Source organism: Megascapheus bottae, chromosome 28 (genome assembly GCF_031878675.1).
Source record: "Megascapheus bottae isolate mThoBot1 chromosome 28, mThoBot2.hap1, whole genome shotgun sequence".
Lineage (NCBI taxonomy): Eukaryota > Metazoa > Chordata > Mammalia > Rodentia > Geomyidae > Megascapheus > Megascapheus bottae.
This window is the reverse complement of record NC_143536.1, coordinates 7,683,814-7,792,650: the sequence shown is the minus strand read 5'-3', so window position 1 is coordinate 7,792,650 and position 108,837 is coordinate 7,683,814. Positions and strand designations below refer to the sequence as shown.

General features: G+C 47.6%; 1 protein-coding gene across 4 annotated transcripts; it reads right to left on the bottom strand.

Annotated features, from left to right (window-relative positions):
* Positions 1-7,418: 7,418 nt before the first annotated feature.
* Ccdc60 (coiled-coil domain containing 60) lies at positions 7,419-103,824 on the bottom strand. 4 transcript variants are annotated; one of them, XM_090320222.1, is made up of 14 exons: positions 103,384-103,824; positions 64,709-64,788; positions 42,809-42,979; positions 38,761-38,871; positions 35,307-35,414; positions 27,226-27,316; positions 22,806-23,040; positions 19,001-19,085; positions 15,567-15,638; positions 13,484-13,546; positions 12,889-13,011; positions 10,464-10,595; positions 8,723-8,912; positions 7,419-7,819 (listed from the first exon to the last, which is right to left on the bottom strand). In XM_090320222.1, exons 1-14 carry the CDS (start codon positions 103,468-103,470, stop codon positions 7,724-7,726), a joined length of 1,644 nt encoding a protein of 547 aa, XP_090176348.1. In that variant the 5' UTR covers positions 103,471-103,824; the 3' UTR covers positions 7,419-7,723. The 4 variants fall into 4 exon arrangements, with proteins under 4 accessions (XP_090176348.1, XP_090176349.1, XP_090176350.1 ...); XM_090320223.1 differs by having other exon boundaries at positions 38,761-38,868; XM_090320224.1 differs by lacking the exon at positions 38,761-38,871.
* Between the last annotated feature and the right edge of the window lie 5,013 nt (positions 103,825-108,837).

Below are 108,837 nucleotides of genomic sequence, written 5' to 3'. Positions count from 1 at the left end.
AATACAAAGTTTTTAAAGTGGTGTCTGCCCAGTAAATGTGAATAACAGGCACTCTTAAAAAATATATATATATATATATATATATATATATATATATATATATATACCGTTGCCAGGCACCGGTAGCTCATACCTGTAGTCCTAAGTGCTCAGGAGGCTAAAATCTAAAGAATATGGTTTAAAGCCAGCCCAGGCAGAAAAGTCTGTGAGCTTCTTGTCTCCAATTAACCACCAAAAGGCTAAAATGTAGACGTGGCTTAAGTAGAGCACTAGCCTTGAACATAAATGTTCAGAGACATCCCTGAATTCAAGCCCCAGTGCTGTGCCACGAAAATGTGTGTGTGTGAGTGTTTCTAAAGTTTTGTTTTTAATTGACACCTAATATGCATGTATGGATTACAGTGTGAGGTTTAGTACATGTGTACATTGAAGAATAGAGCATACTGTATACTTGTCAAATCATTATGCTTAGCATGTCTGTCACCTCACACATCGATCTCTTCTCGACATTCTCTCTTCTAGTTGTTTGGAACTATGACAATGTCATATGGCTCACGATGGCTACCCTGCTGTCAGGGGAGTACCAGGACTAACCCCTCCTGAGTAACCGAAGCTCCTGTGGCCTTCCTCACTCAATGCCATTATGTCATTACTTGGCTTTGGTGTAAATGTTAGCTTGGGCCCTTCATCATCTCGACCTCTCGATTTTACAGGCAAGGAGACTGGCACTCCAGCAAGAGGAGGTCTTCAGTCGTTAGCCAGAGGCCCTGCCTGGCTGGGCTCGCTGGGCCCTCCTGATCCTCTTCATTGGTGAGCTCTCTGCAACCAGCAGCACAAGGCCAATTTGTAGGCGAGGTGAGGGAAGGGGTCCGTTCTCTGCAAGTGGTGGTTTGCATTCCAGATGACCTCCATGTCGTGAATCCTTTAACAAGTTTTTATGCAAAGAGAAAAGTGTCAAATATATCACTTATTGTAAGTTTGCTCCCTCTCTCCTCAGCCAGGGCTGCCTACAAGGGAAGCCGACTGTTGGGGAAGAGCTGGGTGGCGGTGTCTGTGTGTCACCTGAGGAGCAGTGGGTTGAGGGGTGCTCAGTGATCTGCTTCTTTTATACCCACACACTCCGGCCTTTGCTATCTCCGCTGGGAGACACATAGGCAGAACGTGGTTAGAACAGGCTGGGGAACCAAAGGGCATTTCAGAGCCTTGCTTCTTGCTCTTCACTATCCTTGGTCATTAGTCTCCCTAGTGGTCTCAGCCATTGGCAATGTGGCCATGAAGCTGGGAGTTGTGTGGTTGGGGACAGAACTCTTTGGTAAAGAACCTGCTTAGCATGCCAGATGCTCTGCGCTCCATCTCCAGAGCTGAAAAAAAATCAACCAAATCAAACTAAATTGACTAACCAAACAAACAGAAAACCTCCACACATCTAAAAGCCAATACCATGGCAGCACATTTGCAAGACTAAGACCTTGGGTATAGCAGGGCAAAGAGAGGGAAGGACTGCCTGCTCAAAGAGACCAGGTGATTCGTCCTCTATCCACCAGGAGCAGGGATTTAAGTAGTCCAGGGCGAGGAGAAATAGGATCTGCCTGGCTTTCCCTGGGAAGCTTTCAGTCTTCCCATGATTCTGTCCTATAACTTGGCTGCATCCCTCATTTCTAGGTGGGACCAATGAGGCCCTTTCCTCATTATTTCCTTGCACCCTGAAAGCTAGCTTGCCTGGTAGTGTTTTGTGATTGTTGTTTGTTTTTAAGAACAGGGTGTGTGTGTGTGTGTATGCATTTTATTGTCCAATTTCAGTTGAATATATAAAAATTCTTTGTAATGTGAAACTTTCTCTTGAACAAATTTGGCATACTGTTTCTATTGGCAACATCAATTTTGTTTGAGAGATAAGCTGGAGAGCCAAGGGGAGACAAAGGAAGAGACAATTACAAGAGCAGTTACCAGAGAATGTGGAGTGAAGGACATTTCTTGTTCTTCAGAATCCAGTTGCATTGCTAGGAGACCGCGTAGCGCAGACCTGAGAGGCACAAATGAGGCCCCAGGATGCCTACCACGGGGGACTTTTAAACAAGAGGCATTGTAGACGGGGCAAGTAAGAGGTCTTACTTCTTTTCAAGCGAGGCCAAGGATAAGAAGAGAAGGCTTCTGCCATTCCTTTTGCCTTGTGAAGTCCTCTTCTCCCGCTGGGTTTCTGGCTTGAATGATGGCCAGGCGTGATGCAGCTCTCAGTTTAGAGTGAATTCCACCCACTTGTAAACCACTAGGAGAGCTTCAAACACACTTCCGTGAAGATAGCAATAAATACAAGTTCTACTCTTCCCTCCCACTCCCCAGTGGATCACCTCTAGCATCCCCCTCCATTTCAGAGACCATTACACTAGGAAATTCACTTACTGGCACCTCTTTCACAGTGGCAGATACATGAGGGCTGGCTCAGAGAACAATCCTTACCCGGCATTGGTTTCATGCTCTTTTAAATCCAAATTGGCACTTTCACACCTGCCGAAAAATGGCGTGATAAAACATCTGTGTTCCTCAGCTCTTCCTTTTCTCCTGATTGATGTTGTGGGTTTAGCTCAGGATTTTCCCTGAGCTTTACCTGCATTTGCCTGATGATAAGCTCTTTTCCCCACTGCCTCACCAGTCCTCTGAGATGACTGGGTCTTTCATAAGAGTGTCTGCAATCCGCCCATGCTAGTACATGGATCCTTGTGCATTTTCCTGATGCATTGATTAGGCACTTTTTTTTTCTTGGTGGTTGTTGTTGCAAGTGAAGGAAATCAATTCAAATCTGGCTTGGATAGGTAGAGAATTTGTTAGTTCCCTAAACGGAATAGTTTGAAGGTCTAGCTAGCTAGATCTGGATCAAATGATGCATCCAAGACTCTCTCTCTCTCTCTCTCTCTCTCTCTCTCTCTCTCTCTCTCTCTCTCTCTCTCTCTCTCTCTCTTTCTCTCTCTGTCTCATTTCTTAGCTTTATCTTTCTTTCATTATTGGCTATGCGCTGGAAAAAGATGGCCTGGTAAATGCTCTGGACTCCCTTCCAAGAGGGAAGGGGGAAGGAAGGAAGGAAGGAAGGGAGGAAAGAGGGAAGGAGGGAGAAGGGAGGGAGGGAGGGAGGGAAGGATGGATGGAAAGAGGGAGGGAAGGAGGGAGATTCTTATTCTGTCTTCCACTTCTAACAGAACTTCAGAGCTTGGGCTTGCGAGTGTTTACCCCTGAATGAACCATTTCCTGTGATCATTAAGTACAGTCCTTGGACTGTCTGGGTCCTGGTCACATGGCCACACTGGACATTAGGATTCAAACCCTGCCCAATCTACAATGAACAAGAGTCAAGGTGGGGGGGGGCTGCTGTCGCCCAAGAAGGAGACAGGCACAGCACACATGCTTTCCGCATGCTTTCTGCCTTACAATCAGATGTTCCTTGCCAGAGATTTAGCTGTGGGTTTGGAAGGGCGTGTTGTTCTTTCTTTTGTTTGGACCACAGTTTTAACACTGCAGCTGTGACACCACAGCTGTGACACACCCATAAGTCCTTTGGTGACCCACCCTTCTAACCAACTGGGTAGAAGCTGGGAATTCCCACTAGGTCCTCAGTCCCCAGTCTCCCTGAAACAACTCACATCAACAGCATAAAGCACGATGCTTGCGATCTGTTTTATTAATACAGATGTAGACTACCCAAATTAGGAGCTCAATAGTTTGAGGTCTAAAAGGGGGTGAGAATGCTTCTTAGTCCTCCAGGTGTGTCACTGACATAGTGATGTGTGATCATCTAACAGGAAAGTTCACCTGAGGTTTTGAGTGCACACTGACTTTTTTTGTCCAGGCCTAGGGCTTGAACTCAGAGCCTGGGCTCTATTCTTGAACTTTCTCTAGGCTAGTGTTCTACTACTTGAGCCACACACCACCACCACCTCTGGCCTTTTCTGTGTATGTGGTATCCAGGAAGCGAACCCAAGGCTTCGTGCATGCTAGGCAGGTACTCTACCACTAGGCTACACTCCCAGACCCAGGATTTTTATTTTTAAATTAGGTTGCTTTGATTGAATCATGGATCCTGGGAGTGCACTAGACCCCAGCCTTCAAATGGACATAACATGGCCTTGTAGCTCCTTTAGTCACGTGGCTGGTCTTTCTGGTGTGACCATCCCCTAACATACAAACCTAGCTAGGGGTCCACAGTGGGTCATCTCATTGGCATCAACTTGGCGGTGGTCTTATAGGCCTTCTGTCCTAACAAAGGAACTTCTAACACTTGGAAACACCAATGCTTTAGGAGCTTCTCCCAGGAACTGGAGTTAAAGATAATTTTTCCTTAATATTCAGTACTCATAAATGCTGGATCCCAGCTTCTTCCCAGATTTGGAGATAAACCATTTGCCATGGTTCATTTTCTCCTCTGCTGCCAACATTTCTTAGACCCAATTTTGGCTGAGGCTCTCAGTTTCCCACACCCCTTCAGAGACTTCCTATGGTTTCCTCTTGAACCTTGCGGCTCCTGACCCAGACCCACTCTGTCTTTCCAACAGTGGTCTATCTCCCCAGATCTCCATTTCTTCACTGGCAAAATGTATGATGGAGATGGCTTTTAACTCAGTTAAGATTTCCCTTCTTTCAGAAATCGTTTCTGGAAGATGCTATGGATTCTGGGACTGGAATTTCCACCCATTTCCTTGGCAGTCTTTCATTGCTCAGGGCTAACATTCCTCCTGTATAGTTTGGAGAGGTCAGATCCTTCTCAGCCTTGCTTGAAGCTGGGATGTGATCTTAGAACCTAGATTTTTGTAGTCTCAGAGGCTGTGATGTGAGGTTAAACCAGCCAGCAATGTATTTTAAGATTGGCTTATGAACCATCCCTGACCTGCTGCACTGGCTGGGGGCAGAGGTAGCTTTCCCTCTGCCCCATGGGTCCCGCTCTATTGTCACTGCCACCATGGCTGTAGTGGGTGAATCTCATGTTCTGGCTGTGTGACCTGGATGCTTCACACAGGTTTTCTCATGGGTTCTTCAGTGGCGTTCTCGTTTGGAAGATGAGAGATATCGAAGTGAAGACAACCCCTTGGGGTTGTGCAACCTGAGAAATCGCAGCTAGGACCCGAAGATTATCAATGTGCCACCTGAACTTTCTATCTTAACCAATGCTTAATTGTCGCAGGTGTCTAGAAGACAGGGTTGTCTTCACATTGCTCCTACAACTGCCATCCCGCCGTGTGCTGCTCTCAGAATTTGTCTATTCAGTATGGACTCTTCCTTCACAAACACCTTCTAACGGAGGTGTTGACGCTCCTCTACCTGTCACCCTCTCACCTTGTACTGAACTCTGGGGAGTTTGGGATCAAGAGGGCTCTGTCTTCTGGGCCCATGCTGCAGTGTGCCCTCTGCCCCATCCCCATCTCCTGGCTGGCCTGAGTCTCACACCTTTTGGTAGAATTTTGGCAGTTAGTTTTACCATTTGGAAGACATACCACTGCCTTTATGCAGAGCTCTAAGTATGACAAAATCTGGATTCTTTTTGGCACGATGCCTCAATGAGTCAAAGGTTTTCTCAGACTTGTGGAAGAGGGAGTCAACATTTAAATGGCTACTAAAACAGTAGATGTTTGTTAGGGGACGAGAATGAGGAGGTTATTATTTTGAGCTTCTGTAATTGAGTGCTTTCAGCTTCAAGTGGTAGAAAATCTAGACTCAACTGCCATGGACAACATGCAGCCGTACCATTTCAATCATTTCATATTCTAAAAAGCAGCCTGCACTGGCCTCCACGATGCCTGCACACCAGAGCAAATGGCATAACCCACATCTGTCTTTAAGAAGAAATACACGTCCCTGGTTATATCTCATTGGAAGACCTGGATCACATGGACCATTTAGAAATCAAGTGGCCCTGGAATATAATTACCGATTCGAATGCTATCAATCAAAATCAGTACTCCTTGCAAAGGGAGAGGGCTGTTGGGTGGCACCAGAAACAATGGACAAAGGACAACAGGGAGATTTTATCAGAACATGGGTAGCAGGTTGGAATGAGGATTCAACGAGATGGGAGGAGTAGTTACTGGCCAAAGACAAGTGATGGAAGAGATTAAAACTTTCCTCAAGCTCTAAGGCAAGCCAGTGACTTCTGAGGACCTGACACATGGTAGATATTTAGTTAGAAATTCTGATGAACAGATTCACAGCATAAATATTCCTTCCTGTAGTTCCTTCAGCCTGAGAGCTGGGAGGTGATGAGTGGCTGCCACCAAGTCCCCAGTATATTCTGGTAGTAAAAGTTATACCCCATCCCATGTTTGAGTAACAGACTCCTTGTCTGAGCTGAGTAGGCCTTGTTACTGTTGCTAACAGAGACTGCCTTCTTTCTTGGCAGAATAGTTACATTTTATTGAAGGGCAGGGTGGAAGAGTAATACCTACTGTGACCACTAGATGGCGTGATAGCTTTGGGAAATAGGCTCAGAAAGTGCCAGGCAGGAGGGTGGAGTTAATCTTAGGATTTCAGGATTTTCTCCGTCCTTGACAGATAGACCTCATTCTAGGCTTGGCCTTGCTATGTGATGACAGAAAACCTTATATCTTGTGTTATCTCCTGTGTTGTGACAGTGGGAGCTGGGAGCCAGGGAGGAGGAGAGTGATGTCAGGGAGGCAGAGTTAGCTGGATATAGGAGAAGGGGAGGGAGATGAAGTGACCCATCATGTGAGAGTTCGCATGTGCCACTGCATAGTAGGGTGACTGTAGAAAGCAACGGCGCTCTGTTTATGTCAAAAAGGAGGAAGGAAGGGTTTTAAAGGTATGGTAAATGGGCTAGGTTTTGTTGTATATGCATGGTATTTCAACTGTCAGACCTAGACAGGAAGATCTGAGTTCAAGGTTGGCATGGGTTACACAGTAAGGCCATTCATCATCATCATGGATGGATGGATGGATGGATGGATGGATGGGTGGGTGGATGGATGAATAGATGGACAGGTGGATGGAAATGTGCATACCAAGTTAGTAGTGCATTTCAGTCATCATGTAAAAATTAATAAAGTCCCACAGTTCTTTGACTTACTGAGGAGGTAAATGAGCACAAGACCAAGATAAGTGGATATATATATGTATCATATATCATATCATATAATATAGTGTAATTATATTATATACCATCATTTCTATGCAAATATATATGAATAATATGGAAATTATGCATAATATACTTGTGTATAACACAAATATAAATGTACATGAAATCTTGAGAAATGTATTCTAGCTCCAATGTTGTGAAGTGAAGACCTCATTCATGCCTACTTAATCAAGTTATTGTTAAGCAACAAACCCTATATCAATGACCCAATACTAGGCTTATTGAACACCAATAAATATTATTATTATTAGCATTTGAACACCCATGTCTACTGCTCCAATACTTTTCCAGATAGCCATGCTCAATTTTATTCAGAATTTTTGGAAAAGGAATAAGGTGAAGAATTCTAGAAAATTAGGTAGAGTCAAGCTGCGCCAATACACAGAACAGAATCCTGGCACTGGGGAATGGGTTGAGGGAAGGGTCACATGGGACTAGCTCTCCCTGGAATGTTTCCCGGTCAGTCTCTGGATGATCTTACTGCATCAGAATAAGTATCTGTGAGCATTGTAGGTCAGGTTAAGGAATGAAATATTGCTGGCTTCCTCTCTTCTGCTGGCCAACCAGATGGTGGACCCAGGTCCCAGATCATGGTGCCACGGTTCGGATGGGAATGTTGATCCTATTCTGCAGCCAGGTGATGTAATCTTCTTGGGGCATATGAATGATGTGTTCTCGCACAAACTGCGGGTTAAACACAGTGTCAGTCTCCAGACTTAGTTTGAAAGTTGGACTCCCTACTCTGCTTCACCACCTCTCAAGATCTCAGATCTGCATGGTTGATACTTAAAACCCCAGGATGACTCCAGCTATCTGGACATTTGTCTTTGGGGAGAGGGCCCCTCTCTCCAGTGTCCTGGTTCTGTAGACGAATGTCAAACCTTTCTTGTTGCTATTGAACCAAAGAGATTTTTGGAGGAGTGGAAAACCCAGCTGGAATGCATTGTTTCCCTTTTCTACTTCTTCCTTTAATATCTTCAGAATGTCATTATTCTTTTCTTTTTCCTTCCTTTCCTTCTATTCTTTATAAAACCCTTTGAGAATTGATGACAACTCTGGGCTCACTTTCTAGGAAAGAGTTTAAGACAATAAAATGTAGTGTTTCATATACATGCTTGCTTCAGAGGTGCCGATGTACTGATTCCAGCAGTTCTGGAGTGTTGTGTATGGCACAGGAAATTTTCTCTTACCCTATGTGGGATTGTCTTTTCCATGAGCCTCAACAATGGGTGAGTGGGATGGGAAGTGTGGAGAGTAGATTCTCACTTCTCACAAGCACTTAGATGAATGAAATGGGGTCTGTAGACTCTACTTTCATAGTAAGTTTTAAAGTTTTCTTTATTATGATTGTCCATGTATTTACTTATTCCTAAAGCCTGAATTCTAGGGGGCACCACGCACATTGAATCTCAGGTTTCTTGCAGTTGCAGCTCAACAACGGCAGTCATGTGACAATCCCTCTCCTATTAGAACATGAGCTTCCTGAAGGTGCAGGACCTGTGGCTTACTGGCTCACGGGCCTGGGAGTTGAAGAAATGATCAGATGAGAGCACCTGAGACTTTGTGGGGGGTGGGGAAGGTGGTTACCTCAATAGCCACAGCGATGTCTGGGGAACACAGCTCCCAGATCCTTAGATCTTGCAGCACCTTCAGGAGGATGTGGGGCCGAATCCGTAGGTCTAAGTTCTCCCCAAATTTCTGCAGTTTTGCCAGGATCTTTCTGGCAGGACGGAAGCTCTTCAGGTCCTCAGGGAGTTTGGACAATAGGTCGAAGTACCTTCCGTGACGGGAGAAGGCCGATTAGGAAGGTACTGGGAGAAGAACCCGAACCAGATGGGTTTTCCTACTTTACTTCCTCATTCTGCCTCTTATGGGGGGAGTCACTGGGGCAGAAAGAGGCTCTATCTGCGGGTCTTTCCCCATCCTAATTGGTAAGAACTCATACAACTCAGGCAAATATTGATGGTTTTTTTAGGGGTAGTCTAAATTTCAATGAGTACAGATTTGGGCTAGGCAGAGTCTTCCATTCTATACTGACCCTTCCTAGCAGTGTGCAATTTAATTGATCTCTTTGAGTCTCTGTTCCGTTCTTTGTGAATTGGGAATTAATATGGATCCTTCTGGATTTAGGGGAAGGATTAAAATGATTCTTGTTTACTTCTCCTCCTCCTCCTCTTCTGTTCTCCTTTTATTCATTCTCTTCCTGTTCCTCCTCCATGTCTCCCTCTTCTTCCTCTTTCTCATTCTTTTTTCCTTTTAATTTGAGAGGGCCTTGCTTTGTAGCCCCAGCTGGCATCCAACTTGCGACAAATTTACGGACTTAGAGTGTCATGGTAATCATAGTAATCAATACACATTGCTTTCAGTTTTTGGATTTTTTTTTTGGCCAGGCTTGGTGCTTGAAATCAAGGCCAGGGCCCTGTCCTTTAGCTTTTTCACTCAAGGCTAGTGCTGTATCACTCAAGCCTCAGTTCCACTTTCCCTTTTTTTGTGGTTAATTGGAGATAAGAATCTCCCAGTGTTTCCTGCTTAGGCTGACTTTAAACCACAATTCTCAGATCTCACCCTCCTGAGTAGCTAGGATTACAGGTATAAGCCTGTATTTGTGTTTTTATTTAAAGTTTTATTGGCGAGGGATCCAAGATGGCAGATTAGAGACAGTGCAATATCAGAGCTGTCTGCTCAAGCAGAAATACAAAGATCTAATCAGAAAAAAGGTTTATATTACTTTTTAACTGATATGCTACTGATGGGGTGCAATGTGACATTTTAATACTTATATATACCATGCGTAATGACCCAACCAGGGGACTTAGCATGTCCATGAAGCACTTATCTTTGCTATGCATTGAGAAAATGCTTCTCTTCTAGTTATTTCAAAATAGACAATACAACATTGTTAACTGCAAGTCACCCTACTGGGGCTAAGGATTATCATCTTGGGGCTGGGACATAATGGTCCCAGGATGTGCCTGAAGGCTTTGCATCCTCAAGGGATTAAATTATCTGGGAAACCACTGGATAATCAATTTGTAGAACTTTTCAGGTCTCCCTCTCCCCTGTGTTCAATCTAAGTCTCCATTAAAAGCAGTAAGGAGAGTAAGTGAGTAAGGAGAATCTGGTAGGCTGGGTGACTTCTACTTCTCATACTGTGATTTGTGGCTGACAGTGCTCTGGGCTTAGCTAGTTTAGAGCTATCTTACTTGTGGCCACAGGCAGCTTAGGAATCACCCCCCCCCCTTCCTAGGCTCATGGATCAGTTGCAGGGCTGTAACCACACCCCTCCACACGCAGGGCCATCGAGTGTCCTGGTTCTGGGGGGTCTTACCAGTGGTCTGCCATCTCATCTGCATCCCCTTTCATTATGGAGATCTGGTGTCTCATTTTTGCAATGTCCTTTTGGAAGTTGGAGACCAGAACAAAAGATTGGAACTTCTGGAGACTCCTCTCTTCCTGGCGCCTATGCGGTTGAGTGAGACAGAGGGAGTTGAGGGAGATGTATCAGCACCCCCCACCCCCTGAGGCTCTTCTTGGTGCTCTCAGTTGTGTGTGTGTGTGTGTCACCTGGGGCTTAAACTAATGGCCTAGGTGCTGTCCCTGAGCTTCTTTTGGTCAGTATAAGTGCTCTACACTTGAGTCCACAGCTCCATTTTTAGCACTTTTTTTTTATTGGAGGGGTTTAATTTTTTTATTGGAGTTAAAAGTCTCATGGACTTTCCTTCTCTGGGCTAGCTTCCAAACATGATTCTCATAGCTCAGCCTCCTGAGTAGCTAGGAAGACAGATGCGAGCCACCGGCACCTGGCTTCTCAGCTACTTTTTAAATTATGCAATGGCTTTTGCCACAGCATGAGATGGCACTCTCCAAGGTTCTGAAACGATTTCCTTGCTTAAACTGTTTTTATTAGCACTCCTCCCACCACATTCTCTTCCTGCTTCTGATTGTGCTTACATTCCATGCAGACTCTTTCTTTACCTCTAAAACAGAGGAAGATAATGGCTTCTCCTTTCAGAAGACATTATATTATGGGTGTAAAGTTCTGGGTCTACTGATAGGTACACAGTAGGTATTTAATACATGTGGCTTCCTCTCTTCCTCACTTCCCTTACCATATTGTGCCTATTTCTTTTCTCTCAAATGAGAATTATATTATCAATATAACCACATCAGTCCCCTGTTTATAAAGCTCAATGATTTTCCACTTTACTATTCTGTGAGCAACTTGCCCCTCGCCGAGAACACTCACTCCCTACTGCATTGCCTAGCTCCATCAGCATGCCTGGAATCTTCTTATGCTTTAGCTTGAGACAGAGTTCAAGCTTCATGGGTGGAGTAGAAAAGCTTTTCATGATCTGGCCTCTGGCTCTCTGGTCTTTCAGGCATCTTGGGCCCAGCTGCACCTGGCCAGTGGCAGTTCCCTGCCTCGTCCTGAGCCCTTTTGAGCCTCTGAGACTTTGCTATTATCTTCCCTTGGAACTCTCTTCCCTCTTAATTCTCTGCCATGGCTCTCTGAATTTGAGTGTACCTTTACCATGTAGCTGTTTAAGGTACCTTTGGCAAGAGAATGCTGCTGAGCCCACTTTTCTCATCTGTACAGTGGGTCTAATAATGGCAGTATAGGGTTGTGGTAAGGAATAAATGGTGCATTGTATACCATAGCTGGTACTTAGATCTCTGGAACACACTGGCAAACACAGAATCTGGGAAACACACCCTGTCACCATTAAAGTGAAAATGTTTTCTCCAGAAAGACCTTTCGGATGGCTGTCCCAGGTCAGATAAGACATCTATTTTTTTCTGTGTTCTTTTTGCCACCCTACTTGGTAGCTCTGTTTTCCTGTCTCTCTCCCATGCCAGAGGAAGAGGTCCAAAGAAGAGGATGCCCAGGTCCCTAGGTTGCCCTCACTGGAGGGAGGGCTTTCTTGGGCGGGTGGTATATATCCTCACTGCAGTCAGCAGTGGATGGATTGCTGGGTTGCAAGAGGAGAAGAGAAAAGATCCCAGTGGGCCTTGGTTGACATTACATCAAGTTCAAGTCATGACATTTGTGTCTGAGCATAACAGAGTCATGAGTGCCACACTCACACCTGTTCAAAGTCCACATGTCCCTGCCTGCTTTGGGGTTTTGTGTGCACTTTGCCAGCTACCCTCAGCTCCTTCTCATCCTCTGGGCCTCTCTAAGGCCACCCACTGAAATGGACTTCCTAACTTCTGGATCACCCAGATACCTTTCCCTCTCTTTCTTCCTCCTTTCCTCCTCCCTCTCTCCCCCCACCGCTCCTTCCATCTTTCCTCTCCCTCTTCCTCCTCCCCTCCTCCTTTTTTCTTTCTTCTTTTGGCAGTTTGCACTCAGGGCCTTCCTTGAGCTTGCCAGGCAAGTGTTCTGCCCCTTGAGCCACAACCCCTTCTCTTCCCTTTCTTCCCTCATCTTTCACCTCTTCTCTACCCCATTCCTTCTCCTCTCCACCTCCTCTTTTCCCTCCACCCCCCCTTTTCCTTTACCTCCTTCCATCTCCCCCGATATAACACCTATTATCTTCCTATATGGAGTGGTTCTCAGTGGCACTTCTGTATTTCTATATGTAGTTATTCTGTTTCTGCCCATATTGCCCCAGGAGAGGCTTAGCTTCCTGAGGGCAGGGGCGAAGTCCTTCATATGGCTGTTAAAGTCCCAGCACCTGGAACCTGGTGGACACACAGCAGTCACAGGGTGAAATGCCCACTGAACGAACCGGATGCTCATATGCCCTTACTTCATGAGGATTTCCATTTTGTCCTGCAGGCAGTAGCTGGCCTCCTGGGCTACACTGTAAAACTTAGCCCTCATGATGCTACAGACCCCGCTCTTAGATTGGATGAGGTCCCGGTTTGCTCGGCTGTAAGCACAGAGGAGAAGGGCTTAGGAGAGGAAGGGTAAGGGGTGCCCCAGATAATCTTGCGGGTCCCACTCTGGCCTTCCTGGGGCCTCGGTGCTCTGCTGTGGGTGTTCCCTCTGCCCTCCTGGGGTCTCTCCCTCACCTGGAGCCTCCCTCAGCACCCCGAGATCTTCCCACATGAGCCAGCTAAGGTGGAGGACAGCGAGACAGAATGGGGGCCGTGGGGATTCACACTCGTCTGCAGCGTCTTCTGGTGTTTGTTATCGTGAGGCTCGGTCGCCCAACCTCAGCATGCTTCTCTGTAAACTGGGCTAGTGCTGCTGCCTCGCCAGGACGCTCTGTGCTTCAGTGAGGCTTCCTGCCAGCGTCTGTCTTCTCACCCAGCCTCTTGGGCCCTGGGAGATGTAGTCTCCAGGGGTCTCGTTCACATGGGCCCTTTCCCTGCTCCTGGGGAGAGGCCCTCCCAGCTCACCTTTTCAATCTCCTCTGGTTCAACTGGGAGTGGCTGTCCATGCTGGTGGTGCTGGACTTCTCGCTGCAATACCAAAGGAGGACTTTCAGTTGTCTTCATCCCCTTCTCCTGAGCATGGTACCTCAGCGCCCTCACAACACCTGCCTGCCTTCAGCCTTCAGGCAGGGGAGGTGGCTCTGATCCAGTCCAGAGCTCAATGCCCATCCCCATGCTTTGTCCTGTGTGTCCTCCTGCCATGCCCCCTGCGTGGCAGACTCACCCGTCCCCCTTCCACTTAGTCTGTTTAAGGTCACCGTGAGTCCTGCACACCTGGACTCTGCAGTCCAATTGTGAACTGCTTTGTCCACATCATCTGGATCCCATGTTTTCTGGGTGTTTCAGCTCTCTGAACCTGGAGGATGGGTTTGCCTTGGACCTTTCCATTCTCTCTCTCCCTTACTACAGGGCCACGTGCCTCTTTGGTGAAGGAGTGGCAGGTTCTGTTTGGAGTGCCTTTGGTGCTCCTGGTGCCAGATTGCCTGTCCATTCTCTATGCTGGACCCTTGAGCTGCGTATCATTTGGCTCTGCTTTAGAATCAGGCAGAGCTAGAGTCAGAGCCCAACCCGGTAGACACAGCCAATGTGTGGGCAAGCACCCACCCTCTGGCAACTTGGCTCTTTCTGGCTGTGGACCAGATCAATCCCTTGCATGGCTGCCTGTCCTGTGATAGCTTGGGTAGGGCTTATGGCAAACAGGATGAAGGGGCCTCACTCGGGCTTACTGCCCTTCTACATTTTCATCCTGGCTTAGCACCTTCTCTTCCTCCCTATCCCTCTTTGTGTCTTTGGACAAATAACTTGAGCACTTTAACCATGGGATCCTGGAGGTTCATCTCTCTGTGGACTCCCGTGATGGTGGCTCACCCTTCCTTTTGGGTCCTGTGGCCTTTGGGACTTCGTTGGGTAGATCTAGCCTTCTCTCGGCCTCTCCTTTTTCCCAGAAGCTCATGGGACTAGGTCTAGAAGTCTGAGGCCCATTAGGCCACAGGCAGGAAGAACCCTTTGCACATACTGTCCCCTTGCTTGAACATCTTGCTGGCCCTCCACAATAGGTGAGTGAATTCTTTGTTTAAATAGCAAGTGATTCAGTCTTGGCTAGGAACCTCAGTGCTAAAAGCTCTCCGAACTTTTTCTTCAGAACATTTCCATGGCCACAAAGTTATGGCCAACTATGGGATTATTTGGAGGAGGCTTGACACCTTTATTAAATTAGCAGCTCTTAAACACAGGCAGGATTCAAGGGGCCCACAAATGAGAACGGAGGAAAAAGCCTCATCTTTTTTATCTTAACTGTCCCATAACCAAAATGGAAACCATGGGTATTTGCATATCATAATTGTAGGAGGTATTTTGGAGAATCATTTATACTTAACACTAATCTAAAATTTCAGTAGTTATTAGACCCACAGTTGAGTCTTACTATATAATGCATTGCTTAAAGAAGCTCAAAAAGATTACTCTGTTCCAAATTGGGTTGTAATACAGTCATCTATGTTACTATAGCTATTGTGATAATCCTTTGTAATTCATTGTGTGCTCTTAGAACATTCTGTGGAAAGGAATTCAGAGGATTTCTCCGACAATCTAAGGGCCCAGGGCACAAAAACAGTCCAGACAGCAAATCCACGAAGCAGAAATGGGTTTGCTGCAAAAGCCTTAAAACCCAGCCCTGTCCCTGTCACAGAAAGGGGTTCATAGATTCTTTTCTGTACAAAACATCTCATGTTACAACTTCCCCAAGCAGTGTGGGGGATTTATTTAGTACCAGGCTCTCCTGGCTTCCATCTGCATGAGTTCACAGCATCATGCTAAAACTGCAGATATGCAGAATGAAATTTATTTAAAAAGGACTACAAGCAACCACCCAGAAAGGGCAGTCTCATGCCATGCCCTCCCACCCACCTCTTTACCACTAGAGGACTTCAGCTTTGAGTGTGGTGGGCACTTACTGGGGGGGGCATTAGGATAAGAAGAAGGTATCCCCACCTCCCATGGCCTGCCTGCCTCCTCACCCACCCACCTGCCACAGGCAGGAGCTTCCTACCTTGACTTGACAGGGGTCTGTCCCTCCTTCAAGGCAGAATCACTCTTGGTTTGCTTGAGCATAGACAGGATGCTGCAGAGCAAGGGGAGTCTTTTATTAACAGGGTGTGGAAGGTAGCATCCAGGGATGAAGAGTCCACTTCCCACAGCCATGGGAACCTGGAGACGCTGAGAGCGCAGGGCCAAAAGCTGTACCGAATGCCAGTGCCACACACACACACACACACACACACACACACACACACACACACACACACACACACACACCATACAGCTGAATTGCATATATGCCTTTGTAGAATTCTACACACATACAGCTAGAATCCTCCCTTTCCCTTGGATTCACACATGCACCCACACTCATGCCCACACCCACCCAAGAACCACACAGACACAATTTCCCCAAATGACACACACCTAGAACCACACACATGCATAGTGGAATCACACACATACACACACATATATTTGCGTAGCCATAGCATCACAACATACATAATTCCATCTGATTGCACAAATGCCACATAATTATACCCATACAGCAAAGTCTCTCTCTCTCTCTCTCTCTCTCTCTCTCTCTCTCTCTCTCTCTCTCTCTCTCTCTCTCTCTCTCACACACACACACACACACACACACACACACCTAGAATTTCACACACAAGCATACACTAGAATACACACATAGTCCCATATTACACACCGAGACACAAGATCTACTAGCCCTCTCAGAAGCAGTACCTATTTAACATTTGTGTTGAAAAAAAAACAAAAACAAAACCAAAAACCATAGCTAGCCAGCCAGGTGCTGGTGGCTCAAGCCTGTAATCCTAGCTCTTCGGGAGGCTGAGATTTGAGGACTGTGGTTTGAAGGACAGGAAAGTCTGTGAGACTCATCTCTACCATGAACCAGCAAAAAGCCAGAAGTGGAGATGCAGCTCAAGTGGTAGAGTGCCAGCCTTGAGTGACAAAGCTCAGCTGAGGACAGCATCAAGGCCCTGAATTCAAGCCCCAGGACCAGCACAAAAAATGAAAACAAACAACAACAACAACAAAACCCCCCAGCACAGCTGCCCTAGGAGACCGTGCAGGCCTGGGGAGAGGTCCAGACAGCTGTGGTCTCCACAAGCACCATCGTGGATTCTGATCCTCTGGGATCCATTTGGAAACACCAGTCGAAGGTTTTAAGTAAACATCATCTTTTTGCAAAGCGGAGTCCGTCTGGCCTTGGGAGTGGGGCTGGATGTTCAGGACTTTCTCCCTCACTCTGGGTTCCGTGTGTAAAACTAGCCAACCTGCAGTTTCCCTGGAGGCTCTGATGTTTGCTGCCATGGAGAGAGGAGGAAGGGGTCTGCATTCCCCCAGGCATTAATGAGGAAGGGAAATCACAGCTTCTCACTCTGTCATCACACTTGTCTCATCATTACAGGTGATGCCGAGGCCACCCAATGGGTCTCTGGAGAACTAGGCTCGAGATGGGGTGAGGGGCCCCAAAGGTGCCATGGGCGACCATGCCAGAGCAGGCAGAGGTTACCATGTTAGATGGACCTGTTCTCTCAACAGGTGCCTGAAGCGATGTTATTTCCATAACACGCGTACTCGACAAGGAGCATATCATTGAATCATCACTAAGACCGTACCCAGTGGGTCATACTTCATTCTATAGAGCTGGGGTCAGCTCAGGGAGGTACAGCAAGCTACCCAGCATCACACAGCCAATAAAGGATGGAACAGCGGTTGCCCCCAGTCCAGTTGGCTCCTAAGCCAATGCTGTGGTGTTACATAGTATCTCATTTTTTTAAAAAAAGACAAGGAAACAAGAATGGAGGCTTAGAGAATGGTTGAGAGACTTGTCCAAGGCCTCAGGGTTTGGGACCCACAGCAGCTTGGGCCTAGGTGCTCATGGTCTAAGCTGTTGCAAAGGAAGAGGCCTCAGAGCCCACCACAGGTCAAAGCAGATATTTCCTGGGCCAGCACTGTCTCGGAGCAGCTCCTGGCCTCCCCCAGAGCCCAATTCCCACTCCATCTGTGGCAGGCCTGAATCTATCATTTTGTGGCAGAGGTGTGTGTGGGGGGGTGGGGATGATGATGCATGGCCAGTGTGGGCTGAACTGTAATTACCGTAATGACAATCATCCATAAGTCACAGCCCGCACCCTGGTGGGCTGCCGGCAATGATGAACCACTTTTAGTGACTCATTTGTTTCTGGGAAGTAATTTGCTTGCTCAGAGGGATCCACACTCGGCTGTAAACTGGGCTCTACCTGACACTCAGGGGGCAGAAGACCCCTATGGGCCAAGGCTTTCTCCTGGGTGGACGGCACCTCAGGTTCAAGTCTGACATTCATGCTCCAGAAACCAATTGCCTCCACTGCTGGCTTGACACTTCAAAGGATGCCTGATGCCTTCTGGATAAAAGCCAGACTTGGTGCAGTATGGGGTCCCCAAGGCCAGCATGAGAGCCCCCAGGCCAGCATGTGCCTCTCTGCACCCCATTTTGACTGCATTGTCAATTAAGGGTGCCATGGTTCTTTCTGACCACACCTGCACGTGGCTGTGTGTTGACTCCTTCCTCGCCCTGCTGGAGCCAGGCTTGTCTTTCTGCCTCAGCTTCACCTTGCTAACAAGGAGAGAAGAAACAGACCCTAGTCTCCATCCCACCTAGAATAATACGCCTGCTGATTTGTTTATTTACCATTTTTTGTTGGTCCTGGGGATTCATCTCAGGGCCTGTACGTGTGAGCCACACTTCCTGATTCTTTTGTTGCCCTAGTTTGTTTTTCAGATAATTTCATGCTTTTACTCAGGCTGGCTTACACTTTGATTGTCTTCCCTCTACCTCCTACCCCTGCCTTCTGAGTAGCTAGGATTACATGTGTATGTGTCACTATGCTGGTGTTTGAGATAGGGTCTTGTTGACTATGTTTTCCCCTCAGGCTGGCCTCAAGCCACAATCCCTCTGTTACTGCCTCCTGAGTCACCTAGGATTATGGGCATGTACGCCTAGCCTTACTGCTTTTGTTATTATTTTTAATCTTATTTTTCCAAGCTCACCTTTCTTACATTTCCCACAATGATAATCAATACCTGCTGTGTTCCATATCCATAAATGTTCATCCAAAGAATGATTTTTTTCAAAATCTTAGGACTTTTCACAAGTGGCAGAGTGGCAAGGATGATGGGTGATCTTGAAATGAGAAAGATCTGAATTTGAATCTTGGCTGTACCCATGTACTAGCTGTGTGGCTTCCAGGAAGTCACTCAGTCTCTCTGAGCCTTGTTCCCTTATTTGTAAAATAAATAGCACAAACGAACAAAGTCGACAGCACAGAGCTTGTCACAGAGAAGGCATTAAGCCACCAGCAACTGCTGTGGCTTGTTTTAGTACCCTGGGGCTACTGGCCTCCATCCCCTGTCTGAAGAGTGAAGAGAACCCACCTGGGAGCTTTTTTTTGCATTTCATTCTCCATCATTATTGACCTTTTAGCATCTTCTCGAACCATCTCCAGAAGCTTCTGCAGATCTGATGGAAACATGAGAGATCACCCTTGACCTTGAGACAAGATGGTACATAGCCAGGCTCAACAGTCAGCACGAGGGTTGAGTGTGCTGGGCGCATGGGGTCTCAGTCACTACTTGCTGAAGGAATGAATGAAGAACTCGGGAGAAGGGAGAACTGGGGAGATGGTAAGCTGGGTCTGGGCATTGGTGAAAGTGAAAACATCAGTGCAGACATTTTCCACCCTGTGGCCAGGTCAGGCTTGAGCTCAGGTCTTCATAGTCATGCCTGGAAGACCCCCAGAGTGAGAGCCCATGTCCAACCTTGCTGGGACGTCGTCACTGGGGTCCAGTGGGGAAAGGGGCCATGCCGGCTCTGGGAAGCATCAACGTTTAGCCATTCTTTTTACTGTATTCCAAATATGATTCTATTTTACCTGAATCTAACTTTGCTTTACCACCCTCACATTCCCTGCTGCCACATCTCCAAGAGTCCTCTGAGTGTGGTGTGTGTGTGTGTGTGTGTGTGTGTGTGTGTGTGTGTGTGTTCAGAAGTCTGTTCACATAAGAACTCTGCTTTCTTCCCTTTTCTTGGGAGCCATGTGTGCCTTGACATCTCTCTACCCCACCTCCAAGCAAACCAGCCCAGGGTGGATGCAGTTAATGGCCACGGTGACTGGCACATTGGACGACCTTCCTGGAGGGGCATGTGTAAAGCTGCACATTGAAAGCACCATGGGCTTTTTCTTTTCTGCTTGCTGTGTGCAGGGAATGATGCAGGCACAGGAGGAAAGGTGTGGGGGATCCTTGCAGGCCTGGGTGTCTTGCTTACCTTCGGTCTGGTACACCCTGGGAACACAGCGATTGCTGAGAAATGCATTTCCACCATATTCTCTTCTGGGGGTGAAGCCCTTCTCCTTCAGCCCACGCCCACACCCTTAACCTCCACCCTTTTTGTTGCTGCCTTCACAAGAGTAAATTAATCTCCCAGCCTCTCCTTGCCTTCCAAAACCTCAAGTTGATACTGTGTCTTCTTCTGAGTGCTGCCAGCTTCTCATTTCCAGGTCATGCTGTGTAATGGTGTCTTTGTGGATGTAAGTCACTGGAGACAGCAGGCTGTGGCCTCTCGTGGCCTGAGCCCCTCCCCAAATCAATGATAAAGGATTCCCACTGCCTGCCATGGAGCTGAATGCAAGCCCTAGAACCCACACATAAACACAAAAAACTTAGACAAGGAAGTGAGGGAGTTGGACTGTTCTGTTCATAGAGTGAGTTGGCAAGCGCTGAGCCAGTTGCACACAGCCTAGGACAAGGTGATAGGAGAATATCTCATCATTGAAAGATGCTAAGATAGGGGCCACAGGCCCAGCGTTTTAACATAGAAAGTTACTTTAATCTCCAGTGGGGAGGGGTGGGGAATGGGACAAGTGAGAAGTTGCCAGGCTCTGCCCTGCTTTCAGTCCTAGCTAGTTGAGAAAGAATTCAAGAAAACAATTCTATTCACAATAACCCAAAGAACAGGCAAGATACCTAGGTATTAACCAAGGAAGTGAAGACCATCCATTAGTGTAAACTAGACCTGAAGAAAGATGTTGAAGAGACACCAGAAGATGGAAAAGGCCTCCTGTATTCATGGGTTGGCCAGATGAATGTCATGAGAATGGCCATACTGCTATAAAGCAACCTGTAGGTCTGGTACAATACCCCTCAAGCCCCCAGTTGTCATGCTCTACAGAGATTTAAAAAAATCCATCCAGGCACAGTGGCTCACGTGTGTAATCCTAGCTACCCAGGAGGCTGAGATCTGAGGATCAAGGTTCAAAGCCAGCCCGGGCACAAAAGGACCTGAGATTCTTATCTCTAATTAACCTCTAGAAAACGGGAAGTGGGGCTTGGCTCAAGGGTAGGGTGGTAGCCTTGAGCTGAAGAGCTCAGGGGACAATGCCCACGCCGAGTTTAAGGCCCATGACCCACAAGAAAAAGAAATCCAAAAATTCATATGGAAGTCTAAAAGGTTCTGAATAGCAAAAGCAATCCCGAGAATAAGAAAAATGTGGGAGGAATCACAGTATCAGACTTCAAATTATACTGTAGAGCTGCAGTAACAAGAAGAGCCCAAAACAGGCATGAAGACCAGTAAAACAGAACAGAGAAAAACCTGGAACCCTGGGCTAAAATACAGCTATAGCCATCTAACTTTCATCACAGGGGGAAAAAAGCATGAATCCCTTCAACAAATGGTGCTGGCAAAGCTATTGGGAACCTGAGACTTCACCACTGCCTCTTACCCTGTAGAGAAATAAATCCCAAATGGTTCAAAGAACTCAAATCAAGACTTGAAACTTTAAATCTACTATAAGGAACCACAGGGAAAGCACTGGGAGTTACAGGTGCAGGTAGCTCTTCTGAACAGCATCCCAATCACCCAGAAAACAGAAACAGGAATCTGCCAGGGGGACTATGATCTTAAAATTCCCAGTTGTCCCTCAGTAGATGATTGGATCAAGAAGAAGTGGTACTTATACACAATGGAATTCTGTGCCATGCCATCAGAAAGAATGGCATTGCTCCATTTGTAAGGAAATGGAAAGACTTGGAAAAAATCATATTAAGTGAAGTAAGCCAGATCCACAGGAACACAGGCTCAATTTGTAATAATTAGTACATATCTAGGACTCTTCTAGCAGAGGATTACAATACCTCAAAAACCTAGGTACATAAGGTTATATAAAACTAAATGAAAGGATCTCTAGGATATGGAAACAAGAGCTTTATCTTGAGTGATTGTTGTTCTTAATGTACTATGTTATTTCTCTTTCTTTTTGCCTTTTGGTTAATCTCATATGTTACTGTATCTGGCTTTATTTCTGGTGTATTGTATATATATTTATTTGAAATAGGAAAGGGGAAGGGGTAAAACAAGGGTGGAGGAGGGACAAAAACATGAGAAGGGGTATCAATGTGTGAGAAGTAATGCACCTACTACCTGGTTAATGTACTGTAACCCCTCTATAAATTACCCTGACAATAAAAAAAAAGCCAGTGGGCTAGGTATGTACATTATTGGCATTCATTTCTATTCTTATATTTATTAGAATAAAAAAGGAACGTATTTTTGATTTAAAAAAATTCCACATATCAGAAGAGGCAGTTGCTAGAGCCAAGAGATAACCAGAAAGATGGGAGAAAATGTGGTTATTTTTGAGATAGGGTTTACTTCCTTCCCAAGTACATGTCTGGACTTTGATCCTCCTATTTTTCCCTTCCTACTATAACTGTAGCTGAGATGATAGGCAGTTAAAGTCTTTTCTGTGTGAGCTGGCCTTTAAACCTTGATCCTCCTGACCTCATTCAGCTTTCTACATAGCGAGGATGTCACACCCCATGAGTACTACTGGCTGTTGAAAAAGAGACTAGTGGGCCTCATGAGCTTTTTCATTTTTTTTTCTTCTTACCTGGGCTAGCCTCCTCCCAATCTCAAATACTTAAGATTACAGTTATAAGATACTGATAGCCAGCATTAAATTATTAAATTACAAAACCGTATTTAGGATTCTAAAAGGACCGCTGGTTACCATGGACTGTTCCCGGAGGGAACTGCTCAAAGCAACACAAGTTATAGAATGTATTTCTTATCTCTGGGTGAAGGAACGGGATCTGTGAGCACTTAGCACCTCAGCCAGGTGGGTGTGGCCTCTGGGACATGCACAACATGCAGTGGGTGAGGATCCGAGGTAGAACTCACGGACGTGAAGAGGCTCATCCTCTGGCTTGGTTGAAGACGATTCGTTATCCTCGATGTCTTTGCTGCCAGTTGCCGGGGTTATCACACTTGGGGGCTCATCAGAACCGGGGTTCACAGAGACCATGCTGCTCTGGGGAGAGGACCCCCCGCTGGTTCGAGACAGGCTGAGGGTGGAGCCTCGGCGGCTGGGTTTTCTGGTGGTTATGCGGGTTATGGGGATTTTGAATTTCTTGGTCTGAAGGAAAGGGAAAGAGGGATGTTAGAAAGGAAGGGAAAGGATTGGAAAAAGGAAAGGAAGGGAGGAGCAAGGCAGGCACAAATCAAGGGAGATAGAAAGGGAAGAAGAAGGGAGGAAGAGAGATGGATGGTTAAGGGATAGAGGAAGGAAAGACAAGAGAGACCGTGAATTCCTTCTAAAGGTTGTGAGGCATACCCTGGTTGGTGGAGTGACCTTTTGTTATAAATCAAGGTCATGGAAGCTATTCCTGGAAAGGAATGTGTCAGAGCCTCTTCTGTTCAACTGCATGTGGTTGCCCAGTCGTCATCGTGGCGAGCCTGCCATGTCTTGCAGCAGTGTCTCAAAGCCCAGCACAGTCTTTGGTTGTTTCTTGAGCTAAACACTGGAGTTGACTTCTAGCTGTAGCATGGGCCTATGCCTTGGTTGAGAGCCCGGATGGCATCCATTCGCCTCTTCCTCATCAAGCTGAAGCCTGGGCCCAGAGGATGAAGAGAGGTGTGATCCTAGTTTTCTGCAGGATGCAGCGTAGAGAACATCCCAGGCCTAACGTCTAGGAGTGGGGGCAGAGGAAGCAGACCCATGTGCTGGGGGCAGCATGCTGTGGGGGGGGTCAGTTGTGGTGGGGGTCGTGTTCTTTTTAAACTTGGAATCAAACTCGCAGAGACGTTCTTAATGCACTCAAGAGCACAACAAGCTTTGAATCCCAGATTTCAAACAGAGTTGAGGTTTACATCACAGCTAGTGACCATGTCTTGGTTCAAATATTTCCAAACCCTTTTGGGTGACTGCACTAGTGCCCCAGTACTGATGATTCTTTAACGTCAGGCTGGCAGTGGGGAAGAACAGGCCTGCCCTGGCCAGGATGGGCTGGGCAGCTCCAAAGAAAAATGCTCAAGACACACTGGGCTCTAATTGACACTCAATTAATAGGAACAGTTTTATTGGAGAACACTTAACAGTGAAAGTGCTTGGGAGGCCCAAGGCACAAAGCTCATCCTGTCTGATACCCCAAGGAACACTGAGGGCCATGCCAATCCTTAATACATAGGGAGTGGGATGGGGAGAACTCAACTGATCAGGTAGCAGATGTAAGATTTTGATTGGCTACCTTGCAGGGCCCTGAATAGACCAGCGGGAGAGATTTTTTAGTTACACTTGGGGAAGGAGAAAGGTGAGGGAAGAAGAGAGGAGAAGGAAGATTGAGGTTTTAGGCAGGACCGCTTCCTGTGTTTGGATCCTTTCCCTGAAGTCTTCCAACGAATTTCTACAGAAATGGCAGGGCATTTCAAAATGCAACAGACTGGGGGAACTGGGGTTTGAATGTTTTAGCCCGAGCTCTATGGAGGAACATGAGCCGCACAATGTCTGTTAAGAAAGGAAAAGAAAGTACCGAGAATTGGTGTATTCTCTCCTTAGATAAATTAGCAACATGGTAGGAGGTTCCACCTTTGTCTCAATTTTGCAACTGGCCAAGAGCTTGCCACCTGGACAAAACCCCCACCCCTCTCCCCTCCTCACAAGTCTAGGGAAGGGAACACAGGCAAAGGCTGTCTCCTCCAGTCTTGTCTTGCCTGCCACTGGATGGATTCTTAATGCTGGGAACCAGATTCTTCAAAACAATGTTCTTTTTTGAAAGCTGCATCTATGGCATGTCAGGGTCGCCTGGAATCTTGCAGTGAGCAAGATGGACTCAGAGCAGAGGGCCCTTGAGCAAGTCTGCCTGCCCGGCCTCAGGTCCATCATTAGTAAAACAAAAGAGATAGCCTGAGATCCTCTCAGAAAGAATCTCCCATAGCTACAGCTGAGCCTGCATCCTCCTCAGCTCCTCTGTCACCTGTCACCTTGTGCTCCTTAAGTGACCATTCATTAAAATTCAGTTAACCAACGCAGCCAGGGAACCCAGAGCGAAGAGTGACACTACGGGCTAATTGAGAATGGCAGGGACATAAATGCAGGGGAGGCCATGGCAGGCGCTTCAGCATCTTGCTTGCCCTCTATTGAGCTGACTTCCTTTGCATTAACTTAAATCCGCAGATGCTTCTCTATTTTTTTTTTTATTCCACTCTGGATCAATGTGAGCGGCCTGCTGGGCTCTACCAGTAGGGACTGTTTGGAATAACAGAGGAGATCTTCTTAACTGGTTCCTGGCATTATCAAAGAGGCAACGATTGCAAACTGAAACCCATAGGGAGACATATTTATCTGTGGAGGGTATTACACACTGGGTGAGTTTTACATAAAAACCTAAGTGTTTGAGTTTTCTTAGAAACAACACACCATGGGCTCCTATTCTCATGCAGAAAATAAAACAAAACAAAAAAGCAAAATGAGCAAAAGCTATACAAAAAAAGGTCTTTAGCTGTGCCAGGTGCTTTGTTTGGCCCCAGACCTTACTGCTCATGCTTTTCTACTCCATTAGCACAGTTTTCCTGCCTCACGCTAAGTCTGCACATCAGTGGATTGGCCATGTCCAGAATATGGACTGGAGTTCCTTGCATTTCTTGGTTGGACCTGGGAAGAGGAAAGGTGAGGGAAGAGAAAAGGAGGTCTTCCCCTGTCCTGCCAAAATCCTGAGGTCTCAGGTGGAGAAACTCCAGTCAGGAGAGGAGGGGGGACTGTTGAAGGTGCCTAGTGGGGAACAGGTTCCCTACCTCAGTGTCCCCCTGCCCCTCACCCTCCAGTGAGCCACCATACAACCAGGGTTTGACCGGCAGACTTGCTGGGGGATCTAATTTTGTAAGAATTTGACTCCCAGCAATTCGCGTTCCTCTCTCCCTCTCCGAGTGCTGGATATTCCTGAAGGACATTGTTTTAAGACGCATGGCAGGGCTGCTCCGTCTGTGCGTCTCTAGAGATGGGGATGCACAGTGTCTCCATGGCAACTTGCTGTGATAAGACAGCAACTCTTACTCTTCAGGTCTAGGAGCCCAACACATCATGAGGGGGCCACTGTGGCATGGGAAAGAGGTATTTGATGGGCTCAGCGTTTAACACCCACATCCAGATTAACCCTGGGCCCTGCCAAACCCAGCCATGTGACCTTGTGGGAGTTACTAAACCTCTCTGGGCTCCAGCTCACTCCTCCCCAGCAGAAGAGGGGGATAGTAGGCTGAGGAGTTTTAAGAAGGCAGAGTGGTTCATAACAGGACTGGGTCCGTTGTCATTGTTGAGAAGTGGCCTCTAAAGTTGCATAGCCATAGTTAAGGCTCAACATTTTCATGTGTTTACTCTTCCTTTGTTTCTTTCTTTCCTTCTTTCTAAATGTTGAAGTACTGGGGTTTGGATCCATGGCATTGCACATGCTGGTAAGTGTTTTGGTGCCCCAGTCATTCTCTTAATTCTTTTGTTTGAATTTTGCGTTATAAAATTAGGCCTTTCTAACTTTGCACACGTGGCCTGGACTTCAGACTCGGCATCTTCCATCTCTGCTTCCTGAGTAGCTGAGATTATAGCTGTGCACCACCACACCTTCCCTAGTTTTTCCCCAAGGCGAAGTGGACAGGCATTGAACATGTCATCCATTTTGTGAGCCAGGGACAAGCTCATCAAATACTCCAGCTGTGTAGGTATGTCCAATGTCTTTTGTCAACATCCCCTTTTGCTATCATCATCATCATCATCATCATCATCATCATCATCATCATCATCATCATGCTTGTTTGTTGAATAGGCGAATAGGCAGGTTTGGGTTAGGAGTCATTGGATTGAAAAGAATAGACTTCATAATATCTTAATAGTAAACACACATTCTTGTTGAAAATTCTGTCTGTTGAATCACTCACTTGTTTTTAATCTGATATGTACGTGTTGTGTGTGTACAAGAGAGAGAGGGAGGAGGGCGGGAGAGAGAGAGAGGAGATGGAGTCAGACCATTTCCTTCTGGTGACATCTTATTAAGCAGCTGCTTAGCGGTGCCCTCCCTACCACCTCCATCCAGTCATGTCCAGCCAAATGTCATTTCTCCTATAATCTGCAGATAACCATTTTAATTAAAATTTACAAAAAAACCCCCACATTCAATAGTATGTTGTCTGGCTTCCCTTCTGAAAGCTAACTTAGGTTAAAAATAAACCCCCAAACACTCCCTCCCCTCTTTCCCATGAGAGACAGGGCTGGCCCAGGATTCTGAGACACAGGCCAGGCCTGGCAGCCGTGGTGGAGCGGCACTGGGCCGCTTGTTACCTTTGGTGCTGTGACGAAATGCTCCCACCTCTGCCCCATGGACTTGTCCTTATTGATCTTTTTTATCGAGCTCTTGCTTCCTCCTGGGTCTCTGAGTGAGAAACAGCTTAATGAGTTTTCCATTGGCAGAGCCTCAGTTTATTACTTTTTTTGTTTTTTAAAGAGATGCAGTAAATAGAAATGGTAGCTAATCTTTGGTATGAATGTGTCCTCCACAACCCAGCCACTTTTCCAATTCTGCATTTGAGGAGAAGCAAGAATACAATTCTTAACTATTCTTTTCTGGTTTCAATGCAGGGCCTGGTGCTTGCCAAGCAGGCTCTCTACCACTCTCCAGCCCTATAGCTGCACCTTTCTGGGGTGGTAAAGCCAGCCTAGAAGATGCCACTGATTTCTGGGTGTGGGGAAGGAAGCTGAGGGAAGTGAAATTAGTTTGCATGTAATTTGCATTGATTTGCATGCTGGACTTGGGTCCTCCTATGGACTCGGGGTATATCTGCCATTAATTCTGAAACATCTTTAACCAAGCCAGGCGATGAACCTGTTCAAATTTGTAAGTTCTACCTCTGATCCTCACCTACTGCATTTTGGCCTTTGCCTTTCTCAGATCCTCCCTCCCCCTTCTTTGGCCCCAGACATACTTAGTCAAGATACCTAGGGGTCCCTTATCTCTGTTCAATGTATTCCTTTTTTTTTTTTTTGCCAGTCCTGGGCTTGAGCTCAGGGCTTGAGCACTGTCCTTGGACTTTCTCAAGGCTAGCACTCTACCACTTGAGCCTCAGCACCACTTCCGGCTTTTTGCTACGTATGTGGGGTACCAAGGAATGGAACCCGGGTCTTTGTGCATGCTAGGCAAGCACTCTACCACTAGGCCAAACAGTGTGTTCCTTTCTGAGTCTTGTCTTTTCAGGGTCAGCTCTGTGTTTCTGGGTGGGGTTGGGCGGAGCTGGTGGGGTGGGTTGTACAATGAAAATCACTGGTGTGGAAAAATTCTCTACAGATCTTCTGTATGGGTTCCCATGAGATTATCTCAGTCACAGAGCCATTTTGCAGATGAGGAAGAAAACTCAGAGTGACAGAAGAGCTTAAGACATATACTCAGGAGTTTCAGGGCCCCTCCCCTACATGGGTCTCCCACAGGCCCCAGTGCCTAATTTCCGTGTACTCTTCTTCTTAATGTTGTACTCTTATTCTTTTTTTCTTTTTGCCAGTTGTGGAGCTTGAACTCAGGGCCTGAGCACTGTCCTTGGGCTTTCTCGAGGCTACCAGTTGAGCCACAGCACCACTTCCAGCTTTTTCTATGTATGTAGTACCGGAGTATCGAACCCGGTCTTTGTGAGCACTCTATCAACCGGCCAAACTCCAGGCTCTGTACTCTTATTCTTTTTTTTTTTTTGTACTCTTATTCTTAAAGGGCTGTCCTCCCTAGTGAAATAAGCTCCAGGAATCCTGGATCAATAAAGCCTGGATCCTCCCGCCCTGGGTCAGGAACTCTCTGGATAGGATCTTGCAACCAATGGGTTCTCTTACTGACATGGCCAAGATCCCGTGTCTGCAAAGTCTGGAAGCAGATATGTTGCCAAGTGTGCAGTCTTGGAAGGTGTTGCCTACACTGTATAGAGCTGGGGTAGCATCTTATAATGAAATACGCATGTTTGGAATGATGTGGGCACAAGTTTTGCCAGACCAATTTGGTTTATTCTGGATTGGCTGACAAATGAATTATGAGAAAGTGGAGCTTTCAGAGACTAGATTTTTTGGACTTGTGGCTGCAGAGTGCTGGGTCTTTATTCAGGTCAGAGTGGAAATCTCAGTGTATGATTTCTAAATTGCTGCTATATGTCCATTGATCCATTCACTGGCTTGTCATCCTTCCTTTTCTCCCTCTGTCCCTTCCTCTTTTTCTCCCTCCTCCCTTCCCTCTTTCTGATCCTGAACCTCTTCATCCATCTGCCCATCCTCTACCCATTCAGATAACCACCTATTCATCTATCTATCCATCCATCCTTCATCCATATGTACATCTACCCTCCTATTCATCAATCCATTCATTCTTGTAGGCTTTCATCATTCTACCTACCTACCCACCTAACCCATCCTCTGTCCATTCAAATATCCATCTACCCACTCATCATCCATACATTGCATATGTCCATACCTGCATTCATTTGTCCATTCATCCATTCATCCACTCAACCAACCATCCATCTCTTCTTTTACTTATTGTTTCTTCTAAAAGGACTTTAGTGGCTGGGATTCTTTTACTCATTTTATTGTTCTTCACGAGCACAGAGTAAGGGCTTAAGGAAAAGAATCAAGCAGACTACTTTTGGTGGGTGACACTCCTATGAGTCCAGGCCTTCCAGGGGCTACTGGAAGTTTGTGGCAGGCAAATGTGTGGAAATGTAAGGGGTAAGATAAACTGAATTTAAGTCTAGCTTCTTCTGCTAGGGGAATCACAACCTCAATCTGTCACCATTCTAAAAGAGGAGGGGCCTCTTTTCACCAGCCCAAAGCCACAAGAAACATGAACTTATCCCAAGGTGGAAGTTGAGCTGGGGAGGGCGGGGTGAGACTGTGCCTAGAGTCTTTTGGTAAGACTTTATGTTTGATTACACAATAAAAAGCCCTCTGAATAATTAACAGGGAAGCTCATTGAAGTTGGTTCTGTCTGTTTCTCCCCAGAGTAATCAAATTAGGAAATATTTAAAATCTAGCCAGAGGAAGAAGGAGCAGTACTTCAGTCTTATAAACAATATTTAAACTAGCGGGTGCTTTTGAAGTCTGATTTAAGGCTCGCCAATGGGAAGCTTTAGGGGGTTCTGCATTGGAGTGTTTCTTTCAAGACCACAGGGCCTTTTGCTTTTCCCTTTGCTAGGGCAGCCCCTGCTGAGCCGCCAGCCTTCTTTGTGAAGTTCAAAAGCAACCAACTTCTTTCTCCTTTTAAAATTAAATCTGGTGCTGGCCAGGCTTTCAAAATCTTACATATTCAGGTCCAATCTGAAAGACGGAAGTTTTCCACTAATGCCTGTCTTCCAAGACGACCCCAAAAAATCTATTGCGACTTCAGGCGGCTGTCTAAATGAGCTCAAACCGCTGAAAAATCCCTGCAGACCTTCAAAAGTCCAGAGCCCCCTCTGCAAAACCACTGATAAAGGAAAAAGCCTGGTTAGACAGAATCAGTCTCTCTGATGTTTCATTTTCAGTAGCAAATAAACCAAAAGGGAAGATCAATAGGGGAAGGAAGGAATAAAAACAGCTGAGCAGTGCCGTCCACATCACACCTTGTGGTGAAGGGCAGAGCGAGTTGGCATTCCTTCCCCCATAGCCTGGTGGGCAGATCATTACTGCTGTCCACCAAACAATCCCAAAGACAGCGACACCTGACTGCCCTGCTCCCTGAAGTCTGATATAGTTCTGTGACTAGCTTTTGTTCAAAAATACATGAGTGCGAGTGACAGGTATTGCTTTGGGCAGATGCTTTATAAGGTGGCCCGAGGAATCAGATTCCTTGTTCTGCTTCCTTGATGGCAGGAGTCAGTGTTGGGATGGAGCCTCAGCCGGCTCAGGTGCTGTGTGACTGTAATGAACAGAGCCCTGGTGCTGGCAGTGAAGGCCAAGCAAGGGTTGAGCCCAGTATTGTTGAGCTGCTGGGATGGGGGCTGGTTATTCAGTCAGTTCACCTGGTGTGAAGCCTTGTCTAAAGGCCTCTCTGAACATTGAAACTACAGAAAGGGTGACCCATGGCTTTGGGTAGACCAGTTGTTCCTCTGCCAGACCCATCACTTCCTGCATATGTGATTTCTGTCTGAGAGATTTCATCTTTCTGAGCCTCAGTGGCTCCATCTAGAAAATGGGGAGGGACAATAGGAGCAGTATCAGAGGAATGCTGTTCAGAAAAGAAAAATAGGAGTTTATTAAGGGTTTGGTGGATGTTTGGGACAGAGAGCTGCATACTGTTTGGCTATTCACAACCATGGCAAACTTTTTTCAGTAGAGTTCTTAGTGTGGTTTAGAGGAGGAGATGATGACTAGGAATGAGACATGAGGGCAGCTCTAGGGGGGAGAAGAAGCTGTAATTTTCAGGCCATAATTTTCCCCTTCTGCAGTCTGCGAGAAATCAATGGAAGAGAGCACTGAGCAGTCTCATCTCTTAACTCTGTCTGCAGAGCACATTTTGTTCCTGGCGGTCACTTGAAGATGTCTACCCAAAGATGCAATCAGAGCAATTTTCTCAAATACTTCACTCTTGCTTTTTCCAACTCAAATTTGGGGTAAAAACGTCTGTTTCTCAGGGTGGAAGGCTCAGAGGCTGATTTAAGATGTGTTCACCTGTCTGTCATGATTGAGGGGAGGAAATGGTGGTTTTGAGCCAGGAAAGGGGACAGAAGTCCTTTAGGGAGCTCTGTGGATTTCACGGCAGGATGGTCACATGGCCTCTCTGCCTCCTGAGGCCTGCCACATTCATTCTCCCACTCCGAAGTTTCACACTCAAGAATCAGAACTGATGCTGTTGAATCACATTTCCTTCCAATGCCTGCTTCTGAATGCGCCTTTCCTTGAGGATTCAATTTAAAGGAAAGCCCATGCCCTGGCCACTGTAGCACTACCCAGCAACTTCTTGTTGCATTCCCCAATTAAGAGCTAGTCCAATGATGTCTGTCTTTCTGGGGCAGCTAGGGGCAGTGAGACTCACTGGGGTTCCAGGGGCATCACAGTGCAGTGGGGACTTCGTGGGGGCTGAGTTCTGTCTGGAGGCTTGAATCAGCTAGGTCCCTATGAGGCCCAAAATTTTGCTCTCACTCAACTCTTTCTGGGTTTTCAGAAGATTAGGGGGAATTCATGGGGCAAGAAAGTTTGTGAGACTCATTTCTAATTAAGCAACAAGAATCAAAACCAAAACAAAAGAGCTGGGAGTGGGGCTATGGCTCGAGTGGTATTGTGCTAGCTTTGAGCAAAGAAAACTCTGGGACAGTACCAATGCCTTGAGTTCAAGCCTTAGAACCAGCACACACTCTCTCTCTCTCTCTCTCTCTCTCTCTCTCTCTCTCTCTCTCTCTCTCTCTCTCTCTCTCTCTCTCTCTCCTCACTAAACAAGCTTGGTAAATACACTCCTCCTGGGGGAGTCTCAGCTCTGGTCCCTGCTCCCCGCAGAGATGCTGAACATTCATAGATCTTTGTGGATTCCACCCTTAACAGGTCCTAATGCTACTCGGCTTACTCTCAACGTGACTACTCTGCCTTCTCACGTACATGAGCAATTTTTGCTCCTGTTCTGAGCACATTTCCACAAAAAATGGAAAGAAATAAAGATAGCCCCTTTTCCCCCTCAATTCAAATCCTCCATGATGTTCTTTCTCTGCTGGGGAAGATGGGAGTCCACATGTCAGAGGCAAAATTGCGGCTGCTGCGGACTCAGTGGAAGATGAAATGCTATCAAGTCTGTTGGCTTCAGGGCCTTTTTTTCTTAGAATCAAGCAATCAACTGTGAACACAAATTAGACGTTGTTTTGACCTTGCAAGTCCCATTTCTCAGAATCTAGCCAAAAGAAATGTTTGCAGCTGAGCATAAAAGACAGGTATAAGGATGCTCTGTGAAGTATTACTCAAAATGTCAAAATATGGGACCAGCATCTGCGTCTGTCAATAGAGAAATGATTATCTGAATTATGCTCTGTGCACACAATGGAATGCCCCGCTGTGCATTCTTTTCAATATTCAAGGAGTGCAGAGGCTTTGTGTGGACCAACACAGAAAGATACCTGCAGGAGTCACCGCCAAGGGGAAAACCATGCAAAGAACAATACATGGGCGTTGTAATCCCATTTCTCTTTAAAAAAAAAAAAGGGGTGTGTTTGAATATATTCATAAGGGGAAGATATTAGGAAGATTTGGAATTGCACCCTCTTAGACCTTTAAAAGGACTTTTCTCTAAAGAAGGGATTTCAACAAGGAAATAAAAGATTTTATACTGTCGATACTTGTGAATGTTTTGAAAAATTTTTCCCTAAGAGTATATGCCATCCACTTATAACTTGGGCAGCTTTGTTTTAAAGAAAAATAAATAATGCATAGGAAAGATTTACGGGCTTGGTTCTTTAAAAAACAAATTCAGAGAACTGCAAATATATTTTGTAAGTAACTGGGGTGCCATGGTGGGATGTCCCTTCCCCAGTCTCCCAAGTCCCCAAACTTCTTGCTTTATGCAAAAGTTCTCCTAGCAATACCTTTTGCTACATTATTGGATTTCTATAAAAAACAGATTATTGCTCTTAAAAAATAGTTGGTAAACCATGTATTGGGAGAAACGTGCAGTTGTAATGTTATCCCAAAGAAACGTGGTAAATACATTACTATCCAGTTTATGGATGCATGAATTGTGTGTGTGTGTGTGTGTGTGTGTGTGTGTGTGTGTGTGTGTGTGTGTGTGTTTCAATGTAAGATCAGTCTACCAGGGCTCTGGCAGAAGAGACAAATTAGAAGTATGAAGAGGGAGTTGGGGGATGAAGAAGAAGATAATTAAAACTCATTTGAAGAGGAAAAATTCACTTGAATTCACCGGGGAGGCAGGGCAGTGTGAAGGACCCATTATCCTTATATTAGGACTGTTAATATGGGGCAGGGGTGGTTGTTTTACTTAACTCAGCCTGTGGTTTTCACAGTATAAATCCATCTCTCCAAGTCAGAATTCTTTACCATTTTTGTCTCATTCTTACAAACAACTTAACATTTCAAAGAATCAATGTCCTTTTTCAGTTTTAGTATGTATATCTATATATATGCATATTAGTATATGTGTGTATATTTGTGTGTGTGTGTGTGTGTGTGTGTGTGTGTTAGTACTGAAGTTTGAACTCAGGGTTTTACCCTTGTTGGGCAGTGCCCTGTCACTTGAGCCATACCTCCAACTCAAGAATCAATGTCTTCACATGTCTTTGTGTTCCTGATTCCACCTGTATGACAGTTCAGTTCTTGTGTCTGAGCTTTTACCTGATGCTTCCTTTTGGTGGTGACGCTGCTAGCACTTTTCTTGGCTTACATAACATGTGATGGAGTGCCTGTCTGGGCAAACTCAGTTTCTCTAGGGACCTAAATATTATATACCCTCTTGGGTCCAAATGTATATATGTATATGTTGTATATATAACATAATTATATTCAAATGGAGAAAATTAAAACAAAGCAAAACAAAACAAAGCAAGAAGTCAAAAAATCAATCCTCTTGAAATAAAGGAGAACAAAGGGAAGGAAGTAGAGCTGTGTGGCTCAGGGTGGTAGAGTATTAACCTTGAGTAAAAGAAAGCTCAGGGACAGCTCCCAGGTCCTGAGTTCAAGTCCCACGACCAACAAAATAAAACAAAATAGGAGGGCTGGGAGTTTGGCCTAGTGGTTAAAGTGCTTGCCTAGCATGCATGAAGACCCGGGTTCGATTCCTTGGTACCACATACATAGAAAAAAGCCAGAAGTGGTGCTGAGGCTCAAGTGGTAGAGCTCTAGCCTTGAGAAAGCCCAAGGACAGTGTTCAGGCCCTGAGCTCAAGCCCAGGTCTGGCAAAAAAAACAAAAACAAAAACAAAAAAAACAACAAAAAAAAAACAAAATAGGAAAGGGAAGAATAAAAGGGAAGAGAAGAAGGGGAAAAGGAAAACAAATGCAAAAAAAAAAAAAAACCATTGGAGACATAGCACTTGTTGAGTGTCGGAGAGAAATCTAAGTGTGGATTCTGCAGTGTGCCCTGTAGCATTGTCAGTTTCCATGTGTAACTGCTGTCATTCTGTCTGACTGGTTTTAACAACCCTGAATGCGCCCACAGTTGGCTCTTTCAGGTCCTTAGAGCTGGCTCTAGTTCATCCTGGTTTGATTCCCATGTAGAACTCCCTAAAGCAAATCAGCATACCAAAAATAGAAGAAAAAAAAAAAGACAGACAGAGAGACAGAAAGAGAGAAAGACAGACAGAAAGAAAGAAAGAAAGAAAGAAAGAAAGAAAGAAAGAAAGAAAGAAAGAAAGGAAAAGCAAGGACCAGTGGAGAGGAGCCCCACTCCTTCCCTTCCCCACCAGGTTGTGTTTAGATGAAGCGTACTTGGGATTCCAGCAGGTGATCACTGGTTTCATGGTGTGGTGGGCGTGGTCGATGGTCAGAGCCTCCAGAAGCCAGTGGAGGGCACAGAGCTGGCGGAAGAGGGGCTCCCTGCCAAGAGAAATCGAGGGACACAGTGAGATCCTGTAGGAACCACATTATTCACTATAGTAGCCATGGATATCAGAGCTGTGCTGGTTCCTAGATAGAGAGCTGGCAGCAGGGGCAGGCATGTGGAAGGGGTTTGTTCACATTCCTTGGGCCTTGCTGGTGACGTGATTCAGGTGTTCCAGGGTAGAGATGAGGGCTGTGGAGTGCACAGGGTTTAGGGAAGCTATGCCCAGAACATCTCGGGGCCAGTCATGATAGCGCAAGATCTGGAGTAAGATGATTTTAGGTCTGGTGAGGAAAGGTAACAGAACGTCCTCCAGCTCCAGGTTCTGACTCAGACAAATGAGAGGAACCAAGGAAGGGAAGGAACTCATACTGTACTGCTGTCACAGGGAGACATCCTCCAAGACTCCACTGCTGAGAGACAGAAACTATCTGCTAAACTGCACCAGGACCTTGTAATCTGAGCACACCTGGCCAAACAAGAAATTCCTGGCCCAGGGTGAACTTTCAGACTTACTTGTGGCTTGCCCATCAAAATGTACCCCAAATCCTATGTGGAGCTGAACTCAGAGTCAGCCTGGCAGTTTATTCCCAACTTAAGCTTGTCTTGGCCTGAACTGAGTGCTGTTTTCCTTTTAATGATCACAACAAAAAAGTGTTAACATATTATTTGAAAATGTAACTAAAACATGATTAACAATATGTTCTTTGAAAAATGTAACTAAAACATGATTAACAGTATGTCTAACCTCTATTTTCTGACTTTTGGGGGGAGTATTTTGTATGAAACAGTGAGTTGGGTATTGATGGGTTTTGCTTCATTCATATTTAATTCTCCCAACAGCTGACAGGGGTATGATTATTATCCACATTTCAGAGAAGGGAAAACAGGTTCAGAGAGGTGCAGTGTCACAGTTGGTGCCTGAATGATTATCTATCTCATTTAACATTGATGCTGACAATGTTAGAAGGATACTCCTTCTATCTGAAGGATGTGAAGTGAGTCACCCAAGGTCAAGGATTCCAAGCTGGGACCATTGAGACTCAAACTGGGGTCTGATTAATCCCACAGTCCTCTCTGATGGGCTGCTCTTAAAGCCTGGCCAGTGGTCACTTTGACAGAGAGTGGGGTCGAGAGAGGGTTAATTCACTGCAGGCCTTTTTTTTTTTTCCTGGAACCAAGGTGTCATCCTGGAAGCAGCCCTTCTCCCGCCCAGTTTCTCCCACACTAATAGAGGAGAGGCCTCCATTACCAAGCTGCATAATTGCTCTTGCCTGAAAATGCATTCTGCCTCAGTCAACATCCCTAGGGGTCCTAAGGCTAGGGAGAAATCCATCCTCACGGGTTCCAGGAAAGCCACTGTTCAGAAGGCAGGGGCGGAACCCTGGAGCCTAGGGCAGAGTTGACCCAGTCTCCCCTTAGAGGTGGCCGTCTCCCTCAGCTTGGTGCATCTGTCCCCATCCCTCCCCCTGTGTACTGAGGGAGCTGTGTATGCCTGTAAGGTATGGAGCCAACAGTGGCTAGTCCCTCCCTCCCTCCCTTCCTTCTGTGGAGAGAATTTTCTCCCTCACTACATCTTTGTGTCCTCTTGGGCCCTAGAGTAACAGTATGTTGGTATATGACTGTGCCAGAATTCAGTCAGCAGTCTTCATGGGAAAGCCCCTCCATCTATTCTTATCACCATAAACCCAGGAAATATGGAAGGCAGTCGGAGAGACCCCTGTTCTGATTATCTGCAGGCCTAGGATACGTGGGGAGGATGAGGAAGTCAACAGAATGAGTTAGTTGTGCAGGTAGGGTAGGCTTGTAGACACCACCACCTGTTGATGCGAGACCGGATTTGTGATCTCAACATCCCATCCACCTGTGTAAGGGAGCATGGGCCATGAAATCCACTCAGGGTCATAGAAGCCAGCAAATGGCAGAGTTGGGATCTGAGTCCAGGAAATCTCAGCTCCTATGTTTAATCTCTTTGCTGCTGTATTGGTGTTGTCTCTTGGGAGAGAGTAAAGATGTCCCTTTTTGTCAAGACAGTGTTCTATCTGAGCCAACCCAGACCTTGCCATCGGAACCTATGATTAACCATTTTATCTTCCATGAAACAAATAGGAAACAGAAAACAAAACAAAAAAATGTCCCTGGAAAACATACTTTCTGGAAACAGGACCTTTTCCACGGGACTCAAGTGCCAGATCAAAGTGTGATATCTAGGATTTTATCAAATTAAAAGAAGAAGCATTTGCTTGCCTACATTCAGAGCCTAAGGTGCAAGGATGCCAAAGCAGGGTGCACAGGGCTGGCCCGTGCAGTGGCTGAGCTCAGAACCTGGTTGAGCCCCTCCACCCCACACCTATGTGGCCCGCTCCACCGACTGCTACTAGCCAGGATGCAGTGGGCATGAGCATCCCGGGGAAGAGAGCAGTGTCGTTGTCCTTGTGCTCAGGGAGCCAGACAATGTGTACAAAGCCATTCCCAGTATCTCCTGCCACTGGCCAAAGGCAAATCCAGACGTGGGATGCAGGCATCACTTTGGCTGCACTGTCAGGAAATGCTATAAGGGGAAAGCCTTGTCATCTTAGTGACTGACCAGGAGGCTGTATTTTATCCCTGGATCCCACCCCAGTTTTCAGGCTACAGGTCAAGTCTCCTCTGACATGCTTGAATTGATCTCTACACAGTCATTTCAGAATGAGGAGTCTATCTGGAATCAGTTGCACCAGGACTGGCGGGGCCCACCTGGCTTCTGTCTATCCTAGCTGACATGATGACCGAGAGTCAGAGTCGTCAGCAGGATAATGAACTCCTGATCCATGCCTCCTTTTAGTAGGGTCCTGACTCTCCACCCCTCTCCCCGAGGACACCCTGCATCACGCCACACTGTCTCCCCATCAAGAATTAACATCTTTCCCTCTCTGCCTGTGCCTGGGGCCTGATGGCTGACCTGCTTGCAGCAAAACTTGGGGCTACTGCGTCCATGCCAACCCTATGCCTCAGGAGACCTGGAATGCTGAAGCCCTTGTTCTGAATTCCTGCACACACCATGAGAACAAATCTGTCCTTGCCTATTGAGAGACACAGGTTTCTAACCCCCAATGAGCCGACCTAGACTTGAGGAAATGCCCAGCTAACCTGTGGACCTAGAAGCAATAATATACATACATATTATTATTGTTATTATTATTGTTGTTGTTATTATTATTATTATATATACCCAACAGCCTCCCTGTATTTAGAGTCCTTTGGGTGGGCAAAAGAATGGTCCGAGCAACTCACTGAGTCGGTTCAGATTGGCTCCGGCTTAGAAAGGAGCCAGGCAAATGAAACCGGGGTTGGACTGCTTACACGTGAGACTCAGCCATCAAGGGGGAGATAATGCAGCTGTGGATGGGGGTGAACGGGCGCAACATCCCGCTGGCTGCTAGCTTCTTGTACTTCTCCACATCAGAGGCACTGCTGGAAAAGCAGAAAGAGGACCAGGTGAGGCTGAGGAGACACTGTAGATGCTCTCCTCTCTTGCTAGGGTTCCTTGGGCAGACACTACAAGGGCACTCACTGTAGGGATCCCTGGAACTGAGATGTGCGACCAGGAAAGGATAAAGAGGTGGGAAGGCCAAGAACTGGACCCTGGAAAGGTCAAACAGTCGAGGCAAGACAAATGTGTGAGTTACTACGCTACGTGTGTTTATGTTAGAGCGATTTAGACACTAAAAGCTTGAGGCCTTGGAAATAAGATGAATGTCTGTGTTGGGGTTAAATGCTTACTGCTCCCCTCCGCTCCCTAATGGTAAGGGAGTCAGTTGTCACTGTGTACAAACTGTACCTCATGCCGATGGTTGTGACCACAAGATACCTTACCTGTAGTCACCTCCCCTGTACTGAGCTAAATAAATAAGCCTGCTAACAGGAGCTCGGGGTTCAGAAGTCAGTGAGTGCTGGACCCTCAGTTTTCCTGTTCCCCGCCCCCACTTCATTTCTTTGGCCCGGTATCCGGCGACTGGCCCTGGTTGTGAGTAGCGACAACCCACTACATACGAGGCAATCGCCCACCGTGATTTTGCTTTACTAAATTTTCAGGTAGGATCTTCCGCTTCAGCCTGAGCTGGCCCATAATCCTCTTGTGCATCTCTGGAATGACCCGAGCACACTTCTGCACCCAGCTTATTGGTTGAGAGAAGTGGGGTGCTGTTAGCTTCTTGCCTGAGCTGGCCATGGACTGTGATCCTTCCTTTTAGCTTGACCCTCTTGAGCAGACAGATTGCAGTGGTGAGACACTAGGTCCTGTCTGGAAGTGTGTTCTTGAAAAATTGTATAAGACAGTGTCAGGGCTACAGGAAAATGCCTGAGCCAAACAACTTCAGGGAAGGAAGATTTATTTTTGGTTTTTAGTTTCAGTCTATCCTGGCATTGGAGCATGGAAGAATAGTTGCTTACTTTATGGTGGACAAGAAGCAGAAGACAGAGAGAGAAAGAGTCTCTGCTCACATACTTTCTCCTTGGTTTATTTTTATTGGAGGAGGTCCTATTTTGTCCTAGCTAGGCAGCTACTCTACCACTTGAGTACATCCATAGCCCTGCCTGTTGGAGGTTTTTTTTTAGATAGGGTTTCTGGTTTTTACTTGGCTTGTCTGGATATCTGTCCTTTTACCTGTGTCTCCAAGTTACTGGGATTACAGATGCCTGCCATCAATACTCAGCTTATTGGTTGAGATGGGTTCTTGCTAACTGTTCCCCTAGACAGGGCTCTAATTGTGAGTCTCCCAATTTAAGTCTCCCGGGTAGCCAGGATTACAGGCATGAGTCCCTGAACCACGTGAGCTGTTGGGCCTGACCTTTCGCCTTTTAATCTGTCAAGGCCCCCAGCCTTTCTGGCATGCTGCTGGCCCCGTTCAGGGCAAGTCTCTCCCTTAGTTAATTCTCCCTGGAAATGTCCTCCCAGAGACGCACAGCGCAGGGCTGGGCTTTGCTAACCTCCCAGGCCTGTCTCACTCCAATCAGTGGGCAATCAAGATGAACCACCACCATTCTCAATTGTGTTCCAGGAAGAGCAATTTAACACCATAATAACAGTTTAATACCCATATTTCAGTGATTTTTCCCCCTCTGCCATCACTGAGAAAGTCATCTCAGTTTCAGAAAACAGCCTTTCCTTTTCATTTTTCTTTTTTTGATCTGTTGAGTCATAGGATGGATTTTTTTTTCTTTTCTTTTTTTTTTTTTGTCTTTAAAACTCCTGACAGAATTCAATCTACAGGCATGTTTTAATTAGCCTATTGTGTGTATGAATGCATGCATGAGTAATTGAATCAACTGATCTCAAACTAGGAGATTTCATACAAAAATGAAAGAGCACTGCCGCATTAGATCTTGGGAATTCTGAGAAATCTGGGCTTCTTTCTCCACTAAGGAACACTGCCTGCTTTCAAGGCGATGTGCACCTAGACTCCAGCCCCTTGGTTTCCCATTCTCCATCTCCCTTACGAAGCCTGCTACCTCCCTATCTGGGGATAAATGTGTGTAGAACTGGAGGATTGATGCCTAAAGCCATCCCATACAGAAAAGTTCTTTAGAGTCCATCTCCAAAATGAGCAGCAAAAAGCTGGACTGGAGGTATGGCTCAAGTTGTAGAGCACCAGCCACCAGCAAGCACAAAGGCCTATGTTCAAAGCCCAGTCCCACCTTAGTGAAGGGAATGGGATAGAGGGGACCTGAGGAGACAGTGCTAGCCTAGGAGTGCAGAGTTTTCCTTTCTCTTGAGGGATGGGTGATAATCCTGGGGTCACAGAGTTGACTGAAAGATGGGCCCAGACAGGATGCGACTCCGGGGGTCTGATTCCCATTTTCATCGACTCCTCATTCAGCTTCAGAGGGGAAAGGGAAAGAGAAACAAAACCCACCAGCAAATACATTGCTGTGTCCTATTTTCACTGGCTCAACCTTCTTATCTCCCTATGATCTAGAATTCAATACGGAGACATTAACCCAGTGTTTACCCTCCTTACTCTCTGGTTTTACACCTTAGCTCAGCCACAGTAATAAAATAAATTCTCCCCATTGCATCTTTCACCTTTTCAGCTGACTGTGCAGCTGAGAACGAGGTCACTGAGCTCAGTGGGGAAGACTCGAAGCCTGAGTCTTCAGGGACATGCTTGATTTTTCTCTTCTTTCCCCCCTCCACCCCCCCACCACCCCAGCATAGTTAGTCAGACCGAACATTTTTGTCTGAAGGAACCTATTCTGTGGTCTTAGATCCTGCTGGTGGTGGTGCCAGGCACATGAAAAGAAACTTGTTTTGCTTTATAAAGCTCAAGATCAAATACTTGCTTTAAAAAGTCCTTATAAATGAGCACTTATAGTTTTAATACCTTTGTGATTGGAGTCATATTTATAGCAGCACAGCTCTTAGACAGGGGCTGCTTTAGGTCCATAGTTAACGATTTTAGGTAATTGAGGCCCAGAGAGATTAAATTCATTTACTGTATAATAATAGCATACAGTTATCGAGAGTGCCTTTTATGCTGAGCTCTGTGCTAAGTATCATTTCATTTAATCCTCAGGACAAGCTTGGTTGCCTTCATTCATGTGGGAGGCTGAGGGAAGGAAGGCTTGAAAGCTTCAGGGAATTGTCCAAAGGCCGACACTTGCATAGGGAAAGCTAGGATTCCATTTCAGGTCTTGATTGGGTCTAAAGCTTGTGCCTTCCCTGTGATGGATGGGTCTCTGTTGGACAATCTCTCAAGGCTGCATTATAACATTTCACCCTCTCATTTCATAGATACCTTGCAGTAATAGCAAGCATATAACCAGCCCTGTACAGCTCATAGAATCTACTAGAGGACACATTGCTGAACCAATGGGTGAGCCTGGGCATATTTACACTTATTCAGCTAAACAAACCCTGTCTCCCACACCAAAACCTCAGGGAAAATTGTGCCCTGAGATCATAGATTAGAAGTCCCATCCATGCTGGTGGCTCATGCCTCTAATTCTAGAGACTCAGGAGGCTGAGATCTGGGGATCATGATTGGAAGCCACCAGGATGGGAAAGTCCTTGAGATTCTTATCTCCAACTGGAAGTGGGGCTGTGGCTCAAACTGGCAGATTGCTAGCTTTGAGCAGAAAAGCTCAGAGACAGTGCCTAAGCCCTGAGTTCAAGCCCTACAACCGACAAAAAAAAATCCCATCCAAACAAGTGGAAGGTTCTTACGGGACCATTAATCAAATCAAGAGGCACAAGAGTCTTGATCAGGCACCCTGTCCTCCAGTGTGGAGTGGCGTGGACTTTTCTTCTGAGCACAGCTCCTGCATTCAACAGCCCTGAGTCCATTCCTTTTGTGGACCCAGGCTGGTCAGCTGGGGGCTATCAGCCACTCTGGCTGCTTCATCCACTCACCCCAGGAAGTTTTCACTGTACTGTATTTCTGAGAACTTTCGGGCAGGTTGGAATTTATTTCTTTCTTCCTCTTCCAGCTTCTGAAGCAGTTGCTGTCTCTTTTTCATCGCCGTTTCCTCTCTCAGCATGCTGAAATACCCATGGCCTAGTTTCACAGACCGGATCAATAGGCTGGAAGAAATGGGAGAGATGAAGGGTGGGGACAGAGAAGCAAAGATGAGTTGGCTTATATCACACTATAGTTTACTTAAGATGAGGTCCTGACTCCCAAGGGACCAGCCATTCCCTTGAGGCTACCTTCATATCCCAGGACGGGAGACCTGTACATGGCTCAGCTTCCAGAGTCTGTCAAAACCCTCTCTACTACTTCTTTACCGCTCTGGGTGGGGCTGGGATTTGAACTCAAGGTCTCATGCTAGCTAGGCAGTTATTTATTCTGCCATGTAAGCCATGCCCTTAGCCCTTTTTGTTTTAACTTAATTTTTCAGAGAAGATCTCTCAACACTTACCTGCGGCCAGTCCCAGACTAACACCCTCCTGCCTACAGCTTCCTATGTACCTGAGGGAACAGGACTGAGCCACCATGCCAGGCTTGCTTGTTGAGATGGAATTACAGTATCTCTCTGCTCAGGCTGGCCTCCAACCATAAACCTTCCAATTCTCTTTCTCCTCAGTAGCTGAAAACGCTAGGTTGTCTGAGACAAGTTCCTGTTCACTGTTTTTTTTCCCCTGGGTGATGTCAAACCTTGATCCCACTCCTGGCTTCTCCCAGCTGCTCTAAAACATTCAAGTCATTGTTTTTTTTATTAAAGAATTTATTAACATTGATTTTTACATCATCTTTCAAATGATGTATTTAACAACCAAGTATTCAAGAAGGGAATCTCTATATACAATCACTGGCACTTAGATTTTAGAACATAATTAAAATTAGGCTGAGGGTTTGTATGTCAGAGGTACATATTAATCTATGTAATAATACATTATGTGTATAGAGTCATAGATTTTTATGTCTGTGTAGTTGTGTTTATATTTCCAATACCATGTTCATAGCATTGGGTACGCAAATATCGAGTCCTTTCTCTGGCACTGTTTGGATCTCATAGCCACATATTAACGATACCATGCGCCCTTTGTTCCTTTGTTCTTGACTGGTCTCATTCAACATGATTCATCAAGTCATCGTCTTTGACCATAGTAATCTTACTGTGCTGTAGAACATCTGAAGTTATTCCTGCTATTCAGCCCCAGCCCCAGACCTATTGTCACCATCCTCTTTCATCTCCCCCATCTCTTTTCTAGACTCTAAAACCACTGTTTCATTTCTTCCTCCTCCTCCGCCTCCTCCTTCTACGAGGTCAGCTTTGTTTCTTCTTCTGCATAGTTGGGGACATGTGCCACTTATTTTTTGTGACTGACTTGCTTCCTCGAATGAATATGTCCCAGGCTCATCACCCACCATGCTCGAGAGGCAGGTTTTAATCCGCTCTAAACTGTAACCTCTTTATCTTCAGAAGAGGAAGTTAGGTGCTCATTGATTCCTGCCTCGGGAAGCGGTTGGGAGGCCTTGGTGAGCCGTGGGTGTGATGAGTTTAGCACAGCACCTGGTACACAGGACATGCTAACTAGGGCTACTTTTATCACTGTCAACTCGCTTAATGGTCCAGAGAAATCAACAGGATTGGCAGACAGAAACACAGAGGGAAGCTTACTGAATGGTGAGGGCTGTGACAGCTGAAAAGGGGCAGAGAACAGACTGGAAGCCAGGAGGGCTGATTCCAACAACTTGTCTCTCTCCACCTATTGGCTCTAAGCTGCAGCACATTCGTGAATTGAGCCAATGGAAAGGCGGAAAACTGCTCTTCCCTGGAAATAGCTCTTTTCCACAAATGGCCTAGCATCAGCAGCTAATTCTCCTCTTTCACTGTTCCCCAGTGTTTGGTGTGGAATGGACTTCACAGGCTTTGACTTTCAGACAACCATGTGACTTCCTTGGTGACATGGGATAGGCTTTCTGGATTGGGAACAGGCGAATCAAACCCACGATCTCATTGGGCCTGGGAGGGCCTGTGACCCTGGCCTATATCAGCCAACCTCCAGTCAGTTTATATATAACAAGCATGGAGCTGCCGGTGACAGCCTAACAGTGAGAACAGCTGATAAACATTGGCCATTATAAAATGCCCATTGTTTTAGAAGCCAAGAAATATATGCCAATAACATTGACAGAATCCTCTATTCGCATTTCATATCGGGAGATGTTGAAATGTGAAGAAAAATGCTTCCTAGACACTATAAACTATATTAAAGTAGTAGTAGAGCTGGGTATCAGTGGCTTATCCCTGTTATCCTAGCTACTCAGGAAGCTGAGAGCTGAGGACCATAATTTGAAGGCAGCCCAGGCAGGCAAGCCAATGAGCCTCTGATCTCCAATGAATCACCAAAAAGCCAGAAGCAAAGGTGTGACACAAGTGGCAGAGCACCAACCTGGAGCAAAAAAAAAAAAAAAATCTCAGAGATAGCACCTGGACCATGAATTTAAACCCCAGGACTGGCATAGGGGGGGAAAAAAGGAAGAAAAAAGAAAAAAAAAGAAGAAGGTAATAGTGAGAAAGGGTGACCTACCACAGACCTTGGAGCATAGAAGGATGCACCTTCCCTCAGGAGCAGAACAAAGCAGATGAGCTCTGTGAGAAGAGTTCTTTCGGGGGAGTGAGAGCCATCCAAATGGCGAAGTCCAACTAGAAACCAGGTGATGGGTCCTGGCTGGCTTCTCCTCCCCTCCAGCACTCCTGCTCCCCAGAGGGAGGCCAGCACAGTCAGTGTCACCTGGAGACTCCTGATGACAGAAGAATCCCCATGACCATCCCACCCCACCGCCCCACAGTCCAAGCTCTTACAGGGTGCCCGGGCTATTCACAGACACATGGAGATTTGAGATACACTGGTCAACCCACCTCTTTTTCCTTCCTACCAGAAAAACTCTGTCCCAAAAGGTATCTTCCAACTTCCTCAACCGCTTCTCTTGCTCCAGCTTTTTGAAATAAGATTTGGACACGTGTAATCCACCAATTCCTCTTGGAAGTTTTTAAAGAATACCTGGATCGGCCTGGGGAAGGTGTCTCAAGTTTGTGTTACCCTACTTTAAAAAAAGTAACGAAATCAAGATACTCAGGAAACCGAGATCTGTAAGACCAAAGTTCAAAGCCAGCCTGGGTCGAAATACCTTCAAAACTCCACCTCCAGAATAATCATCAAAAAGCCTGGATAGAGGATATGGTTCAAGTGGTAGAGTACCCAACTCCTGAGTGAGCTAAATGCCCTGAGTTTAAACCTACAAACAACAATAAATAAAGCAGAAAGGGGTGTGGGTGTGAGTCAAGTAGCAGAGCAAACAGGAAGCCCTGAGTTCAAACCCTAGTACCACAAAAAAAGAAAGAAAGAAAGAAAGAAAGAATGCCTGTATTGGGTTGGGTGAGCATGGTGGCTCATGCCTGAAATTCCAATACTTAGGAAATGGAGGCAGGCAGGCCTGCCAGTTTGAGACCAGAGTGGGATACAGATTGAGTTCACTACTGGCTTGGGATACAGTTTGAGACCCTCCCTCAAAAGATAGACAAGTAAACAAACCAAAAAAATTACCTCTATGGGACACTCTGTTTGAGCTAAGTCTCCCATGATCTGACTCAGCCTCTATCCCAAGGCACTAAGCAGAATGAACACTGAGCGTCATGTAAAGGCCTTTCGAGAAGCAAGTGTGTATTGTGTGTGTGTGTGCATGCGCCTGTATTGTATGGTATGGGATTAACTACTGCAAATCAGCCCAAATATACTTTAACAAAAACAAAGCCGGGTGCAGGAGCTCACGACTGTAATCCTAGCTACTCAGGAGGCTGAGATCTGAGGATCAAGGTTCAAAGCCAGCCCAGGCACTAAAGTCCACGAGACACTTATCTCCATGTAACCACTAGAAAACTGGACGTGGCACTGTGGCTCAAGGGGTAGGGTGGTATCCTTGAGCTGCAGAGCTTAGGAGCAATGCCTAGGCCCAGAGTTCAAGCCTCAAAACCGACAAAAACAAACAAGAAACTTCCAATGCCATATGGCTCTGCATCTGGTTGCTTTTCACTCACATTTTTCCACCTCTGCCCACAAGAAATAGGGGCCTATAAAGGACCAGAGTGCTTGGATGGGGAAGGCAGAGTGACCTGGAGATGAACAAATAGACAGCTGGCAACACAGAGATAGGGATGACCCTGGTTTGCAGCAGAAAACTGCCTACACAGGAAATTTTCACTTAACACATTTTTACTGTTTTCACATAATGACAGATAAATCAGTTGATTCCCAGTCTGTCGAGGCTAAATGCTTGAAGAAGCTGCTTCATCTGGTTGGCCCACGCCTGGCTTTGTCAGCCCACCCAGACATATTGATTTCTGAAGAGGAGAGGGAAACCACAACCAAGTGCGTGAATGAAGCCGAAGTGCCTGCCGTCAATTCTCCACGTTTTTCCAGGGAAGCCATATTCCAAGTCAAATTAATAACACAGTCCTGGTTCAAACGCACCCGGGCAAATAGTTTGCATTTAAATTCCTGCATTAGAATATCCCTGTTTATACAATAACTTAATAAATCTAGCCTGGCTGCCAAATAGACAAGAAGGTAAGAGTCATTCATTAAAATGCAAATGCAATTGAGATGAAATTTGGAATACATTTATTACAGTAATTGAACCTCAGTCAACTGTAGTCACAACACAAATTTTTGAACTGCTTTTCAGACAAAAGGACACGTTGTGTTATATCCTCCCTCGCTTCCCAAATTAATATCTTTGTCGGCATGCAAATTAAATCTGTTCCCCGTGTGCTAACAACCCACAATGTAAGATCTCACTCTTCTTTATGGGACAATATTGCCAGAGATAAAGGTCAACTCTACACACAAAAGATTACCCTTGGTCGCATATTGTATACACAGCAAATTGATTGCAAACATATTCTCAGTGCTTATTACAAACCACTTTCTTATTAAATCATCTCTGAATACTTTCTTTACCAACCCTGGTGGGGAGGGGGAGGGGTGTCGTTGCTTAACGGGAATGCCAGTAATGGGAGGTATTGCAGAGTCAGCAGCTTGCCTCTCAGATCACAAGTTCCAGAAATTTCTCTCTTCTTTCCTGAATGACTCGGTACAAAGAGCTGCACCTATGAATGGGTTTCTTTTGAACCATGATCAGGTGGCAGAAAGATGCTGTGAGAATGGTGACAGTCATGTGGAGAAGACTTTCCATGGGGAAGTGGTCATGAGGCATTTCATTTGGTTCTCTCTGGCTCCCAAGCAACAACCAGATGATGATATTTCTTCCATTTGGGCAGACATCACTCCTGCATCTTTTTGACAACTGTTGGTCTAGGGCATTTCTCTGTTTAGATTGTCTGGAACATTTCTTCATCTGGTATGAATAAACTGCTGTGCATGGGAGCTTGTACCCGTGTTCCCTTCAGTCCATCCGAGTTCAGTGAATCAATCATTACGAGATGCCAGCTCTTCCTGACTGCCATTTTGCATCTCGCTGCCAATTTAACCTTGAAGTGCCACTCCTCCCAGTTATCTTAGGACCTCAGGAAGGACCAGCGCAGCCAGTGAACATCTCGTGACCAGAGCGGAAGCAGCCCCTCCAGCAGTCTCGTGATGCCCTTCTGGTCTTAGTGTGACCGCAAGCCACCCAACGTCCTGACGTTTTAGATGAAGATCCACAGGGGTCTACCTTGGACCAGAACTAGCTCGATTGAACATACACCTCTTGTCCTTAACCCCAAAACATTTTCCTACTTTAATCTAAAATTTATGTCAGTATTCCAGTCAACCTGAGGGCCAGTGAGTCCTTTGCTTTTCTCCTCATGGCAGTGTTGGTTTCGACCTTGTTCCCCAGTGTTTGTCTCTTTCATACGCAATAGGTGGCAGAGACCATTCATATTGGAACGGGGGTTTTACCCCCAGACTCCATTCCCATACTTGCTTCCTGCTGATACCACCCTAGCCAGAAGGTGCCATTTTTGCTGTCTCCTAATTTATTCTGCTTCCTTCTCAGTCCATTGTCTGCGTGGCTGCCTGGAGCTCTTTCTAAGATATGAATCTCACCGCATGGATCAGATCCTCCAATGACTTCTTATGTCCTAGGTCTAAGTCCTCCTTCCCTCCTCCTCTTCTCAGCAGTTCCATCCTCCAAGATCTGTGCTGTGTCCTAGACCACACACCCAGCGGTTCCTCTGATAAGTCTACACTGGAATTGGATACTCATTTCCTCCTCCCTGTAGCGTCGTCTCCATCTTGTTCTTCACTTGGTTGATTTCTGTTTGTCCTTCAAGGCTTGACCAAATGCTCTTTCCCTGGGGTACCTCCCACCATCCTTGGCCAAGTCAATCCACTTCCTGCAGCCGTGCACTCCCCATTCATCTCGTGCTGGCGATGCCCTTTTTACTTGCCCGCTTTTCCTGCTAGACTGTGGGTTCCTTCAAGAGAGGGCCTGGGAAAGAGGACACCACTGGCACTTGCTGTTCCCTCTCCCTGCCACTCACCCTTGTTCCTGAAGGCGGAAGGCCCGCTTGCCCCCCAGACTCCTTTCCCTCCATTCCTTAGTGACAGCTGTGCTGTCTTAGTCATTCATGTGTCTAGATAATTCAGCCACATTTCTTGCTTGTTCGGATAGGCCAGTGAAGTTCAGATTGAAGCTAATTTCCTGATATATGTCCTTTATCCCCTGTCCTCCTTCTTCCTTCCTGCTGCTTGCAAGTCCCAGTATAATGGTGGCAGCTCTGGTAGCCTTTTAGGAAGCCTAAGCAACCCTTGCAGATCACAGTGGCAAATCCACTAAGGACAGTGGATTAACACTAAGGTGGAACTGGGTCCCGGGCAGAAAGGAAGCTATGACAGTCCTGGATTGTCTTTCTCTGGAAAGTCATTTATGTGAAAGGTGAAATTTTAAAAGTAATTTTCACTGTCATCTATCATATAAGGTGAGATAGTTCCACACATGAGTACAAAATGTCCCATCAAGTTCATTCCCCTATCATGCTTCCCGCACTTGGCTTCTTACAAAATGGTAGAGCTCATGGGCTTTGCAAGCTTTGGGGACCCTTGTGAACACACACATACACACATGTGCGCACACACACACACACACACATACACAGACTCTGGAAACATCCTGTAATGGTGCTGTTGGGAGAGGGGGGGATGGGAGAGTGGGAATGGGTGAGGAGGGGAGCAGGGTCTGGCCAGGCCCTCAGCATTACCTCCCTGCTCCCCTGCTCGCTGCCCAGCAGACTTCTACATCGGTTAACAGGTGCCTTGGCTCAGGGCTACACTTTAATTAGTGTGAGCCAGCATTGGTACATGAGGCTGAATCTCTTCAGGAAGAAGAATAAAAACCTGCCAAGTGTCAACAAACAGTTCTATATGCATCCCAATTAGGGTGATTCTGGGAGGCAGCAAAAGCCCTCTGCAGCTCTGGTTTCTAAGCAACTGCGACCAGAAGTTCTGAGCTGCACTGGAAGAGGGAGAAGGGCCAAGTCTGTCTTGTTAGGGAGCTGCACGGCCTCTTCCTGTGCCTCCCCCTTCCTCCGACCCTGTGCTTGACTATTGAACTCACCGCATTAGCAGCGGAGGATGATATGGGGATGGGGCGGGACATGGAGCTAAACATACTGAGGGCGGAGGCCCTGTGGAAAGCTAAGCTTGGGGGAGAAAATCACCCCAACAAAAGCCTCGTGAGCTGCATGATGCGTCCCCAGCCAGCCTCTCAAGTCCTGGCGTTCTCTCCTATAATCCCTGCCATGATCCTGCCCATCGATGCTCACATTCCAAAGATGGGAGATGGAGGCCCACAGGGGCGAAGCCACTTGTTAAATAAAGTCACAGAGTGGGAAGGTGGCAAGGCCAGGATGGGGACTCTGGTTGGTCTGAGTCCTAGGGTCCTTCTCAGCAATTTGGTAGCTGCTTGCAAATTCCAGCCCGATGATTCAAGGCGGGCTGTGAAATCACCACCTCAGTGGAGACAGGGAGCACGTCCAGCCGAGCTCCCTCCGCCTTCTGTGATGAGCGCTCAGGCGCTGTCCACGGAGCAAATGCCAAATATGCACCACTGCGATGCTATAAACCAGATCAGATCTTGCACGGCTGCAAAACCACTGCGCCTCAAGACCAGCATCTCCCCGGTCCGTTCTTGCACCCCGCCTCCCCCAGCAGCAGCCAGCCTGTGGTGTCTCTGTTCCTGTGAAGCCACCTTTGTCACTACTGTACCCTGCGCCCCCCTGTCAGCATCCAGGTGGGTGCCCACCCCAAGAAGGCAGGGCAGGCAGGGGCAGACGAGCAACAGTCCGTTTTCAGGTCTGTGTGGATATGTTGCTGACTCCAGCCTCGATGGCCCACTGGCGCTGCTCCTTTGCCCAGAGTCCCTCGTGAGCAAATGGGACGGGAGGGGCTGCCAGCGTGGGCAGGGGGAAAGTGCGTTAGCAGGGAGAATGGCTTTTTCCAGGGCACACAGACAATTTTCAGAGCGCGCCTGGCTGATCATTTCAAGCCAGACCGTGGATATCAGGATAAGGCACAAGAGATGGTCACTCCCGGGTGCTTCTGCTTGAAGGCAGGGGCACTGCTGGCTGGAGATGGAGCTCGCGGCGGCTCTCATTGGTTAGAGGTGCCTAGAGGGGCGCAAGCACTTGCCATGCTTGTCCTCACCACATCCAGAGGGACCTGAAGGGTGCCAGAACCTTTGCCAAGGCTCAGGGGTTTATTTAACTCTGTGCCCGCACTTTGCCAGGAAACTTGTTTTTTTATTATTATTATTTTAAGAAGCTGACCTGACCCTGGACTAGTCCTAAAGCTAACCACACAATCAGGAGATCAGACATGCTGCCATGCACAGCTATGTATTTTCTCCATAAATGGAGCCCTTGGGCCTAATAGTCAGAATTCCCTTACCCCAGACTCGACGCCTCAGACGCAGCCTAAGGGAAGTATCTTCCTGAGCACTTCTCAGCTTGACTTGCTGTCTTGCGTTTTTTGGTTTTGTTTTTTTTTTAGCTCAAGGCAGGCAAGTGCTACCCCAGGCAGCTCCTGCTGACTTCCATCCTCGATTTAGGGAAGATAATGTTCCAGCCAGTCTCTAAAGGCAGAGCCGGGTAAGCGCAGCCGTGGTGGCCACGAGGGTGTTATTTTGGCTTTAGGGGAAACATTCAAAGTGTGTCTAGGTACCTCGACAGGAAAAAAAATTAGGGGCTTCATATGAATATTTCAGCAAGAAAAATACCAGAGCACTTCTTTGGTTAGGCATCCAGTAGTTTCTCTGCCAAATATAGAGTAGGCCTGGGGCATCCTGGACCCCTTAAAAGTCTCCTCCTTTTTGCAGGTAGCCTGATGCCTTGGAGGAAGTATTCAAGTGACGGTTGTGTAGCTATGATGGGGCTGTGTGTGGGAGATTCAAGAGGAAAGCGAAGACCCTAGAGGGAGATGCTAGATTCCTCGTGTCATACACCTGTGATGGCTCACAGGGCCACAAGAGAGATGTGATGTGGTGTGGGTGGCCAAGTTCATGTTACAAAAGCAACACTTTGTAGGATAGAATGGAAGGAGGAAAGTGGATCGCTCATCTCTTCCATAGCCTTTCCTTGTCCCACTGACTCAAATAAACCAGAGCCGTCAAGTGGCTTAGCCATATGCTCTCTGTCATCTGGTTTCCCAACTGGACTTTCCTAGAGTCAACTCAGGCTCATTGAAGCGGTAAGGAAAAGAAAAAGGTCATCATTGATATGAGTGGATAGAATCCCTGAGAGCTATCAGACCTGAGATGAGATGAGAACTGCAGGTGGAAAGGGAGGACGATGGATAGGAATCTGTAGTTTCAACCAGTTCCATAGTTGACTTTTCCACATACTCATTTTAAGAGCTAGAGCCACACCGTTTAATTGGGAGGGCATGGGGTGAGGGAGATGGGGACAAAGCCATGAGAAGGGATATCAATGTGGGAGATATAATGTACCTACTATCTGGCGCATGTAACTGTAACCTCTCTATACATGAACCCGACAATAAAAAATAAATAAATCAATAAATTTTCTAAAAGAAAAAAAAAGAGTCCCTGTGAGCTGACCAAGAATCTGGGGTGAGGTATGAGCAGCAGTTCTTGGCTGCGTGTGTGCACACGCTTGTATGTGTAAGTGTATATAATATACACTGTTGAGTGTGCATATACTACACAGCCATTAACTTTGATTGTTACCCCTATTGTACACAGGGGAGTGAAGTTTAGGGGGGTTAGATAACTTGATCATGTTGGAACAGTGGTAGGTGGTAGAGCCAGGATTCAGACTCGTCCCAAAGCCACATCATGTCACCTGTCAGTCAGTACCTGGGATTGATACATTGGATCAACAAGGGGCAGCTATTAGAGTTGGAATTAGAGATGCTTCTTGTTCTGGGGATCTTTTGGAATAGAGCCAGGAGGAAGGGCACACCTGTTGAAATATATTTACAAGTGTTAATTTTGGAATAACAGGGTTTACACCGTCTGCTATTTTATTGTCAGTGTTACTTTGTGCTTGTTGGGCTGTAGGATGCATGAGTGACAGCAGCACTATTTCTGTCTCGGTGATATTTTGTCTGGCATCCCATGGGTTGTGCTCGAGCATCGTACCTGTGTTTTGAGGGGCTGTCTGATGAGCTTGTAGGCTTCCTGGCTTTTAATGTCATGTTAATTTGTTTTAAGTGAAAGTATAGCTAGCCACAAAATGTTCATTACCATTGCAGAGATGATACGGGCGGCTGGAAAGAGTGATGGGTTGTAGATGTTGGCAACTGAAAGCCCTCAGAACAGTTACAGGGAGGCTGGCTGGGGCAGCGTGGAGTCCGTCCGCCTGTGTGTTGAAGGCCTGGTTCCCTGGGTCCACACTGTTGGAGGTAGTGGAGGCCTTGAGGCGGGGCCTCGTGTGACGTGGATGTCCTCCTCTTCCTTTCTTTCTGCTTCCTGGGTGCCATGAAATGACGAGCTTCCTCACAGTGTGCGCTACAGGTCCCGAGCGCAACAGTGCAGAGCATCCTGGGCCTGAAATCTCCAAACAGACCAGCCAAAAGAACCCTTTCCTCTTTTTAAGTTGATTGTCTCTGCCATTTTGTCAGAACAAGAGAGAGCTAACTAACATGTTAGCAGTACAGGAAAGGCAGAGTCCCAGATAGTGCCAAATAACACTGAGACTTGAAGAGGCCTGACTGAAGTGTACGATGGAATTCATGCCCATCTAAGCATTCACAATAGAAGAACAGAATGAAAACAACCAAGAGCTCTATGAGGAGTTGATTAGATAAATGATGGTCCATTTAAAAAATATAAGGGATCATTACCCATTGTAAGATTGCTGTGGTCTATTTTTATAGGATTTATTTTGTCTTGGTTTTTTGACATTTCACTCCAATCACCAACATTGTAATGTTTGTATGAATATTTGATATTAAAGAATTATTGTTTCTTTAGCTGTGGTAATAGCCTTAATAGGAGTCCTTGTCCTCTCTCTGGAGTTTTTAAATTATTTACAGATAAAATATATAGTGCTTTGAAATAATGTGTAAGTAAAGAAAATTAGCTGAGTAGATAATCGCTCAGCTGACCTTAGTAATTAATATACATATGAGGTTTCATTATACGATTCTGTACAGCTTTGTATTAAACATTTTATGCTAAAATGTTTTTAAAAATGAAGTCACAGGTGCACATATATTGAAACTGTGGAAGATATTCTTAATATTTTGCCAAGAAAAGAATAGGCTACTAAGTAATATATTCAGAATGGTTCTTTTGAAAATGCACGTCTTTTTATATGTATGCCTAGAAAATCATTGAATGTTGTGGTTTAGTTTTGCCAGAGTATATTATTTATATACTGCTAAAAGTTCTATAAAACATGAGGCTTCAGAAACTGACAGCATCTACTGATGTTGTGAGACAATTCCACAGTCCAGTGGAAATGAATTCATACATTCAACAGCAACAGAAGGACGCGAATGTCCACAGAAGCCCTGTTCACAACAGCCCTCTGTGGCATCAACCCACATGTCCACCAGGCCCAGGATGGGTAAGTTTTGCTGTGTCCACATGATGAATGTTACACAGAAAACAAGACAAGCTCGCATGGGCCAATCTCAGAATCGTAACACCAAGTAAGGAAGCACTTCCATTCATAGGAAATCCAGGGCAGGAGAAGCAAAAGTACAGGGTTAGACGTCACCATGGGAATTTTCTTTCTGGGCTGTGGTGGTTGGGGTTAGGAATACTGGAAAGTCTTGTGGGCAGTTGTGGTAATGTTCCTTTGCTTGACATGGGTGTGAGTTGTGTGGGTGTGTCCATTTCATGAAAAAAAAATCTGTGGACGTAAGGGCCTAATGGTTATGTATGCTTTCCTGCATTGTGTTGTATTTCAATGGAAAGTTTAAGACAGTCACAGAGGTTGTGTTAGTCGGCTTTCCAGTATCAACTTAAAAGAAGAGGTTTGCTCGCGTTCATGGTTTCAGAGGTTTCAGCTGCTTGGGCCCTGTTGCTTTGGGCCTGTGATGAGACAACACCTAGTGGCAGGAAGTGCCCTGTGGAGGGGGAGTCAGAGAAGCAGGGATATAAAGAGAAGAGATCCAGGTCCCAATGTCCCTTTTAAAAGTACACCCCCAGGTACCTAACATCTATTTTTTTTTTTGGCCAGTCCTTGTGCTTGAACTCAGGGCCTGAGCACTGTCCTTGGGCTTTCTCAAGGCTAGAGCTCTACCACTTGAGCCACAGCACCACTTCTGGCTTTTTCTATGTATATGAGGAATTGAACCTGGGTCTTTGTGCATGCTAGGCAAGCACTCTACCACTAGGCCAAACTCCTGGCACCTAGGTATCTAACTTCTAAATAGATGCCACCTGTAAAGGTTCTATCACCTCCCTTAGGACGTCAGACTGCAAAGCCTTTCACACATCAGCCTTGGGAGGGGCACTGAAGATCTCAACCCACAGCCGTGTCCTCTCTGCGTGGTGGACTGGAGCCTTAGCGTGCAGTCCATTAACGTAATGGCTCTCCCAGCACTCCTCACAAGAGGAGATTTAAACTTCATACTGAAATTGAGTCTTTACGGTGTGGTATTTGGAAGGGGTGGGGTGGGGTGGGATTTGAACCCAAACAGCATGGCTCCAGGGCAGCATGGGTTCACAAGATAAACCTGTCCTCTGCCTGCTCACAAACTCTGTCCCTTAATGATTCAGCCAGCTGCTTGGCTTTCGGGGGGGGGGCGGGGAGGGGGTACATCTAGCTGTCTTTGGTTCTGGTCCTCTCCTCAGCCTGAATCCTAGAAAATGCTAATTGAGGATTCTGAAGCATATTTACTAAACACCAAGGATGTCCGAGGCACTGAAACATAGAAAATGCATTAGTAAGCAAAGCAGATATGGTCCCTGTTCTTCCAGAGCCTTTAGTCTAATGTAGGAAATGGACATTATTCAAATAGCCAGCCAGAACTGTCAAACCACGTGCATGAAGGGAGCCGTTGAATGTGGAACAGAGGCCTGGGGTTCAGACACTCCCTGTTATCTTGCATACGGTGATTCATCTCTCTGGGCCTGACATCCTTACTTGGGACACAGAGGCCTTACACTGGAGCCTCAGGTCCCAGCGTGGCTTCCATTGATTGCTACATCTTGCTTACCCATGAAGATCAAGGTTAGCATTAGCTTCAGTGGTTCACTTACAAGCCCTAGCTCCTCTTCTTCTGGACACATATTCCAGTGGATGCTGGAGAGTGCCAACAACACTCTCTCCCCTCCCGATGGACGCTTTGCTTTTCTAGTCGCTGTTGCTGGCTGAGGACTCATAGCTCAGCCTTTTCCCAGTCCAGGAATTTCCCTCAAATACTGGGGGGGGGAGGAGGGGGGAAGCCTGTATCCCATCAGCAGCTCCTGCAATTTTACTGAGGTCTCATCCTCTTGTTTCAAAGTGGACATGTGTAAAGAGCTATCTGGGCTCTGGAGCACTTTGGAGGGAGGTCACCCAAAGAGCTCTCATGATTCTCAGCTCAGCCTCTCCCTCTGCCCAATGCTGCTTCCCGCCTGACAGGTGCCTTTTCTACCATACTCCCAAACTAGCAACTTGCCGGCATGTCTCCATCTTGAGCTTTGCTTCCTGGGGAAACAGACCTACAATAGTTAGTGCAGAAGTGATCCTGCGGGTCACTTGTAAAAGGGATTTGGGAGCTGGCCTGGTCCCCATCCAACCATCAACCAGGATCTGATGTAGCAGGGGGATGAGCCCATGGGCACTGGCCCAAGAGCCTGTTCCCAGCTCCATGCTCAGTGTCCTCCCATTAGTGGTTTGAAATTGGCCATCATGGGGCTATTTACCCCAGGGAAATTGGCATGCGATACTGATGGAGATTTATTTCTCCTCACTGAAGACCCAGAGAGTAAACGCTGAACCAGGGTCCTCCCCTAAGAAGCCTGTGCCCCAGATCTGCTGCTGCAGTGCAGTTATCGCCTTCTCCAAAGGTGAAGCGGGACGGGCTACCAAGGAGAGTGAGATGAGTGCGAGAACTCAAGTCTGTACTTTACAGGGACCTAGTTGCTGTGGTGAGGGGAGCATGGATTGAGTGGATAATCATTGTCAGCAATTGTCTCCAGGAGAAAGAAATCAATCGGAATCTTTGAAGGACTGTTCTCCAAAGCGACCCACTTATTATACAAAGCAGGTGGATGACAGAAGCAAAAAAAAAAAATGATGGTCGGGATTGGATATTGTTGTGCTGTCCAATCCCCTGTCCAGACGGAAGAGGTGGATAGAGTGCTGCCTGCTGAAGGCTGAGTCCCTTCCTTGAACTGCATGGGTGCCAAGGTGGGACTTCCTTGGGCTAGTCAGCCTGGGGTGTCCTAGAAGGAGCGTTTCTACTCCCACAGCTCCCTTGGGGATTCCCTGAGGCCTCTTCATGGACCGATCACAGTTTGACTTCTGTGCTACCTGCCTGCAAGCTTGTCGCTCACCGCCTGCCTCCCCAAACACCTCTTGCGACATATTCAGTGCATCAATGGATGCGTGTTTACTTTTTTTGGGGGGGGGGTTGAGTGTGTCCTCATTGGGCTGGACACCCAAAGGCACCTTTCTAGTTTGTCATCTGGCAAGAAATGGAATCCCCTGCTTTAGTAACAAGGGAAGGCCTGGCTGATACACTTAAGTAGGTTCTTCTACGACAGGACTTTACAGGTCTTTGAACTACTACTGTGAATGGAGGAGCTCTGAGACGGGAATACATTTTATAGCGTGTCTGAAATGACATGACTTGCAGAAGCCTTTTCTCCACAGTCCATTTTGTAGGTTACTCTGAGCAATATACACTTGTAAACTTTGGGCAAAATTGACTTGTTTTCTAATGCAGCAAAAATCCAATGGGCTCCTTGAAGTCAAGAGCTCCCTCTGCTCATATGCGGGGTGATTTTGAAGCTGACGGAAAGTATGATAGTTATCCCATGTTGTCAGTATTCTATCTCGGGACGTTTTCTTGAGGACCTTCGCTGATCTGGATCTCTCACTGGTAAAAGAATGGGCCAGATTCTGACTTGGGTGTCTCCTTCTCCAGTCTCAGTCTCTCTCCTCTCCTCTTGTATCTCATCTTCCCCCTTCACACACACACACACACACACACACACACACACACACACACACACACCTACAAAAAGGCATTGTTCCCATTCCACACAGAGAAATGGAAAGATTCAGAGATAGAAAAAAGAGCAGTGTCTCTTTGTCTCCAAAGCCTTTGTACTTGGTGGTCATCCATGAGTATTTGTAGATTCTGAGGACAAATAACATGAAAACAACAAAGCTCACCTCTTGGCCCCTCCCTTGGGGAATCTCTTCCTACATTCCTCACCTGTGTTCTCACAGATGTCACAGGGAAACAGCCCTGTTATCTCCCACCCCTCGCCCTTCATGAGCAAGCTGGGCTCATCGAGATTGGATTGTTTGCTCATGGTCACCCATAATCCTAGCGCATAACTGGTGGAGTTGTATTTGAATCTATAGCTGATTCCAAAGCCAACAGCAGACTTTCAGCTATACTTTGTGAACCTTTCAAGCCTGGCTATAAAACAAAAAATATTGCTTTGCCATCTGGGAAAGAATTTCTGAAAACAAAAGTTTTGTAGAAACCTGTATACAACCTAAAGTTCAAGAGTTCAGGATACTTTGATGTTTAACATTTCAAAATGTGATCCTCTGGTCAAGTTCTTTATTTTATTTCATTTTATGTGTGTTGTGTGATTCTCTGAGGCAGTGCAAGACACAAAGAAAGGAATAAAACAGTTATTTTTTTCCCCTCCATGGAGTGACTTGAGGAAAACAGAGAAGAAAACTTGCCCTAAAATGATGGGTACCTAGAGGTATCAGAGATACACAGAGACATCAGAAACAGAGAAGAGATGGAAAGAGCCCTCGGGTCACTTCCGAGATGATAAAAATGCAATTAACTTGATCCAGATTCCTCTGGCCCATAGCAGTGTTCCTTCCATTGGGCATGTGGCTGTGTTTATCAGTTCTTAGCTAAGGACACAGGTCACTTATGCGTCTTTATGAAACACACGGGGACTCATTAATGACCACTTGCTGGCTGCAGGGTGCAGGGAAGCCGTGACACGAATCTCTTCCTCACTGGTACAGTTCAGAAGTTTTAACCAAGGCCTACAACCCTGGCACCGACAGGCATCTAAATCTGTGATCTTAAACAATTTTGGGGATTTGAAAGCAGCCAATCTGTTTGAGGGCAGCAATATATATATTTCTTTCTCCAGCTGTTTAAGTTCACTGATTAAAACCCAGCCTTATCCATAAAGGCATCTGAGTTGAAGTCTGTTCTTTCTGATCTCTAACTTAAAACCTCAGGTTGAGTTAATAGGATACCAGTATAGATTCCAAAGTTGCCTTGAAACATGGAGCCTTCTAAATCAGATATATTAATATAATTTAAATCCTATATCACAGTTCTGATCCTGGAGTGTTGGGCTGAGCTGAGATCAGATTTGGGCACTAAAGGAAGTAATGCTGAAATCCATTAGTCATGTCTGTCAAGGGCACAGGAAGGATGTTGCATTGGCCTCATGCCTGTTATCCTCACTGATGATTTCAGTTCACTGAAGAGTTTCATCCATTATCTCAAAAATGATTAGAAGCCCACTTTACCTCCCAATCCAGACACAAACAATGCTTCAAAGTGCGTGCCATTAACATTATTAAATATTGTTAACTCATAAAATAGCCCCACAAGGGTGAAAGTCTTACATTTCCTATGGATTTCTCTCTTCTTTGTGAGCTAGGAATCATCTGGTCTGTGTGCTCGGCTGCTGAGCTGGCCCACGGTGGGAGGGTTTATCCTAGTTACACTTTTGGGAAAGAGCCGGATGTGGACAGGTCTCCCCAACAGCAGAAACTCCTCGAAGGAGAGGGAATCTGGAGATAGTTTTCTCTTTAGAAAGAACTGAGTCAACCAGACTTTTTCTCACTGCAGGAGAAATTTAAGACATCATACTACACATTTCAGCAAATGCAGGTGGATAGCCAGCACTGTGCTGGACCCAGGGACTGACAGGACACCCCGACTCTGTGGTAAGACCATGTGACAGCAACCCTGGAGGGCGCTCATGCAAGCCACAGCAGAATGGTGCCTCTCTCAAGAAAAAGATTTTTTTTTTTAAAGGAGCTTCTTTCTTTGCTAAACATTTCCATTTGTTTGCTTATTTTTGGTACTGGTTCATAGACTTGGACTCAGGGCCTGAATGTGGACCCTGAGACTTTTAAATTTTTGTTCAAGGTTAGTGCTCTACACTTGAGCCACAGCTCCACTCCCAGATTTTTTTTGGGGGGGGCGGTGATTAATTGGAGGTGATTAATCAGACTTTCCTGCCCTGGGCTGGCTTTGAATTGTGATTTTCAGATCTCAGCCTCCTGAGTGGCTAGGATTACAGGTGAGAGCCGCTTGTTGTCAGGCCCCTTATTTTCATTTCATTGCCTTGCTTCTGCCAAGAGCAACTGGAGAGTGCCATCTCAGATTTCCTAAACAGGTGAAGAACCCGCACCTAGCTGGGCCTGCCGGGGAGGTGGAGAGCTGTTTGTCTGGCTTCTCTATTCCAATGATTTCTATTGCAGATCTGCAATAGCAAGTGCTGGTGGCTTTGGAGGAAAACATGTCACTGGCTTCAAGAGTGGGCCAAGTGGGCTGAAACAGGGCCCCGCCAGCGCAAGATCGGCAGCTCAGTTCATTACATGCTGCTTAGCGCCACCAAACATCTGGCGGAACAGGCGAGGAGAAAGCAGTTAGAGTTTTATTCTTTTTAGCATCATGTTCAATTGGCCATGAAGCCAGAGATGGTGCAATTGAATTATAAGAGGGCTGGAGTATTAAATAAAAATCCAGGAGAGAGTCAGGGTGTTTGGCTCAAGGTGGGCTAGACTCTAATAGGAAGTGAAACAGATTTTAACAAAACATAAGTGGAAAAGACAGCATCCTCTTTGCTAATAATTAGGCTCATTTGATCCTGGATTTGGACTCAGGTGTATATGTATGGCGAGATTGTGGGTCTCGTAGAAAGAAGCGACTTCTCCTTGGGAAACCCTGGAGGAGATTTGCGGATTCTGTAAACATTCATGAGATCCGGGCACCTGGCCAGGTAGAACAGTGCATTGCTGTTTTCTAGGTTTATTGCTCGTGATTTTGCTTTTTGGCCATTTAAAAAATTCTCTTTCATGCCTAGCATGGCCTGATTATCTAGTGAGAAAGTTAGATTCTGGCCTGTTCTAGAGCCAGGGTGGATGTGTGTGGCAGAATTCTGCTTGCCAATTCCAGGGTGACAGAAAAGCAATTGTGTCCACATCGCTTTTCTTTTTTTATTCTTTTTTTTGGGGGGCCAGTTTCAGGACCTGAACTCAGAGCCTGGGCGCTGTCCCTGAGTCTTTTTGTGCACAAGGCCAGTGTTCTACCACTTTGAACCACAGCACCACTTCTGGAAGAGTGCCATGGACTTTTCTACCTGGGCAGACTTGGATCCAAGACCCTCAGATCGCAGCCTCCTGAGTAGGTAGGTGTGTTACCCGTGTGAGCCCCAGGTACCTTCTCCAGTCTCCTGGGCTAGTGGAGACTTCAGCCTTCACCCTTCTCAGGGCATTGTTCCTCATGGTCTGCCAATGAGTGCTTAACAACCAGCTCTCAGAAGAGCAGGGTGGATGATTTAGGTGGGATAAATATTCCCACCATGACTGAGCTCGAGCTTCAGTGTGACATTCGTGAATCCAGAGCTGGGAGGGGATCTGCTGTACCCCTCTGTAGTTTTCTGTCGCATCATCAATCATCTCGAAAGGCTAGATGACAGCAAAACCCATTCAGGCATGGGGAAAGGCAGAGGTCTCTGCTATTTATGATCTGTGTCTTCATATAATTTATGCAATTATAGACACATCATTAAATTTCCAGCAACTGCTCTGCCCAATAAATGGCTTGCACATTTCCTCAAACTTCAACAATGTGTGAGCTGGCTCCCTGTCTCTTGTGAGCCTCCCTGGGCTGGAGCCGCCTGCCTTGGGCCGGCCTCTGCAGCTTCTATAGATCCAGCTGTCCTGAGCATCGGTGTCTTTATCAGCTGTTGGTTGGCAGGAGCCAGGCATGGCGGAAGATTCCACTTCTGGCTTTGAGCTAGGGCCTGACTTGGGATCCTTTCCTTCAAGACCGTCGGCATATTCAACTGTTTGGAATGGACATAGTTTAAGGGCTGTGCCTGGCCCGTCCCTGTTCTGATTGATGGGTGCCATGGGGAACCGCTGATGTCATATTTTGGAGGACAGCTATGCTCATCACTATACCACAACGCCGACTGATGTCGTATTTTGGATTTCAGGTCAGACCCAGCTTCCCTGGAACGCATTTCAAACATCACTGTGAAACAGAGTGCAAATGCCTCTTTTCAGGCTCCCCCTCAGCCTCTTTCTTTGCTTCCTGCTACAGCCAGCCGTCCCCTCTAACTCATCCTGGAGCCCTGGAGACCCCTCTGAGCTTGGTTGTAGACATGGCAGAAGCTAATCTATCCGTAAGTCACAGAGAGTCCTTGTGGATCTTCATCTTGGGTTTGGAGAGCCATATGCAAATGGCTTCCTTTAACTTCAGTGAGACTACATGCAGCCCCACTGGCCTCCCCAAGCTGGGAACATGGTCTGGCAGGATTACTTCAGCAGAGATTTTTACATGACCAGACTTCCAGGGGCCGGTAGATGGTATGGCCTCTCGGTGGAGGTTCATGTCTTCAGGGTCTGGAGGCTGGGAGTTGGAGGTCAAGGTATTGAGAGGGTTGGTGGCGATTGTTTCTCCTGAAGCTTCTCTTCCCTGCATGCAGACGACCAGCTTCTTGCTGTGTCTCCTCACGGCTCTTTCTCTATGTGCACAAACTTGATGTCTCTCCCTCAATCGACACTGGTCAGAGTGGAGTGGGATTCTGCACTTCTGTTTTCATTCAACTTTAGTTAGCGCTTAGTGGCTCTAACATCAAATAAAGTCACCCTGGAGATTAAGTCTTCACAATAGATTACTCCCCCCACACACACCAGAGCCAGGGGAAAAAGAATACAATTCAGTTCATAACAAGAATTAGACAGACACTTGAACGGTCTAAATGAGTATGTGCTTTCAGTATTAAATACACCAGAGGCATTGAAAAATTACTCATTGTTTTGGTGGTAAAGAATAAAATGAATTGATTTTTTAAAATCCTGATTACATGTTCATTGACAGTGTTTGGGATCTATTAGGTTAAATTATATCATTAGAATTGCTTTTGCATGTCTCTTTGTACCTTTAAAAAACAATGTGGCTTGTCAAAAACTTGAAATTATATCTACAGCTCATGCCATGTTTCTATTGAATAGCAGCTGTCTGGAGGTTCTCACTGAGCAGGCAAATCCACCTTGTGTATTAAAGGAGTACATGCCACCCTCTCCTCAGACCTTTCCCACCTGCCCCATGGGCCTTGTAACCTCTTCCCTTCCCTCAGCCTTTCCCAGCCCCCTCTTGGGTCCAGCTATCCCTTCTGTGGCGCCGTACAGAGGCACGGAGCCCAGGGCAGATGGAGCTGGAAGGACTTCCAAATCTGTCTCATTGTGTCCCTCGTGGCTTGGAGTGAGAGGTAACCCACATCAACTGTGTCCCCCTTTTCTCCTGTGCTGAACGAGTCTCCAGCTCTTACTCTGCCTCGAGTCCCTTTGCCAAAATCCCCGGTTAGGATCCTGTCTTGGATCATTCCAACTCTCAGGACAAAGACAGAGGAGAAGGAAAAAGAGCCTGTCTCCCAGGCTTGCCAACCCCAGTTTGCTCAGGGCACTGGGGAGGTGAGGGGCGGGGAAGTGGGTGGGGAAAGGACTCTCACGGCCCCAGGGAGCCAGTTCTACATCCTCTCAGTTCTTCTCACAACCCCATTTTATGGGGAGCAGAGACCTAGGCAGGTGAAAACCCCCTCGACATTACCAGCTGGCAGCATCAGTATCTGATCCCCAGTCTGTCTGACCTGCTGCGGCTATTCCATGGGCTGGGGGTAAAAAGGGAAGGTTTTTCTGGAACACATGAGAATTCACTAGAGTTGAGTACAGCCCAGGAAGGATAGCTGAGGGAGATCCAAGCAGGATACCAGCCTGAGTGAGGCTGCCGGGGGAGGTCTGGTTCAGGGACACCCCTTCCCCTGCCAACGTCCAACCAAGACAGAGTTCCTGTTGTCTGCTTTGTGTGGGTCATCCACAGCCTCTTCCGACAACCCTGCACCCCTATTATCACAGGATTCTGGGGTCGGCCCTGGTGGGGTTCACTCACCGACTTCGAAGCAGGTCTTTCTTGAGGTTCATTATTTCCTTGTCTATGTAGTTGATGCTCTTCAGTGGATTGTCTTGAGTCTGATGGGAAGACGGGGAGTAAGAGAGAAAAAAAGGAGTGTGAATCTGATTGTATCCCCTGGAGATGGGGACGGAGGCCCTTGTGTTCACTGCAGTGTGTAGTAGCCAGCTTTCCATCACTACAGCACACGCCTAGATACTCAACCTAGGAAAAGGGTTCTTTTAGCTCGTGGTTTGCGAGGTTTCAGTCCGGGATCCATGTTGCCCTGGGTCCGTGGTGTGGCAGAGCATTGTTCTAGAGAAAAATTGCCCACCCGGAGGCCAGGAAGCGAAAGAGAGAACAAGGAATGAGGCTCCCACCATCCCAGGACCTAAGGACTTCCCACTAGCCCCACCTCCTGAAGCCCCTCCCCAAAGCACCCCACTGAGGTCAACTCATAGCACCCATCACTACCTCAAGAGAGGCCCTGAGGTAGCTCGGGTGTGGCAAGGGCCTCCGACACAGCTGAGTGTGGAAAAAGAACTCAACCTCCCCGGGCCTCAGTTTCCTTGATGGACTGGGGGAGTCATTTCTACTGTTGAGTGGATTAAATGACTTGCTAAATTCCTGCCTTGTAACAAGCATTTAATAATCAATAGAGACTTACTAGCTTTACACTTAAAGGAAAGCAGATAATTAAATGTTAAAATAATTATAACCATCAAAGTCATCGGCTGCTGACTGAAAGCACTGGCTCTGGTCAGGAAAAAGGCACACGTGTGCACCCCCCTTAGCGCCACAGCAGGACTTTTAGGAATAGGTCTTCTCTACAATTCATGGGCGTTCTTCCCCCCCTCCCCCCGCCGCCTACCCCCCTGGCCTTTTCAAGACTTTAGGTGAGCACATCAATCCATAATCAGGGGTTGATACATGGTCAACATCAGAGCCACTTTTCTCAGCCCCCATTTTAGAGAAAGACAAACCACGTGACAATGGAGCTGAGAAAACAACGGCTTCTATGCAGTTACATCATAGTGTGGCACACAAGGATATCGTCAGAGTGGCGCGTTGCTCCTGCAGCAGTGCTGGTACAGGCAAACCTATTGTGCTCCCAGTGCTGTTAAAGCAGAGCTCAGCTGGGTGCTGTGAGCCGGGTGGCTCCTTCCTATAACCCCAGTGACTCAGGGGGCTGAGATCTGAGAATTACGAGTTCAAAGCCAGCCTGGGCAGGAAAGTCCATGAGACTCGTCTCCAGTTAGCAACAGAATACCGGAAGCAGTGGTATCGCTCAGTACGTAGAATTACAGACAGCATTTGCTGCTTGACAATAAGCTGGCACCTTATTGGTTTAAGTATTCACTCTACTGTACTCTCATGATTTGAGAGTACACCTTTCTACTATAAAATGTTTACTACATGATGGCTATGTTGCCAGCAGCCCTGCACGCTTCGTGTTTATCCGACTGTATCATTTTCTCCTGTGTTTGATTGAGCCTGGAGCGTTTCTGTTCATCATGGCTTCAAGAGCAGAACACATACTCATTCACACACACAAGATCATGTAACCTGGGTGTGTGGCTATGCCATGTAGACCTGCCTTTCACAGCAGTGCAACAGCAAGAAAAACACTAACTGTCCAGCAGTAGGCATCGTGGGTCAAAGTCAGGTCTATGCACGTGATACTTTACGAATTATTGTTCTGACTTAATGTTGCTATAGACACTTATTCATGGTTGTTGGGAGCTGGCAATGGAATATAATTTTATGTGAAAATTCAAGTTATATGGGCCGGGAGTTTGGCCTAGTGGTAGAGTGCTTGCCTAGCATGCACGAAGACCCGGGTTCGATTTCTCGGTACCACATACATAGAAAAAAGCTGGAAGTGGTGCTGAGGCTCAAGTGGTAGAGCTCTAGCCTTGAGAAAGTCCAAGGATCAGTGCTCAGGCTCTGAGCTCAAGCCCAGGACTGGCAAAAAAGAAAAAAAGAAAAGAAAATTCAAGTTATAAAATGAAGAGAAATTTGATCATAGAGAGCTTTAAGATTTATACTAATAAGATCTATAAAAATTTCCTACAAATGATGTGTTAATTTGTTTGATCCATAGCCAAGTATATGTGTAATCATAGAATAACCTAAGAGGTAAATAGAACAAGTCATTAATAGAGATGTCAAACCAGGGTGTTTGAATTGTAAGTAATTAAACTAACTTTTTGCTTGGCTTATTCTTTTCCCTATTTTTCTGTAATTTACATATATTAATTCTAACAAAACAGTAATGTTCTTCATGTTTGTGCAGCAGTTTTGAACAATTCTTTTGATGCAGGGAAAAATATAAATGTTTAATGCTGATTTTAAATGGAGTTGTCTAGGGGAGTCTGGAATGGTGTAAGTTAATGGTTCATTTTAAGCCACTGTATCAGGCGAGGTCTGGATGAGAAGCTGGAGCTCATGTGGAATGGGGATGGAGTTGGTACAGGAAATTTAATTCTGGGGAAGAGTTTCATCAGTGTTGGAAGAGGTTCCCAGAGGTTTCCCCACTGCTTCAATGCATATTCAAAATGGAGATAATTCTCTCTTAAAATCATTATAAAAACCAATTGTGTCAAGTCAGCTCTCTGTCACTGTAACAAATCCTGAGAAAGTAACACTGCAAAGGGGAAGAAAGGCTTATTTTGGGCTCAGTTTGGACATTTCAGTCTGTGATTGAATGGCCACCTTCTCTGGGACATGAGGTGAGGCAGCAACATCGCAGAGCTGGTGCAAACACACTCATCTCAGAGTGGAGAAGAATCTCACGATTCCACGGAGGCCACACCCCAAAGACCTGAAGACCTCCCACTGAGGCCACGCCCCCAAAGACCTGAAGACCTCCCACGGAGGCCACGCCCCCAAAGACCTGAAGACCTCCCACGGAGGCCACGCCCCCAAAGACCTGAAGACCTTCCACGGAGGCCATGCTCTCTGAAGCCCCCACACTGAGACCACATCCCCAGAGACCTGACAACCTACCACTGAGCTCCATCTCTTGAAGGTTCCACTACCTCTCAGTGGCCCCAAGCTGAGAACCCATGCTATTAGCGTGTGGGCCTTTTGAGGAGAAAGGGTCTAAACTATAGCTGCCATGTTTCTAGGGTGTGCAGACCCTTCACCCTTCTCCCAGTTTCTTTCTCTGGAAACTATGATGTGTTCCGAACCTTTGAGGGCCATTGCTTCCTCCATCAAAGATTAACCCATCCAGGGTCCCACTTCTCTGGGGCAACACATCTTCCTACCAGGCAGTGCATTTCCCAAACAACCCCACCTCCCAGATTTTATTCTGGCTGTGAAACTGACTAATAGAACTTGTAGATCAGGAAGAGATTTCTTTTTTACATTTAGGATAATCTAATCCAAGTGTCACCTCTGTGATGTTTTTCACCCTGTCACTCCTCCCAGCCTGGTGACACCAGAGCCACCTTGGGGACTGTTGGCTTTGATCTCCTTGTCCTTATCCCTCCTACGATGTGTCACTCCATGAATATGTCACTCCAATGCAGTGCCCATCTGTAATCCCAGCAATGGGGGAGGCTGCAGCGGGGATCAGGTGTTCTAGGCCAGCGTGGGCTACATACCAAACTTGTATGGGAGAGAGGGAAGGAGTGACAGGAGGGAGGGAGGGAAAAATCATGCTTTAATATTGCTTGAACCTGAATACAAATGCAAGCTTTTCCACTCCATGGTATGTCAATGTACTTGTTGCACAGTAAAATAATAATCACAATAAGATGAGAACGAATCCTCTGCTCAGGACTTAGGAGGGAAGAACCTGGAGAAGCAAGGGTCCCCAGAAAGGAAGCTCTTGCTGTTCCAGTCCTGCCTCTGTGTCCGAGCTCCCCTCCTGGTCACTGGAGGAATGGACAGGTCCGTTATTAATTACAAAGTGGGAGACATTATGATACGTTCTGGTGGACACCGGCTGACACACCCTGGCTACACTCTGCCTCACCAAAGGTGGGGCAAGCAGCGATGCTGTACCCCCGAGGCCACACACAGGGGCCAGCCTTATGTCACTCCTCGGTGGTCTCCGTATTCCTCTTTGGTGCAGAAGGAAACCCCACTTTCCAGCCGAGCCACTTATTCAAGGTCACGTGGATACTAAGTGGGGACACTCAGCACCCTGTTCTTGTCCCCGCTGCCTCAGCTTGATCTAATCCAGGGGGTCGGAGCACGGTGCCTCAGCCTGATCTAATCCAGGGGGTAGGAGCACAGTGCCTCAGCCTGATCTAATCCAGGGGGTTGGAGCACGGTGCCTGCTGCTGGCTTTTTGAGATCCGCTTGGGTTGGAAGGGAGCCGTGCCCTTGTGCTCACAGCTGTCTGTGGCTAGTCCCCTGCTCTGGCAGCAGATTTGAGCATTCCCTAGAGCACTGGTGTCACAGAGCCTCCAACGCTGACTACCTTTGTGTGTCAATCAGAAAACAAAATAAATCAAACCTAAGAAAGGAAAAAGTTCGCTGACCTCAGAGCTAATTCACCATTGACGTTGTTCCCTGAGAGAGCTCTCAATCCTGTTGTCCTTCCATCTCTGTAAGTCAGCCCCACGCTCCCGCAGGCCCTCCCTCACTGGCCCTCATGAGGACATCACACACAGGACACCCAGTCCCCTCCCCGCCTCGCCTAACAGGCTCTCAAGATGCTCCTGAATTCTCCAAGTCCAAATCCTTCCCAGAACCATACACTTCCAAGTGGGCCCAGTTCTTGCCTTCTGCACTGTCATACCCTGCCTCTCCATCCTCATCCCGATGGCCTGCCGGCCATGTCAGCCTCCTTGAAGTGACCTTCATGTACCAGGCTCTTTCCAGCCATAGGTCCTGTTGCTGTGTTTTCCTGGGAAGCTTGTAAGCCATTTGCTTCAACTTGTTAGCTCTGACTCGCCTTTAACTCTCCTTGTTTTTACTCCTTGAAAGGGATCATATAAGGGTGTTCAGGTTGGAGAGAGACACCATTCACACTTTAGTCTGAGTGGAAAGGAGGGATGGACCCCCTTACCCCCAGTGAACCAAGGATCGCAGCATTGTCAGCATGGGGGAGTCTGTTTCCCCCAATAGGGGTAATAAGCTCTTCTACAAAAGGGAAAACCAGAGCACAAGAAGTTCACACAGATGACCAGCAGGCGCCGAGAGCCCAGCTCTGGAGTTTACAAACAACCCTGGAGGGTTGATCCACCATCTGATCTTGGTGCTACAGGGAGAGACCTCGTTGTGGCCCTGCTTGTTGTTTTAGTTCCTTGTGTCCTCAGGAGGTAGCCTGTTTCTGGAGCTGGAAGACGTACTTGAGGAGGGGCCTGGAGAGGCAGAGGCCACTCGGGGGATTCATCTTGGAGGGTTAGGACAGGAGAAAAGCCGGAGGGCCAAGGCTGAGACATCCCACACGCTTGTAACGGCTGATTTCTTGCTTTTCCCCATGTGGGGGTGCACAGTGCAGCCATGAGTGTCTGTGATTTTCCCATCTTGAATCCTAACTCATGCGGGAAAAACATAACCAGAGAGAGAGAACAAGATTTCCTTCCAAATCCTTCAGGGCATCAAGGCAATCCAACACCCACGCTTGGTCAGCCACGTCGCAACGCCGCGTCCTAACAGGAGGTGGCGCTACATGCCAGAGCTTTCAGGCCAGTCCTCCTTTCTCCAGATCTTTCTAAACTGCCTCCCTCTGCTCTCAACTTGATTGAAATGGAAATCCAGTAGCCCCCCTCATCTGCCCTGGGACTAAGTTAGCATGCTAGCAGCCAATGTGCTATGCAGTCAGTTAAAAAAAATAATCAAATGCATTAATCTCATAAGCTCTTTGGAAAGACTTGATAAGGAGAACTAGTGTGGCCCAACTATCAGACACGAGCAGCCTGGGAGAATCCATATGAAGGGCGGGGGGCCTGCCTTTCAAAGCCCTGCAGCAGCCCTGGGAGATGACAGCCTGCCTATTCTGCATGGAGAACCTTGCCAAGGCAGTCCTGCTCAATAATTACAATGGCACTTCAGTTCCAGGTGTCGCAAGATGCACTAGGTTGTAGAGGGCCAGGGCCTTGAGTGCCCCAAATGACATAATTTAATTCTTGTATTATGGCTGAGTAATACTCTGTGTGTGTGTGTGTGTGTGTGTGTGTGTGTGTGTGTGTGTGTGTGTGTGTGCTAATCTGGCACCTGCCACCATGAGCAGATGTTTGTTCCCAGCTGTCCTCTGAGTGATCATTCCCCTTGAAGGCGTTCTGGACAGGGCAAGTTTGCGAGTTGATGAAGGGGCTTTACAAACTTGGGATCAGACAGCAGCTGTGATCCAGGAGCCCGCCTTGGCCCTGGAAGGAAGAACAGAACGTCTGCTTCATCCGAGGCTCCCTCGGGCTGAGGAGTGGGCTGTGATTTGCATTTCACGATTCTGCTTAGATTCATGAAATGAAGAAGAAAGTCAAGTGGCTCCAACATAAAATCTCTCTTGCTATAGCCCACTTACCTTTCTGCTCTGTTTTGTATTCACATTTTCAATATCGTGCTCAGAGGCACTGATTTAAGTGGCAGTGCTTTTCAGGTCATAAATTGGGGTTTTTCTCTCACTCTCCTCCTCTGGTTTCCAGTCGTGCAGGGAGTGCCACCTTGCCAGTCTCCATCTTTGGTCTTCAGCACACGGCCAGGCAGAGAGTGGTTTGTTGGCAGTTGTTTGCTGAGCGAGTGAGTGGATGATGGAGGGATGTCACCCTCCAATCGCTGCTTCCCCCCCCCCAGCTTTTAGACTCAAGTTGGAGATAAAAACCTGGGGGGCGGGGGGGACCCAGTCACAGGTACAGAACAGAATAAGTAAGCTATCCATCCCGACAAGGTAAAAGACACCGGACACGCTGATAAGATCCGCACCTCTTCTCCTGCACAATGGGGAGCCAGAGATTCTCTCTAGAATGAACGGAGCTGGAAATGCAAGCATGACACACCTGTGAAAAGTTACAGAACTAAGGAGCAGGGGATGTAAAAACCGCACAACTTGCAGGGGGTTAGGAACTGGCAATGAGATGTGGGCTCGCCAGGGAGAAAGCCCCTGGAGTTGGAAATACACAGCTGAGATTCGCCAGGGGAAACTCGAGCAACACGGCCATGGGGCTCATCGGGAGACAGCAGAGAGTTACGGCTTGCCCGGTTGGGTGGCGGCCCAGAGGATTCTCCTTTCTAGGAGACTTCTCATGTTTTACATTAATTTTCTAGAAACTGGAAGCATTGTCTAGCACTAACTGGAATCCAATATACAGAGTCCCACTTGGTTCCTGTGGGTGGGGGGGGAAGGGGAACAGGAAAGGAAATCAACAAACGTAACCAGCGCCGTCCTATCCATCCTCATTTCAGAGTCAAGACAAAAATTAATTTGGAAAAGAAAATACAGCCGGGAGCGGCCTTAGCAACCTCAGGAAATTCAGGGAAATGTAATTGAGTAAGAATTATCTCCTTAATTACTTCTGACCAAATCAATACCAGCGCTAGATGAGAAGGCAGGGTCGCCGCCAAGGAGGAGCAAACTGCGGAGGCACTAATTGGGGTTCAGACTTGTACAAAAAGCAGAACGCCCTCGTTCTTTTAGTTAGCAAGAAGCAAGGTGCCTGGCCTGGCCTGGCCTGGGCCCAGGGAGGGGGGTTTGGGAGGAGACAGGACCAGCCTTGTGCTGGTAGCATTGGCACTCATTACTGTCAGATGGGGACGTGGGAGCCGAGGACGTGAGGGCAGGATGCCTCAGATGGCATCAAATGCTCCTTTCCCTGCTCTCTGGGGTGCATGCGGGATGGAGACAGGTATACCCTGCCAGAAGAGAGAGGAGAGCCAAATGCCAGAAGCAGAGGTGAGGGAGCTTGAGTTTGCAGAGCCTGGAGGAGCTCGTGAAAGGCAGCCTGAGTGTTCATGGAGGGAGGAGGCACCGGTGACCTCTGACTCCAGGAGGCCCTGCTAGTTTGACTTTCTAGATCAGCCTTCTAGATCTATGGTGGCTTCGGTCTTGCCCAGATTATCGTGGGGGTAAAGTCTCCTCTGGAGCTGAGATTCAAGAGTGCCCCACTGCCTAACCCCGTGTGGTCTCTGCACCCTGTGGGGGGATCTCTCCATCACAGCTCAGGCCTCCTTGCTTTCCTCTCTCACTGCCTTGATCCGCGCTGTCCTGACCCTGTGGCTTGTGCCTGGGTCATCCTTGGGCTGAAGGCACTGCACAGTTCTTTCATTCCGAGATGGTTTCCTAAGCAACCTCCCTTCAGCTCCCAGCTCAGGGACAGGAACCCCCCCCCCCTTAAGTGCCCTCGGGGTGTGCCCACAGCGGGTGAGTGGCACACAGTACGTGGAGCCAGACAATGAGTGCAGTGTGGGCTGTGGCAGGAGTGCGCTGGATTAAGGGAAGCGACTTCCAAGTTTGAGTGGCATCCTCATGGACTAGAAGCGGGGAAGGCGTGAGCAGCAGTCAAAACACAGAGTCAATAAACACACAGGCGTGTAGGCTGGTGTCCCAGACATGCGCAAAGAAAGACCCAGAAGACGGCAAGCTCCAAAGACGGCAAATGTAGCTAGGAAATGGAAAGCCCACAGACCATGGGCTTGAGGGGATACTGACGCATCCCCTCTGATTGGCTGATGGATTGATTGGGCTCACAGTTGGTCCAGAGACCTGGGTAGGACCACAGAGACTCACTTGTGTCAGGGAGCAGACGCGAGGCATGGCTCACACTGCCTGTCCTTCACAGACCAGGGTCTTTGGCCCACGTTTCCCTGTGTGCTTGCCGTGCAGGGCTCTGATGCAGGTTCCACAGGCTAAATGCGTGCGTATCAAGTTCTCAGGGAACAGAGCTGGGTGTGTGGAGAGGCTCTCAGCAAATGCTAGTTGTTAATGTAATTGTGATAATTAATAAGCCGTGCTGTTAATGAAGTATGAGTGCCGGTGCTCTGCCACGCGACCTCCGGCGAGCGGCTGATTTACAGTGGCCACTTGGTCTGTTGGTCCGATCGGTAAAATAGGGTTATTATCCACCCTTTGCTCATGACACCAGCGCATTACAAGAATTAATTAGAAATTTTATAATGTACTATGCACTTTGATGCTCCATAAACAGAGAAATGCGATGGTTGAATATTTATATAATCCCCATTACTGGCACCTTGAATTGCTTTATTGATGTTGGAGAAATCCAACCTTCCAAAGGTATATTCATCCAGCTGGGTCAAATAAAAGAATACTGGGCTTTTATTGTCTACGCATAACTTAGAAACCCGCCATCTGGGCATCAGCAGGATGATTTCAACACCTGAGTGTCGGGACGGTGGAAGGAGGAGCTGGGGCTGCGAGGTTATCTCTTCTTCTTGATTTGAGGTCCTTTAAGGTGAAGACTTCATAGAGCCCTCCAGAGGAGTGAGAGGTTTTGAGCACAGGGTCTAACATGCAGCAAACAGATAAATGCTTGATGGAGGGTGGACAGATGCACAGGCAGAGAAAAGGATGGATGGAAAGGTGGACGAATGGATGGGTGGATGAATGATGAAGAAAAGGATGGATGGGCAGATGGACAGATGGGTGGATGGATAGCTGGATAGATGGGTGGATGGATAGCTGGATAGATGGGTGGATGGATAGCTGGATAGATGGGTGGATGGATAGCTGGATAGATGGGTGGATGGATAGCTGGATAGATTGGCAGATGGATAGCTGGATAGATGGGCGGATGGACAGATGGATGGATGGGTAGATGATGTATGGAGAGGAAAGGATGAGCATGCAGGTATAATCCAGCAGGTAGGTAAGGAGCTGAGGAGCCGGATGCCTGCACTGCTGACGTTAATAGGCAAACTTAGGGCATATGGTGGGGTCTTGCTGATTGGAATCCCACACACATTGTGGAGCATGACAGCCCCAGCCTTACCATCCACAGCCAAGAATTTCGCTGCGCAACATTCAGGAAGAGTTCATGACACATAGCCCTTTCTTGGGAAGTTATACTAACTTAGTTTTCCAGAAGGATGGAAGCACGGGTGGAGAGAAAAGAGGATGGATGGGCCAAAATAGAAAGTTGTGTTGATATGAGGCAAGTCGTTTGGGCATGTGGCAGTTTAGAATGACATTTGTCACCACATAGGCCTGGGGTGCCAACTCAGTGCCTGTAGGCCTTTGGTTTTCTTTCCTTTTCTAGCTCTGTCTTTACATGTGTCTTCTCTGACTGGGTGCCACCAATCCTCCTGCCACTTCAACCTGTGAACAATTTGTAGACTAATTTATACTAAAGTGAGAGAGAGACAAGGCATCATTCAGCCAGGCAGCACTGTCACTTGGAAACACCAGGGCTGCTCGGCTCCGTGTGATGTGGGGTGTTGCAGGGGTTTGGTGTGCTGGGTGTATTTTGGGGTGGGGCCGTGCTGGTCTCTGCTGATGTCATTCCTGTTCTGATCACAGCTGGCTGAACAGAGATTCCCGCAGCAGCTGCCGGAGCGGGAGGCGGGAGGGCTTCAGGGTCCCCTCGTGGAGCTGTGGAGCCGTTAAGGGGCCCCTCTTGAGGCTTTGATCTTTGCCTCTGCCAAGTTCGAGTCCCTTTGAAGTAAAATTATAATCAAAAGAGAAGAAAATCTTATAATTAAAAAAAAAAACAAACCTACCCGAATCTGGAGTAGGGACCAAATGAAGTCTGGGGATGGAAGGCTGTGGCGACTGTGTTTCATGATTCAGCAGCCGGCTTTGCATGTCAGGCAGGGGCAGGGGAAGCCTTGTGCTCCAGGAACTTTATTCTGAATGCACTGGAACTAAAAAGGTCCCTTGATCCCTGGAGAGGAAAGAGCTTCCAGCAGCAGGGAGTGCTCGGGGATCTTGGCAGGGAGAAGGGATTAATTAGCCGGGCCCTTGTGTGACAGAAGGGCTCTCCTGTCTGGGTCTTGGGTGCATCTCCTTTCTAGCACCCCACCAATGGGGATCGGGACCCTAATTTGTCATCCAGGCTTCAAGAACCCTCTCCTTCATCCCAAAGAAGGGAGTGAGTTTGAGGCCGTGCTCATATTCGTTTTTCTTGTCCTGTTTTTGAAGTACTAGGGATCAGACTCGGGTATGGACTCTGTCCCTTGGGCCATGGCTCTATGCCTTTTGCTCTTTGGTTTTGATAGGGTCGTGTGTTTGGGGGGGTCACCTTGGAATACAGGCATATAGCACCGTGTCTCGTTTCTACTCTCTGTGTGTGTGTGTGTGTGTGTGTGTGTGTGTGTGTGTGTCCGTCCCCTGGTCCTGGGGCTCGAACCCAGAGCCTAGGCACTGTCCCTGCTCTTTCGTGCTCAAGCCAGTACTTTACCACTTGAGTCTGAGCTCCACTTTTGGATTTACCTTGCTGCTTGATTGAAGATAAGAGTCTCATAGACTTTCCTGTCCTGGCTGGCTTTGAACATTGATGCTTCGATCTCAGTCTCCTGAGTAGCTGAGATTACAGGTGTGAATCCCCAGTGCCTGGCTCACATAATTTTTTATACATTTATTTGTTTATTTGAACTAGGGAAGGGAAGGGGGAAAACAAGATGATTGGGAGGGGATAAGGAGAGGGAAACAGAGACAAAAACATGAGAAGGGCTATCAATGTGTGAGAAGTCATGTACCTACCACCTGATGAATGTAACTGTAACCCCTCTGTACATCAACCCAACACATATTTTTTTTCTTAATAAAAGTGTTTTTTTGATTTCTTTCTTTCTTTGAGAAACTGCCTTGGATGTCATGTGACACTGAATTCCAGTTCAAGCAATGCCATTTCCCGACTGAGCATGAGAGGAAGAAACTGAGCACCAGAGGGAGGAATTAGTAATACTGCCTTTTTTTTTTTTTTTTTTTTTTTTTTAGAGATGTGGAGAGAAATAGAGATCATTAATCCAAGGCACCTCACACAGTACCTGGCACTTAGTGTGTATGTAATGAATGTTAGCTATAAAGACAATTACGAGCTCTGCCAACAAGTGCCCCGGCGCCTGCAGACTCTGCGCAAACCAAACCTTCCCAGAGTGGGGGCGCAGTAAGAACAATCTTAAGACTAAAAAGACCCTTGAGATCCTTTTGATTATCCATCAGTTAGACATCCCATCTTCATCAGAAAGCAGAGGAGCCAGTGGGTCTCGGGGGTCCTTCCCAGCGGCTCTCCAAGGACCACAGGCAAGTCCACTTCCACAGTCCATAGGGGACTGGGCAGTGAGTACCCCATGCCACCTGTGGCCTGCGTGGCATCTCGGGATGGCACTGCATGTGAAGGATGGAACTTACAAAAGGCCTTGGGGATTAGGACGGGACTTAAATCCAATCACTGCTGGCCCCCTAGGGAGAAGACAGGACACGAAGGAGAGCCAAGTGCATCGGGAGGCAGGCAGTGGGTGATGTACTTCAAGGCAGGGACACCGCTGACAGCCTGGCTGTCCTGGCTCCTCGCCCCTGGCTGTGAGACAACAGAATGAAGTGTGGTGATCACGCCCACTCCACACTCCTCCCTGCCCCTCCTTGACCTCAACACGAATTCTCCATTCCTCAGGCCTATGGAGCCATCCAAGGCTCTGAAAATGTTGGCCGCATCTCTTTATGTCCACAACCCTGTCCTGCAGGCACTTTGAATCATTTTGAAGCATAGTATGTCGCCAGTAGATGATATTCCTCCTTTCCTCTTTCACGTAGAGAACTTCTACTCATCCTTCAACACCCATCTTAAATAGCATCACCATCATGAAGCCTTCCCAAGCCTCCCTTTTATCAGTCCTCCTTCCCGTGACGCAACTCGCTGTGCCTCCCTGCGTTGTCACAGCCTACAGCCAACCTTCTCTTTCCCAGGACACTGAGCCACTTGTGGTACAGAGTTACTTGTTTTATGCCCCTGGGCCTGTTTGAGACGAGAGCTGGCCTGGCCTCTGCGAGGGATGAGTGCTCAGTGTTCAGGGTGATAAACAATGCGGTGGAGGAGAGAACTCTGTTTACCGGCTGGTGGGTGACTGTCCCTGTGCAAGCAGCTGCAGCCCTGAAAGATGGAGCTGCTCACTTTTCCCAGTAGGCGAGGGGGAGCCCGGCTGCTCCTGTGACTGGCACATGCCACGCCTTGCTCACTCGTGGGGACCTTGGGAGTGTCTGGGAGAAGCCAGCGGTCTCTGTGGGCGTCGCAGAGACCCTGAGGAGTCTGCGGGGAGGGGAGGGGCGGGAGTGGTGGCTGTGGCTGTGTGTTCACTCACACCATCCTGCTCACCACTTCCATGGTGGGAAAGAGGAACTGGAGGTGATAGGCCAGGAAGACAAGAGGTGAAGCCCCTGCTCGTGTCAGCGCTGCTTAGAGACGTGGAATCCAAACCCTCCACCGTGGGAGGGTGACCTTGAACGTGTCCTGTGCCGTGCACGGGCGGCACGATTTCCATCTCTACGTGGATGAAGATACTCACAAGTGACCCCTGCCTTGGAGTGAGACTGGGCCCAGCAGGCACTGTACCAAGCGCCTGCACGCCCCCGAGGAAGCTGTCAGGCAGGGGCAGAGTGTGAGCTCAATGGATATTTTCTGGGGGCCGATTACTGACCTGCCCTCATTATTCCAAGATCTTGAGACTGGGGAATGTTTGTGTTTAAGACACTGCACGTAGAGAGACACAGGTTAGATGGCAGGCTGTGCACGAGCGCGCTCATTTCCAGGAGATGCTTGTTAGCATCTGTGTAGCTCTGGTGTGGTCTGTTAGGCCAGAAAAGGCCGCCTGACCTTCCGTTATCTCATCCACAGCTCCGAGCAGAGTTCCGCCAAAGGAATCTGTATTTCCTCACTGCACCCCCTCTGCTGAAAATGTCACAGGCAAAAGCAGGATGCTACCGGCTGGCGATGTTTCTGTCCCCTTGAAACCTGACCCGGGGGTGGCACAGAGATGCCATTTTGAAGGCCCTTGCCTGAACCACTGGGAGAAAATTCCATTTGTAAAATGTTCCCTGTTTCTTGCTTTCCCACAGCAAGTTGATTAATCATGTACGTTTCAAAGTCATTTATTGCAGTGACATTAAAAAATATATGACTATATATATATATATAAACACACACACACATACACACACACACACACACGCTCCTGTTAAATTCAGATCTCCAGGGTGTATATTTTAGGAACCTGTGGAGTGGGTAGAGAGGCACACAAAATATTCACTATTCAGCAGGAATAATGGCAGGAAGTACAAAATAACGGCATGCTAACCTAGTACATGCCGCCACCATGAGATGACTTTTCGTCTTCTCCTCCCTTTCAAAGGAAATCAGAGGCCATATTTCCTGTATGAGGAGCTTCATCTTTAAAATGGCGCAAATCTCATTTTAACGAGTACACATGATTGAATTCGTCTAACTAGAGACTTAATGGCCCATAAAATGTGCTGTGAACACCTGGAAAACTTCAAGAACTCTTTTTTTTTTTAATTTTTGGTTGAACTCAAGACCTCGCACATGCTAGGCATAGCTAAGTTTTGCAGCCTTCATGCTGAGGTTATTTCTGGGAACTGGTCTTGTATGTTGGCCTTGGTTGGCCTGGACTGAAGTACTACTGTTTATACTTCCCAGGTAGCTGGGATGGCAGGCATGAACCAATATGTCCAGCTATTGGTTGAGATGTGGTCTTGCTAACCTTTTCCTAGACTGGCCTCAACCTACCAACCTCCTCTTCTGAGCCTCCTGAACTCTTACATATCACAAAATGAGAATCAGGACTTAGAAGTTCAACTTGGTTGAACGTCAGGAATGTAAAATAGATCCTGGGTACTAGAGGACAAAGGAAGATGAGTGTGGTCAGACATTCTATGTGTGTAGGTGAAAATGGAGCTGAGACTGGTTTTGCAAGGGTGAGAAGGGGATAAGGAGGAGTGACAAAATGAGTAAGCCTGATCAAAGTACATTTTATGCCTATATAGACATATCAAAGCGACATTGTATAACTAATTGATGCTAATAAAAACAATAAAAAGTGCCAGAACTGATGGCCTGAAATCCTAGCTACTCGAGAGGCTGAGGTCTGAGGATCGTGGTTTAAAGTCACCAGGGGCAGAAAAGTTCCCATGAGACTCTTATCTCCAGGGAACTCCCAGAAAACCGGAAGTAATATCGTGGCTCAAAGTGGTAGAATGCTAGCCTGGAGCAAACAAGCTCGGGGACCGTGCCTCGGCCCTGGGTTCAAGTCCCACAACCAACAAAAAAACAAACAACAAGAAGAAACATATGTACGTGTATGTATGGGTGTTTGTGTGTGAGTTTCTTTTACGTGTGCGTGCATTTTTTTTTATTTATGTATGTGGAAGGGGAGAAGTTAGAGGTCGATGCAGTCAGAACATGTTCTCTCTGGCTGTTGAGAATGTTATAGTGAAGCCCCTGTGTGCAATTCATTTATGCTGGTTAAGAAGTTGACAAAAATAAGGAGCACCGGAAATCTCAGGGTAGGGCTCAAGTGGTCTGCCCAGCAGGTGCAAGGCCCTAAGTTTTGACCCTGCATTACCACAGCTGCAGAGGAGCGTCCGTGGAGAGACACTGGGGCCATAACTGTACACAGGACAGATGCGATTCTGGACCTTGGGGAGCTACTGCCTGAGGAGGGCAGGAGATGTCCAAATAAGCGCTTCTTGGGTTATTATGGTAAATACCACAGCAGATGGCAAAACACAGGGCCATGAAAGGACTGCCCGTTTTCTGCTCAGTCCAATGAGGCTCAGAGATGTGAAGACCACACAGGTGGGATGTAGCCCTGATCAAAGCAGAGCTGGTGCCAGTGGACACTCTGGAAGAGAGGCCTTTTACATGTTGTCCCTCAATAACATTTTAATACCCGGTAAGCAATGTGCGCTCTGAAAGTCCACGGTTTAGAAAGCGGGTCGTCATAACCTTCTCCATGAAATGGATTTCTTCCTGTTACCTGAACTCTTACGCAGCACTTCAGAATCTAAGCAAAAATAAAGATGGATAATTTAAGTGTTCTTTATACTCAGATTCTTTTGAAAACTTCTTGACTATAGATGTTTCCAGGCTGCACATATGGTAGTTTTTACAAGTCAACAAAACACACAGCAAACAGTCCAACAGCTAAGGAAGCAAATGAAAGAAGACCTTAATTTAAAAAATAAATAAATAAAAAACCAAACAACGAGATGATCAGTGTATACATGATCCTTAAACTCACTGGCAACCAGGAAAATGCAAGAAAACAAGAAAATGGTTGGCTCAACCTCTCATCCTACCTACTCAGGAACTGAGATTTGAGGAAGGTGATTCAAAGCCAGCCTGGGCAGGAAAGTCCCCGTGAGACTCTTACCTCCAACCACCTCTCAAACACCGGAAGTGATGCTGTGCCTCAAAGTGGTAGAGTGCTAGCCTTGAGCACAGAGAGGCTCAGGGACAGAGACCAGGCCCTGCGTTCAAGTCCTACCACCACACACGTAAATAAATAAAACTGTCCACGGAGCATCAACCAGCACTGGCTCTCCTCTCCCCATGGCTTTGACCTTCCCAAGGAGAGAGGCTTCCTTTCAATGCTCTGCTGATAATGACAGGCTCTCCTGGCACGAACTGTGTCGTAATTGCCTTCCGGTTGTCTCCTACATTTTTCTGGGTTGGGTACCATTAGTCTCAAGGCTCCTGTCGTGGGGCCATTAAATCATTGTTTCCTCTGACAGTGTCATTTCTGTAAAACCCTGGAGGGAAAACACAGCCGCATCTCCAGGACTGGAACGCTGCCACCTGGTCATTATTCCTAACAGCCCTCGAACCGCTGCCCCCCAAGACGTGCCTTGGAGGCGGCTGTGAAGTGGGCTCCAGACTAGCAGCTTTGCACTCCCATTAGAGCCTCATGCCTGTTCAGAGTGGAATTATCTCGGCTGGTGAGCACCCACTGGCACTTATTTAGGAGACCGGGTCTGGTGAATGGGTATACAGAAAAGAAGAATGGAAGAAAATACATTTTTTCCTCCAAAATCATAAAAGGTGTACCCCCAAGGGTATCACTTATTTTTTTTAAATCTCCCAGTGAGAGATGGAAACAAACAAAAAATGAGATAAAATAATAAAATCCAGCCAGGGTCTAATTGTCGTCTGAAATGAAAGGATGAGAGTGGATAGGTTTCAGGCCTGCTTCCCACAGCTGCGTCTGGAGGCCGAATGGAAAAGGAGGTTGGTGAGTCTTGGACAAAGCACTCCACAAACAAGGCCTGCTCCCACGAATTCATTCATTCATTCATTCATTCACTCATTCGCCAAACATTGGTGGTCACTGTGTAACCCCTGGGACTATTTACAAGACTGGGCACCGGTAAAGAGGCCCAGGATTGGAAGCAGCAGGGCAGGGGGGCTGACGGAGCCAGCACCCAGAAACAAAGAGGGGAGCTATAGAGAGAAACCATGCAACAATTGCTACATCCCTCGGCGAGTCATAAAGGAGTGGCTCCATGCAGCGGCAGGGAGACAGGAAGAAGCGTCTGATGCCACCTCTCCTGCTCTCTGACTTCCTGGCCGGGCTTTTGGCTGACTGGACCCAACTAGAAGCAGAACACCAGGGAAGCCATTTGTTTGTCATGCTACTGAGCCTTGTGGCCAGGAGAAGAATGGCAAGTGTCTTTGGAAGAGTGGAATGGAGTGTTTCTGGAACCTTCTTGATCGTCACGGAGCTGACATTTCTACTTGGGCAGTACAGACAGCAAACGAACAAAGCAGTCATTCTAAACCAGAAGGCTCCTGGAGCCTGCGTGTGGCGGCTCAGGCCTGGCATCCCAGCCAGGAGGGAGTAGGGCAAACTCGTGAGAGCTTATCTGAATGATAACCCAAAGCAGCAATGGCTGGAGGTGTGGCTCAAGTGGTAGAGTGACTGCTTAGCAAGTTCAAATCCAGTGACTGCCAATTAAAAAATGAACCCTTATTATGAAGTGCAAAGAACATGGTAGAGGAAGCCAGCTTACTCCATAAAACTGCAGCTACATGCCAGGACATGTAGTTTGGCCAAAGCCCCTTGGGCTGGTGATAATCTTAATGCTAGGGGCAAAAAAACCCCACCAAATTTGTAAAACTCAGCCAACTAATACAATATCCTTGACCATCCATGACTCCACGTGTCATGAAACAAATAAGAAACTAGCAGAGAATTCAGAGCAAGGGGCGATGGTGGGGATTTTGAATGATCCTTGTCCTAGGGCCTTTTGTCATGCTACTAGCTCTGTTGTCACAGTGTCACCATCACAATCCAGACCAGGCCAGTGACAGGTGACCCACAGAAGCAGCCTTTCCAAAAGACCAGGTGTGGTTGCACCAGGGATGATAAGAAATGTGGCCCAGGAGGTCCCAAGCGCCTTGCAGCCTCCTGCAAGCCTCGCGGGCTGCCAAGCAGCAGCCAGGCCAGGGCCTGCAGAGTAGGAGCCGCTGGGAGCAGCCAAGGACGGCTGGGCTCCCTGAACTGTAATGAGCAATTTGTCTCTCAGCCTTGATCTGCTGTCAGCAGGCCAACACCGACTCTGAGTATTAATTTCTCCTCAAGCTGTCTTACATTGCATTTGACAGAGGAACGCCCCCCCCCCAAAAAAAAATGAAGTTGGTTTGCTGGGTCCTGAAGCCCATCACGCAGCTGCTTTTATGCGTGGTAAAGCCGTGGGGAGAAACGAGGCCTGCACTGGCACCCCTTCTTTCCTTCAGAAGCAGATGTTGATGGCCTAATGAAACATCATTCATTTCCTAACCCTGACCTTGATGCCTTACTCCTCTCCTGCTTCCCCCAGCATCTTTGCTGGCTCACTCTAAAGCAGTAAGGTGGATATGTGGAAAGATCCAAGGATACCCCAGATCTCTTCATCTGTCAGTCACATGCCCAGCTCATGAATCTGCCCTACACATTTTATAGATCAGATTCTATTCAAGGATCTGTGGTTGGCAATGAGCAAAACGCATCCACGCTCCATGGGTTTGGAAAGCCAGTGAAAGGAAACCGCAGCGGGATCTACTATTCTCTGAGCATCTGCTTCTTTATGTGTCCCCTCTTCTCTCCGGGCTCATTTTATTGCCTGAACACAATCCATCATGGCTGTACCCAAAGGGTGGTTCTGGCCCTGGAATTTATTAGACCCTCCTCTCCATACTGGAGGAGCAGTCTCTCGAGGGTTCAGTATCTCCATTCCCAGATAAGGGAAACTGATTGGTGCAGCACACATTAAATGTTTCCCGCTGGTCCAATCATCTGTGCGCTGGAGGGCGGGATGAGGGGAGGGGTGTAGCTATAGCTTTCTAGAACTTGCAGAAAGAAAGGCTCTGCTGGCAGAAGTGGAGCTAGATTGAAATCCAATCACTTCCAGATCTGTGTGTGGCCTTGGCTACATTAGTTAACTCCTCAAGGGTTCAAGTGCCTCCAGGGGTCACCAGCATGTGCTGTATCTGCTCTCTTGTCCCAGGCCCCTTCATATGTACTATTCCTCCCGGCAGGAACACTCTTCCATCCATCCATTCGGCCCCTGAAGAGCTCCCAGCACCCTGTTCCCTGGCTGTGTTGTGCTCCTAATGCTGGTAAAGCCACCTGGGATTGGCCCAGAGGCTGAGATGTGCATCCCCTTTGTGCCTCAGTGACCACTGGGCAGAGAGTGACAGGGCACCAGGCAAAGCCTGGTGAATGGCTGGAAGGGGCTGCCCAGTGTGTGTGTGTGTGTGTGTGTGTGTGTGTGTGTGTGTGTGTGTGTGTGTGTGTGTGTGTGTGTGTAATAAAGACAGGGCATTATGGCAGTTGGAGAAACACTATCTTTTTCTCTTGAGACCTGAATTCGAATATTGAGAGGTGTCCTCTCTGTGCTGTGTGAGTCTGGAGAGACCCTGCATGTACTGCCAGCACGCGGCAAGACCTTTCTCTAGTCACAACCCCCTTGTCAGCGCATTTCGAGACGTATTTCAAGACGAGGAAGTGTATTTAGTGACAAGGACGTCCCAGCTTCGGAGACCACTGCCTCCCAGGTGGTCCCCACTGTTGGAGATGGAGAGGGCAAATACATCTTGATAGGAAAGTCAGGGAGGTGGCTGGTGACCCACTCCTGTGGTGCTTGTATTCTAGAGGCTGAGGCAGAGGGAGGGTGAGTTCTAGGCCATCTTAGGTTACCTGAACTGACCCTGTCTAAAACAAAACAAAACATAAAGCAGAAAACCTCCAAGGGGGAGTTGAAAATGGACTAAACAAAGCCAGCAGGCTGTGAGTCCTTCTATTTCCCCAGACAGAATGGTGACCTGCATGTGCTCCCGGGTAGGGGGACCTGAGCGCTGATGCCTGAGTCTCCACCTCTCCACTAACCCAAATCTGCAGCTCAGACAGGGAGGGACGCCCTGCAGCCGCAGCAGAGCTCAGCTGCACGGACGCCTGGGCAGCTGGCCTTGCCTTCTCTGTTATGGATGAAATGCAGACAGAAAACATGTCCAAACCTGGGGTGGAGGACTGTGGCGGTCCCCTCCCACAGCTGCATACCCCATGCCAGCTGACCTTTCCAGCTGATTATCTGGCTGCTCTTTTCTCCTGAGGAAAGCCAGGAGATGAGCTCTTTTCAAGAGATAGTAGGAAAGTTAATGAGGTGACTGTGTACTTGTTAGGCTCTGAGATGGCAGGGGCGGCCTGTCCTGGGAAGGTGCTGTCAATAGGCTTTACTGCCCTTCCTAACTCCATCCTATGGGGAAGTGGCTTCATCGGGTGCAGACAACGCATTGTCTGGCCAAGGCAGGATCCCCAGCACCCCATTATGTTTAGTGGTTCCAATGGAACACACCCCTCAGTGTGCTGTGGAGAGGGAGGGATGGCTTTGGGGAAGGCAGAGGTCCCGGATGCCTTTTATCTGCATCGTTTCTCTCTGTGATGGCCTTGAGGGGAGTGGAGCGGTGTAGCTGGAGAACTCCAGCCGACGACATCTTTCAGGGGAAACGTGTCCAAAATCCAGCAATGGTATGGAGCTGGTGAGAGGGGGGTATGTACGCTACAGTGATGGGCAAACAGAACAAGCAATGTGCTTTTCTGTTTCATTTTTTGCCTGTTTTCCCCCAGAAAGTTGGTCGTAACACATCCGCTAGCATAGCATCGGGGAAAAAGTTTGCTTCCAGTTGTGAGCACGTTTCTTAGAGACTTTGTCCCCAAACTCCACTGGCCTTATATAGCATTTCCTCGTTACCTTCCCATCAGAAACTGCAAATATCTCTGCAATCGCGTCTGTTATTTCTGTGCTTACTCCCCGCAGAGCTGGGCAAAGCAGTTCATTTGTTATTTCTGGACTGCATTTGCCCCACCTGGAAATGAGGCTAAGAATAAGAATAAATCTGGAGGGAAGTTCCTGCCTGGTCTCCATCATCCATGAGAGAACGAGGTCACCTTGGGAGGTGAGTTCACTGGATGAAAGCAGTGCATGAAGGAGGTGACAGGGCCGGGATTTGAATCCAGAGCTTTAGGAACCTCAAGGCCTGTGTGTCTGACCCCTTCCTTAACTGGCCTCTGCAGAGTGTGTCTTCCCTGACCAGGGCAAGTGGCTTTCCTGCCCTGAGTCCTTGGACAAACACCAGCATTCTGTCAGGAGCAGAAAAAGGATGAAGTATTCCTTTTCATTTTCTCCAGAGAAACCTTTCTTGCCGCCACAGAGAAAGCCAGGGAGGAATCGGTGCGAGTTCGTTGGGAATTCTGAGTTCATTATCCACGTGCTCGGAGCCTGTCCGGATGACAAATGAAGTGTGAAACGTGTAGTCAATCACCCACATGTTTGGCCTCTGAGATGTCAGAGCTGGTAGAGTGTAGAAACATCTAGGTCGGCAGAAATGAAGCTACATGGAGCTTTTGCTTTGTTTTGTTTTAAACCCCTCTGATTTTACATATGAGCTGAGCCCACTCTCACAGGGAAAATACTTTGCTAGACAGCTGCTCAGCTGTCCCAAGTAGGGCGGAACCCACCTGCCGTTGAAGAAACTGAGGCTCAGAGAGGCTACAGCATTGGCGTGGGATCACACAGCAGCTGGCAGGATGGGAACTGCCAAATTCCATTAAGCCAAACAGTCCTGATCGTCTCCTCTGGCGTCATCCCAATTCGAATAGGAATATTTTTCAAAGCAAATACAGTGAATCAGGCATTTTGCAACCAGAAAGGAATTAGACAAGTGTTCAGGGCTCCTTGTGTACATTTCAGCACTTTGCAAAGGCTTACACCTGCCATTCCCCATTCAGCCTTTCACGTGTCATCATCACCTACCGTCTTAGTGGCTTTCTTTACAATAATTCTTGTCATTAACTCAAAGGACTGGCATTAGGAGGGATCCTAGCAATGCCAGCCACAACATGGTGTCTCCGGAAGTGTGGGTTAGAGGTTTGCAGTGTGGCGAACCCATCCACAGCATTTGAGAGTAAAGGGATCCTGTGTTTTGGGGGGTGCAGCCCTGCAGAGCAGGAACTGTGTGAGCCTCTGATGCTCTCTGAACAGGCAGTGCCGTCTTGGGAAGGGGACTCTCCACTGCATGGTGGGGACAGCAGTATTTTTCCAGAAGGTTCAGACCAACGTACTGCCTCCTGACTTCCACGGTGTGGCAGATTCATGTGTCATCCCGCTCTCTATCGTTCCTCCCATGGGGGCCTCTGTCTCCATCCCTGTTTCTCTAGGACCCTAGGGCTTTGGCTGTGGGACATTGGCCCGAAGGTACCTCTGACTATGTAGCAGACCTAGATCTCACAGCTGGACCTATTGTAACAGGGATACTGGATTTAACCGCTGCCATCTTGGCCATGTGGCAGATGATAGGGTATTGGGTTTAACTGGTACCATCTTGTCTTCATGGTGGAGGAAAGGGAAGTTCTATACCCAGGTGTGCCTAAATTCCTAGAGGCAGGGGCAGGGACTTGGGTGATCGGTTACTGAACTGGTCAGTCTTGTGCCTTGAACTTGACTCTTGAGTTTCCTGTGACCCAGTCCCCTGACTCAATCCTATTTAGGCCCTGCCCAACTAAAAGTGCCATTATGCCATGTCTTGCCTTCCTGTGTCTCTTGTCTCATAGTCCTCCGGTCACCATGGTGTCCCATTTAGGATCTCACCTGCCCTTGTGGCTCCGTTCTGATAGTGTTAAGTGTATTCGAGGGACTGTGGGTGTCTGTGACAAAAGTCCACCTGTGGTTGCTGGCTTTCCAACAGACTCCCGATTCGACCTCTCAAAATGTGGTTTCTCTGTTTCTTGCAACTGAGTTCCCATACAACACCGTAGGAGGGACTGATATCCCCACTAGAGCAGAGCTGGCCTTGAGCCCAGGGCAGTCTAACTTCAAAGCCCTGGCCTTGATTCTTAATATGATGCTCATTTTCATCCTGACCCCTGTCCTGAAGCCATCTGTCTCCTGGGACAGATCCAAAAGGCCTCTGGCTGGGATCATCACAGGGACTTAGCAAGAAGCCTTTAAAAAAAATGGACACAGGCTGTGGAAGTTTGTGTCTTCCCGGAGATCAGAAGGGGATTTAGGGTCACAGTCTGCAGGAGGAGCTGAATTTCGAGGCAGTCTCTTGTTTTTGTTCGTTCATTTGTTTTAACCAGGGTCTCCCTAGCTAGCTCAGGCTGGTTCTGAACTTAGGATCCTCCAGCTTTGGGCTCCTAAGTGCTGGAATTACAGGTGTATACACCATGCACAGCTTCAAGGGAGTCGCTTGAGGTCTGGATCAAAGTTTACTCTTAGAGAAGGGAGCTGCCGTAGGGATGGGAATCTCAGCTGCTTGCAGTACTGGGTAGATTCTGGAGTATGTTTCAGAAACTCTAAATAGTGGTGTAGAAGGGTCTCTGATTCTGCCTGAGAGACCTTGAGCTCAGGAAAGTAGGGTCATGTCCACCATTTGATAGCCTAACAGTAATAGACCTGAGGTTCTAGTCCAGCTCTGACTATAAAGGCAGTTGTTTTTCCTGACATACAGGTAGATAACTCACCCCACCACCATCTATCCATCCATATATCCATCTCTCATCTATCTGCATATCCAGCCATCTATTCCTCCATTTATCTATCCATCTATCCATGTATCCATCCCACAACTGTTCACTGAGCCTCTTCTCTACCCAAGCTCTGGAAACAAGTTGGAGCTAAGAGTGAGGTTCAAGCTCCAGAGACAATCCCTAGAGTTTTCTGGATTTAAACCCTTCCCTCCCTTCTCCCCTTCCCCTCACCTCCAGTAGACATGACTTTTGAATCCTGTTTGATTTGTGAGTTGTCTCAATATCCACTTTCTGATGAAGACACAACTTGGTGATATTGCTGTTCTATACCAAGAATTGCTTTCTTAGTGATGGCTGCTTCAGGAAGAAAATGGAGGGATGGAGTCTCAACAACTGAAATCATTCTGTGAGGTGAGTGGCTGAAGCTGATGGGTTCCAGAGTCCATGGCGATTAAGAATACTGGGGTATTGGGATATTTCGTATCCCAAACCAAACTGCTGTAGAGCAGTTACCTTCCATGCCTTCCCCTCCGTTTGTCTTTCCCCGCAGCAGGGAGATGACAGGACATGGAGTTCTTGAGATGGGCAGGGGGCTGTAGACAGCTCCGGTCCCATGACCCCTTCAAAGAGATTTCAGGCCCTCCAGTATCATTTTAAGGAGCTGTTCTGGAAGGGACCCCTCCTGTCCATCCAACTGTGAAGTGTGTTTGGGATCACTACGTTGTAAATGAGGTACAAGGTGTCACCTCTGCGAGGTATTTCTCTTTCTCCACTCGACATGATATTCTGGATCCATTCCCAGGCCTTAAGTGAGCCGGGTAATTCATTATCATGACAACTTGAGCCGCTGTGCCCCAGACACCGTGGGCCCCCGTGACGGCCGGCTGACATTTGGCGACTTTGCTGAGAATTTAACAACAGCGCATGATTAGATTTGATACGCCTCCCTTCATTTATTACGGATTCTGTGGCTTGGAGAGGTGTTGAACTTTAGAAACGGCTGGTGTGGTTTGGAATGGCGACTTCAGGGACACAGTCGGCTGCCAGGCCCCGCTCAGACTGCCAGGGACAATGGGCGCAGTGAGCACTGCTCATGACAGAGCCTCAAGGCAGGGTCCAGCCTGGCCCTCTGTAGACAGGGAGCCGTGTGTCCTTGTCCCCTAATTGAGTTTCCTCACCTGTGTTTCCTGCCTGAGACTAAAGACAGTTAAATGTTACGTCCTTGCATGCAGAAAGTGAGTCCAAAGTCGCAAATGCAGGGAGTGGACACACGTCCCCAAGCCCTTGGCTGACCAGACAGTCTCCACCCTCATCTTATCCAACAACCATTTCCTGGCCATTGTTTCATGTCAGGTCCTGAGCTGGGATCCAGACGCCCTAGCACTGAGCGTGGTCCCCGTTCCCCCATGGCTCTTTGCATTTGTTCACCCGCTGATCTTCTGACTACTCATAGACCTTATGCCTTTAAGCTTTGCCATTCTGTGCTGAGACCCAGAGAATCACGGTTACTGCCCCTAGCTAGGGCAGAAAAGACCAAGAACTCCATCTCCAAAACAAAGCAGCGAAATAGTGGCTCTGGCAAAACTAAATAGAAGATAATGAAGTTGTCCATCCTACCAGAGAACTGCTAGGATTGTTTGCTTTCCAGATTGGGATCTTGAGCTCAGAGAGGCTAAGTAACTCGCCTGCATTGGCACAGTTAATGAGCAACAGCGTTGTTCATGGGGAAAGTTCGCGTTTGTTCCCAAAGGATTTGTCTGGCTTTAAACTCCTGCAGCCTTCAGAATTTCTCCCTCTTCTCAGATTTAAGAAATGTAATGCGATGCGTGGATTTTTCCCCCCCAAAGCCAATAAAACCTTGAGAGGCCAGTTGTCAGTTCTCCACTTTTGCAATTTTCACCCCTAACTGAGCCATAAAGTGGGGTGGGGCTTGCTGGGAAATGAGCCCTGGTACTCTGTGAATGATAAATCTAAAAAAAAAAACAAAAACCAAAACCCCAACTCTGCTGTAAGCATCTCTGTCTCCAAATATGGTGACCTCTCAGGCCTGGGCTTGGTGTCTGCTCCTCAGCAGAGGAGAGGATGCCCCCATATAAGGCGGCGCTCCTGTAATTGGCAGTCTCCGCTTCCAGGCTGGCTACACCACTGCCTGGCTCTTTCTGCCTTTCTGCCTCTTCTCCTCCCACCCCCCATCTCCATTTTTTTCTACTTCCCCTTGGGAGATCAACTCCAAAGAGCAAGAAGGAGAGAGGAGGAGGAAAGTGGCGAAAAGTGGATGCAATGAATACGGGCAGAGGAGGGGAGATAATTAGCACAGGTGAAATGTGGGGTGAAACAGATGAAATGGGAGCAAAGTAAGGCCCGGCCTCAATGGCGGCCGAGCCGCTCAAGCCAGCTGTGCGGCTGATGCACGGCGCGTCTCCATGGAAACCCCAGTTGGCTGCATTTATGAACTTGTGTTAATTATGTGGGGGAAAAAAATGTCAGCACTGCCAGACGATGTGGAGAAAGGGCAGGGGGGAATGGGCTCCCGACCCCCTGCTGTATTTGAAAGTCAAGCCTGCAATACCCCTTCTGCTGCTTACCTTCAGGTGGTCTCACTCAGGAGTTGCCGACTGAAGGAACAGTGTGTTATTGGTAAGCAAAGAAGTAAGCCTTGTGTACTGCTGGGCTCCCCAGATTCTCCAGGGCAGCACCCCAGGACCCCCCACACCCTGGAACAAAAGGGTTAATGGCTGTTGATAAAGCTGCCCTCTCAACACGGGGGTTAATGGCTGTTCCAAAGTCTTCACGATGATGGATTGCTCAGCATAATTAGTCTCATTCATTATCCTCTCCAGCCATTACTAGACAAGGAGAATGAAACTGAGGCTCTCAGGATGCAGGGGTTCTTGCTTGAGGGCTCACCTCTTGCTTCTTTGAGGAGGGAGGGAGGATGTACTGAGATGAAGTTCACATACCGTACGGTTCTCCCATTTGACACACATGATTTGATGACTTTAAAAAAAAAAAAAGTATCTTCAAAGATGTGCACAGCCATTGCACTGTGTCAAGGAAAGCTTGAGCCGAGAGAGAGAGAGGAGGGGGGGGGAGAAAGTTTAGCAGTGAAATTACGTCTCAACAAACGAGTCAGGCCTGGTAGTATGTGTCTGTATTCCCAGCTACGCAGGAAGCCATAGCAATCAGAGGTCACTGTCTAAAACTGGCCCCTGACAAAACTGTGAGCCCCTACTCGAAAAACAACGAAAGCCCAAAGGGTTGGAAGTGTGGCTTGAGTAACAGAGTGATTGCTTACCAAGTGAGAGGCTCTGAGGTCACACCCCGGCACCAGACATAGACAGATGGACAGCAGGCAGGCAGGCAGGTAGACAGATGGATAGACAGGTAGATAGGTAGGTAGGTAGGTAGGTAGGTAGGTGGATGGATGGATAGATGGATGGATAGATAGGTAGTAGGTGGATGGATAGATGGATAAAATAGAGTAGGATTATCTTCCCTTGGTGGCTGGTTGAGGATGGGATAGGGAGTGCCTGCCCCCAGAGCCCCTCTTCTGTCTGGAGGGGTGGGGCACCTGACTATAGGTCTGACATCCAGTCTGGAGTCTGCCAGTGTTCTCATCACACCTCCAGCAAACGCCATGCCAAAGTGATGCCCTCACTGTCCCACTGTGTGGCCTGCCAGCGGCCCCAGGGAACAGAGAGCTCCTGCAACTCTGGTCACTGAATGACACATCCCTTTCCCTTTCTCTCTCCTTCCTAAGCCCTCTGGGCTCTATTCTGGTTTTGCTTTGTTTTCGCTTTAGCCTCTGAGCACTGAGGTGGAAAAGCAACATAACACACACACACACACATGCACACACGCACACACACACACACTTGCACACACACACACACGCACGCACGCACACCCACACGCACACACATACACACACACACTACGAGCCAGGCATCTACATTTGTATCATGAGGCTACGTCAGGGCAGAATGCTGCCCATTACTTGATATATTTGGCAGTGATAAATGGACTTTTCTTATTTCCAAGCAGTGAATTAATGAGAAAATGTAGACAACTACCAAAAAAGTATTTCCTTCCTGCAGACGTCTTTGCATTCGTAAATGTTCCAGTGTCTATTACATGCCAAGGACAAACGGGTCTTTTTTCTCATCTGCCCCATTGTTTTAGATCCTTCCCAGCGTGACCTTTGGTCAGCTTGACCTCAGGAAGAGGGGCAGGCCTGACCTTTGGATCCAGACAGAGCTGGGTTCAAATCCTGGCGTTGCTGCTAACACACACCATCTCCCTCCCTTGAATCTCAGACTCCCGGTTCATCCAACCAGGCTTCACAGCCTTCTCTCTATCGCTCCGCGGAGCCAGTGGGGCAATATTTTAAAGTACGGTCTTGCTGTGTGGAGGTTAAGTGAAGTATCAATTTCCAGCTGCCTTCCATGACTGAAGAAGGGAAAGGAGAAGGAGAAAAGGAGGAAGAAGAAGAGGAAGCAGAGGAATAAAACAAAAGGGATAAAAGCAATTAAAAGAAAACAAGAGTGGAAGTAAGGGCCCTATCTTCTGAGCAGGAAACAGACTAGAAACCTTTTGTTTTCATGGCAACCACAAGCAAAGCAGTGAATTGCTAAGACAATGTCTTCAAGGACACTGGAGAGCTGAGGAAGCCAAGGAGACTGAAGGAATGGAAGTTCCAGAGGGCGGAGTGCTTGACAACACAGAAACCACAAAGCAACGGAGTGGCATGGTTACGAGTGCTAAGATATGCATGCACATGGCCAAAACCTGCTCACCTGTGAATCCAGTCACACACACGCACACACACACACACACACACACGTTGAGATGAGTAAATGTGAAATTTTCATGGTAACACAGAACTACTGACAGGCTTCTACCTTGGAATCCTGGCATCTGGGGATAAAACTAAGCTATTTCCTTCTCTAGGACCAGACTACTCCTAAGGTAAAGAAATCGACTTCCTTGGAAAATTCACATCAGGATGTCTAGACGGCTCTCCTGGACATCGTGCCATCGGGCACACTCCGTACACAAGCTGCAGTGTAGCGATGTGGGCAGGAACCGACCCAGAGACTCTGCAGACACCTGGGTTGAAGTCCTGAGAACTAACCACAGGCAGATGAGGGAGACACGAGAGAACGTGCTTCATGGCTTCATGACACAGAGCCCATCAGGGAGCGCCAGGGAACCAGGAGGAAAGAAGCCAGGGCAGGGGCAACTCCAGGGTAGGCGCAGTCTTGACCAGGAATAGAGCTCCGAGAATGGCTCAGGAAGATTGGAGTGATCCTTCCACTCTCCCCAGCCACCTGGCTAGGGTCTCAGGTGTGTACCACCACACCGGCTTGTAGGGGTCGTAGCATCTCACTGACCTCCTTTGGACCAGGGCTGGCCTGGAATCGTCATCATCTTCCTATTTCTGCCCCCCTCGGTACTTGATTCATTTTATGGCCACACACTAAATGGTCCACAATGAACACATATGTGCCTTATCACGGAGCTCCTCTGATGATGGAGATTCGTGCTTTTGTCCAGCTTTTTCATATGAAGATTGATGTCGATAGACTGGACCTGAACTAGTTTGACCCTGTGTAAATTTTGTTTGTACATATATAATTTGAGGTTGGCACTTAAAAGAATATGGGTCAGTTGGGTGCCAGTGGGTCGAGCCTGTAATCTGCCGCTAAACCTAGCTACTCAGGAGGCTCCGTTCTGAGGGTGGTGGTTGAAGAAGGCAGCCTGGTTACAAGCTACTCAAGGCTTCTAAAAGAAGAAACTATTTTTTTTTGCCAGTTCTGAGTCTTGAACTCAGGGCCTGGGCACTGTCCCTGGGCTTGTTTTCCTCAAGCTAGCACACTACCACTTGAGTCACAGCACCACTTCTGGCTTTTGCCATGTATGTGATACTGAGGAATCAAACCCAGGGCTTCATGCATGCTAGGCAAGCACTCTACCACTAAGCCACGTTCCCAGCCCTAGAGATGATCTTTCTCCCCATTTTGCAGGTCAGGAAACTGAGGCTTGGAATGAGAGCTGGTTTTTCCTGGGCCACACAGCTGGGAAATAGCAGAGCCAGGGCCCAGGCAATGCTGGAGAGACTCAGAGTGAGCAGCGGCTGACGAGCGGTGCTCACACGCTGGACAAAAGGCTTCCAGGCCCCTCGGGGTCTCTCTGGGATGACTTCTCTGCAACCAGTGCCCACACAGAGCTTTCCAGAACAGGGAGGTTGGGGGGATCTGTTCACTTGCATTGCTCTGTGTCCTTAACCAGAGACACAGACATTTCTTTGGCCTGAAATCTCCCTCTACCTGAGCCATTGTCAGAGTGCTTCCCCACCCTGGGAGGAAAAGCTCCGGGGCTTCCTGTCAGCTTGGGCCTCTGCCACTCTGCACATTGGATTTGGGGTTTGGTTTTCATCTTGAACCTGGTTGGTCTTTGTAACTTCTCCCCATGTAGAGCCAGTACTGTGCTTTGTTGAGAGGTAGATGTTGTGAAAATGAACACGCTCTCTGCAAGAACATTGCCTGAGTTGCATTAATAAAGTGTAACTTAATATCAAGTCCTTCATCAACTCCTCTCCCACCCCCCATCCATTTTGGGGAAACCCTGGACTCGGTGCTGCAGCCTGGAAATAACATTCTGTTAAAGCAGAAAGGCAAATCTTTTAGAAAACAGCCATCAGGAATGCAGAAAAATCCCGGCACTCTCTTTCCCTGGAGCCATGAGCATTGCAGGCCTGTCATGGCTGCTGGAAACCCCTGTGATCTTCAGCATTTGGTTCTGGCATCATCTGGGTCACTGTGCTATATCAGTCTTCTCTAACGACCTGTTTACCCAGTGCACACAGTTCCGGACAGACACCCATTACCACCTCGGGCAGACGGCAGGGATGGCAGCGCAGGTGGGAGAGGCCGGGGTCCCTCTACGTCTAAGTGGGCAGGCTGAATAGTATTTTTCTTTGCTGCTTTTACACAGATCCAAGTCTTGCCATAATTAAAGATGCTAATGGAAGCCTAGGAGGAGGAAGGATGAATGGTATTGTTGGGTGTCATGACAAGGGGGAGAGGGAAGGGGAGGGAAGAGCGGGGGGGGGGGTGGAGGGGGGAGCCAGAGAGAGACTTAATGCACAGCTTTCAATCTCTTGGTAAATAAAATTTAAAAAATGGCTTTGTGGGAGTCACATTTTTAAAAAATTTCCGGTGAATCAAGCTGGCTGCTAGGGAGTCTCTGACATCTGCCCCCACCCCTTCACTCAGCACAAGAAGAAGACAGTTTTCTCCAAGTGGACATAAAATCATGGGAGGGGTTCAGCTTCCTCACAGGCCAGTTTGCAGCATGACCAGTTTTCAGGATGGCTGTGGGCGACCACCCAGGGAAGGCCTGCCCCCGTGAGGCTCAATACGTTGAACAGATTCTTTTAGTGCCTGCATTGTGACTCCAGGAGACTGAGAGAATGGCTACCATCTAGGAGGAAGTAGAAACCACCACCAGACCTGCCATTTTCTACATTTCCTCTATGGAAAGAAATGTAAGGAGCACTGAGAGAGAGGCCGGAGTGACGCCACATGGCTGAGTGGGTGACCTGTCTGATGTCTGGGGGAAGGGGTGGAATTGCAGGTCACCCAGCAGGACTGTAGGTTTTGTCTGGGCTGGGGTTGCTGGCGTGAACCAGCACATGCTCCTCCCAGACCTGGTCTTTAGGAACACTATCTTAAATCTTCACAAGACTCAATGACAGGTGAGAGACCCAGCATCAGAGAGAAGAAACACAGGATCTCCAGTTACAGAGAAAGGCCAGCTGTCTCAGAATTAGCATGCTAAAGTGCTACAATTCTAGAATGATCTGCTCCCGTGGTCTGGGTGCTAAGTCCGTGGGCTCTGACAGGAGGGTTGTTCCAATCAGCCAAGGAGTCTAGAATTTTTCTTTTTTTTTTTTTTTTTTTACTGGAGCAACTGGAGCAGAAGAAAGGGAGGGGGGGCTGGGGAGGCTCTTGGTTTAGGAGCAGGGAAGGAGACAAGATGGGGCTATGGGAACAGCCAGGCTGCCTCTTCCTCCTTTTCAAGGCCAGGCAGAGGGGCTGCCTGCTCAAGTTCCATCCACTCACATTCTCTCACATTTCTTGCCACCATTCAACTTTCCTGAGTCTTAAGAAGCCTCTTTTCAAAAGGTCTAAAAATACCAGCGAAGTGGTGTGATTAGAAGAGGGAAGGATTAGCTAATAAGCAATCACACAACATAGGTGACAGTCATGTGCTAATTACTTTTGGGCTAGTTTCTTGAAGGGCTCTTAGAAATGGAAGATTTTAGTCATGGTACCCTTTTTCTGTTCCTTTCCCTGAATGCCATCATCTTTGGAAATAGTATTTAAAACATTTTAATGTTAATATTTGATATTAGAAGGACGTTGGCTTTGATTCCCAAGTAGAAATACGGAGAGACAATATTATTGAGCACCTACTATGTTCCAGAGGCTTTTCCTAGCTTTAGGTCATCAATTCTCCTAACGGGGGAGCTGTCACTATATCCAGGTGAGGGACAGGGAAACTGAGGCCTGGAGAATGACTTTGCCCAAAGTCACATGACAGTGTTTATGAAGTAACTGGTACGTTTGGGAGTCCTACCCACAATGGCTGCTACCAGAGCTTAAGGTTCCCCAATGTCATGAGCCTGGGGTGGGGTAGACAGCCACACCCGTGTCCTTGTTGAAATGGAATTTAAGGCTACTCAAGGTATGGTATGAGTCACCTTACTTGGTATGCAGAGCTATCCTTGGTCCTGACCACAGAGATGAAAGACAAGTAGGTGGCCCCGAACCCCCACCTCCCATATGGGGCTCTGGGACAGACTCAAAAGGGGGGTGACAACCTTCTTCAAGGGGCTCAAAATCTAGTAAATGACCAAAAAAGAAACAGGCAATTACAAAGCAGAATACACACACACACACACACACACACACACACACACACACACACACAAATTTGGCGGGTCATGGCTTAGATTCAGAGCAAACTCATTTAACTCAGTATTTACTCAAATTCTTCAACCCAATTAAGCTGTTTACAATTATCAACATCCCAGAACCCCAGCCCTCATTAGCTGGTCCTATCTTCCTCTCCTTTTTTTTTTTTTGGTTGTTCTTTGGTTGGCTTTTTTCCTAGCGTGTCTTGGTAGTATACTGAACCCAGATCAAAATCTTCCTTTCTAGGAATGTGATTTTAATTAGAAATGGCTGTAAATCTTCATCAAAATGGCATGATTTAAAAACAGATCCCTGAGATGCTCTGTTCAAATAGACACGTGGTATCAGCTTGGGTCCCAGATTCGAATGTAAACTCAGTCACCTGCCTGCCTGGCATCGGCACTGCTCTGAGGCTCAGTCTACTTTCTGCAAGTTGGGGTTTAGAATCACACCAACAGCTCAGGATTGAGGAGGGCTTTGAATAACATATACAAAGCTCCTTGCCAACAATAGGTGATCAATACATAATAGTGGTCTCTAGGGTTACACGGCAGGGCAAGAGTCCAGAAGTTTCCACATAGATTTTGTGCAGAGGAAGAGAAAGAGATGAAGGGACCAGAGAGGTTATATGGAGTGTGTGTGTGAATCACAGCCAGGGAGAGTATGCACACTGAGAACCAGCTCTCTTACTTCCTCACCGGGGTTCTGCCTACTCCACCAGCAGTCAGGGCTCTGTCTGGGAGCATCTGACCACAGAAGGGAGGAGCTGGCAGTTTCCTGGCGCCATAACTCTGAACTTGTTTTATATTCTACCTAGCCCGCAGGCTCCTCTTTCTGTCTCCAGCAGAGTTGGCTTGGCTTTAATGTTAATTAATGATTGCCTGTGAGACAGCTAAATCCCAAAGGGATCAACGTGCTCATCCAGGTCTTAACTGCACATCTATTGTGTGGCAGACTCTGCTGAGGATATGGCTGGTGTACACCCGGTGCCCGGCCCTGTGCCCTGTCCCCTGCCCCCTGCCCTTGAACCATTTCTAGTTTGCCAAGGAAGCCACTGTGTTGAAGGAGGAACTTGGTACGAAGGAGGCCTGTGCCTCGGTTTGAAAGGAAGGGCTTTCCTGAGAAAATGACAGTTAACACCAAAAGAAACCCAGGTCCTAGGAGCGGGGGGGGGGGGGGGAGGGGGAGGGGGATGGAAGATTTTAGTCATGGTTCTCTTTTGGGAACTCCATTTAGGCCTCAGTAGGGACACATGGATGAGAGATGAGACCGGGAATGTGGCAGGGCAGGGGATCTTTCTACACCTCATTAAGACACCCACCCTCGTGTGGAGAACAGTGGGGAACTGTGATTTTACTTGGGGGTGCAACATTCTTCATTTGACAACCCCCTTGGATGCAGATATCCTTGCTCTGTCTATGCAGAGAGAAAGTGGAAAGAGTGACCTGTCAGAGCTGTCCTTGGGAGGAATGTGGGAGATGGGGTGCCAAGAAAGGATCTGTTGCTTGAAGGAAAATAGTGACCCTCCCCGCATCGGCCTACCTCTATATCAGGAAGGAAGTCCTGGCTTATCCGCATCCCTCTACGGTGTCGAATTCCACTCCATGTCTGCATCCAGCTAACGTTCGAGATTCACATCTGAGGCCTTCCCTGCACAGAACTTGACTCTTTCTCCAACTCATAACTACATCATCGGTGGATTTAACCCATCCCAGATCAAAAGATTAGCTACTTGAAAACAAATCATGTTCTTACTGAGCACGCATAAACTCTCCCTTGCAAAGATTCCCTAAGCGCCTGGCCTTAACAACAATTTAAACGGCCCTTACATGGCGCTAAGTGTTGTAAGCAGCCTACAGACGATTTCGAGTACACAGAAGGATGTGTGTGGGCTCTGTGCAAGCACGCCATTCTACAATGGGACTTGGACACACGTGAGATTTGGTATCTGCCCATGGAGGCGGGGGGGGGGGTGCGAGTAGGGGAGGCCCTGCAACCAACTCCTTGACTCAGTTACTTATGAGTATCCTCTCCAACCCAGATGTGGGTTCCTTGGGAGAAGACCCCAGGATTGACTCATCTGGGTGTCTCCAAGCCATCTGTCACATAGTAGGTATTCAATAAAACCTGTCACATAGTAGGTGATCGTACACCAGCTTACAATGGGGTCCTGCTCTTGCTCTTCCCTACCTTTGAGTTGCTGTCCCCACAAACCTCCCGGCCACCCCGAGCCCCTCCCAGAATTCATCCCAAATGTATAATCCTCCCCCGCAACTTTACAAGGCCCAGAAACCCCAGCCCACCCCCAGTCCTGCTGGCTGCTCACCAGACACAACTGATTGTGTGAGTTATTCAGTAACAACCACCGATAGCATGAATTCCCAGTTAGGCAAAATTATATGACATGGACACTGATCCCCTCGAGAACTTTTCTCCACAGAGTCAGCAAACAGGAATTTAGAAGAAGCGCCTCCCTCTCATAATACAGGCGATGATGGTCTTGAATTTAGCTGTCAGAAAGATCCGGGAGGGGGGGTGGAATAGGTTGTTTGACTCCGTCCAAGAGAAGTTTAATTGGCGCCTGTCATGTTTTATGTAAGTGCCACTTGGCACGGAAGGATCCATCACCCATCCTTACAGAGCCTGAATTTAGCAGCTAATGGTCGAGTCTATGGAGGTTTGGGTGGATGAGGAAAAGGAATCAAGGCCTGGTTTCCCTCTACAGTCTTGCAAAGGCTTGCCTCACCAGAATTTCCATGAACAGATTCACCAGACACCTCCCATGCCCTAACGATTAGGTTTTTAAGAGGGTGAAATGGAGGTGGGGAGTTGGGAAATAAAGATATTCAGCTGCCTGGGTCCCTTTTCGTGTCAATCGGGTGTTTAGACTGGTGTCATGTCAGATAGTCTTCTATGGCTCCATGTCTTAGAATTGTCACTTGGTACAGACTTGGAGTTTTGTAAGTCTAATACTTACTGAAATTGAATGAGTGGTTGAATGATTGACTACAAAATGGAATGAATGAATGAGTTCTCTGCTCTTCTCTCAGCCCTCAAAGCTTTCTGATGGGCTTTCCAGGCACCACTATGGACAATTGTGCTCAGGCTTCCTAAGTGAATGTGTGGGGCTGGGAGAAAAGATGCTGTCTCCTTTTGTGGGGTGCCTTTTCCGAGATTAGTCTCTGGCAATGTGTGACTTGGGGTCCCCTGGTATTTAAGTTTCTGTGTTCTGCAGTCATGTCAGATACACACTGGTCCTGTCATTCTTGCAGTTAGCCAAGAATGGCAGCCCTGCTCTGGCAAATGAGAAGATAGGGGAAATTAGCTGGCCAGGTTCTTTTTATTTTCAGTGCAGAAAACTATTGCTCTGCTTCTCCCTCCCCTCTTTCTGCTGGGTCATGAGCGCAAGGCCTGGAGCTGTGGCAGCCATTTCTGTCCTCACAAGGGAAGAGCTCTTGAACCCAAACTCATCATGAGATCGAATGAAGTTAAACTTTAGTTTTCTTGGAACAAGTTTGAAAGACTGAAGTTCAAAGCCCAGCCCTGCTCCTTGCTGGCTGGACGCTTGGGGATAAGGGCTGTGTTCACTGAGCCCTCTTCCTTAAGTAAAGGTTCATACCTTAATGCCCTGTAGAAAGTTCTGGAACATCTCACACTTTTAGGGAGGGCTGGGCTCAAAATAAGGCATGTGGTAACTACTCTAGTCCTTCCAACTGCTGTCTCAGTAACAGCTGTAGTTATTAGTTTTATTTTCCTCAGAAGTCATCCCAGATCTCTACTGCCCAGAGGACTTGGTCTCTTACTAGCTGACTCATTTACCCAGCATCCCCTGGTGCCTTCTCCCCCCCCCTCAGTCCCCGAGGTCTGCTCCACTGCCCTCCTCCTTGAGGGAGGGTCGCTCTGATCTCACCCTTCTCCTCTGCATTCATAGATGGCAGGAAAAATGTCTCAATTACTTACTTACATATGTGGTTTGTGTCCTCCCAAGATACAGTATACACGTGTGTGTGTGTGTGTGTGTGTGTGTGTGTGTGTGTGTACACACACATACAAACAGTCCGGGGTAGCTGCCCCTGGTCTTTGTTCCCACAATGCCCTGATACTTCTCCACGACATCATTAATCACCTTGCATCAGCATCATCACCACTATTATCACTATCATTATTATTATTATCTGTCTCATCCCTCTTACTCTCCAGCCCAAACACATTATCCTATCTGTCTGTCTGTCTGTCTGTCTGTCGATCTCTCTATCTCTTGGAAATGAGTCTCATTTTTTATATAAAAAGCAAATGTGTAACACATTACAGAGATTCCATAAATCTTTGCTAAACAAATGAAACAGCAATAAAACTAAAATTGAGGGAGTACTTACTCAATGTTAGAAATTGTTCTAGAAGCTTTGGCATTCATAAAGACACCGAATGCTCACAGCATCCTGGGGGGGGCGGGAAGCCGTGATCTGCCCACTGTGTAGACCACAACACAGAAGACAAAGACGTGTGGGGCCAATGGCCCAGGGCTGCAGGGATGTGAAGGGGCCGGCCCTGGGCCAACCCTGGCTGGCTGCGTGCACGGCCTCTGTACCAGCAACTACTGGTACTTCCACTTCAGGCCTCATCCCTTCTCCTCCCGCCTAACCCAGAGGGGCTAGTGGGGATCCAACTGGCTCTGCGTAGCATTCAGAGATGGAAAGGCGAGGTAGAAGGATGCATCTTGCAGAATGAGCAAGCTCAGAGGGCTACAGAGCAATGAGGGGGGTGCACAAGCACGTTCACCTTTGGGGGTAACCTTTTGGAGACCACACATAAAACACTGGGGAGTATAAAGCCCCTGCTCACACTCATTAGCTCCCCTCACCCTGGTCAGTATGGTTCCTGGGGCCTGCGGCCACAGGGTGCAACCTTGTACTGGGCCCGTGTGTGCTGGTCTTGCCTCTCTCCCTACAGTGACCGGTCTGTGACAATGAAGAAGTCTGAAAGGTCTAGATCAGGGCATGTTTCTAGTTGTGGCCTGCCCAGACATGTTCCTGTGCAGAGAGAAATGACGGACACCTGGCCTTCGGTCATGCCACTTCTTCCTTATCATCCCCCGACACACCATAATGTCACACCCCACGCACACAGTATCCAGCATTAGCGTCATGGCAGACCTTTCCCCTCTCCACCTTCACTCAGTCCCTACACTGGCTCTTCCTGGGTGATGTGCCATTCTCATGCCTCCCACAGGAGAAAATCATGGCTGGTGACTTTCACCTGTAACCCTAACTACTGAACTCAAGAAGCTGAGATCTGAGCACAGGAGCTTGTAACTACCGGGGGCAGAAAAGTCCATCGACTCTTTATTTCTGAGTCATCAACATAAAGCCAGAAGTGGGGGGGTGGCTCACGGGGTAGAGCACCAGCCTTGAGAAAAAAAAAAATCAGCCAAGTGAGAGGGCAAGGCCCTGAGTTCAAGCCCCGGTACCTGCACATGCACAAGGGATACAGCCAGTCTACCATCACACGGCCACATGGAACCCCTGGACCGTGACACTTTACAGGCTCCTCTCTGGAGCCCAGTGGGTCTCTGAGAAGAAGTTCATCCTCCTTCATGGCCCAGGCTCTGTGGTGCCATTGCTGGTTTATCCCTGGACCTGGCTAAGTCCTGGATAACAGGCCGACCCAGCCTCCTGCTCTGATCAGTGAGACCATCCACTGGTGGCACGGATCTATGTCTGTGAGGGGGTTCTTGCAGGCGTGAGGGGTGGGGGAGACACTCACCTGAGTGGGTTGCTGCTCTGAGGGGTAGAAGGGCCATATGGCCCCCGCATTGGAGGGGCTCTGCGACTTCTTGGCGGCCTTGGTCATCCTGGCAATCCGTCCCCAGGACCTTCCAGTGAGTGGTGTGGAGGGCCTCAGGAGCTTCCCCCTGTCTTCAGAGGAGTCTGTGTCCCCGCAGTGTGCGGCGGGCTGTCATCGGAGCCGTCCCCAGAGTCAGGCCAGGCGACACCACACAGGCCTGCCCCTCATCCGCCCTTCAAGAACTTACAGACCTTTTTTCTAAGATTTCCCCCTTTTGTTGGGGGGGGGGAATATATTTCTCTTCTAGAAGCAAAATAGAACTTGAACTAGAAAATAAAATAAAACTCCAGTGACATAAGCGGCATTCTCCCCCAAGGTGAGGCTCCACCTCTCGTCCCTAACAGCCAAGGGCCCTCCCGGTTGCCCGGCAACGGGGACGCCATGGAGGCCGTCCTCATTGGCTGGGGCTGCTGGGGGCGTGGCCTCTGGCGGGGCGGGGCGGGGCCTCAACCCCTGGGCTGTCAGGAGAACCCCTAGACCAAGTTCAGGTGTTTCCAGCCTTGCTGCAAACAAGGCTGAAAAAACCTGCTCATCCTGTGAAGCCCACAGAGAGAGAGAGAGAGAGAGAGAGAGAGAGAGAGAGAGAGAGAGAGAGAGAGAGAGAGAGAGAGAGAGAGAGAGAGAGAATGGAGATGCACACAGGTGCACATATAAATACACATGAGTGTGTTATGAATATAAATGCAGAGATGCATTATGACATTTATTCAGAGCCTGGTGTGTCCTAAACACTGTCCAGAGTGTTTTAACCTTGATTACAACATTCATAGATTCTGCACAGCAGCCCTTCCGGGAAGATGTTTTATTTAGCTCTTTGACACACTGAGCAACTGAGTCACAGAGACATGAAAGGACAGGGAAGTAACCCAAGCTATCAATTCAAATCCAGAACTGCTTGATTCTAGAACCCAAGCCCTCTACCACTGGCCAGCAGTTTGATACCCAGGCCTTGTGAACACCGGTGTCCAGACATGGGCAGCTCACCACAGGTGGTGAAGGAGTGAAAGGACAGTGTACAGGAAAGTGGATGTGTGTGGGGGTGGGGTGGGGAGGTTTGGAGAAGGGCCACTTCTGCTTCCCAGTGTCCCTCCCCTGCGAAGAAATAAGGAAGAATTCTCACTGTGCTGCACCCATTTCATAGCAGACAATTACTAATATTTACAGGATCTTCAGCTCTGTGCAAGGTCCTCTATGGAGCACTTTACATGCATTAATTCATTTAACCTTTCCAATAGCTTTGGGGGGGGGTGTTTTATTTTATACTGGATCAACTTAGCTCATTTTTTCCCTCCATCTTGAGCCATGAAGGATTCTAATCACATCATGGACCCATCTTCCTTGGGAGTGGTTCACGGCAAGAAGACCCCCACAGAAGGCTTTAAAATGTGTCACTCCACAGCTCCAGCTTCCTCCCCCTTCTCTAAAGACTGAATCTGATCATCCCCTTTCTCAGGAAATCCCAGCCTCCTGCAGTATGCAGCTACCAAGCACTCTTACAAAGACACAGATAAACAGAATTGTGTTCTGAGGATGGGCCAGCGATGAAAAAAGGAGACAAGAGGGAGAAATAGCCAGCAGCCAGCAGAATGGACCAAGAGCCATCTCCAGCCCACTTGCAGGATAGGCCTGGTAAACTGAGTTCCATCTAGCCTGGTAGGATCTAAAGAAATAAAATAGGAGTAAATGCATTTTTAGCAGAGCGTTGTGTTGTCCTTTGCACACATACAGGATTTCCTGCGCACATGCCTATCATGCACTTTGATTGCCTTTTCTTCTTTCATCTCTCCTCTCTCTTTCCCCCAGTAGGCTTCCTTTGGGTTTCATATCCTTCCCATCTCCCTCCTATGACAGGAAACACGTGATCTGTGTCTTTGTGAGATTGGCTGCCATCTGCATCCACTATCCTTCTTTGTAACTGAGGCAAATCGTGCATTTTTCTTACCCATCCATGCACCGATTGGCACTGAGGCTCATTCCCTAACTTGGCTGTTGGGGAACAGTGCAGGGACTCGGGCTGGGCTGTAATGTCAGCTGACACAGGCCCTGCGCAACCTCGACGAGAATGGTGTTGGCAGTGATGGAACAGAAAAGCAAACGCAGAGCACCACGTCGGGCACAAAGGGCTGAACTCGTTCTTTCTTGGGAATTGGGAGTAGGAAGACTTTTAGAATTGAAAGGATTTCTGTTCAAATCCTGGCTCTGTCAGTTGTTGCCGTTGTTTGGTTAGAAGAGCTTGGTCAAGTCACTTCACATTCTGATGGGCACTGTTACCACGCAGACTCAGCTACGGTGACAGTCCCATCCATCTGGCACTTGTTATTGGGAAGACTGAGAAAATATGAAGAGCCCTGTGCCTGGAAGGGCTCAGAAAACTGCAGGGGGTGGGGGAGGTGGTGTTCATCTGCTCCTTCCACAGATTCCATGGGGAGCCACGAAGCTGTGAGCCCTGTTCACAGCAGCTGCCGTGACAGGTGTATGAGCCTGTCCGTGGTCACGGGAAGCGTGGTTCCAGCGCTCACAGGGCAGTGGTGGCAGCGGTGTGGTTAACCGTCCCTTCCCCACTGGCACCACAGCTCTCCCGAAGTGGAGCTCTTCCCTCCCATCCTACCCAGAGCCACCTCTGGACATAGCACGCAGGTCCCCACGTGTCACCCTGGGCTTCTTGGTAAGGTATTGTGGGATCTCTAAACCAAAGGCATAGCTTAATAGTCTCATCTTCACTTACTCCTTAGTGCACTGGGGTTCAGTTCATAGGGTTCAATGCCCTATGTTACCCTCAAAGAATCCCCAGCTTTGTTCATGAATCTGCTGTGGCACCCCGAGGCACCCCGAGGTGCAGTCTGGGCACCACACAGCTGGAGGACTGGGTTCAGTCTTTCAGCAGAGCGGGCTGGAAGCATGATAAAACAATGACTGGGGTGGAGGGGAACCTGTGCACTCCCCCCTGCCCCTCACTTCCACAGCCATCCACTTCTGCACCAACTTCCACGCAGGACCCCGGCCATTGTCCACTCACCAATTGCCCATCAATTACTGGTTTACTTCCTTTTCCTATCCCACGTCCCTGTTTTCCTTCCAGTGCTTTCTCACAAAACACATAGCTAAACCTCATCTCTGCTTCTGGGAAATCCGACCTTGGTCAGTGTTGATTGGGTCAGGTGAGGAAGCCAATCCAGAGAGGGCCAGCCTTGAACTTGAGCCGCAGCTGGTTCTGTGGTCCCCTGATGTATCTTCTCTCCTGGCATATTACATGGGCTGGGACCACCAGGTCCCCAGATGTTCTTCCTGCTCTCATGGACTTTTTGAAGTAACTCTTGATATCCCCCCCCCCCACATCTTTTAAACACTGCAAGGCCAACGTGTTTTCACATATGCAAATGCATCCTCCAGCAATGAAATATTTGACAACCCAAGCTAGAGAGTGATTGTTTAATTCTTAATTCCTAGCTGATTTATGCAAAATATAAATGGGAGGACTCAGAGTGACAAGCACCCTCTCTTCCCAATTTACCCCAAAGAAAGACATCCAAGGGGATTAAAAATAGACATAACAAGCAGAAGAAAAATTTGGGAAAGTGTCAGACACCAGATGGGGTAACTGAAGTGAAATCCCAAAATCTGGTAAACACTTGAATTTCAGTCAGTAATACATATGTTTGGCATTAAAAACCTATTGGAAAAAGTCATCATTTTAAAGAATATCTTTAATATGCTTTTCTGTGTTGCATCTAGCACCCAGAGAACACTCCTTCTGGGTATTTTTACTGAAATGTCAGCACTGGAGTTACAAATTATGGGGCCCAGGGCAAGAATAAAACATGGGGCTCTCCTAACACCCGGTAGCTGGCAATGTATTGATGGATTGCTTCCAGAATGAAACACCACTGGATAAAACACCTCTACAGATGCCAGTACTTGATCAGATTAGAGAAGGATTATCCCTGTGCCACCTATCCCCCTGGGGAGGGGGTCTCCATGAAAAGAAAAGAAAACAGAATAGCAATCTGCCTTTCCACCCTCTTCTTCATTGTTATTGTTATTATTATTAGCAGTATTAATATTAGTAATAGTAGTACTGTGTTTGAATTCAGGACTTTTTGTGAGGTGCTCTACCACTTGAGCTATGCTCTGTTTTCTAAGAAGGGTAAGACCCTTTTTGGAAGTCTGGAACCAGATTTGAACTGTGATCCTCCTACTTCCACCTCGTGTGTATGTGGGATTACAGGTGTGAGGCACCATGCCTACTGGCTTCTTTTTATACTTCGTTATGCCTGGTGCAGTAGCAGAGAAGTAGTGTGAACCCAGGAATGACAGCAAAATCTGTGATTAAATATCTAGGGTGGGATTCCAGCGTCCTCACCAGTGGTGATGTCTTAAAGCATGCCATATTAGAATTCTGGAGCTGTAAATCCCATTTTACAAATGCACAACTGAAAGCAAAGTCTGGGATTTGGTGATGTGTTCATGGTGGAGATGGAGAATTCAGATTACTTTTTTTCTTATTCCAAATTGGGCAGTTGATTTCTCTACCCTGTTGCCATGTCTTCCTCTTCTCTCATGGGGTATGTGTGGTGTGTATTTGGGTTCAGGGCAGAAGAAACCACACAAGACCAGCTCTGCAAGCTCTGTCAAAATAATCAGACAATCCGGACTTTGGAACTACTTTTGAAGACTAACTTCTGCAGTCATCTAGAGAAATAAAGCCTTTTTCTGCCTTTTTTTGAACTCAGAGCCTGGATACTGTCCTTGAGCTTTCTCAAGGCTACTGCTCTACAACTTGAGCCACAGCACTACTTCCGGCTTTTTCTGTATATGTGGTACTGAGGAATCGAACCAGGGTTTCGTGCATGCTAGGCAAGCACTCTACCACTAGGCAGAACTCCCAGCCCATAAAGCCTATTCTTTAACATCCAAATCAGATGTTCCAAGCTCTCATCCCAGGCAGACAGTCATCTTGTTCAGGTACTACCATGGACTTCCAGGTGGAACATAATTTCTTCACCAGTACTCGCTCTAGCCTGCCTCCTGCTAGACTCAGTAGAAATATACCATCCTGGGGGGGAGGGGAAAATTAAAAAAAAAAAAAACCCTCCAGGTTCAAGGTCCTCAACCTTGCCTGTGACCCTATTTGGAAACACAGCTTCAGGATGAAAAAAATTACACCATTTCTTCTGACCGCAGTGATTGTTGGATCAAGGGCTTGCATATGTGGTTTCTTCCCAGAAACAGTTCATGAATTGAAGGTGGTGGGGTTGGAAGGTGATAGTTCCTGTGCACTGGGGTCTGGGGTCTGGTGGGTGGTCTCTTATGTCACCAGGGGCTGTTCTCAGGGAGGGTTTGGGTCTCGTCACACTTCTGAGTTGCTTCTCAAAA

Coding starts and splice junctions, on each gene's coding strand:
- Ccdc60 (XM_090320222.1), bottom strand. CDS start 103,470: ATGACCAAGGCCGCCAAGAAGTCGCAGAGCCCCTCCAATGCGGGGGCC. Junction 38,872..42,808: donor TACAGTGAAAACTTCCTGGG/GTGAGTGGATGA, acceptor CTGCTTTTCCAG/CAGTGCCTCTGATGTGGAGA. Junction 8,913..10,463: donor GATGAGATGGCAGACCACTG/GTAAGACCCCCC, acceptor CCGTCACGGAAG/GTACTTCGACCTATTGTCCA.